General features: G+C 39.0%; 3 protein-coding genes across 11 annotated transcripts; 1 reads left to right on the top strand and 2 right to left on the bottom strand.

Annotated features, from left to right (window-relative positions):
* Window positions 1–8,070: 8,070 nt before the first annotated feature.
* LOC117408606 (protein Jade-1-like) lies at window positions 8,071–49,250 on the bottom strand. 4 transcript variants are annotated; one of them, XM_059004760.1, is made up of 11 exons: window positions 49,115–49,250; window positions 39,874–39,950; window positions 38,748–38,833; window positions 36,227–36,384; window positions 33,468–33,658; window positions 30,259–30,470; window positions 27,425–27,592; window positions 26,076–26,192; window positions 24,381–24,866; window positions 14,646–14,763; window positions 8,071–11,699 (listed from the first exon to the last, which is right to left on the bottom strand). In XM_059004760.1, exons 2-11 carry the CDS (start codon window positions 39,920–39,922, stop codon window positions 10,756–10,758), a joined length of 2,529 nt encoding a protein of 842 aa, XP_058860743.1. In that variant the 5' UTR covers window positions 39,923–39,950; window positions 49,115–49,250; the 3' UTR covers window positions 8,071–10,755. The 4 variants fall into 4 exon arrangements, with proteins under 4 accessions (XP_058860743.1, XP_058860747.1, XP_058860748.1 ...); XM_059004764.1 differs by having other exon boundaries at window positions 49,119–49,250; XM_059004765.1 differs by having other exon boundaries at window positions 49,033–49,120.
* Window positions 49,251–82,373: 33,123 nt separating this feature from the next.
* Window positions 82,374–97,746, top strand: pgrmc2 (progesterone receptor membrane component 2). The gene is made up of 3 exons (XM_034015303.3): window positions 82,374–82,732; window positions 95,498–95,653; window positions 96,319–97,746. Exons 1-3 carry the CDS (start codon window positions 82,387–82,389, stop codon window positions 96,414–96,416), a joined length of 600 nt encoding a protein of 199 aa, XP_033871194.2. The 5' UTR covers window positions 82,374–82,386; the 3' UTR covers window positions 96,417–97,746.
* Window positions 97,747–101,071: 3,325 nt separating this feature from the next.
* LOC117409364 (la-related protein 1B-like) lies at window positions 101,072–143,710 on the bottom strand. 6 transcript variants are annotated; one of them, XM_034015295.3, is made up of 20 exons: window positions 141,878–143,710; window positions 127,064–127,125; window positions 126,178–126,237; window positions 125,632–125,818; window positions 123,356–123,493; window positions 121,527–121,664; window positions 120,350–120,518; window positions 118,643–118,787; window positions 117,839–118,016; window positions 115,734–115,903; window positions 112,459–112,530; window positions 109,247–109,618; window positions 108,430–108,553; window positions 107,205–107,416; window positions 106,245–106,351; window positions 105,713–105,873; window positions 105,234–105,378; window positions 104,731–104,840; window positions 104,276–104,403; window positions 101,072–102,801 (listed from the first exon to the last, which is right to left on the bottom strand). In XM_034015295.3, the coding sequence occupies exons 1-20, from the start codon at window positions 142,281–142,283 to the stop codon at window positions 102,583–102,585; spliced, it is 3,303 nt and encodes a 1,100-aa protein (XP_033871186.2). In that variant the 5' UTR covers window positions 142,284–143,710; the 3' UTR covers window positions 101,072–102,582. The 6 variants fall into 6 exon arrangements, with proteins under 6 accessions (XP_033871186.2, XP_058860694.1, XP_058860702.1 ...); XM_059004711.1 differs by having other exon boundaries at window positions 108,430–108,550; XM_059004719.1 differs by having other exon boundaries at window positions 125,632–125,815.
* Between the last annotated feature and the right edge of the window lie 469 nt (window positions 143,711–144,179).

Below are 144,179 nucleotides of genomic sequence, written 5' to 3'. Positions count from 1 at the left end.
CTTGTTTGTATGAGCAGTTATAGACATTTTACTTATTTCTTTTTATAATGGCAGTCCCTTCTGAGAGAAAAAAAAGATGAAGAGGTGGAGGAAATGAAGGAAGCAATGGCTCAGATAATTCAGGACGCTACAGTTCAAACAAGAAAGAGGTTTGTGGTTTACTGTGCTTTCCCCATGCTTATGCTATGTATTACCATAGTTTACCACACTTTTTTTATAATAAACCTTTTTTTCTCATCACATACTAGTAGTTTACCATGAGCATATTCTAAAATATATTCTAAAAATTATGTTTTGTTTAAACTTTAAGAGCATAATAGACCGTTCACTTTTTGCAGTGAAATTAGACATTTAAGTCACTGACAAAACTGACAACTGACATTGCTCATTAAAAAAAACATTTTTGTTTTGTTTTTATTTTAAAATAGAAAAGGGTGTTTTGTATGAAAGAAGTTCAAAAACAAAATACAGTGACACAGAACTGAGGAAAACAAATCATTCTTGTGTCAGGGTTTGATGGAACTGATTGAGCTGGAGCAGGGACCCAACACACACAAGCTCCACTCTGAGCTCCCAGCAGAAGACGTGGGTGTCATGAGGAGGAGATAGCAGGTTGCTGTTCTCCATTGCACTAGTTGCAATGTTCGATCGATCATGAGGAGAGTGCTGGCCCCCTGAGGGTTGAAAACCTCTACTTGAGATATGTCACACTGGCATAAGACCAGCCTGTAGATTTGCCCTGTATACATATTTGAACACATTTTAAAACAATAAGATCATAAGCTAATGTAATGTTTATAAATTGTATTCTAGCATGCTCTGCACAGAATAATGTCTATAGACTGAAGTCTTAAAGGCTGTATGCCATGGATAAACAATGCCGTGAGGATGAAAAGATGATTCATGGTGCATAGATAGAGGGGGAGCATGTATCCATACCAAATCACTACAAGTAGCTTTGTAGGAGTTTTGGTCCTGCATTACTTTACACAACCTCTGTATCACAGATATGTGTCATATTAAAAACCAATACTTCACACCACTTGATAAACAATCCAGAAGCATGACTACTGGTGTTAAGACAAGCACACAGTATGTATTCTTAATTAGTTTTACTGTCATGATTTACCGTTCTCAACAGATTTGTACCTTTTGCTCCCTTATCTGAACTTTGGCACTGTTACTTTGTCATCAATGAGTCATTTCAGCTCAAGGCAGGAATGGCTCACCATGCATCTCTTGGTTTATAGCATATCAAAAATAGCTGTGACTTGGCTATCTGGGATAAATTCTTTTGTGCTATACTTTTTTATTTTTAAAAACGGTAGATATCTGTTATTTTTTTTATTATTTTATTCATCACAATAAACAGCTCAGGCAAGCTCCATCTTTCAACTACTGTATGCCCCTGTTGCTGTTAGCAAGTACATTATATAAAGGAATTAAAACATTGAATATATATATATATATATATATATATATATATATATATACACAGTATATATTAGAGGTGTGCCAATTTACTTGTATTTTTTGAGTAATTACCTTTAAGAAATTTGAAGATGTTAGGTATTAATTAAACAGAATAAAGTGTATTAATTATTAAACATAAAACAATGTGGTCCCTCAATGTACCTTTTATACATAATTATTGAGTATCAATAATCTGACAGTGTTATTTAATACAGAACCTGAAACTCATTTATAGTTTATAAACTATTTATTTTAAACTATTTATTTGTCTTAACTTTCTTTTATCCTTTTGATATAAAATCATTTTCACTCCCCTTAGTTTCTTTAGAAACGTGTCATCTATGCAGTGAAGTGTGCTGTAGCTGTTGAGTTCAGTTTAAGGAAAGGTCATGTTTACGTGATGAATCACAGTTGCATTTGTTAGTTTTTAAACATATTTTCATTGTTAGTTTATGGCCACAGTATGGCATGCTTTTATGAGTTGGAAATAATATTTTTTTGGTGTGTAATCCATTTTTTGCCTCCTTTTTAAGTTGAAAATGTAAGAAAGCAGTGTAATGTGCAAATTTACAGAATCTACCATGAATTTGGCAGCAAACAGTACACTATACTTCTCAAAGCATTGCTTTCCTTTAAAAACAATTTCATTTAAAACAAAAAATGCAGAGTTGTTTTTATTTATTTATTTATTTATTTTAGTTTTACTCAATGCCAAATAATGTCTCTGCTATATTCATGTGCCCACCAACTCCCCAGTAATGTTGTTGAAGCTGACACCCTGGGATCCTTCAAGAAGCTGCTTGATGAGATTCTGGGATCAATAAGCTACTAACAACCAAACGAGCAAGATGGGCCGAATGGCCTCCTCTCGTTTGTAAACTTTCTTATGTTCTTATGACTATGGAGACAAGCAGGGTCAGACTGAACGAGCAATTCGGGAGAAAGGAGCTGTGGAAGAGGAACTTGAAACAGTAAAGCTTGAAATGTATGATCTACAGTCTACCCTGGACGCTAAACCATATTTAATAACTATTCTAAGCAATAATAAATGTACACAGAAATTGAGCAGAGTAAAAACAGCTTTTGATTGACTTTTTCCATTTTTGTTTTCCATCTAAAACTTAACTTCTAAATCGCATAGGTTAAAAACATTGTATTCAATTAGCAATTGTGTGAAATACGAATACTCCAAAGTGCACTATAGTACCTGTGCACATCTGTGCTTAAATGCACCTGAACAAAATAGCTTGCACAAAAACATTGAATTGAAAAGCCTCTAATGAATATGAACACCTCTCCGAAAAAACAGCATTCTCCCATATTTTAATGTATAATAATGTAGGCATCATTGGCTATCTTCAGGAAATACATTTGTGGTAAACATTCCTGTTCACTTCAATATCTTGGTGTAACACAACAGGCAGAACCTTTTAAATAAGCGATAACACTTATAGAAGTAATATTTAGGTGCAGTAAGTATTACTGTTTGTCTAATAGAACTACTCAATTGGAAACATTGCTGCCTTTAGTTTTAATATGTGTCCAGAGCTGGGGATGCACATCACTGGTGATGGGTACTGACAACGATTCATATAACCAACCATACCTTGAACTTATATATAAAACCCATTTGCTATTTAGGTATGAAAAGACCTTCATGTAATCTGCAAGTATGGGGTGGTAATCAATAACTTTTATGCATTAGCTATGAGGAGATGTCCCGCTGTCAGGAGACCATTAGGAGGTTGCAGGGCACTGTGGCGGTGATACGAGGGGACTGTGGCACCATCAGCGAGGAGAGGCTGAGGCTTCTGTAGGAGAATGATCAGCTTCGCAAGGAAATATTAAGAAGGTCCAGCCTTAAGGTTCAGAGGAATGCAAAGCAACAGGTACAAAGAGGAGGACACAGTGAGGCTCCCTTCACCTCCCTTTGCTGCTCAATAAGTTACAATCATGTTAAAGGAATATCATTTACAGTGCAGGGCATTTTCCTAATATTTAATTTATTACCTGTTTAAATTCCTATGCATGCACAAGTTCAGGTGCACTGAAACCTGGGCAACACTGATATACTGCCCCACAATCTGCCTTGAGGAGTCTTTTCAAAACAGTTTTTGCTTGAATTGTTCAAATGATGACGTAATTAAAGATGTAGATTACAAAATGTAAATGATACTAACACACAATTAAGGTTTATTTTGTATTGGTTTATTTGCAGGTTTAAGGTTTATGACAAAGTGGTGTAGTCTTTGTCACTTTTGGGATCGTTTCACTGTCTTCTTGCTTACAATTAACAGCACAGGTCGGTTTTTAACAGGGCAGTGTCTGTATGTTTATTTTAAACACAAAACAAAATAAACAAAACAAAACCTAACTCCATCCAGGAGTGCTAAACTAAACTTTTCTTAGTTTTTAACTACACCACCCACGCACCCACGCACCCACGCACGCACGCACGCACGCACGCACGCACGCACGCACGCACGCACGCACGCACGCACGCTACCTTGTCAGGTCTGACCACACAGGCTTCATTCAGGCCTTAGCCTCAACACAGACCCTGACCAAACATTTCATGTGGTTTATATACCTGCCTGTCTAATTAACAGGCAGGTGTCCCTCATTAAATCAGTGCCAGGTGATTTCCGTGCTGGCTCTATAAACCAATTAAACAATTAAACCTGTAAGCTGTGTGAACCAGCCACAAAACACATTCCCAAGTGTGCAGGGCCTCTGCCCTGGCACAGGTTATTGTGAAGCTTTTTCTAATCTGTGCCATGGACACTAAAAACTGTAATGGCAAGCCAATACTGTCTTGCCTGCTTCCTAAATTTGGATCAATGGTGAAATTGTTTGTCATCACAACATACAGAGTCCCAGATCTTCATAATTTAATGTTCTTATCCATGGAGCATGATCTGAAGGAGTGCAGTCTGGAAGCGTGTGTGAAGGAGCTAGAGGACAGCAGCTGCAACTCCACAAACAACCTGAACCGCTTGCTGATGGTTCAGCAGGAAACCTCCAAGCACTTTTAGAATATTCAAAGGTGGTTGGTTAATGATTTTGAAGTGCTAGTTAAATAGCCCCATTGCCCCGATTGCAAACAATCTACAGTCTCCTGCACCTACATACTATACCCAGTTTCAATAGACTGATTGGGACCTGGGACTGTTCCTGATCGAGGTGTACGTGCTTGTGGAAAGAGAAATAATACAAATCTAGAGGTAAATGTTTTGTCTGTATGACAAAAAGGGCAGGGGTCAGCCAGCATGTCTGAGGCACTACACAGGTGGGTAGAAAATTATTATTATTATTATTATTATTATTATTATTATTATTATTTATTATTCATTAGCAGACGCCCTTACCCAGGGCGACTTACAGTTCTGTGAATCACTTCATTTACTGGCCATTGGAAGAGATCCATGGCTCTGAATACAATTCACACCAGTGTACAGTAGAAGAATGGCCTCTGCTTAAGGTCATTTTATCTGGACTGATTTATAATTTTAATGTTTAATTGAATTAGGTTATATTGCCCATTTTAACATTTCCAGGCTAGATACATGTAAGTGTATTAAAACTCCTCACTTCCCCATTTAAATTTGAAATGTTTTATAACTACTCCGATCATAACCTGTGCACTTCAATTCACCTGTAAAACGATTTTGTTGTATTTACCAAAAAACAGCCTAAATAATTTATAAAAAAAAATATTTCATACCTACTCAATTGAATGGATGTGTAGCAACATAATCTATCCTAAAACCTTTAATATATTAAAGTGAAAGGGCGCTGCTGTCTCAGAGCGCCAGGGTCCTAGGTTCAAATCCGGCCTAGGATACTGTCTATGTGGAGTTTGCATGTTCTCCCCGTGTTTGTGTGGGTTTTCTCCAGTTTCTTCCCACAGTCCAAAGACATGCTGTCCAGGTTGATTGGTTACTCTAAATTGCCCTCTGTGTGGTGCCCTGCAATGGACTGGCGTCCCGTCCAGGGTGTAGTCTTGCCTTGCACCCTGTGTATGCCAGGTTAGGCTCCAGCCCACCACAACCCTGTAAAGGAGTAAGCAGTTAATGATAATGGATGGATATTAAAATGAAGCACTGCAAAGACTGATGTTACAGTAAAATGTCTTCATCATTTTTAAAGTGATTAAAATGTTGAGTTTACAACAAATTATATTGCAGTACTTACAGTTGCTGCTTGCTGTGTTGTATATGTTCTTTCAGTATCTTTTTCAACATAATCACGTTTCATGTTTGAACTTGGGGGCTACCCAGATGTCCAAACCCTGCTGTGACTGCATTTGTAGCTTTACTAAAAGGACATTTAAAGCAGTGGGGCATAACACTTGTTGCATTAACCACACTGTGCACCGAAGCCAATGAAAAGCACTTATTCTGTGAGTCTACACAGCCCCAGGAGTGACTTGAAGTAACCGTTTTAAAGTGCCAGAAATAATTGTTGGTTTAACATTTGTTGGTAGTCTACGGTCTCTGAACTTGGAGTAAAGTTACTAACCCTGTACTGCTTGTCTCTTCATTTGCACGTGCTTTCTGAGTGAAGTGTAAATGTTTCATTGTGGATTCATGTTCTTCCTTTTGTAACATATACATCAACTGTGTTGTTAAGACCTTAAGGAAATTCCATACAAAAATCGAAATGCTAGGTTTTAATCTGAATAATAATAATGGGCAGTACAAAATGTATTTTGCCTCCTTTCCAGGATGAAGTATACAAGCAGATTTAAGAATTCAGCTTCAGTAGACTAACAAGTTATAATGAAAGGATCAGCCATATAGAGATGGAATATTTACAAAAGAGGCCAAGTTATAAAAAATGTAACCACTGGCAACATTGTTTGCTTTTAAATATTTGGTACATAATCTTAAAAAGGATCTGCTCTATAAAGAGTGATTAATGAAAGCTTAAACGAAGGTACAAAACTAGTTTAACAAATCAGCAGATATGAACAGAATGCCGGATGTGGAAGGTTAAGCCTGTATCGAGCTGCATTTGCTGAACTAAAAGGTTCTTTCATGGCCCTTTAACTCAAACATGCTGTCAGTCCAAGTGCACCGTGCCTGGAAGCTGGTGTGCAGATACAATCTCAGCCTAGAAAACCACACGTTAAATTTAGCCAGAATTATTTAGTCTTGAAAGAAATGAAACAAGCACATACCTGTGCAGCTGGTTTAAATAAAATAAAATAAAATAAAAAAAATTGCCTTTTGCAGACAGCTGGTTCATGATCTCATTTACAAATGACATGAAATTTGCGAAGAAAAAAAAAAACACCACATAGTGTGTATGCGTATTTATATATTATATAAAGAAAATGTAAAAAAAAGTACATAAGAAATTCCTTAATTTCCCTCAGCACAGCCTCTGATTATTGATGTTAACACTGCTTACAGCCATTTACATTCAATAATCAGGCTGTTGCATAACATTGTATAAATAGCGACTGGCAGTCTTACACAAATAACTATGAGGAGAATAATGCAGTGCTTTGTATTCATAGAATTGTTGTTTGAAGCTATTCAGAGTTGTGTTTTACAGTTCAAAGAGTTCTCTGGTTTGCAGGTTTTTTTTAATTTTAGGCAGCTGAATGTTAAAAGGGTACATTTCTAAGAACAGGTCTCTGTGTTTGTTTTCAGGAGTGAATTGAGTCGACAAAAGCAACACTCTCAGGAACTGGTTACTCAGCTCCAAACAGAACACAAAAAAAAATTTCAGAGGTAAAATTTACCATCTTAATGGTCATTGTGTGATATCTTATAAACATCTTGACATATTTTTAAAATATTAAATATTACATTTTAGTTTGAAGTTTAGTTGGACCAATTGATGGAACAGTTGCTGTACACAACTGCACAGAGCTGTCAGACAGTCTTTGTGGTGCTTTTTAAAGCTATTGGAATGGTTACCTGTAATCCTCATGGTGTGAATTTATTAGGTTTATGCTGGTTTAACTAGGCAGTTGTTCCATCTAGTGCCGTGGTCCAGAAAGTTTATTGGCCACGTGTATTTTTTATAAGCAGAGGGCACGATAATTTTTCTTGCTTGACATTCAACAAAACTATTTTTACAAAATGTAAAATAAAATGACATTGAAATACAGATGGAACAAATCGCACAGAAGTAGAGATTGAGAGGTCAGAGCAGTAGATTGTAATGGCTTTAGTCCCTTGCTACTGTCAGTATTGCAGTTTTCCAGATTTTGTTAGCTGCTGTCGCAGGCAGACCTTTAGGACCAACTGATGTATTCCTTTGCATAGATATAATTACACACACACATATATTACACACACACATAAATGGTGAATTGAATTAGGTGTACATTTCCACTAAACCTTACCATTAATTCTCAGCTACCAATCGGGTCCAGACCATTTTAGTCAATTTAACAATAAACATTTCAGGTAAAAACAAGTAAATATAAGACTTAATAACACAATATCTTTAAATGTATTTTCTCTATTATTGATGTGAAATGTATTGTGCTGTTATTTTGCTATCTGGAATGTGTAATGTCTATGACAGCAATTGAGTTAGAAAGTAAGGATCGTCCTCGAAACAGGAGTTTTATCCTTACTGACACAAACTTTGTTGGGACTTTATTTAGCAGCTGTTGGTAGAAACAAATATCAAAATACAAATAGTTTGTTCTGTATTTTCTAAATTATTAAATGAGATTATGCAACCATTTACAACAGGCACACAATGCAACATACTGTATACAGTATAGCTGATGATGGCTAACAGTTACACACAAAGGTCATTATTTTTTAATTGTACTACAATATAAACTTGCATCCTAAATTACTGACCACAAATCTAAAAAAAGTAAATTGCTGTAACATGCATCAGTTTGCTAACTGGTTGAACCCAAAATAAAAAATAATTGAAAGCATAACCAGTGGTGCTCCAATAAAAAAATATTTTTGAGGAACAGAAATCTGTACTGTAGACAACCCTCTTCTCCTCCTCCTCCTCCTCCTCCTCCTCAACACACACAAACTCCCAGTACAGTTAAAAAGCTACCAGTTAGGAACCTACAAAAACATGACCACCTTTATGTATTGCAAATTGTACAGCAGTTTATTCACAAACAGACAAAAAGGCACAATTCCTCTATATTTACATTCATAAACAAAAAAAAATCAGTTGTCCTTGACTACTTTTATAAATACCTTCAAAAGGAAAGAAAAAATACAGCAAAAGGGCCAAGTTATATAAAATAGCTTTCAATGTATAAATCTTTTTTTTTCTGCCCTGTTTGTATGTGTTATGCATCTATTTGCATATTGAACTTGGATGGACACAAAGCTAGGCACAAAGTGAGAGACGTGTCTGTACAAGTGTTTGCTGTAAAGTACAGTATGCACAGTTTAACACAGCTACAGCCAGTCACATGTACAACGCATATCCCTTAAATTACCCTTTTTCTACCACGCATGCCAAAGCAACTTTTACAGAAGCTTAATTAGCCTAAACTACTATGACTTTGGTTGCGATGAACACATTAAAGCTGCTGTACAAATTCAGCACAGTACTGTAGATTTTTAAAAGGTAAAAAGTACTTTGTGAAATGTTATTAAAAGGGGATTTCCACTTGTACATTGATCTATTGTATCATGATCAAGTAAGGTATGACACTGAAAATACAGACATATCTCAAACATCATTACAATTCTGTGCATTTGTAACCATCTCTGCCAGTTAAGTTTAGAATCAAGACTATGGGAAAATATGGCTCTTACCTAAACACTTGAATGTAAATTAAAGTAACACACACATTTTTGCATGTGTAGAACAGAAGCAATGATTTGAACTTTTAAAATTTTGTTTAACTTTTTTTTTTGCAACTGATGAGCAAATTGTAATTTTCTTTTACAACTTACTTTGTATGCATAAGAACACGAAAGACACCGACTAGACTGCTCGTTTGTCTAATGCATATTTTCTTTCCTGACATTTCTGATTCAAAAATGCTTTCGAATACACCTTTTTAATATAACACTGTAATAGTCTTCTCAAAAAGACTTATTGCTGATAGCCCAATCAATTATTATTGCTTATTGTAGATAAATCACAAACATTTTTTTATGATAGAGGGGCTGTATTTGGCAAAAGCTCAAAGTATATGAATAACACATTGTATTGTACATGTGTCATTCAAGTCAGGGTCACAATTAACTACCAGATGCAAATGATTCAGCTGCCGTGCCTCTACTAAGTGGAGATTTAGCTGTATTATTTATTAAAATGCGCCATGCTTATTTTAAGCCTCTGCTTAGCCTTTCCAGAAAAAAGGAGTTTCCTACTGTTTGTTACAAATCATGTGTTGAATTATTTGCATCCGGCAGTGGATCAGCACTTATTTTTTTCCTTTTAAATATATTCGTTATCACTGTAAAAACAAATATGTTCCAAGCAATACCTTTGTTTCAATGTGTTTCATACAGATCTGCCCTGGTGGCCCTTGACATTAGTGCAGATCTTTCTATACAAAAAGGGTTAGCTAGGCTGATACTGACTGCTGCTCCAGTCATACCCTTCCTAGTAGGGATCACTGCAGAGCGAAATAAAGACCTCTGAGAAAAGACAAGGGGATAACGAGGATTACCCCCACCTCCCTTTAAAAAAATAAAGTCTTCTTTACCTACGGCTAAAAATTGTCAAATGAAGTAAGCTTTAATTATAAAGATCACTTTCCGCAAACAAAACATGGCAAACAATGCCATGGGAGCAACTACCAAAGTTGACAAAATCAACATAATTGGCGCTGCAGTGCATAACGGTAATCATTTACCATATTGTCATTTTCAAGGTTTTTTTTATTATTTTTTAAGAACTTGTGCTTGGTTTTTTTTCTTTAACAAAAATAATCCACTTTAAAGACAGTGCTATGGCTCACAGACCCAGTAGTTTCACCAAGTCTATCAAGCTCAGCTTCAATTTTAAAAGAAAAGAAGTGTAGTGTTTCTCTGAATGGGGGGGGTGCATGTGTAAATAAACTTGTATGTTTCAATCAGGTCCGACTCAATACCTTCAGTTTAACCAAAGGTCAAAAAGCAACCTGAACTTTAATTAAGAATTAACAAGCTTTTAAAAATAAGTGCTTTGAGATGAGTAAACGGTTAAAGTACCTGCACAGTGATGGAATCTTTTAAGTGTATACTTCCACATTTATTTTAAAAAAAAGCTTTTTAAATTTAGGCAAGTAGTTCAAGTGACCAACTCAGTAATGCCTCAGTTAGTGACCCAGTACACCCCTCAAGAAGCCATGATGCTCCTCCGGATGATGTCTGTCCCGTACCGCCTGTTAAGGGAGGCGCTCGCACTGAGACGCTGTGGCCGACACACTTTTTCTTTTGCCTCCGTCTCGGAGTCACTGAGCTCCGCGTCAGGGGCGTAGCCATCGTTTTCAGTCTCTTTCTTTAGACGAGCTTTGGCTTTGCCTTTAGGAGAATCCCTACCAAGGCCCAGGTCTGCGGAGGGCGATTTCCTCTGGCAGGCCTCTGGCTGCCCCTCGCCATGCTGGAGCTTCTCCCCTTTCTTTGGGATTTTGAAGCCTCCCCAGTTTTTCATGGGGCTGGGCGGTGAGGTTGGCACTGGAGCGGCGGTTTGGTTGCTGTTGGCTTTCCTCAGAGAACCGTTGCATTTAGGCACTGCTTCCCCAGACAGCTGGCGGGTCAGCGCTCTGCTGCTGGGGTGTGCCGGTGCCCTTTTGATGTCGGACTGCCTCAGTGCCATCTCCTCTGTGGGTTTCAGAGGCTTCTGGTTGGGCTTGGAGGAGGCTCGTTGTCGCAGCCCATGTTTGTTCTCCTCGCTTCGTAGGCCCCGTTCTACTTTTTTGTGCTCCAGCGTTAGCAGAACATTTGGTTGGTCTCCATGGTGAGCTGGTTTCGCCCCAGCCTTGGACAGCCTGCCCTGAGGTTCCTGCTCCTTTCTGCTGCTGTCGCTGCTGGCGTCCGGTTTCCCGGTGTAGTCATTGGCTGCGTTTGACTGCTGCTTCCGCAACGTTCTTTTCCTGATGTCTCTTGAGGCTTTGCCTTTCTCTCCCTTGTGAGACTCTTTGACCGGCCAGGGCTCTCCTGCAAAATGTCCCGGAGGCTGGCCGAAATAAAAGCTTTTAAAAGCTTGCTTCTTTGAATCTTCCAGAGGAGTGAGCCATTTGAAGAGGAATGCGCCTTCCAAATGGCCCGATGAAGGTACGCCTAAAATGAAAAAAAAGGTTTACTGTTTTAGTTTGACTTTTACAAATCTTTTATGTTATATGTAAATAACAATGTAAATATACATGTACAGTGGTAATCCTTTTAACTGACTAACGACCACACCATCAAATCAACAGAACTGTAATTTAATTGTAAAACCTAAAAAATATTATTCTAAAAGTATTTAATAGCAACCCTGAGATGCATTTCTACCCCCAATATGGCCACTACCAAATTAGTTTTAGAGAACAAAAAATCTCCCAGGGGTATACCCAGGTATTTAATGGGGAATGGGAAAATAAATGGTTTGTAAACACAAGTAATGGAAATTTACTGAGAAAGAATACAGCTGTGTGCCAATTTTGAAAATAATAACTGTCTACATATGGCAGCCATATTTGGTCACTAGCTCACCAACGACAGGTCTACACACACACTCCCTTCACAGAGATACTTAACTATTGTAAATGTAGGCAACAGGTCTGTTACAATCTCAAAGTCCTTTACAAACACCTGAAGAGCAGCCGTCTCAGCCATTTTGTGACTGCACATCACACTACATTTAATGACTGCACATCACACTACATTTGTGACTGCACATCACACTACATTTTTATAGTTATTTGGCAATAGGAGAGGGGGTGGACATCCATCAACTAGGTAGGTCTAGACCACATAGGCGCTCCAGAACTAGGGTTGGGGTTAAATACTGTTTTTCAATTTCAATTCTATTTCTCTATTTCTCTGCCTCGCTTCGCCCACGTTACTCCACTACTCCGCTCGCTCCACTGGCTCCCGATCACCGCTCGCATCCAGTTCAAGACTCTTGTACTAGCCTACAGATGCCTTGACCAGACTGCACCCAGCTACCTCCAGACCCTCATCTCTCCCTACACCCCCACTCGACCTCTCCGCTCCGCCTGCACTAGAAGACTAGCTCTACCTCCGCTACGCTCCCCTGCCTCCAGAGCCCGCTCCTTCTCCACCCTTGCTCCGCAGTGGTGGAATGACCTTCCTACAGATGTCAGGACTGCCCAGTCCCTGACCACATTCCGGCGCCTCCTTAAGACTCACCTCTTCAAACAGCACCTGTAGAACTCCTCTGTTTGTATCCTGGGACACTATCACCCTTCATGTAAATGTGCTTTATTTTGCTCTTATCTGCCCCCTATTTTACTGCATTTAATCCTGTACTTCAGAATACTGTAATCTGCCAAGTGTTTAACCCGTAGTATTTTGTATTTAATCATATCCTGATGTAACTATCACTATTTAATCATATCCTGATGTAACTATCACTATTATCTGCTGTATTATTGAATTGTGGTTTGTCACACTTGAACAAAAGTTATTGTATTTCTTGCTCTTATTGTATTACTTGTATTGTAACACTTGAAATGTATTTGCTTACGATTGTAAGTCGCCCTGGATAAGGGCGTCTGCTAAGAAATAAATAATAATAATAATAATAATAATAATTTCCAATTCCTTTTTAAAATCAATTCCTTCGAAGCAATTTATATTTTAGACACATAATTGTTGTGATTGTTCAACTCTTGTTCATTAGAAAACAACTGAATTGACTAACAGTGACTTAAAAGTAAGTAATGTGTTGCCAATGAGAGAAGCTCGTTTTAACAGAGCATTGCTGATTGCAATTTTGATCAATGATGTGTTGGAATTGATTAAGAGAAAGGAATTGAGCTTTCATTTAAAAAGGGAATTGGAATTGAAAAATAGGAATCAACCCCAACCTTGTCCAGAACTGACTCAAAAGCAAATGTTCTCAGCCAACATTGGTTGTAGTAACGAGATCAAAAAACAGGATCGGATCCGGGCTCACTGGAGCCGGATCTTGAGACGCCGTTGTACTAAACGGATCATGAGCAGGCTCCACTGATCCGATTCTGGCACTGCGCATGCCGTAACTAGGGAAACTGACCAATGAGAAGCGATCATTCGTGGAGCAGCGTTTAAAGATTCTGAATGTCAGAATATGAAGTACATTTAATTTAAAACGACAATAATCCTGTCCATACTTTTTATTTTTTTTTAATCCCGTCCACACTGGAACCTACTAGAAGCAACTTCTACATTTATAAGTTAAAATTACAACACTTCTATAAAAATATTGATATTTACTAACTGTTGTTGCTGAGTGTTCAATCTGATTAAACCAATGATTTAATTGTAATCAATAAAATGATAACGGCAGTATGACTTTGTCAACACATAAAACGTGTGTAATAATATTTAATTATGAGGCTTCGTCACTCAGTCAGGTCTACTGTATTAGATCATGATATATTATAGACCTGAGTTTTCTATACAGCGATATTTTCTTAATATAGTACTTTTAAATGCACCGTTATTTAGATAACGTTAATGTTTTCTACAACGTTAAAGTATCTGTTTTCGTATAATGATCTGAGGGAAATATTTTTGTGAAATCCTGCAAATATTTGAAGTTTATTAAGTTACCATCATGTTGAACAATTATCTAAATACAGCGTGCTTATTTAAAGATTACTTTAGCAATTGCAAAAAGAGTTTCCTTTACGTATTATAATGGTGTATGTCAAACATCTCTGTTTAATATATATTACACTTTAATTCGCAACCATCAACCATAAAGCAGGATCAGAGCTGAGTTTTAAATGGAGGAATTACATTATTTTGTTTATTCCTTTGTTCAAAACTAAAAACATTTAATTTCTCCATTTCTAAAACGTTAAATGAAGCTCTGATCCCACTCTGATCTTGGTCTGAAGGAAGATCGAAATAGGATCAGATTTTGAGCCGAAAGTGAGCTCAAGATCAGCTCTGATCCTTTCAGTGCAACCCAATACGTCATAGGATCAAGATCAGAGCCTGGATCCAGGATCGGATTCGTTTAGTACAACCGGCCCCTGCAGTTCCCATCATGAAGTCCCCAAAGCCACCCACCTGCAAGCTGATCCTCCTCCAACAGTTTGATGTGATGGTGGAAGATCTGCTCCTGTACTCTGCACACAGATCTCTTCATCTTTTCTCTTCTTGTCACCATGTACGTGAGATTTCGAACCTAAAACAAAAAAAGTTTCACTCTTCACATCACTTGGCCAAAACAATTATTTCTCTTACTAGTTAAAGTAAGATGAGCATTTTTATTTTTATTTCCAAAGAAAGAAAAAAATGAAAATGTATATAGGAGTTAACAAAAGACCCAGAAGCAAATACAAATCTAGCAGTATTCAGATTACAGTATTCAGTATTATTTTCCGCATTAATGTTTTATTACTTTTTTAAGTAATAAATACTTTTTTTTTCTTAACTGTCCTTTTTTGAACAAACACTACTGAACAGGTTTTACTGTCGCTTTAATTCTCTCTATACTGCATATGAATGTGCACTGGCACTGGATTTCAGTCCTACAGCACAATTGAAAAAACAATACCATCCATCTGACCACATATCATTCCTACTAAACTCCATCATTGATTTGTGGCAAGATATCACTAGAAGTTTGTACCACTGGGAACATAGAGTCAGAATCCATTATAAAAGGTACAGAAAACAGCTATTGTACAGCACTAAAAAGTACTGCTACACAAAAAACTAAAAGCGTGTCGACTTGACTAGTACCAAGCACAGTGTAGTGTTGAGAACTGCACTGTGGATACACGGCACACATCCCTTTGATATATTTTTCAGCATAAGCACATTCCGTACATATTTTTTTGCAGAAGCCAAGAATAACCGGGTGATCTTTTGGGTTAAATGGCACATCCCCCAATGCAGGCAGCCATACACAAGCCTTCCTTCAATAGCTTACACACCATGGATAAGGCATTTTGATTAAATACTCTCCTGGTTATTTTGAGCTCCCTCGATTAGTAAGTTTACTACGTGTCCAGCTACATGTCCCTGATGATTAACCACCCGAAAAAGGGAATATCTAAGCACCACCAATAGAAATATAACTGCCAACGGTTTTCCGCAGTTAAACAAAATGAGCTACACCCCTTCAGCTCTCTATCTCTGGTATTCACAAAACAGTACTCTACGGTATATATTTAAAGAGTAAGTAGCGGGGTTCTGAATAATATTGCATTACATGTCCCCACGTGGTGCTACAACTGTTTAAATAATTTTTCTTTTCATTGTGAACATCCTGACAATTTTTTATAACTTTAAGCTACGTTTCAAAGTTATTTTCTAAATGTCTGTTCTAGTGCACTAATAGTGTAAGGATTATTGCCCACATTGTCAAACAGGTAACAGCAATAATGATCCATGATGTGGCACGGAAGTGAAAAGCCACAGCACTTGTTATATGTCTTTTCTAATCGCTCTTCTAACAGTGATTAGAGAATGGTTTCCCAATCCTGGTCCTGGGGGACCCCTGTGTCTGCTGGTTTTCATTCCATCTGAGTTCTCAATTACTTAATCAATCCCTTAATTGAACTAATAATGTGCTTAATTAGACCTTTAATTGTTCAGTTGCTGATTTCAAGTTACTTATAAAATTGTACAGTTAACTTGAAATCTCAAACTGTTTAAAAGATGAAAACGATTAAAAAGGTATAATTATAAGCTAATTAATAGTTCAATTAAGGGTTCAATTAAGTAATTGAGAACTCAGTTGGAATGAAAACCAGCAGACACAGGGGTCCCCCAGGACAAGGATTGGGGAACCCTGATTCAGAGGATAGATCTCAAACCCCAGTGCACCAGAGCGGTCATTTTGAAAACAGCTTTGAAACAGACTTTAAAGTTGTAAGTGTCAAATTTGTCAGGATGTTAACAAAGAAAAGAAAAATTACAGGTACGTTATTTAAACAGTTGCAGCAACACGTGGGGACGGGCAACGCTTTATTTTTTGGAACCTCATAAAAGTGGGAATTTTACTGTATACCGGAACTTTCAATTGTACAGTGGTATAATACATTGATGCCTGTACAAAATCGATTTTATTAACTCCCATTTCTTCCACTTATTTTACATAACATGGGGGGGGGGGGGGGTAGAATTTGTCCCCTGTTTTACCTGCCTCCTCTCTTCCAAAGTACCTTGATTCCCTGAACAGCTAATCATCCCTTTTTTAATATGAAAATGAATTCCAGGACTGATACCTGAATGTTATCGATTTACTACCAATTGTTCTTCATTTCAACCCCCAAAAACAGACTTCTGGGACGGTGACTGACAATGCAATGCGACCACCAGCCTTTCCATTTCAGAAACCCATTTTTAGGGGGTAAATTGAAGAACAAATCTCTCACCTTATCATTCTGCATTAAGTAAACAGATGACATTCTGGATAACACCCAACCTGTAGGACCTCTAGTTTATTAAAATTGTGTTTTTAAATCCTCTTTGAATTTGTAGCCTGTCATTCTGTATATTGTTTGTATCCTCCCTGATATTTTGTTCAAACAATCAACTACACCCCTATTGTTCAAAAGTCAATTTTAACAGGTATCTTGCATAGTTTTGCAAGTTTTCTTGATTCTTGTAACATTCCTAACCCCTTTTTTAACCTACTTAAACCTGTTCCTGTATTCTTTCCAGTTGTTATGCAGTTTGTATTCCTCTAATATTTCCTGCAATCTATATGAAAAACTTATTTTATTTGAGATATATATGACTCTTGCAATAAAACTACAGTAATTCAGTTTGATTTAAATTATTCTCTTCCTTAGGTTTCTCCTGCCCAGTCTATCTCTTTCAATGCCCTTTAAGGCTACTGTAGCCTAATCATCTTGGGTAGATGTTAAGCCAGGTTGAAATATGTATCAGAATGCTGATGAAGCAACAGTCAGGTACAATGTTAGGACAATGTACAGTACTGCATTTTGACACTGACTATAACTAATCGTATTTGCTGGCTGGTGTATAAAAACTAACTGATATCTCACTTGCACTTTCACCTCAAAAACAGATTCAGGCAAAGTAATCATTATGTTTCAGTTTTCATTAGATGGAATAAAAAAAAATAAAGGCACTGCCTTTTTTTGTGCATGGAAAGGCACTGGAACACCACGCTCATTAAACTGAAAGTAGAAAAGTACATTAAGATTTATTTTTTCCCCTGTTTTCTGGAAAGGATCCAGTTGCAGTAGGACAGGAGCCAGAGATCTGTGAGTGCCTTGTGTGTTCTAGCTGGGAAAGTTAAGAAATGCAAGTCTGAGGAGGTTAATAGATTCTGCATGTGCCACCTCAGGTTTGGGCTGATGAATGAATCCATCTGTTAATTATTATCAGCACTTCTGTCAGTGAGAGTAAGACTTAAGATATGGACCATATTCATAAAGCTTTAACTCTGGTTGGTTGGTATGCATGAAACCTCTCTAGACAGTTGTTAATAGTGCTTCACGATCTGGTTATTTGATTAGTTTGGATCAAGCTCTCCACAGGTGTTTGGTGTTGACTGGGATCATTAACCATTCCACAAAGAAACAGCTGATTGGATTTGTGTGGATTTCTGTTCACATGGGTGAAAGTGGCAAATGATCATTTTAAATGAAACTCATGGGGCAAAACCAATCTTTTGGCTGTGAGCCCGTCTAGGTCCTCTGAAGCTCTGGGGTTGTACTCTCAGATGCATTCTGAGACATTTAGACCACTTTCAGAAGCAAATTTAAACTTGACTTTGTAGAAAAAGAAATTCAGAAATTATTTCTTACAGCTTGTCATTTTACAAGATGGATCAACCTGATAAAACCCACATGAGGCTAGTTAAAGATGAAAATGTCAGGGCATGAAGTTAAGGTCATGAAGGGCAAGGCAGCGTTGCCTTCTTTGGGAGTGAAGATTCAGAGGCATAAGGCAGTTCTAGGGGGCAGAAAGGCAAAATATAAAGCCAATTCAAGGGCATCATGGCAATTTCAAACTCATTCATAAAAAAACAAAAAATAACAGCCTATTATGTTGATGAAATGTTAATTCAAACAAACAAAAATCGATGTTTTCTGTGTGATTTACACACTAATTGTTACAAAAATAAAATATAGGTCACTTTTCCATTGTAAAAACAAAATGGTATAAAAATATCCAATTTAAAAACAAACTTTCATGAAAAAAATTGGCAAAAAATGAATATTCAATGAAGTCTGTCACCCTGTTAACAAGAGCTAAAAATAGTGCTTGTCTGTGTCCTGTAATTAAAGCTTTTTTTAAATCCCTCTATGCCATGTGTTTCATAATTTAGGGTAAGCAAGTTCAACTGGATTTCATATAACAAGTTGTCCTCTGGTGAAGCAGACGTTTAAATCAATGCATTTTTAAATGCTAAAAATATTTTCATGGAGAATTGGATATTATTAATACACAGCACTGGTTCTAATTCATGGAAATCGTGAAATCCATGCTCACCATATGTCAGTGATGGGAAAGTTAAAGATTGATTTTCAAGCAAACTGGCTGAAGATTTACCCATGGCTGGAGTGTAATAACGTTAGTGGTCAAATGAGTTGTTCGGTCTGCAGCGTGTCTGTGCAACTGTAGTTCACTAACCACTGTAACCTGTACAAACAACGCGGCTTTGAAAAGAAAAAAATAACTAATAACTAAAAATAACTAAAATAACTCGAAATAGGAACTTCGTCAGGCAATGGAGAACGCTCATCACAATGATGAACAGCCGGATGTACATAATGTTAGATGTTTACATTTGAGAGACTTTATATAGTTTCACAGTTCTTGAAATTTACAGTTGCAAAGGATTTAAGGTTTTATTATGGTGCATTACTGGACAGGAAAAAAAGCTATGCTGTTTTTAAGCATACACATTCTAACCCCTTCGTGAAAGCACACGTTTTACTAGTTAGTGTGAAGGTATTACATAAAAATAAATGAAAACAGAAATTGATCCACTTCTCTATAGTGTTTCGTTCACTATTGTGTTACCTCTCCTACTCATTTCACAATGTAGGGAGCTGCTACTGGAACCATGTCATACATAGCTACTTGCTGGGTTTTTTTGTATTTATTTTTTTGGGTGTAAGGATTTGAGCATAACTAACAATTATCTACCTACTTGTGTGTTCATTTTTAGCATTGATGTTTTGGGGGGAATAATAACAAATTACAAAACACCAACGGTCATTGAAATGTCTATGTAAATTAGCAATGTATATACACTGAAGACATGGAAGGAGTCAGAATGTGTATTGCACCGTTGCATTTCAAAGTATTTCAATTTTTTTTTTTTTTTTTAATAAATTGTCGTTGCCAATTATTTTTATTATTTTCTCCCAATTTAGAATGGCCAATTATTTTATTATGCTCAGCTCACCGCTACCACCCCTGCGCTGACTCGGGAGGGCGAAGACGAACACACACTGTCCTCCGAAGCATGGGCAGTCAGCCGACCGCTTTTTTTCACACTGCGGACTCACCATGCAGCCACCCAAGAGCTACAGCGTCGGAGGACAACGCAGCTCTCGGACAGCTTACAGGCAAGCTCGCAGGCGCCAGACTACAGGGGTCGCTGGTGCGCGGCGAGCCGAGGACACCCTGGCTGACGCTCTGTCAATTGTGCGCCGCCCCCTGGGGGCTCCTGTCCACGGTCGGCTGTGGAATAGCCTGGACTCGAACCGGCGACATCCAGACTATAGAGCGCATCCTGCACTCCATGCGGAGCGCCTTTACCGAGCGCCACTCGGGAACCCCGAGTATTTCAATTTTAAGCATAGAATCAAATCTCCTTATACCATATATGATCACAGAATATGTGATTGTGTGTAATGTGGTACACGTTATAAGCTATAAATTAAAAAAGGAAATTTAAATATAAGTCTACATTATTTGAAGGATATTCACGTGCATGTGAAATAGTGGACAGCAAAGCATCGAAAACCAATTAAATTGCAGCTGCTAAAGAAATGGCCTGAAAACTCTCTGGTGTTTGACATTTTTTTGTGAAATGCCTAAATGATCCAAACACAGTGGAATGCAAACTGTACAAGTGGCTCTTAACATATGACGGCACAACCAATTTCCGCAGTACTTGACATTAATATTAGCGGCGAGACGATTCATCGTGTATCGATTCATCGCAATACTTTACAACGCGATACATCTTCGTCTATAGTGATACAAGCTTGAAATGAGTAGCCACATTTATTAAACTAAAAGGTCTTGGTTGTTTGAATGTAAACTCCACTTGATCCTAGACATATCGCATTGTGCAATGAGCCGGCCAGACCCATCCGGAATTTAAGCGGGATTAGAGGAAAGAATGTTTTTTTTCTGTATTTCATTGCTAGCAAGCAGGGAATACTGACACTGGCTTCAGAACAGGCTGCTGAAATGCTGCCTGGCCAATGGGAGTTGAGACAGCTGTGATTCTGGCCAATGGGAGTGTAGAGGAGGCGGATACAGCGAATGAATGAGGAAGCGAGCAGTGTCTGTAAAAACTCGGTGCTATGGCTAATTTGACTAAAGTTACTAGTTTTTGTATTCAAAAGCTATATATTTATTTGTCTCCTTTTGTGAGAGAGCATTTTATTTCATAGAAATAGCTGTATGTGTTTTCTTTTTCGTTTTACCAATTTTAATGTATTGATCTCCTTTTAATGTTTCCTTATCATAATCCGGTATAAATGATATTAATGGTATAAATGAATATATATATATATACACACACATGAGGAAAGTCTGTCATTTGTGAGGGATGATAGATTATAAGAATTTTGAAGTGTATCTGACTCGACTTTTTTTTGCGGTGTTTCCTGTAAAGCTATTTATTATAGATGACAAAATTATATTGCATTTTTACATTTCTTACGAGTTTTATTTCACCTTTCAGTGCGCCCTAATAATGTTTTTATTTGGTTGAATGATCCTTAAACTTTGATTTGGTTGAATATGTTACTTTCTTTAAAGAAATGTGTTAATCCTGATGAAAATTACTTATTTAATACTAATTTTATTATTAATTTAAATCTAATAATTTAAATTATTTCTAACCACATTTAAAAACAGCACAGTATAGAAGAGTATACAAAATTAAATTATATACTCAACCTTAACTTGAAAAATACAAATACTTAGTGATAAAATGTAATAATAATACTAATAATAATACTAATAATAATAATAATAATAATAATTAAAAGTCTTATAATAACTGATTGAGTTAAAGTTACGTATGATGCAATCAAAAACAATTAACATCACAACTTAATGCTGAAAGACTTGATATTTAGATTTTTCTAAAGAAAGACATGAACAAAGTTTATACTTTAATAGTTATCAAACACATTGCTTAGTATTTTTCCTCTCACAGAAATGTGGTAAGGAGATTTGGTTAATTAAGTTAAATCTGATATCCCAGAAACTCTAGCTGACATACTGCTTTGTCTTTAAACTCAAACAAGTGCTACACTACTTAGTGGTAAATACATATAATTGATTTTCAACTGAATCTGCGTACAGATCCGAAATATTTTCAAGTCCGTCAAGCAGAGTTTTTCATAAGTATCGTGATACGAGTCGTGTCGTGGCTTGTGTATCGTGATACGAGTCGTGTCGTGGCTTGTGTATCGTGATACGAGTCGTGTCGTGGCTTGTGTATTGTGATCCGTATCGTATCGTGACCTTGGTGTATCGTCTCACCCCTAATTAATATTATTATTATTATTGTCGGGATGAATTGTTGTGCACCCCTTTCTTATCTGAACATTAGGTCAATCCTAGAACACTTCGCTGCCACTTTAAAAATGTTTTTAAATGTTTTTGAGTTAGCATGGAGCTCACAGACAGAAAAATCAGTGACACTGCCAGTGAACACATGTGAATGAAAATTCCTGGAGGCGCAGTCATATTTAGCTCAGTCTAACAGCGTCCCTCCCTCTGTTTGCCCTTCATGAACCAATGTTACAGTACGTCTTTCTCATGACTTAGTGCTGGGAGGTGCACAATGGCAACAACAATACATTATGATAATGAGTCATTTTCTCGCAGGACGAGATTAGACACAATTCAATTGAATTGTGACAGAACAGGCAGGCTGATGCTGAGCAAGCTTGTGAATGGGTTGGAGATCAGATGTGCTGGTGTTGATGGGCGGGCAACTTTTGCCGTAGGTTTTTTTTTAATTTGAGAGGCACTGCAAGCGGCTTGGGCACTGCGGCAATTGCTGCCGGTGCCGTCGGTTATTTCTTGCCCTGAAATGTTACTCCAACCTTTTACATGTATGCCCATTTCACATAATATTAATTTTATAAAACCTCAGCTGAAACAATTATACAATCTCTGCTTAACTCAATCAGATGTCATAAATACAGGGTTCATAGTGTTTACTGATACAAATTTCAAAGACTTTAAGGACCATTTTGACAATTTTCAAAGACCTAATTTAAGGTGTTTGACAATTTTCTATGTTGACAACTAATACAAATTATATATATATATATATATATATATATATATATATATATATATATATATACACATATATATATATATATATATATATATATATATATATATATATATATATACAAAAAAGAAACAACGTTCTAGCTTACTTCACTAAAGTAAAAATAGGCTTCGTTATTTTGAAATACCACCGCGTCAGATTATTACCAGTGCTTAATAACAGTAACAACGTTTTATTTAGGAGCTGGTGCTGAATTTAAACCGTTCATGGCCCCACAGCAACACAAACCTTTTAACTTCCTTATTTAAATGGATTAATTTAATTAACAGAGAATAAAAACAAACTAAATCAACAACAATCTAGCTTATATTTATTTAATCATTTTTTTTAGTCTCCACAAACTGCCCAGCATCTTCTGTTGCAGTTACACTGCTGCCAACGTTAGCTGATGTAAATCATCACAAATCCAAGTAGCTGTTTCTCCACCCATTTCACTTGGAATGGTAAATTAGCCCAATCAGCACCAATGACCCTCACCTGACTGTCAGCACCTGATTTCTGTGGAACAGTTTAATGAAAAGCATTTGATTCCGGATGAATTTAAAAACCGTCATGACTTTAAGCGTTGTGAATAATCAAGAACGTTTTCTTTTCCTACAGAACTTTGTATGATTTTAAAAAAAATAACAAAAATACAAATCGCCAAACAGCAGCTGCAATGTACACTTCTCTACTGCCTGTAAGCCTGCCCTTGTGGCTATTACCAATGTGTTTTAAATCCAAACTGTTACTGGGCGAATGGGAACAGGTTCAGCTTTTTGAAAAGTCCTTAGGCACATGGTTACTTTTAATATAGAAATGCTAGTTGCCATTAGGTTAAACAAAAAAAATCTGATTAAAAGACAATTAAATAATGTGTAATGTAAACAACTCCAAGTAGCTACCAAGTCCAGGTTTACTGAACAATTCTCCTATTTTGCACACTAGTTAAGAATCACAATTCTGCAGACAATACAGATTACCTAATTTATGTAGGCCCATTAGACCTCTCCTTCTAACTTCCAGACATTCTAAGCAATGGAGAATATTCTACACGCCCCACCACACTCTCTCACAAACTACTTCTCAGACATCAATTAAAATCTATACAAGCAAACTAGCTCATTTTTTGGATGTTTTTTTTTTGAAGGCTATAACTGTCCTCTGCCTGTAAGCTACATCCAAAAATGAGAGTTATGATCCTGCCTAAAATCCCAGCTGCTGCAGCTGTCTGGTGGGTTTCTTTCCTGTTCTTGCTCCACAGCATTACGTACCCGTTCCAGGTCCTGCCGGAGGTGTGTGAAGAGCTGCAGCCTCCTGAACAGCACGTCCTGCTCCTGTTTGGCCAGGTTGTCTGCCTCATCCCTCTTGGGAGTGATGAGCGGCTTGTTGAAGCTGGCCTTCCTCTTGAGTTTCCAGTACTGGTACATGAAGTCCACCTGCTCCTCTGGCAGCCGGAGGGACTGCGCCACCTCGCCTGCGTTCGTGAACTTGAAGAACTCCTCCTCCAGCTGCTGCAGTTTCTGCTTTCGCTGGCTCAAGCTCTGCTGGTTGCGGTTCAGCACCACTGCCTTCTCCTCATCCTCGGCTTCCTCTTCCTCCTCCTCCGAGCCCCCCTTCTTCTCCGGCTTGTCGCTGTGCTTCAGGCAGAAGGACTTGAACTTCACCTCGTCGTTCTCTGCCAGGAGGGTCTTCATCTCCAAGCAGCACTGGAACGCACACGTCACGTGGAAGGCAGTTCGGCAGTTCTTCGCAGAGCACTGCAAAAAGGCACATACAAATAACAAAAGAAAAATTGGATTCATGAAAAGGAAGAAAAAAATAAAACAGTTTTGGCTGAGGAGAGCCGCTTGAGGTCGAAAGATGATCATTTTCTTTTATTAACCTCCATGAATAAAGAACAAAATAAAGAGATGAAGAAATTTCCGAGTTTTTGTTAGTGCAGACATCTGAAACACTAACCGGCAAGCATTCTGTTGAAATTATACGATATATAAAAAAAATTCTGAACCCCAGTGTGTTTAAAATGTATGTTGACACCCACTTTTTCACTTGGTTTGGTCATAATAGAGGAAGTCCATTGTACAATATATCTCTACACACTAAATATATAACGTGGAAGCACTGCATCTCATAACTGGCTCATGTTTAATTTTTCTACACATTGCTAACATTGTTTTCTTAAAACTGTTCTGGGTGTTAAATTCTACTGTAAATGTGCAAACAGAAACACATATAAGGGTAGAACAAAAACATTAGAAACACCGCCCATCTGCGCACACACGCATACACACGTTTACTTAAATAGCCTGGTTAATTTTAAACAAGTTGCAGTTCAAACAGCTGTTATTGTAGATTTTTTTTTAATATTTTGCATCTGTGTTAAAAATTAACTGGGTAATCCTTTACTGCTGTACTGCATGTGAATAAACACATGTTGTTATCAGCTCACTACAGAACCCAGGAAACAATCTTGCATGAATATGAGCACCTGTTGCTATGACAGCTGGTCCATCTAAGTTCATTCTGCAGCACTGTGTGCTGAAATAACATTACAGAATGTTCCCATTAGGTTTTCACAGTGTCCTAGAAATACTTATACCAAGTAAGACTATCTAATAAAGAGAACCATCCAGTTATTCAGGTCCAATGCAAATGTAAAGCATGTCAGTTTTACAATGTTCATATAAGTATTTATTTTAATTCCCTAATTAAACAAGAGACTACATGTTTGTTACAGCAGTCAGAGTTCCAGCTGAACTTCCCTATTTCAATCAAAGTGACTAAGCAGGAAATTAAGTTAAGGGTTTTTTTTAGCTTTAGGTTTTTCTTGTGGTTTCTTCTGAGTCTTGACTTGCAATTTGAATTAAGCTAGCTGAAAGGAAATGCATGACACTGTGTTTCTTCCCATTTACTTGTGTGACTAATCAAGTTTTAAGAGGTTCAATGTACTAAAGGAGTTTCCTTACCTGTATGCAGGCTCCTGACTTCTCCTTGCACAGGCGACACACCAATGCCCATCTACTGTTAGGGATGTGTGACACCTTTGTGATGGGCTCCATCTTCTCAGGGCTTCCGATGCTCACCTGCATTGAAAAACAACACGCAATATTGACACTGCTTTTAAGTAGTGGTCAACAATGATTCAAAAACAGTTTGTTCCCCCCTCATCTAAATGTTAATTGAATTGCCCCCCAGAAACAGACGTGAAGCTGTATGAACTGTATTTCATTTGTTTTTGTATGTTTTTTTTTTTTTTTTTTCCAATAGAATAATTTACTGTGTTCATTATTTTCACTATGGCTGCTTTTAAAACAGGTTGTAAGTGGGTAAAGGATGATTGCAGACTCTGTAACGTAACTTAACTTAGCGATCTCAGTGTTATGGCAGAAAGCTCATTTAAAGTACTACAGCTGACACATCAATGCACTGTGTTTGCTTTAATTCCACCAGTGCTGTGCTTTCTTAACAGTATGACATCCACCCATTTAAAGGTACAGAGGTAGGCTGTGAGCTGTACATATGAGCTGTTCTTATGAGGCTGCTACTAAATGTACACCCTGACATTAACAGTAAAGAACCTTAACGAACAGCTGGTATACATTAAACCTTTTTTTTCTATTGTTTCACTAAGAGTTATTTTTGTGCGCCTCGGGGCAGGATGAGTCAAATACTATGTGGTTGGTTATTTGCAAGCTTGCTATAATGGTGGTTTCTTATTATGGAACAAAGCTAAATCCTGTACTGTGGATGAATGACTTTTAAAACAAAAGTATAGTTTGAACCATGGAACCAGCAGCTACTGATATCAATTAAAATTATCACCACCAGCTACCACACAGTTTTAAAATGGGTTGTACATTAGATTCCATATTATATGGGATCTGCATGGTAGCTGTAAAATGAAGGGGTCTTTCTTTGTTATTTAAAAACCAGCAAATCTAAATGCAGCCACCACTTTAACTACATTACATGGGATTACTTACAGTACAGTACTAAAATCTGGTTTAACAGACTCCAATTAGCTAACCTTGGACTACTGTAGCTTACCTAAGAGTTCACAGACCCTGATAAGCACTACTCTTGAATTATTTTAACTAAAGTAAGATAAGGTAGTCCAAGATTAGTGCCACTCAGGGTCTGTCAAACCAGCTGCTGGTAGTCCAATATTAAGTATGAATCTGGATCTGTGAAACCATCTGGAAATACAAATGAAAACACAGTAGAAAGAAGTGCACAGCTGAGCTAGGTTACAGATTTAAAGGTGACACTATTTAGACCCTCCGTTGTTTGTACATCATTACAATAGCCCCCCTACCTCTGGTATCCACAATGCACAGCTGACATGAACCCACTTTGTTCCACTGGGTGTCGGTTTCATCGCCCCACCCTTTTTAGGGCAGAGTAAACATTTGGGCTGGACGCCCAGGGCACAGGTGCGACACAACCAGCTGCCTTCAGGCACTTTGAGGATACCGTAGCAGGCCTGCAATGACAAATACAGAAAAACACATGGAATGCACTGCGAATGTACAGTACTGTGCAAAAGTTTTAGGCAGGTGTGAAAAAATGCTGTAAAGTAAGAATGCTTTCAAAAATAGACATGTTAATAGATTATATTTATCAATTAACAAAATGCAAAGTGAGTGAACAGAAGAAAAATCTACATCATTCAAAACAGCATCAATTCTTCTAGGTACACTTGCACACAGTTTTTGAAGGAACTCGGCAGGTAGGTTGGCCCAAACATCTTGGAGAACTAACCACAGTTCTTCTGTGGATTTAGGCAGCCTCAATTGCTTCTCTCTCTTCATGTAATCCCAGACAGACTCGATGATGTTGAGATCAGGGCTCTGTGGGGGCCATACCATCACTTCCAGGACTCCTTGTTCTTCTTTACGCTGAAGATAGTTCTTAATGACTTTCGCTGTATGTTTGGTGTCGTTGTCATGCTGCAGAATAAATTTGGGGCCAATCAGATGCCTCCCTGATGGTATTGCATGATGGATAAGTATCTGCCTGTACTTCTCAGCATTGAGGAGACCATTAATTCTGACAAAATCCCCAACTCCATTTGCAGAAATGCAGCCCCAAACTTGCAAGGAACCTCCACCATGCTTCACTGTTGCCTGCAGACACTCATTCGTGTACCGCTCTCCAGCCCTTCGGCGAACAAACTGCCTTCTGCTACAGCCAAATATTGCTACAGCCAATTCAGATTTTGACTCATCAGACCAGAGCACCTGCTGCCATTTTTCTGCACCCCAGTTCCTGTGTTTTCGTGCATAGTTGAGTCGCTTGGCCTTGTTTCCACGTCGGAGGTATGGCTTTTTGGCCGCAAGTCTTCCATGAAGGCCACTTCTGACCAGACTTCTCCGGACAGTAGATGGGTGTACCAGGGTCCCACTGTTTTCTGCCAATTCTGAGCTGATGGCACTGCTGGACATCTTCCGATTGCGAAGGGAAGTAAGCATGATGTGTCTTTCATCTGCTGCAGTAAGTTTCCTTGGCCGACCACTGCGTCTACGGTCCTCAACGTTGCCCGTTTCTTTGTGCTTCTTCAAAAGAGCTTGGACAGCACATCTGGAAACCCCTGTCTGCCTTTAAATTTCTGCCTGGGAGAGACCTTGCTGATGCAGTAGAACTACCTTGTGTCTTGTTGCTGTGCTCAGTCTTGCCATGGTGTAAGACTTTTGACAGTAAACTGTCTTCAGCAACCTCACCTTGTTAGCTGAGTTTGGCTGTTCCTCACCTAGTTTTATTCCTCCTACACAGCTGTTTCTGTTTCAGTTAATGATTGTGTTTCAACCTACATATTGAATTGATGATCATTAGCACCTGTTTGGTATAATTGTTTAATCATACATCTGACTATATGCCTACAAAATCCCTGACTTTGTGCAAGTGTACCTAGAAGAATTGATGCTGTTTTGAAGGCAAAGGGTGGTCACACCAAATATGGATTTGATTTAGATTTTTCTTCTGTTCACTCACTTTGCATTTAGTTAATTGATAAATATAATCTATTAACATGTCTATTTTTGAAAGCATTCTTACTTTACAGCATTTTTTCACACCTGCCTAAAACTTTTGCACAGTACTGTACATTAGGAAGACAATAAATAAAGTTGACATCAATGATTGGCATAATTATATCTGAGGTACGATAACTCCCGAGGCACTGCCAGATGCAATGCTTTCCATCAGAAATGCAAACTTTACATTTCACAAATTAAAAAGAACATTGTGTGGTGTCAGTGGTGGCAGTTAAAATGTATTTAGAAGTTTTGCACTATTTAAAAAATCTGCCTCCAGCCATTCTGGGATGCATATGCATTCTGAATTGTGTGTGTACTATGAAGATGGCTTCTATTTGGTTTTGCCTGCAATAACTGTGATCTGAGTAGGAGCTGTACTTTTTGCAGGGTTGAGTGGTCACTGCTAACACAGTCTGACACCTATAATCTACTGTAACACATAGGTACAAACTGTTTGTAAAGTACTGTTAATAAGTAAATACAAATGCACTGACATGTGTAAACAGACTTTAAACTTTCCAAATACAAATAATCCAAAGTGACACTACTAAATAACACTGCGCTCAAAATCAAATACAGAAAAAAAAAAATCTCTGAAATATTTCTTCTAACATGCAAATATATCATTTTTGCAATTCTTTTTTTTAATTCAGTTTTAGTTTAGCAGGGCTAATCGATACCTGCTGGCACTTTTTGGAATACAGAGAAAAATAATCAATTAATAATTATTTACGTTACTCACAAAAAACCATGCATAATTTACCATTTACTCTTAATGATAGATTACTACTATTAATTATTTTTGCTTTAAGGATTAAGCATTGTCGTTGCTGTGGGGAGCTCTGAATTCCAAGCTTGGCAAAGCAGCTATTGTGATGTCATCGCTACAAGCTGCTTATCAAAATAAGTGTAGCATAATTAGGTCTAGTATAGCATATCTCATCTGATGTAGTCTCCATGATTGGCGTAGTGATGGAATGTCAGCTTAAACTTGTTCCATTTCACACACTACAGAAATGAAATATTTTACGACAATGGAGAGATTGGATTGGTTGTAAACAGCAAATCCAAACAGTTACTGTACTGAATAACTTTCTACTGCTTGCTGGCATACCTGGTGTACACAAATGTTGCATTTGTCACAGAAGACCATTTCGTTCCCGTCTTCCCCATCAGGTGACTGGCAGACATCGCAAACAACATCTTCGTCGTACTCGATGCCCAGTCCCTCCTCAGTCTCCATGGCGTGGTTCATGTTGTCATAACAACACCTCTCAAATTCTTCCATGACCCTTTCCATGGTGAGTTCATCCACTTCTGGCAAACCTGCAGAATTCAATCCAATACAACATGCTCTCCTTGGGTATATTTAATTTGCTATCCACATCAATTCACCATTATTACAAGAGCACACTACTCAGAAATAAGATCTCATTTACCCTCCTGAAACACTCCATGTACTCAGCAACCAGGGTTACTACACAAAATGTATCTACATAATTGGGTTTCTAAATGATTCAGCAAAGAGGACAGAGCGGACGGGCCTGTTGTGGATCCTATACTGAGGACTGAAAACTTTGATAATTGAAAGTTTTGTTGCCGAGTTTGATCCAATGTAGGACTGAAGCCTTTGTTGCAGAGAGGAGAGTTTTTGTACTGAACACTTCAACAGACTGAGTTTCCAAAACAGCGGACCAAAAGTCTAAGCTTCAAGGAACTGTTGAGTATAATTCCAGTTGCATTTTCCTTTCATGGAACTAAATTAATTAATTGTAACACATTCAAATATAATTGAACTGTTAATTATTTAGTTTGCACACTTTGGGTGTGAAATAACTTTTACTGAAACTTGATGAAGTAACTATAAGTAATCTTCCTCATATTGTTGTATGAAGAATTTCTTTAAAAGTAAACTTGCCATATACTTAATCTATATACCATTAATAAGCTTAATGTGATATATTCTAAGATTGTCTGCATCATCTCAGTTGAGGCTGTGTGATTGGATGTGTGTGTGTGTGTGGGCAAGCTACTACGTCACAGCCTATCGAGTGCTGCTGGCGTGTGAGGAGACAGGCGGTGTCATATTTCAATTGCCTGCTAGTCAAGTTAAGGCAGTGAGAGTTTTTGAATTGCGTTTTGTGCTTAGATTAAGATATTTACTTTCAGACTTTTCTGATTTCTGTTTATTATTTGTGTTCTTAATAAAATACTACTATTGATTAACCATTTTATGCGCATTAGCAAAACTGGTAAGAATTTTTCTTGTTTTCAAAATCTTTTGGTTCTTTGTTTTTTTTTTATTTCAGGACGAGCAGGTATTTCAAAGGCAACATAGAATTAAAAACAGCTGTTTCTTCTGGGTATTCACTTCCTGTGCTAACTAGGAATTTGGGTCCAGCGGTACATTCAGTGACCTTCAGCACACAAATTGATAAGACTGTAGGAACAATTCAATATGTAATATGTAATAACTACTAACAATATTTAATTGACGTGTTACAAACTTCGGTCTGCCACAAGTCCTAAACAGGCACCCAAAACTGCAATTGTTTAAATGTACATACTTCCTAAAAATGAACACTAAAAGTTATGCAATGCCGTGGTTAGGGTTGGCGCTGCAGTTTTCGGTACAGCCTCATTCATTATCTCCCTCCTTACAGCGCTGGTCCTCACTCACAGCGTTTTTCAGCAAGCAATTACATGAAGTTATGTAAGAGTCTGACTGAAGTCTCGGTCCCAGCTGTGATCAAAGTAACCAGAGCCGTGGGCAACCCCCTTCATGCTGAGTGCCCAAGTTAACACAGAAATAAACGCTGGAAGAGCTGTGGATTCTTGTGCAATGCTTTTACTGGAATGCAGGCAACTTATGGCTGCATTGTATATAAATAGGGGGGGGGGGTTCTTTTAGCTTTAAAAGAGGGAAGCCAGAGTGCAAGAAAAACAAACTACAAAAAAAAGAGAAAACAAAAATGACTGTTGAAGGAGTGATTTGAATCTAGATTTGATTACTTTTGTAATAGGAAAGGGTGAAGAGTTGTGCCATTTTAAATGTTCAAGGAATAAAGCCCATTATAACACACCCTTAACATTTTATACTAATGTAAATTGAAGCAAAGAGCACTGATCTACAGTGCCTATAGAAAGTCTACACCCCCTTTCAAAATGTTCACCTTTTGTTGCCTTATAGCCTGGAATTAAAATGCATTAAAATAGTTTGTTTTTTTTCATTTATCTACACATCCTACCCCACAACTTCCAAGTGAAAAAAATATTCTAGAAATTTGTAGAAAATGAATTAAAAATGTCCACCCCCCTTGTAATAGCAATCCTAAATTAGCTCAGGTGTACCCAATTGCCTTCAAAATCACACACCAAGTTAAGTGGCCTCCACCCGTGTTAAATTGTAGTGATTCACATGATTCCAGGATAAATTCAGCAGTTCCTGTATGTTCCCTCTGCTGGGTAGTGCATTTCAAAGCAAAGACTCAACCATGAGCACCAAGGCGCTTTCAAAAGAACTCTGGGACAAAGTTGTTGACAGGCACAGATCAGGGGATGCGTATACTGTGAAGCATGGTGGTGGCAGCATCATGTTATGGGGATGTTTCTCATCGGCAGGGACTGGGGCACTTGTCAGGATAGAAGGGAAAATGAATGGAGCAAAGTACAGAGAAGTCCTTAAGGAAAACCTGCTGCCCTCTGCAAAAAAGCTGAAACTGGGACGGAAATTCACCTTTGAGCATGACAACGACCCAAAGCACACAGCCAAAGCTACACTGGAGTGGCTAAGGAACAAAAAAGGTAAATGTCCTTGAGTGGCCCAGTCAGAGCCCCGACCTAAATCCAATCGAAAATTTGTGGCATGGCTTGAAGATTGCTGTCCATCAGCGCTCCCCAAGGAACATGACAGAGCTTTGTAAAGAAGAATGGTCAAATATTGCCAAATCTAGGTGTGCAAAGTTGGTAGAGACCTATCCCAACAGACTCACAGCTGTAATTGCTGCCAAAGGTGCTTCCACCAAGTATTAACTCAGGGGGGTGGAGACTTATCCAATTATGATCTTTCAGTTTTGTATTTTTAATATATAATTTTTTCTCAATAAAAACTTTTTTTCCCCTTAACAGTGTGGAGTATGATGTGTAGATAAGTGGAAAAAAAATCCTCATTTAAATGCATGAAACAGCGAGGCACTGACACAACAAAATGTGAAAAATGTTCAAGGGGGTGTAGACTTTCTATAGGCACTGTATATACTATTATTACTAGCAGTAACTAATCCATATACAAATAATAAGAATAATAATAATAAAGCATCATACCCATTTCCCTGAATTCTTCATTGATGACCTCCAGCCAGGCTACGTCTGTTTCATTCAGGTCGTAGCGACACATGCTGTCAGCCAGGGTACAGATGTCTACGTACCCCAGTTCCGGTGGCTCAGAACCAGAGGAGCGTATTAACTTCCTCGATCTAGTAAACATGATTGCCTTGTCCTTCTCAGCCACACTTCTAGAAAAAAAAAAGAACAGAATCAACAAGCAAGTTAGTACCATTGATCCCCAGCAAAATTAAGAGCTAGCAATATGATGCTAGACCTCAATGACCTACATCCACCACACACACATATTGTAGCCCTCAAATCATGTGTCAATATAGGTTAGTTTAATTTCCTGTGTAAGTATTATAAATAAACTACAGTAGTAAAAACAATACTGACTCAAAGAAATTAATTTTTTATTCACTGAGTTTCTGTGATGGAACTTAAGAAAATCAAACCTTGTATTGCCCTGTAAAACCTATAAGTCGCCTTGAATAAAGGTATCTGACAAATAAACAAATAATAATAATAACAATAACTCAAACTGTACTGTCCATGCAGCTGTAACTTCTGAGATTGAAGGCTTTGAAACTGTGGCAGCAGAATCTTTCCAGTCTTTGTCAGTAAAGGGTTAACATTTCCTCTAATACCAACGATCGAACTTCACCTAGAGAATCACAGATTACACCTATGTGACGAGTACAAAGGCAACATCTCAAAGCATTAGGTCTTTGATATCTGCAAATCAAAAAGTCACGACTTCAAAATGGCGGCCATCTTAAGTCAGGGGTCCAAGTGAAGTGTGTTGCTATATTATGCCCGTAGAGTTATCGCATCACTGAAATGGAGAGGACAGTCGTAGAAGGTGCGATGACAGGTTGACCAGCTTGTACAAGCTTCCCTTAAGGCGACGTGCAATTATCATGCCATGAGATGTTACTGATCACAATTATGCAGGTGGAGGCTGTCTTCTCTAGCAGTAGCCACAGGGCTAACCTACCGATATAGAATACTTTTAAAATCAGTCAATAATCAAAACAGACCCCACCATGTGTAAGTAACAAACTTATTAAAAGCGAGGAATATAAATAACTAGTGCTGGGAAAAATATCCGAATGAACATTTTTTTTACACGTATTCACAAGGAAAAAAAATAATGTCTGTGTCCGTCAGAAATGATTTGTATCTGTGTGAGATTTTAGATATATCGTCGTGGAGGCCGGCGGTGGGATTTACTCTGCTGGAGTCGTTGCTCGCTTTCTCTTGCTTGTCACCTGCTTGCCACACAAACTTTTTTCAGAAGGAACTAATGGAAGGTTTTGAACTGCAACTGCAATCAAGTCAGCTGCATTAAATGTCATTTTTAATTCTCTGAATGTTCTGTTTTTTCTCAACAGTTACTTGCAGTAGCGCATTCCTCTGGCTACTACTGGTGTCAGGGAAGGTGTACACTTCCAATTATTTCTATGCTTTCTGCTTTCACGGTTCTTCAAATGGTCAGTTCCGCTGCAACAGCTGACCCTGCTATTGTACTGCTCTTAGTACAAAACTAAAATGTCTTGAATTGTTCTGCCAGCTTTTTTGGCTGAAGAGATATAACTAGGGAAGCTGCTGCCCAATTCATCAAACTCCTGATGGTCAACACTAACCAAATCTGTTGTATATGGGATAAAGTAGATGTGGCTGCTAAAGAAGATGCTACAGACAGGGGGGAAAAAAAAAACTGTTTGTAGATAGGCACGCTACGATTTGACTGGCGAAAGACAACAGTTCACAAAGAAAACTTGTTTCAGCTTGATACACAGTAACCTTTTTTTTTTTTTTTTTAGCTAATTTTCAAGTTTTATGTAAATAGTTTTTTTTTTCCTGGGCTTTCACTTTTTATGTACAGTGTGAAATTATTGTTTTTGGTTACTTTCCAAAATGCTTGGGGGGTTCTTTGTCACAATAGTGGTAACTCAACAGACAGTACTTGCACACTTAGATTCCTTCTTTCCTTTCTTTCAGCAAAGAAATCCTTATGGTCACGGGCACATTCTTCTGGGTTTTTTGTTGTCTAGGTATTTATTTACATTTTGCCACAATTTGCAATTCTTATATACTCTAATATAACTTTAAATCCTACGAACAAGCCTTTAAATGTAATTGTAATCTCGTTTTAAATCTTGCAGACGGTCTCCAATAGAAATGTAGAATGTGCTGTCACTGGGTGGGTTTAAAGTACTCACAGCGAATCAATGATAGATACGAGTCAGCTAGTTGTTTTTAATGGGGCAGGGGTGAAGTCAACATTAATTAAATAACCATTTCCAGTGTTTCAGCCTTGGGTGCATTTGCATTTTTGTTTTTTTGTTATTCTTGTTCTGAATTTCTTGAATGCAACTGTTCATTTAGAGGTCAATTTTTACAGAACTGTACTCACACACATTTGGTCATCATCAGTCCTGTTTCAAGAAACTGGGGTTCCTGTATTTCATTTTCTGCTGGTTTTAATACAGCACCTCTGGAGGCTTCCAGACATTTGTATTCGATCACTTGATATCAGTGATATGCCGGCATTTATTTATTTATTTTTAATTTACAGACTGATGTCATAGCGCATTATTGACGTTTTAAAGGGAGAGGCAGCAATTTTGAAGTTACAGATGCCAACAGCGCTAAACCATAAAAAAAAGTTTTGTCGCATTTGCGACCATTTTTGTCATTGAAAACTACAATTCCCCCCCTCTGCGTAATGGCGGACGTAGTCTGCTGCGTACCTGAGGACGGGCACTGGAATGGACTCGTGGCTGACTGGCACTTGGACTCCCTTCTCCCACTCCTGCCTCCAGGGGTCTGCCAGGATGTAGTACTCGACTGGGTTCAGCTGGCAGGAATCATGCACCTTCATAGCAGTGATCAAATCTGTTCTGAACACCTGTAACAAGAGACAGACAGTTGATATATGCACTGTTCAACAGCAGGAGGGTAAACCATGGTGTAACAGCATGCAACCAGAGGTTGTACCCATGGTGGCAGAAGTTAAATACATGGCTTCCCTTATTTATTCACCCAGACCCGCAGGCGCCCTATCAGCCACAGGGGTCGCTGGTGCACGGTGAATCGTGGATTACACTGCCAACCAAATCCCTACCTACCCGGGCGGCACTCGGCCAATTGTGCACCGCCCCCTAGGAAACCCCGGTCACGGTCGGCAATGACATAGCCTGGATTCGAACCTGCGATCTCCAGGCTAGAGTCCTGCATCGGTTCGGGTACCCACAGGGGCCGCGGGTGAACCGCAAAAGCGGGTCGGGTTCAGGTCGGAATTTAACTTTTTCTCGGTTTGCGGTTTGGGTCCGAGTCAATAAAAAATAATTTTCGGGTCTGAATTTGAATCGCCAAAAACATTTTCTGTCCTTTCAGCGTACTCGTCTGTAACCCTTTGCCAAATAACGTATTAGAAGGTAAATGTACCGGTATTTTCAGCGCTAAAGCAGGAAGCGATTAGGGAGGAGTCAGCTGACTAAGCATTGTTCTCGCTTGTTTGATACGTCGCAAGATCTTTTTATCACATCTGCTTGGTGGTATTAAAAATGTTTGTGAATGAGGTGAAACAAAAGATAGCGCAGGGTTTATATCATGTAGTGGATAACAGTTCGAAAGGTAAATCAGAAGTGTGGAATTATTTTGGAATCACAGTGAATTAAAATAATGAACGTGTGACTGGATCTGTTCTTTGTAAAAACCTGTCATTATGTTTTTATGAACACCAGCCACAAAACTGGTACATAATCTCTGCAAAAGCACAGGTGTAGCTCCCTTTCAACTGATGGCATGAAAGGAATAGACAGGTATTTTATAGTAAAGTAAGTAGAGATAGTTAATATGTTACAATGTTAAAATATATCCAGACCACTAGAGAAAGCTACCATGCTGTATAGCATATTGCGTAAACTCAATCTGTGGAGAATGGTAGAGATATCTGTGTGTGAATGTGAGAGCGTGAGAGAGTCAGTTGACGCAGGCAGTAGGTAAAGGACAAACACTTGCGGGTTTGGGTCGGGTTGCATGTCTATTAAAGCGGGTCGGTCGGGTTGCAGGTAAGAAGATGGTGTTGCAGCGGGTTGCGGGTCCGGGTCGGAAGCGGGTCGTAAAAATCGGACCCACGCAGGACTCTACTCCAGGCTACAGATTCCTGCAGTCTGTTACTAAATGGGGCTAACCAGTGCCACACTGTTACTGCAAGATAATATCTCAAAGATGCCTACCGTTCATCACCTCATGCTTGGCATGCATTTCCCTGGCGATGGGGATATACTGTAGTGGAGGCAACCTTAAATCCATATTTGACACTATCTAAGGACACTTGTCCATCTGTCAAACTCACATTACATGCATGTGGATGTCGGTCACTTTATTTTCTTTGGAACACCTGTAAAGTAAGAAAATGTCCATGCTCGTGTCTCAGATGCGCTCCAAAGGATTTTCAAGAAGGATGAAAATTTGCTGCAAAAAGGCAGGGGTAATAATCCATCTGTTGCTTGACTTTTGGCCCGTCCTTATTATTTAAATGTCAACATTATTGTTTCCAAGAATAACACTTCATGTGAGGAAACTTTATTCTGACTATGGAGCGCTCGGACTGTTAATGAGTGGGGGACTGGATAATCTCTACAATGAAAGATACTAACAGACATTACTTAAGAGAAGCACATGCTTATTTTGCAGGCCCGCTGGGAAGTTTTTGATTTTAAATGCCTATTCCTTTCAAAGGAACACGTCATTTATTTAACCAACACATATTTTATGGCTTTAAAGATCCAGTATCATAGTTTAAACTTCATAGTGTTGTACTTTTTATAAAAAAATATAAAAATATGTTTTAATAGTGTTTAAAAATAAAATTCATTCATCCCAGATGACCCTGTTGCATGTGACTGTATCCTAGCAACCAGAGAAGTGTCTAAAAGTTTGGGGGAACTCTCGATTGACAAGAATAGGTGCATCAACTGGCTTTTATCATGCTGCACCGTGCTATTACCTGAGTAGAAAAAACAAAGACGCTAATTCCATAGCTGCAGCCAAAAATGAAAACATACCACCAAAGCTTCAGGAGTTGCCCAATGCATTTCACAATGCATAAAAAGTACTGGAAGTTTTTTCAGGTGATCTGGGAATATATGAAACAGCACAGCAAAGGTACAGGTATTGTTATACCTTATATGGACCTGATACTGGCTCTTTAACACAATTATTTTTGAAAGTTATACAAAAAGAACAGGCTATTGCAGAACTAACCTCAGATGGTTTTCTATCTTCATGTCTGGACCAGGAGTTCCTCCTGTGTTGAGATTTGGAATGCTGCGACCAGGAGGTAGAATGACCTGCACAATAAGAGAGCACGGTTCTTTACTCTGATGCAGTATGTATAAATGCTAAAAAATATACACATTCAGAGTAGAAAATGTACAGTACACTCAATCCATCTATAAAACACAATAGTCAAAGCTGCTGGCAAAGGAATGAAAACTGGGTGACTCATGCCATCGCCTATGAGCAACCCAGCTCCATTTTGATAACTGCTCCTGCCAGCATCCCCCAAAACAGCGGAAATCCTTTAAATGGCCGACATAGTATTTATCACATGCACCATCTTAGTACAGTCTAATGAAATTATTAAATTGCTTTCCATTGAGAGTCATTTCCATTTTGTGAATCATAGGCTTTGCAGTATTACATTTGATAACATATAATGTACAAACAAACACATGCATTACATTTAAACCTCTTTAAAGAAAATACAAAAACCTAATCTAGGGACTTCGAGCCAAAACGTTTTTTTGGGGTTTTTTTTTTAGGCATAAAGGTTTCACGTGACAGAATTGTACAGAAGAAAACATTTCTGAAGTAACCTCAAAACCACACAAGTGTCAGAGTGATCCATTTGTTGTTCTTCAGGTATCAGGTGTGAATGAATCTACTGAAGGTGTGCTCATTCACTCTGCTGAGTCTGATTAGCTTATTACATTATACAGAAAACATGAAATGGAGCACTCAGTCTCAAGTTCTTATTGCAGTGATGGACCAATTCCCAGGTGTTCTTATTGCAACACACCTGTCCCACTCTTACACGATATAACACGTAACTAACAATAAATGATCAGACAGAGCCTTTATCGATTACTTTTCTTTATCAAGGTGATAAAAATAAAAAATGATAAAAAAATAAAACAATAATAATAATTAAAAAAAAAAAAAAAAAAATCGATAACAGTACCAAATTTCTTCTTCATATCTATGAATACTGTAAACAGGTGGACTGTCCTTTTATTTTACTGGCCGGTAGCACAGAAATGTAACGATTCTAAGTGCACTTCAGAGAGAAAAATGAAAAATATCTGAAAACAATGCTAGGAACACTTACTGCCGTTGTCAGAGTCCTCACTGCTGCTGGGAAGCCGGCTTCGCTTCATGGTCTTCTTCAGGTTACAAACAGGCAATCTACAGGAAAAAAAAGGGGGGTGGTGGTGAACATCAACAGCAACAGTAACACACGGCTGGTTCTCACTCCTTCGATCCTGTATGATGCAGAGGTGGTACTTGAAACCTGTAGCACAAGTAACAACTAACAAGTACTGCATGAGGCTAAAGGCACACAACAAGAGCATTGCTTAGGCTGCAATTTTTAGAACTCTTCAACAGAATGTTTCTAGAGATTTTGTTGAAATGGAGTGGATCTTGAAATAGCAAAAACAAGCAATACACAGAATTAACCACCTTGAACATCAGAGACTCATGACTGTCTGCTGCACTTACCTGCAGCTGTAAACATGTACCGTACCAACCGTAGAATTGTGTCTTTAAATTATGAACAAAATAACAACAGAATTCTGTGTTTAGGCCTTAAGTGCACTCTGCCATGCGGATACCTGAAAACCCACAGAGCTGGGATTTTTTTTTTTTTTAACACGGGCTTAGAACGTCACAGCTTTCTTAAATACCATCTGTTGCCAATTTCAACTGAGGAATCTATTAGCATCTGTCATCCTCTTACATTTTACAACAAATACATCACTGCTGTAAAAACAGTTCAAGGATTAGAAGACGACAATCAGAAACATCAATAATGCAAAGATCAGTGCCATAGGGCATCCTGTTAAGGACAAGAGGGCAGAAGTGCATCGCTCACAACACCTTACCAAGGGCCTGTGCGGGAGGTGTAACAGGAACTCCAGGTGTTACCAAGCAATCATCTTTACAACATTCCTGCTCAGAAAGTATTGTAATAACGATGACAGGCTTGTTTGCACAAGCAATTATTGAGCTTTTCACCAGATCTCATTCCTGCTGGGAGCAGAAGCCATAACTGCACCGTGCAACACTGCCCACTGCTTGAGCACGGATGAGGAGCACTGCACCCACTTCACAACCTTGTCTGACTCCCATGAGACACTTCCTTCTTCTGTTCATGTCTCAGTAAGAACGGTTCGTAAGGCACGCTTGTCCCTTCCAGACAACAACAGGGTTCTCACCAATTGGGCAGCAGTGTGGAGTAGTGGTTAGGGCTCTGGACTCCTGACCGGAGGGTTGTGGGTTCAATCCCCAGTGGGGGACACTGCTGTTGTACCCTTGAGCAAGGTACTTTACCTAGATTGCTCCAGTAAAAACCCAACTGTATAAATGGGTAATTGTATGTAAAAATAATGTGATATATGTATAATGTGAAATAATGTATAATGTGATATCTTGTAACAATTGTAAGTCGCCCTGGATAAGGGTGTCTGCTAAGAAATAAATAATAATATATTATTTGGATGGATTTGTAAAAAATATTGCACAGGAGTCCAGAAACGTAATTACACTGATACTAATATGTATAAGTGTAATAGATAATTAATGTTTCATACCGTTGTGATACATGGGTATGTGAAAATGAAACTGTGGTACCATTCTTCCAATGGCTCCTGTACCACTGTGTAGCTAGCTGCCCTTGTCTTTCCATACAGTAAAGCTCACCTCCTATAGGTAATGTAATCCCCTAACACATCCACAGGTTTCATCTTGCTAAGTACTACTTGAGAAATGGAAACAATCTCTTTTCACAGTGGGTTCTGGCTCAACAAGAACAGAGCTTGTATTTGATCACGACAACACTGTGGTATGCAGCTCTTTTGTTACGAGGTCAATACCATATACATAAGACCGTAGACCGGCACAACACATACTAAAACATTACTACATGCAAATCAGCAACTGACACGAAACGCTTGAGATGCAACAATTATTTGATTATCGATTGCCATGGCTTTTATTCTGCAAGCCTTAATAAAACATTAATTGATCAACAAATCTCCCAGAAGCCTAACTTGGAACCTCACACCTCATGTGCAGTGGAGAGTAGTGGTTAGGGCTCTGGACTCTTGACTGGAGGGTCGTGGGTTCAATCCCCAGTGGGGGACACTGCTGCTGTACCCTTGAGCAAGGTACTTTACCTAGATTGCTCCAGTAAAAACCCAACTGTATAAATGGGTAATTGTATGTAAAAATAATGTGATATATTGTAACAATTGTAAGTCACCCTGGATAAGGGCGTCTGCTAAGAAATAAATAATAATAATACTAATCTTACATTGCTAGCACAAGCATGCTTTCAGTTCGGTATTCAAAGTTTTTTTTTTTTGCTTCTTGTTTTTGAAAGTGTTCTCAATGCATCGATTACAGCAGGGCTTCCGAAAGGTGGCCCGCAACACAGCCTGGGTGGGCCGCGGGAGCAATGGCATTCTATGCATTTCTTTCTATTAATAGTGAAAAGCAGGGGCCGACAGCAGCTGTAACTGTAGAAAAATTAAAGTGTAGCAAGGCAGTATCGGCAGACTGTCAATCAAGCAGAAATTCACAAATCGGAGCTAAAAGATTGCCTACCTGTAGGCGGGATGTAGAGCGAGAGCTCTGACAATAGGGCAGTGTTAAGGTCATGTGATCGCTCTGCTGGCAGCTGTAAGAAGTGTGTTCAGTATTAATAAAATTACACTATGTCAAATCTGCTTCCAAAGAATATGTTTTGCAAAGTATAAAGAACAAAAAAGGCAGCTACAGGAGTTTGAATGCATTTGTACCATGGACTCAGTTTTGAGATGCTGGAATGGGTTTTGTAGAAACATTTTCATACTAACCTTTGTACTTGATAACATTCATTTACAAATTCAATTGATGCCTATGGCAAATATGGTTTTGTGACTAATTAGCTATTAACATTTAAAATATTGACTACTTTTGATGTATGTTTCAATATTAACTAAATCAAGTTACTAATCAAACTGATAAATCTTGTTACATACGGGTAATTGATTTATTAAAATGTTCGGATGTACTGCTATTCTAGGGGGGGAGAGGAGGGGGAGGGGGGGGATGTTGCAAGCCAATTGAATGTGATTTTGGAAGTTGTATTTGGTTGCACAGAGTAGTGGCTAAAAAAGTAACTTGTGCAAGGCTCTCGTTTCCTTCTGTAATGTGCGCATTCGTCTTTTTTGTGCATGACAGTTCAGCGCAAGAGGTAACGGCTGTAGGTTTTAGTTATACAGTGTTCAGAAATTAGGATTTAAGAGTTTAAGAGACATGCACTTCTTTCTTGTTTGATGACCAAGAAAAATAACTGCATTTCTAAAATGTTCAATTATACAAAGGTACCTAATTTAAACGTCTGACAGAAACGTCTGTTTAGTTTTCGCAATTTATTTTATTTACTAAAATTAAAGTGTTTCAAAAAATTTTATTTTCACTCAGTGCATATTCTATGTGATTTCCATCTTTCACAATATTTATTCAAACGAATAAAGGACAGTTTAGATTAGGTTTATTTATAATGTTACAGGTTTAATTTGTTAGTTTTTAATTTCACATTTTACCAAGGAGTGCTAATAGTGGGCCGCAGCTGAACAGGTGGGCTTCAAGTAAAAAAGTTTGGGAACCCCTGGATTACAGCTCTGATGAGGACCTGTCCGATCGATTAGGAATGGTTGGTTTGTAATCCCCCACCCCCCCCCCAAAAAAAACATGATGCTAGTGTGATATGATGAACTGTCCATGATCCAGAACATTCCACCAGCGTGCTTTCAAATACAGACTGCGGTATCACTTTAAATGGCTACTACTGTGTACATAAAATGTACATATTCAGGGGTGTGCTATTTTTTAACAAAAACTTCTTGTCCAAGGGACAAAATGCTAGAAAAATCTACCTCCCCATCGCACAAAACACACACACAAAAGTAGAATATAACTTGTAGGATTTTGGTTTACTTTAACACAGTCAATCAATTAGTGGGGGTGGATCTAGCCTTGTAGCTTGACTGGTTCACTAAATTCTTCAAGGTACACAAAAGGTTCCCTGTGACCCCACCTCACCTCAACAAATGTATAACATACTTTAAGGAAATGTTCCTTTCAGTGCAGTTTGGGACACATTTGCTAGTAAATGTAAGTAACATACAGTATTAAGAGTATGTATGTTTGTGTGTCGGTGCTAGACTTCTGCAATTCAGTTTTCAGAAACGCTCGTGGCTCTCTAGAAATGTACCTGGAGTTTTTTCTAGAAACAGAACGAACATAGGAAGAATAAATAAATAAAAAACTTGCTGTCCCGTGCGTAGGGCTATATGAATTGCACACCCCTGCATATTGGATAACTTCACAGAAAAACAAGGTTCATGCATCAGATTATTGCATCAATTGGAGAATATTTTTAAGACAAATTCTTTAGAATGATTGCTCCTAAATGGAAAGCCCTATTCAAATAGTAATTTAATATAGCCTGGTCACCAGGCTCACGCAATTGTGTCTCGATGCAGACTCATTTCTTGAAAGCATACTTCATTCAAAAGTGGAGCTTTTCCTTTATAAATGTATTAATTCATGTTGTTATTTCAAAGCCCAAGCAACACTAGCATTTTTAGTACTGAACAGGAAACACCATATAATACTGATACAATGCGGACCCAGAATGAATAAGATATTTTTAAATGTTGCTGACTACAGTATTACTGAAGTAACAGAAACAAATAGAAAATACTCCATGGTAGTTCCACTAATGAGGAGAGCCATCACTGAGAGAGAATGAACCACAGCACACAATATTCATGCACAAACAAAAGGTCAATGCCAGATCTCATAAATAATATTAATCAATGCACATGTAACACTGGACGCAAACCAGCAACCACTGGCATTGCAAGTGAGCATTTTAAGTTATAAATTATTTAAATAAAATCACTGCAACACAACAACTCTCTACTACTGTACAAAGGCAGCAAATGAGGTGCATTCAGGGCAGCAGCGTGGAGTAGTGGTTAAGGCTCTGGACTCTTGACCGGAGGGTCGTGGGTTCAATCCCAGGTAGGGGACACTGCTGCTGTACCCTTGAGCAAGGTACTTTACCTAGATTGCTCCAGTAAAAACCCAACTGTATAAATGGGTAATTGTATGTAAAAAATAATGTGTAAAAAATAATGTAATTGTATGTGAAAATAATGTGATATCTTGTAACAATAGCAAGTCGCCCTGGATAAGGGCGTCTGCTAAGAAATAAATATTAATAATAAATTCAACTTCTCTCCATTAATCGCTGCTAGTGACACTGTGTAAATGAAAGTCAATAGATCAATACAAGCAAATCCTTCAGGATCCTCTCTTTGAATACATTTGCCACTATAAGTTTACAGTGCATGGAATTCAATTCAGCACCTGTGTACTGAAAGAGACGATGAGAAAGCACAGCGCTTAATAAATGAATGCACTGAATCTGAAAAATGCCATCAAGCACTCAATGAATATGCTGGTCTAGACTGTGCAGTACACGAATTCCAGACACAAGTGGTTACGTGTTTTGTTTTGTTTTTTTAACAGCGCAAGTCTACAATTCATGAAACATCAGGGAATAATAAAAGAACATCACACAATACCATTTAAGCTTCACCAGCTGTACAGTAACAGGATCATTAGATTAGCCCTCAGCTGATTACTGTCAGAACCCTGCCAGTCCAAAACAGTAAAAAGATCACAAATCCAGTCCAAGTTCATTGCCTACAGTAGTGCTCCCTCATTATTTAGAAGTCACAATATTAACATTGAGGGTGGTAGACTAGTGTGCTTGCACAATGAAATATACTCATACACAGCTTCACTATGAATCAACCACATTGTGAATTATACAAACTGTGCCAAATCGAGGGAGCGCCAGCTTGTGATTGTTTGGCTATAGTCTATATCCATGAAACCTTTCTCTGACAATCCAAAAATGGGAAGGTTGGGGGTGTCTTTTAATGGATGCTTCTCAATCACCTTTGAATACACATAAAGAAACTCCAGAAAGCAGTGGGCAGAAGATACCACCTCACGATCTCCCCAAGACCATGCAATAGCAGTAAAACAGGATACTCAGCAGAGGGTTTGACAGAAGTGTGCCCTGAGGGTAAGAAGACTGTACAACAGCAGAAAGTCTCATTCACAGCTTTTCCTCACTCACTTTGAACGGACAGATATGTTATAGCTTAGAGGGATGTAAATAAGACTCCTATTGCACAGGAATGTCTGTATGTGGAATGGAATGCAGAATTAAATAATATGATTTATGCAGTATGCAATTAAAGGCAAGGCACATGCTGAAATGAATGTGCAGTTATGACATTACAGTAGATAATGTAGAATAAAAAATATTAAATATGACCAATATAACAGGGATAATAATGTGAATCTGTGGATGCTTCGCTTTAACTGCTTTGCCAAAAGGCATTCAATTGAATTCTCATTTAAAACAATGAAATCAGCCATAGCACACACACCATTGCCTCCACCATTCATCACATTTCTAAAGCAGACCATCAAATGTTCATAGCCACCTGTATGTATTGCCTCTATATATCATCAAATTACAACAATTCTTAAAACAAAATCAGGTAATGAGGAAAGCACCCCTGTTTATTTAATTTAGTAGTCGCCAATTGATTTTACCCTGTTTTTCTCCCAATTTGAAATTGTATAGGCTCAGCTCACCGCCACCACCCCCGCGCTGACTCGGGAGTGGTGAAGACGAACACACGCTGTCCTCCGAAACGTGTGCCGTCAGCCGACCGTTTCTTTTCACTCTGCAGGCCCGCCATGCAGTCAACCCAGAGCTACAGCGTCGGAGGACAACGCAGCTCTCAGGCAAGCCCGCAGGCGCCCGGCCAGTCTACAGGGGTCGCTGGTACACGGTGAGCCGAAGACACCCTGGCCGACCTAAACTGTTATTAGGGTATAGCCTTGCTTTTCCAACTGATATGATTATACTCAAGCAAAAGAAGTGTTTTATATTCAAAACATGGCAAAGCTTGATCAATTCTAGTGAAGGCAAGCAAATGAAAATCCTACATTGTGTTGAGGTGCAGTCGGCTACATATTGCCTTTGGGTTTGAAATCTTGAAAATGAATTGCTAAGCCCCAATACTACAGTGTCACAGAAACCCCATAAAAACAATTGGTGTCTGCTATTGTACAGCCTTCTGTGGACCAGATGTTATCACAAAGCAGAACTTACTGACTGCCAAGTGTGTTTACATGCCAAAGGTAATGCCGAGGCAAGTTTCCTCCACCCTTAAAAATCAAACTCCATCACTTGCTCAGTTTGGTACAGGCAAACAGGCTTCCTATACTGCACCTATTTTTTTTAATTTCAACACTCACCTTTGACTTATATTATTCTTTTAAAATACAGCAATCTCTTTACAGATTATGTTTGCACAGTTTTATCCATCCACACATCGCAGTGCTAACTTTCCAGGTTCACTGTCAATGATGAGCACAGATTTATGTGGAAATGAGCACACCATGCAGCTGTTCTGTCGAACAATAAGAAGATACTTAAATCAATCTCGGCCGTGTGGTGTTTCCAGACAAGCAATAAGGGTACTCACAACCCAAATCTGATAGATTCAAATGTGAAGAAGCAAAACCGCTGCAATACCACCAAAGAAATCTAAACAGCTAGACCAAGTTATTCCTGGATTCCAGGAAAGCCCTTTGCAATTACACTTATCCGTTTTTTTGTTTTGTTTTGTTTTTTATTACCACATGTCAAATAAAATAGCAATTATCAATTCGGGTTTTTACAGTAAAACCTGACATTACTACTGCAGACAATCTAGAAACGCTACCGCCTACACACGACTACATTGATCAAACGCCACCTGGTGGTTAAAAACAAATGATGCCTCTACTGTGTAACACTTATTTAGAAATCCAAATAACAAAATCAATTTACCGATTTATCACAAACATATAACGCAGAAAAGTGATAGACACAATAATTTCAAACATTACAACATAAAAAAATACTTAGAGGAACATCACAAATATATGTCTTGTTTTATAAAAACGAACCACTCTCCAGTCAGTTAATTAATTGTATTATTTTCCATCTAAACTTTTTTTTATTAGAAAAACATTCCCTCGGGTCCTTAATTTCGTGCAAATACGTGAATAATCAAACCGAGCGTTTTCAGCCGATTGTACAAACTACCGGTAGCTATGCACAACATTGCACCTGCTGTTACTGAATAGTTTAGCCACACCTCCCTCACATTTCAAACTAGCCATTCCAAAAAATGCAACACATTTTTCCGTTGTTCCCAAAAACTCACATACATTTATTTATACCCACAGATTTAAAACGAAACTGCTTCAGATTATAATTTTAAACCATTAACCGCGTCATCATTGTTGTTGTTGTTTTCTTCAGATCAAATTCATTATTATTTAAACTTATTTAAATCTTAGAAATTACACATTTCTTACTTTGATTACCTGTCCTTCGGTGTGCAAACTTGCAGCATCTGCTTTATCCATCATCCGTAATTTTCCAACCCTTACTATTTACTGAAACAAATACACTTAGTTACACAGGCGTACACGTGTCCATCGCAGTACGTTAGCTAAGAAGTATGGTTTGGGGGTACAGAGGATGTAATTAATACGTAGGTGTACATGACCGAGTACAACTTTGCCGCTGAACTGCACCATGACTGCTCAAACATCCCACTTTGTTACGCCCTGACATGGATATTTATTCAGACATGTGCTGACACACATTCGGCAACGCCAACAGCGTCATCTCAGACTGGAAAACCTATACCCTGTCTGCTCGCGTAGAAAATTCTGACAAGTTTACATCTCTGAACTTTATACCTAAATCGTGACCTTGCACCATAACGAAGTAGCTGCACCTACTATATATATATATATATATTCCAGTTTGTCCGGTTTAAAATTGTACTAGACTAGTGATAACATAATCCAAAGTACCTATATATAACCGTAACGTAAAAAATCAGTTATTGTGGAACAACTATCAACAAAACTTCATTTTTACCCTGTCGTTTAAAAATACACGTAACTTTTCTGACAGAAAATATTTTACACTCCATGATCAAGCGGTTGCTGTTATCTCACAACTGAATCTTTGGCGCCATATTAATGACGTCTCATATTATTTCAACCAGGCAGCGACCTTCGGCATTAAAAAAAAAAATGCTCTAACCTCCCAAACTCTTACCAAAGGGAATACAACGCAGCGATCCGTGTATAAGCGCCGTTTCTGCTAAATCCAATAAAATAAATGAGAAATGTGACAGTACCTACAGAAATGGCTGGTCGTGGCGGTGGAGTTTCTATATAAGAAATGGTGCTACGTTTATCAGTTCATGCAGCAGCAGACTGTAGCTCTCCTTCATACACAAACACTGTCTGACTGACGTTCTCACTTGTTATGGAGGAAGGACTCTGCGAATTAAACTCATTTTTGTGTCACTACGGCCACAAGGGGGGGCACTTTTTTGCAAATATTGTAGCAAATGTACAGTATGTTCAATATTGTTACGTTAACTCATTCAGAACAGGGTAAAGTCTGTACAATATATATATATATATATATATATATATATATATATATATATATATATATATATATATATATATTCTATTAATCTGGGTTCAATAATAATGTATGTATTGTATTGTATTGTAACCTCCCTTTTTTTACAGAATGTTCTTGTTTGTTTGTTTTTTCTGTTTGTGTTTGTTTTGCTTGTTTAGATAACTTTTGTTTTACAGTTCTTTCAGGGAATTATTTGTGTTGTTCTAGAAGGCTACCAATAAACTACCATTACCACAACTGTACATTTTCTGTTTTCTGTTCATTTTGTGGTTGTTTGGAATTGTATTGTTGGGTTTATTTAGTTGTTTCTGGAAAACAGTGTACAGTAATTCACCATACCTGTTGAGTTTATTATAAATATCTTGGAAGAATGTGGTTTCATCTTCTGCTACAATGTATGATGTTAATTGCAATAGCACATAACTGGTTTAATGGCTCCTAGGCTAGTCTTTTGCTCAGAAGTCTGCTTGGTTTAGTCACCAATCCATGTTTAATTGAACCTTTCTGAAATAATGTACTTTTTACTATTTCTCAACCCAAGATCATTACAGCACAGTCATTAGCAGACTTAATACCATGCCAAATAAAAAGCTTCTAAAAAAAAACCTAGAAAGGGACAACAAATGATGAATTAGTCTATTTACAGTACAGCTATGGCCTCTCCCTATAGAATTAACTCATTTTGCTTCAGAAAGTCGCTTTGTAGTTTTAAAACATGATATATTGTACTATACTAGTTTAAAGAACTTTCTCGGTTTGCTTGCCTTACTTTCAGGAAGCCAGTTACTGTTTCATGTACAGTTTCATTTGACATCAAAGCATGGTACTGGCTATGCATGTTAGTCAACAGGAAAACCATTTACCAGCCATTGCCAGAGTATGACTGGTATACAGTATGTCACCTCAGCCAAACTGTACACACAGGTACCATGGTTTAACAATCCCCTGGGTCTGATGTATTGTACCGTTAAAAAGTGCAGAGTTGTATAGTTTAAAAGAAAAAGGATATGGTCTGCCATTTGTGGAGACTTTAATTATGCAATGGCCCTAGAAGATACCATACATATGGGTTCAAATAAACAAATTGTGGTGGATATTCTTCTATTATTGTTTTGTATTTCCAATATTAGTATTTTTATGGGTGTTTTTGTTTTGTTTTGTTTTTGTACATAGCCTTGGTATAGACTGTTAAATAAGTCCAGTTTTGCTATCACATTTGAAATTGTAATGCAAACTCTTCCATGCTGACATCAATATCAATATAAATATTTTTCATGTTTCAAATATTATAATTTTTTTTTTTTTGATGAGACAGCCCAGAAGCACAATCAAGTGTCATATTTGGATGCTGTGAAGTCACCCTTTTGGTACCAGTATCACATCTTCCTACAAATCATCCCTTCGGTTAAGATGAGGTGCATTCTGAAACAGGAACAAACAAGCACACGTAAATTCCTGGAAATGAAACACGCAGGTGCTGGAGGCATAGCACATTGCTTGGCTTGACACCTCTGGGTCCCAGCCAAGTTCAGTGTAGCCAAGCAGCAGGCCCCTCTCCTGTCATTATCATAGCAACTCCATCATTCAGAGTACTTGTGAGGAGGGGGAGGGCGTTTAAACCAGAGTGCCATATCCTGAGACTGAAAAACCTCCTCCACTCTGTATTTAAGAAAAAAGCATGCCAGGTGTGTGACTACAGCTTAAAGAATGAAAGAAACAGCTGAAGAGCTTTGGTATGTTCTGGCTCGGGCAATGCCCGAAAGTGAAACTCTTCCAGTTGCTCTGGTTACCAAAATCGCCCTCTATTTCGTTTCTTAGAAGTACTGGTATTTTGTTAACTGCTTTATCTCTCTCTCTGTCATTTACTGAAGGAACGGAGCAACTGTAAGGTCACATGAGATATGGCCTCAAGCAAAAAGTGTTCAAATGTCAAATGTCTTTGTGGGCGCACCAGTTCCGATCGTCATTGTTAACCCTTTCAGAGCTGGCAGCATTCCACACACAGAAATAAGTTTCTTTAATGTATATATATATATATATATATATATATATATATATATATATATATATATATATATATATATATATATATTGTCTTGTTGTGTATTGGAAATACAGTGGTTCCAATGCCTGCCATTATAATGCAATACAAAATTAGAGACCCACCTTCCCCCTTTCTCCCTCTCCCTCTCCCTCTCCCTCTTCCTCTCCCTCTCCATCTCCATCTCCAGTGCAACACCACAACAGCTAACATGTGTTTAATATGAGGGATAGTCCCTTATATGAGGGAGCTGACACCTCTATAATTGTTACTGTGCAGTAGTGTGGTGACATCATTAAGATGGGACATTTCAAATTGGGGAGAGAGCGGATGTAGAATATATGATTGGATACACATATATCAGAAATAAAATGTCAACTAGTTGCCAGAAGTGGTTGCTTGAAAGTTACCATGTGTTACAAGGCACTAAATGTGTACTTATCCACATATTAAAAAGAGCATTTGACCTCTATTAGCATATCGATATTCTTACAAGTCTGTTTTTAATTGGGGTTAATTACCCCAATTGTGTGTGTGTGTACTTCCTAACATGTGAAAGTAGCATTGCTTTCATTTTAGTTGTAGAAGCAGCCGTTAAAAAGCAAACAGTCTACCTTGTAATCTATGGAAAGTGTTTTTACTTCCTTGGTAGATAATAAGAGGACTTCAGCCACAAGTGCAGTGAAGTCAATTTATCTTCTTTCACTAACAACAGTTCCACTTACGAGAAGATGACTAAGGCAATACTTGAAAAGCTAAAGCATTTTGTGGGGGCGATGAGTAATTTTCCTCAGTTGGAAACTGTGCACATTTTATTTGTGCCTGTGGCAGGGTGGCTGGGCGGTGACGTCAAGGCAGAAGCAGGAAGGGAAATACACTGACACCAACAGTACTGCAGTTAAAGGCAGCACCATTTTATTTAAATACAAAAATAAATAAAAAGTTTTAAACATAAAACGCTCACAGAGCAAAAAATAAAAAAAGGTTTAAATAAAACAAATCACAAACACAAAATAATAAATACAGGTCAGGCTGGGCAGTCGCTGTCACTGTTCCTGTATATTTTTAAGTTTTGTTTCGTTTTCTTTCTCTCTCTCTCTCTCTCTCTCTCTCTCTCTCTCTCTCTCTCTCTCTCTCTCTCTCTCTCTCTCTCTCTCTCTCTCCCTCTCCCTCTCCTCTCATACACCCACCTGGAGTGCAGCGAGCTGCAGGCTTTTAGCAGGTGACCATCTCCCGATTTAGCAACAAATTAATCACTTAATTAATATGGGAGATGGCAACCTTCTGCACGAGGTTTTTAATTTATTCCAGAACACGTTTAAAAATAAACAAAACAAAACACACGGCTACGCCATCACATTTATACATTACCAAAACAATAACAAAACTCGCGTGCTTCACCGTCATATAAATAAATCCAATAATAAATCATAACAATAATTCTAGTAATAAACCACAAATACAAAATAAACTGCACAGGGGTGGAGGGGGAAACCCTGTTCTAAAAAAAACAAAATCCATGTACAGTGCTCTTTGCCCTGTTACAGGGCCATTTAGAGGGTTTAAAAAATAAACAGTACAGTTAAATTGCATAAAGAAACAGCTGTATTTCATTGTAGTAGCTTTCCACATCTGGGGGCCTGAGTTCAAATGTGGTTGAGGTCACAAGTGAAATAAGTTGGGGGGGGGGGGGCTCCATTTAGACAGTAGTCAACACCAATGAATTGTTACAAAAATTGGTACAATTCCCTCAAGAAGTCTCAAAAAGATGGTGGTCACGGAGACCCTCACCCCCTCGTAGGTTGTCAACAGGCTTGAGGCCTGCTCGCGGTGTGATGGGGTGAGGAGGCTCACATTGCTTCTGTTTGTGCAATCCTTGCTTTCTTGCCCAGGCTGCTTACCCAGATTTCAGACCAGGAGATGATAATATTTAAACAGAAATATGTATTGATCTTGAGCACAAAGATACACAAAAAACTAAAACTATTGCTGAAAGCTGAAAAAGATTTGTAGTAGTACATCTATATAACACTGCTTAACTGGATTTTATATCCAAACTTCAATGACTTCAGTGCTGCCAGCCCAGCAGCTTTCTTACACCACTAGCTGCTTTGGTTGTAAGAATTGAAAGACAATCCTGTAAGGACCATTAGATTTGTATGTGATAAAACAGCTGAAGCTTTTGGCTAATACAGGCCGTGTCAGTACTTAAGAGTTGGGTGTCTAAGTAAGTGCTGAAACCTCAGCTTCATAATAAACCTGACAAGCATTCAATTCCACTTCAGAGACACTGCTGAAAATGTGTGACGGTCTATCACAGGATCCAGTCATTTCGGTGTTTAAACCATGAAAGACAGTTGTTATTATTACAATTTCTATTACAATTCAGTTTGACATGTTTATAAAATAAATGCGTAATTAATTAATTAATTATTCACACAGCGACTGATTGATTAAAATAAAATAAAAAAGGGCATTTTATTTATTAAGTACTGTAGCTTCAAATGTTTTTTGCACCTTCCCTTTGTAAGATGTTTGCGATCATTCGGAGTGGTTGGGCGTTGTTCCTCTAATATCACTTGACATTTTCTGTGCCTGCAGAATCTGAGTTCTTTTTTGTGCATTTCCTGATTAAAAAAAAATAATCACATGATGCAGTGACCTATTTAAAATAAACTGAAACGCTGCAGGGTGTGGTCACTCCTTTCGGAAGTGGCCATTGTCCTTGCTTGCAAATCCCTATGCCCTACTTGCTCCTTGGTTTAAAACAGGTCATTAATTCATTATATGTCATGTTTTCTCTTTTTTGCTCTCTTCGGTTACATGGTGTAGCTGGGTTCTTTCTTGTAGGGATGTGGGCTTGTGGAGGTCACTGGAAATTAGGTTTGTAGCCAGTAGAAAGAGTTCCAGCCATTAAGGCTTACTGCTGGTTTCACATATCACTAATCTGGGAATACTTTATCTAAAATAACATCAGGTAAGATTAGTGCTAATCGGGATCTGTGAATCCAGCCAATAATCTTTCTTTTCACTGCTTGATGTGGACATGCTGAGGTGTCCACACGTAGAGCAGTGGTCTAGGTGTAATTATTTTACCCTCTTTTTGAGCCTACTGGGGTTTTTTTTTGCTCTAAAACTTGCACACAACTGAATGCTTTTTGCAGGCAAGGCCAGTCCAATTAGTTCTGTATGGAAACATAAAACATCAAAGCTTTATCAAATGTAAACATGCATTATAAATGCATTGTCAGTTTTGTTTCGTATACAGTATTCAAGTTGAATAAATTGCACACAGTAGTGTTGTTTACAACCTTTACGGAAAGGGTTAAATCCATTTATTTGAAATTGACTATAGCAACAAAGAGCTAAAAGTTATTTTAAACAAAAGATACACTTTTGTTTTATTAAAACATGAATATCACACTAGCTGCGGTAAATGTTTTTGTTTGAAAACACCTTACAAAATAATGTAAATATTATTGAATTCCCTTTTCTCTTGTGTAAATCACAATCGAACAAATTCTTATCTAGAATAAAAGCTATTCATTGACATTAGGTACAACACCAAATATATATATGATATATGCAAGAATATTGTTCCCATGGCTACGCCTTGGAAAGCAGAGCCCACGGCCCCTCATTGGATGTACTCACCACAGAGGTCAAACAAATAGAAGGCTGTGTGGTCCAGTGGTTAAAGAAAAGAGCTTGTAACCAGAAGGTCCCCAGTTCAAACCCCACCTCAGCCACTGACTCATTGTTTGACCCTGAGCAAGTCACTTAACCTCCTTGTGCTCCATCTTTCAGGTGAGACGTAGTTGTAAGTGACTCTGCAGCTGATGCATAGTTCACACACCCTAGTCTCTGTAAGTCGCCTTGGATAAAGGTGTCTGCTAAATAAACAAATAATAATAATAAAAAAATACATAGATAATACACATAGAAAGGCCACTGGACAGCTTGTAAACATCATGCTAAAGTTTTGATAACATGCTCTGTAAGATACCAGGTTTAATACTAAACTGAATGTCTTCTAACAAAGTCCACAGAAATAGATAAGCATGCATACACAGTAAAGAAAAAACATACGTGAACAGTTTGAAATGAACAGAATCAGATATTGAACAGTTCTGTGTTCATTTCTTGTGGTGCTGCTTATTTTATCCCAAGAATGGAGTCATAACATTTCCCCGTCCGACGCACTTGCAGGTCTTTGAACCCTGCTGAGCTGAGCAAACGGAAGTACTCAGACTGGGTGCACTCCTTTCCCTCGGTCTGGACCAGCATGTTTAGGGAGAAGAACTGGGATGTGACTGGGCCTCTTCAGTTTTCCCTTCCCTTTTCTTTTAAGTTGTATGTTTACAAGACTCCATGTTTTTCCAGCTCCTTTTGAATACTTCCTGTTGTCAAAGAAATCACAAGATGTGCCCATTCAACTCTGCTGGCCCAGTCTTCTTCATACTTTTACTATAGGGCCAAAAGGTTGAATGGTCACCTCATCATGGGACTTCTTAGGAATCAGGAAGTACTCAAAATGAGCTGGCAACTAAGATTCTGCCTACACAGATAATGCCAGATGGATTCTGAGGTGAACAAATTAATCAAATGATGTTCAAGCTACTTACCCTTTCAGAACCTAAAGTGACTAAAAAAATGACTTTGTTATGTTGTCTGTTTTGTCTTCCTTGTTTAGTTTTTTACATAAAACTGTGGCTATTTGATAAAGCATGAAGTGACATGTTTTATTTGTAATTATTTGATTGGGTTTCTTTTGTCTTTGTTTTAATGTTTGGATCTCAAGGGGTGTAATACTAGAGTACACTAAAGGAGATGTACTAAAGTGTTGCATCTGTTGCAATCATTGCAAACCACATGCAAACCAGTTGGAAGTGTAGCGTGAAATGTACTAAACAAACACAACGCTGGCAGCATCATTTTAACGAATGCTTTGCAGCCGCAGTTCTTTAGCCTTAAATTAATATGTAATTCTGGGCGTTCCTGCAGAAATTCGCAAAAACAGGGTGGAGATCATCAATATTGTAATGAGATGTACTAAAGCTGCTGGCAATTGTGACACTTACAATTGCATCAATTTGTTAAGAACTTTTGAAAGCGTGTTTTAAACAGTCACAATTGTTGCTGCCATTTCCCAGTCCGCTTTTTCTTATGTGTTGCCAGTTGTACTCAATGTATTTTTGGGATGAACACCCAAGTACCTAATTTTCATTAAAGTCAGGGTGTACTTACATGTTGGGAGCAATATACTGCACAAATGTGCCACTAACCCCTCCAGCTCATTTTGAGCGTCTGTATAGGACCATGATCTATTGTGTGTTAATTGTCTAGGCTAAGTAGACCAAATTAAAAATAATAATAATTAAAATAAAATAAAAAAACCCTAAAATCAGTTAGTTTCAATTTACAATAATCTTTTATTTGCATTCTACACCAATGTGTACAATGCAGCAGCATGATTTATTTTGTGTAACCAGTAGGCTAAAGTATAAAAAAGTGCGCTAGGTATTCATTTGATTTTACTACTGTACTGTATACTGTATAGGCTTACTTTACAGATTTATATTTTTACATAATGTAATGTGTAGCCTACCCAAAACACATTAGTGTTATTTCAGCACAATTATTTGTATTTAAAATGCATTGAGAACTGTAAATGTATGTGTGTGTGACTTTATTGTATTGTTTTTAAACCCGACATCTCCTTATGTCGGACAAACATGTCTGGTTTAGCGAGGGGCTACTGTATGATTATGAAAAGCTTTTTGGGGGGTAAAGGTTGGGGCCCAACGACAGAATATGATGGGATGAAACTGCCTTTAATTTATACATATATATATATATATATATATATATATATATATATATATATATATATATATATATATATATATATATATATATATATATATAATTACAGAAGACGGAACAGAATGCATTGTATAGATGACGTTTACATTTAATAAAAACAATGTTATTTTGATTCTTGCACCCTTGCATGTACTGACAAAGATACTCGACTCCGCCTTGAGTTCCGTCTCGCTGTGCGCAAAGCATCGTGGTATATACTAGGAGCTCGGCAGAATTTTTTCTATGGAGAGTCAATGGAGGCGTAAGAAATGTTGCTCGTTTGTGCTGGTTTTTGCCATGTTAAAAAAAAATGCATCAGACTTTTGAAGTAGATTTCACATTTGCCCGAGGCCTTTTGAAGAAAACGGCATTAGCAAATTATGACAATACATAATTATTATGAAAAATGCTATTTTCTGAGCACTGTCCCGTTCGGTGGCGCATGCGCAGAAACATCGCTCTGAAGAAGCGACGACTGCATGCAAGTCCACGTGTGTAGGAAAGACAGACAAGTGAGTTATGTATTTATTATTCGTCATATATGCAATTTTTGCAAAAATAAATGCAATAATACATGCTGAGAAATGCAATACTTTTACTGTATTAATTTAATAAACACATTGCAATGTGTTTTTTAATAAAACAAGCGTATTAATTAAATCATTTAACAGTCCGGTAACACCGGTTACTTTAGAAATACATAACATTATAGCATAAAATATTATCAAGACACAGCAAAACGGTAAACAAACTACCGGTAGCTACTTGGACAAGGTAGGTAAAAAAAGGGTAATATTCATCTGTATATTTGTTATAAAATGATTTCACAAATAATTAACATACACAAAAATAGTAATAAAATATAACTGATATTATATAGCTTTTAAATTTCCATAACTGTATTTACTGCGCATGCGCCTTGGAACAGGACAGTGCTCCGAAAATAGCATTTTTCATAATAATTACGTATTATCATAATTTGCTAATGTTGCCGTTTTCTTCAAAACACCTTGGGCAAATGTGAAATCTACTTCAAAAGTTTAATGCATTTTTTTTTTAACACGGCGAAAACCAGCACAAACGAGCAACATTTCTTACGCCACTATTGACTCTCCAAAAAAAAAAAAATTCTGCCAAGCTCTCTGTACCACAATGCTTTGCGCGCAATGAGACGGAAGTTTCCTTTTATCTTGTTAAATAGAATATCTTTGGTATACTAGCCGTTGTCCTTCGGGCACCCTCTGCTGCAGCAAACAATTCAACTGCGCTATTTTATTAGAAAAAATGTCGCACAACTCTCGCTAGATATCTCGCTAAGATGGTGCAAATACTATTTAAATTAGTATATTGCGGCGCTCTTCATTAACATATGTTTTCTTAGTAAGCTACATACGACAAAATGTGCACTTTGCGAATTGTCGTAACGGAAATGCAAACTGCGGTATGTTTGCACTGCGACTGGCCCATCTTAGTACATCTACCCCTATGTTCTGTAAATGCTAATTTTAAAAATTAGCAGGCTTCTTGCTATAACCATATATAATATACTGCAGTATTTCTATATAAATAAGAAGAAAGTAAATGTGTGAGAACCTGGCTTGCACTTTGTGTAAAGCTTGTGGAGCAGCTGCAAGCACTTCTCCAGCATGAATGATCCGGACTACAATATACAGGTCACCTTCCGGGAGCTCCCCCAGTGAAGAACATAGTGACCTGTTTAGAAATATATGGTTTTATTCTTTGCAACAAAAATACCAAAAATGTAGGCATTTATTTTTTCTTATTGTTGTTTCAGCTATACTACTGAGGGGTAATGTATAAATCAGTTTGTGACTTTGTAAAGGAAAATGAGGACTTGATGCCTGAATTTGAACACCGTTGTTACAGGGTTGTAAGACCGATTGTTTCTCATAAACCTGGATCTGAAAATAAACAAAAAGTGCTGTATTTGGTTCATATTTATTTTTTTCACTGAAAGAAAACAAAGCTGATTTTCAGTTTTTACCAATTTTCTCCCTAAATCTGGCCAAAATCGAGCATATGAAAATACAGATATCTACAAATCCACTTTTGTATTGTACCTATGTCAATTCTGAAAGAGCTATAGTGCAATGTGAGGCAGTATACAGGTTAACTTCAGTCACTCAGACAGCTGTTAGCATCCAGGATGAGTAAAAGCAAGGGATGCATTTCTGGCCGCCCCCCAATGTTACTCTGGAAAAATGAGAAATACATTTTTTACACTAGTTTTTACCCATTTTTATTTTTTAACATAAACAAATACATTCCTTGTCAATTTAAAATTAAAATAAAAAAATAAAACAATGTGCCTATATAAGTAATACTTTACGGAGCATATGAACAAATCCAAATCTATCTACAGCAGTTCTAATTAGCACTTAATTAACATTCTGCTGGAGTAGGAGCAGTGTGATGTTCTCACAGGCTGCAAAATGAACCAGTAGCCTCTAGGGGGCAGCATGGAGCAGAGAGTAATAATAATAATAATATCTTTATTTTTATATAGCACCTTTCATAGTGGACCACAATCACAAAGCGCTTTACAGAGGTAGGCTGTGAACTGTGCATTATATGCAGAGTTACTTACAATAGGACATTGATTTAACATCTCATCCGCAGGATGGAGCACAAGGAGGTTAAGTGACTTGCTCAGGCTCACACAGTGAGTCAGTCAATGTTAGAGGTGGAATTTGAACCGGTAACCATCTGGTTACAAGCCCTGGATTTTAACCACTGAACCACACTGCCTCCAATAACTTGCTAAGTACTATGAACTCGGACACTTGTTTTTTCCTTCCCCTGGGAGGCAGTTTACAGCTTCTAAACCAAATGCTGCAGAAAAAAAACACTACTCTGCCTCTCCGGGTTACAAGGTGTCTGATACATCTCCATGTTTGCATCCAAACATCTTTTAATGATTACTACTTAGCATGCATGCCATCTTTTCATGTCTTTATGAATTGCTAAGCAGCTGGCTCATAAATACTTCAAGGAATCCCTGCTTGAGTAAGCCGAGCAGCTTCTCCCATTTGCAACGCAATCAAAAGAATAAGGTTAGCTTAACCTCTCAGAAGTAAGCATTCATGGATTACCAAGCACTATCCATACCCTGGCAGCCTGAACAGGTCCATTATAAGTAAGCTTGCTACTTTTCCATTTTAATCGGTAAAGCTCGTTAAATGTCAAATTCCCCAAAAATATGAGTTCAACTGAAATAAATGTACATGCCAAAAATAATAATTTAAAAATCATCTCCAGTTTGTGTAGTTTTTATACTTGTCTGTCTGTCCCGTCTCTGTTCCGCTCTGAATGGCTGGGGGTCGCTGTCAGTCATCTCAGTGGTCCCTTAATTGGCTACTGTAGTTTCACCATCAGTCATTTCATCCTGTTTTGACAGATCTCGTTGATTGAAGCAACGCTAGAATACTCTCATTGGTTTAAATGATTGTCAACTTTGATTTGCCAGCTACAACACCTGTCATTCAAAGCACCTACTTTGAAATTAACGTGTAAGGTGTAGGTAAGCTTTTGCTTTAGGTATATGGTGACAGTTGCTAGTTTGATTTGAAAATGGGGTGCAAAAGGAAAATACTTAATGAGTATTGTGCACAATACCCTGATCGACGGCTGAAGTCTCTGTGTCAGGATGAAGCGGGCCCATCTGCCATGCCTTTCAGTGACTCTGAGTCCAGCTGTGCTAAAGCAGGAGGGGGAGGGGAGCTCAGACTCCAAATAATAAGTGCAAGTTAGTTCTGTTCAACTATAATGTTTTATTCTGTGCGTATTATTTGTACTCGTAAATGTATGCTATAAAAATCTGTGTATTACACTTTTATATGCTGTGTTTTCTACGGTTTATTTGAGACAGTTTTTAAATTTGTGTAGGAGCTTTATCTTTACAAGGTATAGCTCCGCTGTGACCAAACGTTATTTCAATTAGAATGTTGTTTTTTTTTTGTTTTGTTTTTTTTTTTAATTTAGTCGTCGCCAATTATTTTTACCCCGGTTTTCACCCCAATTTAGCATGCCCAATTATTATCTGTATCCCCGGCTCACCGCTCGCAACCCCCCCGCCGACTCAGGAAACAGAGGCTGAAACACGCGTCCTCCGAAACGTGCTCCTTCCAAGCCGTCATTTTTCGCACTGCAGATCCACAGCAATGCTACCAGACCTATAGTGCCGGAGGACAACACAGATCTGGCGGCTCCGCTGCAGAGCCACAGGCGCCCTATCGGCCACAGGGGTCGCTGATGCGCGGTGAGCCGTGGATTCCCCTGCCGACCTAAGCCCTCCCTACCCGGGCAGCGCTCAGCCAATTGTGCGCCGCCCCCTAGGAACTCTCGGTCACGGTCAGCTGTGACATAGCCTGGATTCGAACCAGCGATCTCCAGGCTATAGGGCACATCCTGCGAGGAGCGCCTTTACTGGATGCGCCACTCGGGAGCCCCTCAATTAGAATGTTGTTAACCAGGGTTTTGTTGCATGTTGAATAGGATAAAGGGGTTTCGCTAAATGAGAAGTTTCTCAGTAGTATAAAAAGTGTTATTTTTTTTAAAGCATAAAGGTCGATTTCACCCATTCTCTGCTTGAATTGAAAAATTAAAAATAAAAAAACCTGGTAAATTCTCTCAGATAAACATCGATATTAATGGCAAAAAAATAAAAATCAGATATTAGCAAGCCTAATTATAAGGCAAGCGTATGTTAATAAACTGTAATAATAAACTAACTGACCAAGTAAATTAACAAAACACCCTACATACAGTTAAAATGCAGCAGCGGCTCTAACAGTAATTATGAAACGAGAATTAATTTTAACACAATGGTTATTAACACAGCACCACCCTATACACACATGTTAAATGCAGCAGTTCTAGATTACACTCGCGATGACAAGTCAGTTTTGAAAAGATTGAATAAATCATTTGAATTTGAGTTTGATGATGATGAGTTATCAGGTTACAAAACAGTACTGTATTAGTTTTCAATTGGTTAAGAACAAATCACTATCGTCGCCAAAAAGGTGTTCTTTTAAGCGAAGTTCCTGTTCCTTTAGCCGGTGCATTTACAATGGGGAAAAATCAGTTTCACCACAAGGGTGTTCCCTTAGGTGAAGTGTTCTCTTAGGAGGTGTTCCTATATGCAGAGACTACTGTGCTTGCTGAAAGTATGTCAGTTAACAAGGGAAGCAGTTGATTGGCTATTGACAGGAAAGAAGAAGGGTTGGGGACAATTTAATTCTCCAGGTGAAATGACCCAGGAAGTACAAGTCAGCTGTGCCATGAAAAAGTATATCACTACAACCTCCATCCACCATATTCACCATGTACAGTATGCGTGACATTAGGACCAACAGGTTCCTCTTTATTCACCAGACTCTGATGCAGTCGATAACTTGTGGTAAGGGCTCCTGAGTGACGCATCCAGTAAAGGCATTCCGCTTCCAGTGCAGGATGCACCCTATAGCCTGGAGATCGCAGGTTCGAATCCCCGGTTCACCATGCACCAGCGATCCCTGTAGCTGATAGGGGGCCTGCAGGTCTGCAATGGGGCCATTCAGATCTGTGTTGTCCTCCGGCACTATAGGTCTGATGGCTTCGCTGTGGATCTGCAGTGTGAAAAATGACAGATTGGCAGGAACACATTTCGGAGGATGCGTGTTTCGGCCTCTGTTTCCTGAGTCGCCAGGGGAATGCAGTGGTGAACTGGGATAAAAATAATAATTGGGCATTCCAAATGGGAGAGAAAACCGGGGTAAAAACCATTGGCGACGAACAAATTTAAAATGAATAAATAAATAAAAAATAACTTGTGGTAAAGAATTTGTTTTATAATAATTGGATAATCGGCTCTCTATGTAAATATCATAAGTACTGGTACTGTACCTCCACAGTATCACTGTCGCCACCACCAGGGGTGTGCATCCACAACTGATACCTGAAGAGATACCTGCTACCTGTATGTGGCTGAGCCTCAAAACGATTAACAGAGTTCATCAAATTACACTGCAACTGGATAATCATATTACACTGCAACTGGATAATCATATTACACTGCAACTGGATAATCATATTACATTGCAACTGGATAATCATATTACACTGCAACTGGATAATCATATTACACTGCAAATGGCTAATCATATTACACTGCAACTGGATAATCATATTACACTGCAACTGGATAATCATATTACACTGCAACTGCATAATCATATTACATTGCAACTGGATAATCATATTACATTGCAACTGGATAATCATATTACACTGCAACTGGATAATCATATTACACTGCAACTGGATAATCATATTACATTGCAACTGGATAATCATATTACACTGCAACTGGATAATCATATTACACTGCAACTGGATAATCATATTACACTGCAACTTTCCTGTCTAACTTCTTAAGCTTATACTGTAGTTTCAAAAAACACATGTCACTTCCTTTTCTGGGTCATAATGTTACTGTGTTCTGTAATACAGAGCATGGACCGTAGTGCCTGTTGATGCAATAATAATTTCCGCAGGAACTAAAGTATGTTGGTGCTGGCAGGCGTTCTAGTAATTTCAGTTAAGAATGGTATTGCGTGTATATACTTTTTAGTTTACTGTAAATGCAGGATCAACATCAAAAGCAATCTTACTTTCGCGAAAATCAATACTGGTCACCTGGATCTGAGAAATGCTTCTCGTCCATTTCCACCACTTTAAGTAGATCGAATACAGTGATCGTGGAGCCAGGATAGGCCTTTGCCAGTTCCCTTGCCAACCCTCCCGTGCAGCCTAAACAGAGAATGAAGAGGCACCTGTATTAATAATGTTATTAGGTAAGGCGTGGTATAAACTGTATCTTGGTATCACTGCAGGCACTTCACTATGTTGTATCCAATTTCATTATATCTGATAACCAAATAATTGAAACTAGGATTTCTGTACCGTGCATTGACTGTTTTAACATTACATGCCATGTGACCTTTAATCCTGTTATACTTTATATGGACATTTATTATGTAACCTCCATTTCCTGCCGGCGTAGTGAATTACACCATTCTTGCTTTGCTGGTAGTTTTTCTTGTTTATTTTAAACCGCTTGGTTTGAGATACTACATCAAGTGCATTGCTTTTTCCTGAACAGTATGCCTCCTGTATGAACCTGTCATGCTTAATCAGTACCCATAAGCACAAAGCCAGCGTGACAGAATGGGATTTTTACATCAGTGAATCTTAGAAGATTTTCATTTCTGATACGTTATGTTCCCTTGAAGCATAGAGCAGAGCTCCACAAATAACATACTGTGCCTTCCTGCTTAACTGAAGTAGCGTGTGGAGGTGAATGGCATTTATTATAATGGAAGACAGGGCTGTTCTGCAGCGTGGGTTTTAAATCTTAATTGACACACCTTTAAACAATGACATGCAACGTATCATAAAAAATAAAAAAAAAACGAACAAGGGCCACACTTGAACCACTAACCAAACATAAAATGTGCATATGTGAAAGGGGAAAGGTCAAAAGCAGTCACAACATCATGTACATCAACGACCCACGTTCCATGCATCAGCTGCATGAACTTCAACATTTGTTCCTCAGGCCTGAAATAAAAACTGATTTTGTTTGCTGCTTGATGTTCATAAAAGGACAATAATATTGGGGGAATACTTTACAAAAATCCAATGACATTTCTTTTTTTTCCCCCGTTTTATTTTGAATTTTGTTGCAGTTACCAAAAAAAAAGTTTAAGTTACGAAGAGCTTTTTCAAAAAGCCTAACAGAAAATTAACAATTGTCTACAGTACTGTATGTATTTCTTTACCAAAGAAATTGTGAAAGTGAAAACACTATTCTAGTGCGTAGTGGTGAACCTTTAAGCATCGGTAACGCCAATGGGTACAACACTTAATGCTCGTTTACCAGCCGCACCGTTAGTTATTGGTAGAACCCACCTATAAAGCATTTCAAAGATCTGGTCTGAGGACATGTTAAATGCTTTTTCATTCAGATTTTTTCCTTCCCTGTAAAACATAATGGAGGCTTTAAAATAAATCCATATATAAAACCAGGTGTGCAGTAATGATGTGCACACAAAAGAATATTGTGGCTGACATCGTGGTTTTCTATTTTACGGATCTAAACAGAGGCAGCTGATCTTAAGAAGCCTGCTCTCTCTGTCATGGACTTCTTTTCACTATTGTATTTAGTGTCATATGGAATTCAATAAATCACACTTAGGGTTATAACAATCTGCTATGGTTTAGACCCCAAATAGCACTAATCTTGGTAACATGAGATAGTGTGAATCAGGGTCTGTGGAACCAGCTGATGGTGGTCTGTTTGAATCCTGTTTACTTCTAAATCAGGGATAAAAATGTTTTTAGTTTTAGTTTTACCAAAGGCTTTAATATATATATATATATATATATATATATATATATATAGTAGAGGAGGCGTATCTGGTCCGCAACGGAATAAATGAAGAGAGCACAGGTTGCAGTTCAAAGCAGTTAAAGCTGCTGTTTTTATTGAAACTGGAACAGCAGGCAAAAGGACACTCTTTTAGCAAAAGGATAATTAGCTCAGTTAGGCAGCAACAACATCACAACAACAACACAATCCCGTGTTGCACGCAGGCAGCTCCTAAATAGGGATTCCCCTCGAGCCCTATTGGCTCACACACGCAAGGGCACATTTACATACAGACGTGCTCAAATTTGTTGGTACCCCTCCACAAAAAACGAAGAATGCACAGTTTTCTCTGAAATAACTTGAAACTGACAAAAGTAATTGGCATCCACCATTGTTTATTCCATATTTAATAGAAATCAGACTTTGCTTTTGATTTTTTATTCAACATAATATTGTAAATAATAAAACTATATGATGGGACCGCTAACCTAATATTTTGTTGCACAACCTTTAGAGGCAATCACTGCAATCAAACGTTTTCTGTAGCTCTCAATGAGACTTCTGCACCTGTTAACAGGTAGTTTGGCCCACTCTTCCTGAGCAAACTGCTCCAGCTGTCTCAGGTTTGATGGGTTCCTTCTCCAGACTGCAAGTTTCAGCTCTTTCCATAGATGTTCGATAGGATTCAGATCAGGACTCATAGAAGGCCACTTCAGAATAGTCCAATGTTTTGTTCTTATCCATTCTTGGGTGCTTTTAGCTGTGTGTTTTGGGTCATTATCCTGTTGGAGGACCCATGACCTGCGACTGAGACAGAGCTTTCTGACACTGGGCAGTACGTTTCGCTCCAGAATGCCTTGATAGCCTTGAGATTTCATTGTGCCCTGCACAGATTCAGGGCACCCTGTGCCAGGCGCAGCAAAGCAGCCCCAAAACATAACCGAGCCTCCTCCATGTTTCACTGTAGGTATGGTGTTCTTTTCTTTGAAAGCTTCATTTTTTCGTCTGTGAACATAGAGCTGATGTGACTTGCCAAAAAGCTCCAGTTTTGACTCATCTGTCCAAAGGACATTCTCCCAGAAGGATTGTGGCTTGTCAATATGCATTTTAGCAAATTCCAGTCTGGCTTTTTTATGTTTTTCTTTCAAAAGTGGAGTCCTCCTGGGTCTTCTTCCATGGAGCCCACTTTCGCTCAAAAAGCGACGGATGGTGCGATCAGAAACTGACGTACCTTCACCTTGGAGTTCAGCTTGTATCTCTTTGGCAGTTATCCTTGGTTCTTTTTCTACCATTCTTCTGTTCAATCTGGGGTCGATTTTCCTCTTGCGGCTGCGCCCAGGGAGGTGGCTACAGTTCCATGGACCTTAAACTTCTTAATAATATTTGCAACTGTTGTCACAGGAACATCAAGCTGCTTGGAGATGGTCTTGTAGCCTTTACCTTTACCATGCTTGTCTATTATTTTCTTTCTGATCTCCTCAGACAACTCTCTCCTTTGCTTTCTCTGGTCCATGTTCAGTGTGGTGCACACAATGATACCAAACAGCACAGTGACTACTTTTCTCCATTTAAATAGGCTGAATGACTGATTACATGATTGGAGACATGTGTGATACTAATTAAAGAAACTAATTAGTTTGAAATATCACTATAATCCAGTTATTTATTATCTTTTCTAAGGGGTACCAACAAATGTGTCCAGGCCATTTTAGAATATCTTTTGTAGAATAAGCAATAATTCATCTCTTTTCACAGCTTCTTTGCTTTATTCTATGACATACCAAAGGCATGCAAGTATACATGATAAAATAGCTTTTAATTTGGTGATGCTGGACTGTCTCTCTCTGGGCTCTGGTGATGCTGGACTCTCTCTCTGGGCTCTGGCGATGCTGGACTCTCTCTCTGGGCTCTGTCGATGCTGGCCTTTCTCTTGTAATGGAAATCATAGAAATGGACTCAAGACTACCTCGGCGTGGTCTCGAGTCCGGTTATCGAGTACGGTATTAAATGCTGCGTAGTGTAGACACAAACTGTATTTAGCACTTCTAAGACGGTTTAAAAGCGGTTTAGGCATAGTGTGGACAGGGCCTAAGGTAGGCCTAAGGGTCTGTGAAACCAGCCGTAAAACATGTCAATATTATGTGGAAAACAACAGGATGGTATGTATGTTTATTTTACTTAAAAGTACAAGAAAATCACTTCTGGTCGGACACCGACATCCGATTTATAATCCAGTGTGCAGCTGTAGTCAGGGATTACAAACAACACATTTGATTCTGTTCCCCTCCCACACTGGCAAATGGGGGAAAGAAACTAGACTGCAATTTGCAGTTTAGCACACATTTTTCACTGTATTTCCCCTTTCATACCGTTTAACTGTAAACATATACATACAGTATATAACATTTCAAATATACATGTTAAACTATTATTTTTGGGTGGTGCACATATGTCTGCTTCATGTGGACATATGTTGATAACAAGTTAGTTAGTTAGTTAGTTAGTTAGTTAGTTAATTCCACTAACTAATTTATGATAATAAATAAAAATAACTATATATAATTTCATTCATACTTGTGGTTGTTCATTTCTCTTAACTAACATTTTGTGTTCAAAGCAAAGCAAACCATTTTATTTAATCTCACAAATCCTGATTAATTTAATTACCGTTTGACTGGCGTAGGACTGCCGGTGGTAGCTGCTGGCTTGTTGTCTTCAGATGGTTCATCAACAGTTTAGACAAATTAGGGCGACCAAAACAAATAGCTAATTTTTTTTATTATTTTTTCCTTTTCCCTACCGCTGTCAGGCCATACTTCACGTCTCTCACTCAGCGTTGTGTCACGTTGTGCGTCCGTTTGGACTATAAAGTGTAAAAGCTGTGCGCATTGTCCAATCAGAAGAGTTCAAGGTTGAACCTCTCACGAATGACAGTAAATTGCCCAATCACAAACAGAAATTTGAAACGCACGCTTTGGCAGAAGCAAACATGTCATTGGTCAGTTGTGAGTGGCGGTTCATGTGTATACTAATTGAAAGCGGTACTGATTGAAGCGTATTGAGGCCACCAAAAAAGAATTTCCTGGGCAGAAATCTGGGGGGGCACGTGAATTGAAAGCGGTACTGATTGAAGCGTAACCCCCTCCACCCCACGCGTCGCCACTGTAAATGAGTAACAATAAAATAAACAGAAATGTGTTTTTAAAAATGCATAACAGTAGACAGTACTTTTCATTGGAAATGATGTTGTTCTCTGATTTATTGACTTTCATAGATTTCTTAATAACTTAATTCTCCAAATTTGTAACTGCCATTTGCTAAGACGAACAAGTTCAATAACCCTTACAAGTCGTAGTCAATGTTTTTAACCAGCAATATTTATAACAATACATTGGTAAATTACAGTTTTGCAAATAGAGGGTTTTCAGGTCTGGGGAGGGGGATGGAAGTTAACATGAGGCTCAGGATGAGGGATGGGAGATGATAGAAAATCAACCATGACAAAAAAAGTCTAGATCTTGATATTGTGTCTTTTTTCCTTGTTATTCCTGTTATATTTTTTAATAATTCTGAATGGAATCTTTTTGTGTTCTGTTACCTTCTTTTATAATATTGTTTTTGTCTCTCTCTTTTTATTCTGTGTGCAGTGCCTTGAACCTTGTGGTATGAAAGTTGCTCTATAAATAAAGATTATTATATGATTATTAACTGGAACAGGTTATATGCTGGTTTGATTTTAGCCATAGGAACTGAGCAAGCCAGATGGGCTGCATAGCCTAATGTTTATATTATTATGATGCCCCAGATTAAATGTATGTTCCTTTAAATAAATGTGCTACTTAAAATAAATAATGAATACATTTAAAAAATATCTAGCAACCTTATCACGGTGTGATTATAGGTGTAAATTAAACGTCTGTAAATTGTATTTTAGCTGTGGATATATGTCTTCAATGAGTAGTAGCAATCTGTGCCTCCCTCCCAGAGTTATGTTCCTATAGCCAGTTTTCAGTGAGCATTTGTCAGTAGATTAATTATGTTATGAATGATGTCATTGCTGGTGTCATATGTGATGTCATACCTATGCTGCAGGGCTCCCGAGTGGCGCATCCAGTAAAGGCGCGCTGCGCGGAGTGCAGGATGTGCCCTATAGCCTGGAGATCGCAGGTTCGAATCCAGGCTATGTCACAGCCGACCGTGACCGGGAGTTCCTAGGGGGCGGCGCACAATTGGCTGAGCGCTGCCCGTGTAGGGAGGGCTTAGGTCGGCAGGGGAATCCACGGCTCACCGCGCATCAGCGACCCCTGTGGCCGATAGGGCGCCTGTGGTTCTGCAGTGGAGCCGCTAGATCTGTGTTGTCCTCTGGCACTATAGGTCTGGTGGCATTGCTGTGGATCTGCAGTGCGAAAAATGACGGCTTGGCAGGATCACGTTTCGGAGGACGCATATTCCAGCCTCCGTTTCCCGAGTCGGCAAGGGGGTTGCGAGCGGTGAGCCGAGGATACAGATAATAATTGGGCTTGCTAAACTGGGGAGAAAACCGAGGTAAAAAATTGGCGACGACTAAATTTATAAAAAAAAAAAAATACCTATGCTGCATCATGGTGCAGCACAGTTAAGGTTGTGTATCAGACTTAACTAGTGATATACTCACTTTTGAGGTTTTTGTTTGAACAACCTTAACGTTACTTTAATATATATATATTTTTCTTTTTATCTCACAGGCATTTCAACATGGACCGAAGAAAATAAAACAGAATATAAGAAAGAGTTTCCAGTTTCCGAGTGCCTGAGTTGTGGGAGTATATTTAAGGACTTTCCTCCAGGGTATGTTGGAGATGGGAGACGAGGAGTTGTCACAGGCTTTTACAGCGAGGGCTCCTTTCCCGGATATTGCTCACAGGACTGTGGCATGCAGAACATACTCATGGCAAGGTCCTGTCTTGTTTGTCCAAGGTTAATATTGAACACATATAGGAAGACATATATGCTCTATGAAAAACTGTCATTGCCCGTGACCTCTGACCTCTCCTAAAGGTCAAATGTACAACTGGCTCATTACTCCATAGAGAGTGCAGATACGGTCATAGTTACTATGGAAAAACTTCAAACTTCAGAGCTGTATAACCTTATTATTATTATTTGTTTATTTAGCAGACGCCTTTATCCAAGGCGACTTACAGAGACTAGGGTGTGTGAACTGTGCATCAGCTGCAGAGTCACTTACAATTACGTCTCACCCGAAAGACGGAGCACAAGGAGGTTAAGTGACTTGCTCAGGGTCACACAATGAGTCAGTGGCTGAGCTGGGATTTGAACCAGGGACCTCCTGGTTACAAGCCCTTTTTCTTTAACCACTGGACCACACAGCCTCCTTATGGGAAGTAACGTCCACGATTGAAGCTGATTGGTCACGTGGATGGCGACCGATAGATACACTTAAACATCACGATAGAGACTAGGAAGCCGTAAAGTTGCTTGCAACTCTAGTTAATATTGAAGACATAGAAAACCATATATAATCAATCCAAAATAGCCCTGACTTTGACCTTTGACCTCTCCTGAAAGGTCAGGCTATTGTTTATAGCTTAGACAAATGGTTTTTTTTAGAAATGTCCATTCTAGTTTAATTTGTATTTTTATTTTGTGCTTTGATTTATTTTCATTATTAGTAAATAAAGGTTTTTGTTCAATTTTACTCGTGTCTCTTTGCCTCATCTGTCAGTTCGTCTCATTCCAATCCTTATTGAGCCTGAAAGCGCCTACAGAGCACTATTTAATAAAGTTCTATGTGAACAATTTGGCCTGTTTTATAGTTGTTGAGACAGAAAAGCAGGACTCCAACCAGAAAAGTGTTTGGATTTAGTATGTAGATTATCCACTGTTAGATTTTGTCTGGATACCCCAGACATACAATTAAGATTAATATCTTATGAACAAGTTCAATCCAGAAGTTTATCAATCAGAAAACATAAGGATGCCTTTAAATGCCATAATTTATTATAAGTTTAAACCATAACTAGATTCAGGTATGTCACAAACAGTAGCTCTGTCCTTTATATCCTAGAGCCCATTCATTGTTGTATGACAGTTTTTGCATCAGAAAACAACAAAAAGCCTGTTCAGTTAGGTACCTGTTATTCCTTCTAAATCCAAACCATCTCCTCAACTCGTTCTGTTCATTTTTTTTAGATTTTGTGCTGGAGGCAGATGTTCCAGATTAGGGTTGGGTTCTCTTCAATTCAGCTGTAGCTGTGGCAATAACTTCCACTGTAGTGCAACTACCCCGAACCCAACCAAAACCTGTCCAAACTTTTCGGCCTCCTCTTGGACAACAGGAGACAAGATTTTAATGACTCGTGGGGACCCTTTTGTTCTTAGGTGACCTTTCAATAAATAAACCAAATAAATTCCTGAACTTCCCAATTGCTCCTGTAACTACATATAATAAAGACATTTTAAATAAAGACAAGTTACACTGTTTTATTGTGAGTTTTCACATGTGGACTTGAATTGATATAGAACATTTTTAACAGTAAATATATTCAATAATTTTCCTTCATAATTAATATTATTTACATACATAAAGCAAATGGAGGGGGGGCGTGTGCAGGGGGAATATGCCTTATCTATATACAATGTCTTGGCAGGTAGGAACACAACTGCATTGCAACTGTACTTTCAGTTTATATTGTATATTCTAATGGAAAAATAAATTGAAAAGGCAGTTTTGATCAAAATACATACAAATTTGTATTATAACAAAATGAAAAGTACTGGTTGCACTACAGCTACAGTTGAATTGAAGAGAACCCAACCCACATAGAACTGAGCTTTCTCAATACTACACAATGGAGATATAAAGCGGAATGCCAGTGTTGCAGCCCAGCCCTCTCTCCTGAGCTGGCTCAACAATGCCCTATTGCCCTATTCTGCCTATTATTATTAGGAGGACAATCCTCAGATAAGAAGTTATTTCCCTACTTCAGATGTGTCCAGAACTCTCTAGGACTGTCACCTCATGACAGAAATTGCTCAAGCATTCTTAGTCAGTTCCTCCTTCAACAGCCTTCTTGTTCTGCTTAGAAATGGTTGTCTCTTTAAGTTATAGTGAAGCTCAGTGTCATCTCATTTTGTTAGAATTACATATATACACATTAAAATAATTCATAAATTCTCATACCAATAGTCATGTTTTATCCTATGCCCTTCCATTCATTTGAGAAATAAGTGGCCCAAGGATATTTATCCTTTCCCAGATACTGCTCACAGGACTGTGGAATGCAGCACATGGATCTGTGAAAACAGATCCCGGTATTACACCTGCACTGCCACTCTGGATCTGTATTCACAGTGGACATCTACAGCCTGTAAATAAGAATTGTAAATATGTATTTCATAAAGTTAAATAAACATGACACTTGTTGAGGGGGTGCCCCTCTGATACAGGGAAAAAAAGTCGCAGAGCATGATTATACACAAGGCTAATTATTCAACTTTGATAAATCAATTGGCATATTAACTTCAAAGACTGAACAAGAAGCTGGGATGCGAATAAGAAAACTGAGAGAATAGACTAGAATTAGAAGCCAACTTCAGCTTTCTATCTTTATTGTGTATACCTAGATGGTAATCCAACATGTAAATGAAATGAGAAGAACATGTAATTCTTCCTTTTATTTGATAAGATTAGGGAGATCTAGGTTGTGTGAATCAGTTGGTATTGTTGCAATGGGCACAAACACAGATAATTGAATGGCAAAGTAGCAGAGGACGATCTATAGAGAAATCTTTTAGAAGTACGCTTTAATTAAAACAAATTTTCTACAGTATTTTACATTAATTTGCATAACAAGAACCAAAAAAGATTAGCCATTTACGTGATTTCGAACAATCAATGGTCTACTTTTTTTAATCATTACCCCCCGTAGATGTACACACGATAGAAGCAAACTGTACGAACGCATGATTCAAAGTTTTGTTAAAGTCCATATCTCACCTAGAAAATCATTTTTTGGCTTTCGGGCCGTACCTAGGTTACTTTTTTAAAGGGCAAGAAATTACATCTCACTGCTCTGAGAGGCATAAAAAGATCAATAATTCCGGAAAACACTGATCGCACACTGAAGATGCACGAAGTTGGCGTGACGTCACTAGAGGAAAACATGCTGCGAATAGATACCGGTATACAATAGCTTCAGAGTGCGAAAGCAATCATTCTGATTTCTCCGACAAATTGAACAATCTTTATGACAGCAAGAGTAAGGGTTCAAATGGAATAAATTGAACAGTCTTTCTGACAGTGAGAGTGAGGGTTCAAATGGAATAAATTGAACAGTCTTTCTGACAGCGAGAGTGAGGGTTCAAATGGAATAAATTGAACAGTCTTTATGACAGTGAGGACAGCGAGCGTGAGGCTTCAATGGAATAAATTGAACAGTCTTTCTGACAGCGAGTGTGAGGGTTCAAATGGAATAAATTGAACAGTCTTTCTGACAGCGAGAGTGAGGGTTATTATTATTATTATTATTATTTATTTCTTAGCAGACGCCCTGATCCAGGGTGACTTACAGTCGTAAACAAATACATTTCAAGAATCACAGTACAAGTAATAATACAATTAAGAGCAAGATAAATACAATGAGTTTGGTTCTAGCAAGTCCAAGTATGACAAAATACGATTCAATAATGGAGCAGATAACAGTGTCAGTGATAGTTGCATCAGGATATAATTAAATACAAAATACTACAGATTAAATAACACTTGACAGATTACAGTACTCTAAAGTACAGGATTAAATGCAGTAAAATAGGGGGCAGATAAGAGCAAGTAAAGCGCATTTAAGGAAAAGTGATAAGTGTCCAGGGGGAAAAACAGAGGAGTTCTACAGGTGCTGTCTGGAGAGGTGAGTCTTGAGGAGGCGCCGGAAGGTGGTCAGGGACTGGGCAGTCCTGACATCTGTAGGAAGGTCATTCCACCACTGCGGGGTGAGGGTGGAGAAGGAGCGGGCTCTGGAGGCAGGGGACCGTAAAGGAGGTAGAGTCAGTCTTCTAGTGCAGGAGGAGCGGAGAGGTCGAGTGGGGGTGTAGGGAGAGATGAGGGTCTGGAGGTAGCTGGGTGCAGTCTGTAGGCTAGTACAAGAGTCTTGAACTGGATGCGAGCGGTGACCGGGAGCCAGTGGAGTGAGCAGAGCAGTGGAGTTGCGTGGGAGAAGCGAGGCAGAGAGAACAACAGGCGAGCAGCAGACTTCTGGATGAGCTGGAGCGGACGGGTGGCAGACGCAGGGAGGCCAGCCAGGAGGGAGTTGCAGTAGTCTAGGCGGGAGAGTACCAGGGCCTGGACCAGGAACTGGGTTGCATAGTTGGTGAGGAAGGGTCGGATTCTTCGGATGTTGCTCAGGAAGAATCGGCAAGTGTGTGCCAGAGTGGAGATGTGCTGGGAATAAGAAAGGCAGGGGTCCAGGGTGACTCCGAGGTTCTTAGCTGAGGAGGAGGGAGAGAGTGTGGTAGAATCCAGAGGAACAGATGGAGTGAGCAGAGTGGAAGCCAGATTGGAGAGGGTCGAGCAGAGAGTGGTTGGACAGGAAAGCAGAGAGCTGGCGGTGTACAGCCCGCTCGAGGGTTTTGGAGAGGAAGGGTAGGAGGGAAACAGGACGGTAGCTCTGGAGGGAGGTGGGGTCGAGGGTAGGTTTTTTGAGGAGGGGAGTGATAGAGGCTTGTTTGAAGGCAGAGGGGAAGAGACCAGAAAGGAGAGAGGTGTTGAGAAGGGAGGAGATGAAGGGAAGTAGAGCAGGAGCAGCAGCTTGAAAGAGATGAGTGGGGAGAGGGTCCAGGGCACACGTGGTGGGTTTGTGACCCTGGAGCAGGGAGGAGAGGTCAGAGTCTGAGAGGGGAGAGAAGGTGGAGAAGGAGGGTGAGTTAGTAGGGGATGCAGTGGGTGTAGGGGTTGGAGCAGGAGGGGGTGCAGGGGAGGGAGGGGTGTTAAAGAGTTTGCGGATATCTGAGATTTTAGAAGAGAAGAAAGAGGCAAAGTCATCAGAGGAGATAGAGGACGGAGGAGGAGGAGGTGAGGGTTTAGGAGGGAGGATAAGGTAGAGAATAGTTTACGTGGGTTGTTAGTGGAGGCTTGGATTACAGATTGGAAATAAGTACATTTAGCAGAGGAGAGAGTAGAGGAGAAGGAGGAGAGTAGAGTGCGGTAGAGGTCTAGGGCAGCAGAGAGTTTGGTTCTCTTCCATTTCTTTTCAGCAGATCGCAGTGTGATTCTTGCTGAGCGGAGCGCAGAGGAGAGTCAGGGTTGGGGAGGGGAGGGGCGAGCAGGTCTGGAGGTGAGGGGACAGAGGGAGTCGAGGGAGGAGGTGAGGGAGGAGAAGAGGGTGGAGGTAGCAGAGTCTAAATAGAGTTGTGAGAAAGAGTCGATAGGAGGGAGGTGAGAGAGAGCAGTGGAGGCAAGGACAGAGGGTGAAAGAGAGCGGAGGTTACTGCGAGAGGTGACAGTGGGGGTAGGAGGAGCAGGGAGAGAGGGGAGAGACAGAGAAAAAGAGATGAAATAGTGATCAAAGAGGTCCAGGGGGGTGACAGAGAGGGTGTAGGGGCAGCATGCCCTGGAGAAGGTGAGGTCCAGTTGACGGTCAGCTTTGTGGGTAGGGGGGATGGAGAGAGACAGAAGTCAAAGTAGTGAAGGAGAGGGAGGAATCCGGCAGAGTGGCTGGGGTTGGAGAGATGGATATTGAAGTCACCTAACAGGACAGTTGGGGTAGACAGAGAGGGGAGGGAGGAGAGAAGATAGTCGAGTTCATCGAGAAAGTGAGCAAGAGGTCCAGGGGGACGGTACAGTACAATTAGCAGGAGTTGACAGGGAGAGGTTAGTTGGACGGCATGAAATTCAAAGGTATTAACAGAGAGTGAGGAGAGGTCGGAGGGGACAGAAAAGAGTAAGGAGGGAGAGAGGAGAAGACCAGTCCCACCTCCCCGTCCAGTGAGACGCGGGGTATGGGACAGGACATAGAGAGAGGACAGGACAGCAGGAGTTACAGTGTTATCAAGGGACAGCCAGGTTTCAGTGAGAGCAAGGAAATCGAGAGAGAGGTGAGAGGCAAAGACCGAGATGAAATCAGCTGTGTTAGCAGAAGAGTGACAGTTCCAGAGGGCACCAGAAAGTGTGCAGGAGGGGGGGAGAGGCAGAGGGATGAGGTTAGAGGGGTTGGAGGAGCAGCGGTGGAGAGAGGGCAGAGGACGAGGGCGAGAGGACAGAACAGGGATGTGAGAGACAATCATAGCAGGACAGGCAAGACAAATAGGTACAGCGGGAGCGGTGGGGTGGAGGGTATAGACCTGATTAGTAGATGGCATCTTCCAGAGCGCTGTTAGGTTTGGATCTATTCCAACAGCGTCTCGGCGCAGGCCTCCCCTCGCTGGACTCCCACAGCTAGACTCCCGGCTCTTTTGTTGAGGCTCTTTGGTTTGCTGGCGCTTCGTGCTGGCGTGGAAATAGCCTGCCTGATTAATATAACAGCTATCTTGCCTCAGGCGCTGGTTACCTGTAGACTCCCACAGCTAGACTCCTGGCTCTTTTGTTGAGGCTCTTCGGTTTGCTGGCGCCTCGTGCTGGCGTGGAAATAGCCTGCCTGATTAATTTAACAGCTATCTGCCTCAGACCTGGGTTACCTGTAGACTGGTTCAAATGGAATAAATTGAACAGTCTTTCTGACAGCGAGAGTGAGGGTTCAAATGTAATAAATTGAACAGTCTTTCTGACAGCGAGAGTGAGAGCTAAAATGGAATAAATTGAACAGTCTTTCTGACAGCGAGAGTGAGGGTTCAAATGGAATAAATTGTGGGGAAGAAGAAGTGGCTGGAAGCCCGATTCCTTACCAATGTGAACCTCCAGCAATGGAAAATAGTGATCCTGGAATCAGGAATGCTAGGGATATGCCCCCGTGTCAGCGGGTTGGCAATGCTGATTGGTATGATGATATATTCTGTACAGCTCCCCCGGCAACTGCAGTTAACTTATGTGAATTTGGGTCTGTTGTATCACATTTTGATTTCCAAAATGAAATAACGTCCTTGTTAACTGCACGTAGTGTGAAAAGCTCTTCATTACTTAAAAGTGCTTATTGTAGTGTGTGTGTTTATGAAACCCATGACTATTATTATTATTATTATTATTATTATTATTATTATTATTATTATTATTATTATTATTATTTATAAGAACAATAGTTTGTATAGTGGCATACGTATATGGTCGGCAAATGTCCCGCGTCCCGACGCGTCGGAAGAAAGTCACGATATTTACCTATAGAAAAAAAAATCATTCATTCTGCACAGTAGTTAGTGAAAACCACACACTGTGCTGTTCGTGCGGCGGACACATCTGCTGATCACTAACTTATACAAAGGTAAGAACGCTTCATTATGTCTACTTTTACTGTCATGATGGTCGTGTCGAGTTGAGTTGGGGGGGATACGTCTATTATATGATAAGATATGATAATGTTTTTGCATATGACTCCTCCCATGTGTATGATGTGTATTACAACTGCGGACGGTGATGGGACAACTATCCCCGATGCGAGGAAGAAGGCTACTGCAGCTGCGTCTGGGGGAACCGCCTTCGACCAGGAGGTCTGGGTCGCCGACATCCAGGACCAGTGCATCCTGGGGTTGGATTTCCTTCAACTGGTGAGAGAGAGGCTGGATCTGGTGATAGGGACGGCGCCCTTTGGAGCAGGCCCACCGCTCCTGCTAGAGGAACCAGTCACCCCACCCAGCGCAAACGGCTTCGCGGGAACCCTTTTACATGAAAGCTCTTTCAAGGGCTCCTGCAAAAGGCGTCGGCCAGGTTTGAAACACCGGTGAAAAGCCAGAGCGATGGCTGATGCTATCGCAGCCAATCTTTCCTCCCCATCCAAGGTCCTGGCAGTCACCAGTCCTTTTAAGGGCTACCAACGGCGAGCGCCAAGAGCAAGGCAGTGACCGAGCGTCAGACCCCAGACCCCAGTGAGCGTCAGCCCTTTAAGGACTCCTGCAACAGATGTGGACAGGACGAGAGAGGGAAGACCGGTCCCAGCATCAAACCCCAGACCCCAGCAAGCGGCAGCCCTTTCAAGGGCTCCTGCAACAGATGTGGGTAGAGCGAGAGAGAGAGATGGCCGATCCCAGCATCAACCCCTGGATGCCAGCGTCAGCTCTTTTGAGAGCTCCTGCGAAAGGCGCGCACCTAGGGCAGGAAGCCGCATCAGTGAGGCCATGGAGGGGATGTATCAGCGCAGCAAAGATGGACTCCAGGAACGAGAGAACAATTAACTCTGCGCCTTACTGCAAGAGTTTGAGTACCTCTTTGCGGTCAGGCAGGAAGACGGAGGACGGACGGGAATGGTCAAACATCAAATCGATACTGGACAATCCCAACCCAGTCGGGAACCACCCCGCCAGCTGCCCCTGTTCAGGCACAAGGCAGCTGCAGAGATCATTCAGGAAATGCAGGAAGCTGGAGTGATTGAGCCGTCCAACAGCCCCTGGGCCGCGCACGTGGTACTAGTGAACAAGAAAGACGGAAGCCTGTGGTTCTGTGTTGACTACCACCGATTAAACGCAGTAACCAAGAAGGACTCCTACCCACTCCCCCGCATCGACAAGTCACTGGACCTCATCGCTGGGTCCACCTGGTTCAGCTCCCTAGACCTGCAGAGCGGCTATTGGCAAGTGGAGCTCACCCCTGATGCCAAACCAAAGACTGCATTCTCCACCGGACAGGGCTTCTGGCAATTCAACGTCATGCCGTTCGGACTGTGCAAAGCCATGGCCACGTTCGAGCGGCTGATGAAGAAGATGCTGGATGGCATCCCCAGACAGGCATGTGTGGTGTACCTGGACGACCTGCTGGTACACAGACTGACCTTCTTAGAGGTTCTGCTCCACCTGCGACAGGTCCTGCAGAGGATCCAGGCCGCCAGGCTGCGACTGCACTCAGACAACTGCCACCTGTTCAGGCGCAAGACCACCTTCCTCGGCCACCAGGTCAGCGAAGAGGGCATCACTACCGACCCAGGGAAAATCTCCGCCGTGCAGCAGTGGCACACCCCAGCCAACAAAAGGCAAGTCTGCAGCTTCCTGGGCCTTGCGTCCTATTACAGGAAGTTTGTACAAGGATTTGCCATCATCACCAGATCCCTTCACCTCCTGGACAACCAACGGCCCTTCCAGTGGGCCCCTGAACACGAGGCTGCCTTCTCTCAACTGCGCCATGCCCTAACCAGCACTCCCCTGCTTGCAGCCCCGTCCACGACAGCCATCTTCACCCTGGCTACAGATGCCAGCAACAAGGGTATCGGTGCAGTGCTGTCTCAAGGCACCCCTGAAGGCGGAGAGTGGTGGCCTACTTCAGCCGTGCCCTCAGCAAAGCGGAGCGTAATTATTGCGTGACCCAGAGGGAGCTATTGGTGGTAGTAAAAGCCATCGAACACTAACGCCCCTACCTCTGTGGTCGCCGGTTTGTGCTCCACACTGATCACACCACGCTGCAATGGTTGCTGTGCTTCAGGGAACCCGAGGGACAGGTAGCCTGCTGGCTCGAGACGCTTCAGTCCTACGACCTGGACATCCGACACCGGCCAGGAATGAAGCACGGGATTGCTGACGTCCTGTCCAGGCAACCGTGCAGCGAGGTGGGGTGCGGATACTGCGCCTGCCAGGAAGCCAGGGAAAGAGAGGCATTGGAAAAGGAAGGGGACACAGTGACAGTGAGAGAGGTGCTATAAAAAAGACAAGTTAAGTTAGAAGAAACAATTGGGGCAGTGTTGGCCAGCACCAAGCAAATAAGCACAACTGTAACTTGGCTTGTGTTTCGATCCAGTTTTACATACATACCAACAGTCCCTATATGGTCAGGACAGTCCCGATTTCCTAGCAAATGTCCCGCGTCCCGATGTATAGGAAGAAAGTACCCCCCCCCCCCCCCCAAATGTTGGTGAGTATGCTTAAATGTGCCTGAAAAACACAAGCAAAGTTAGTAGAAACAATTGGGGCAACCTTGACAGTTGTGTCTATTTGCTTGGTGCTGGCCAAGGTTGCCCCAGTTGTTTCTTCTAACTTAGCTTGTGTTTTTGATACAAGTTAGATACAATTGGGGCAACCTTGGCCCCCATCGGTTTTACAGTTGTGCCTATTTGCTTTGTGCTGGGCAAGGTTGTCCCAATGGTTACTTGAAACTTGTTTTGTGTTTTTGATATCTCCACTTTCAATGGCCGGGCACTTTTGATAACTTGGCGTTTTTTTCACATTTCCAGTGTGTTTTTGTTTCAGCAATATATTTCTTCAGCCCTGATGTTGTTTATCTGCTAAACCTTTCCAAACTTCTTAGTTCTTAATCTTATGCTGTAATGTAAAAGAAAAACGACACAAGTATTAATTTAACATTAATAGGGTCCAGTGAATCAGGATGAGGACAAACGCAGGAGAAACAGCGGATTCCAACACAGTTCTTAGACTTGAATGCAGCTCAGTCACCTGCGTCTACTGCTGATTGTTTTTTTGTTTGTTTGTTTTTGTTTTTGTTTGTTTTGGGGTTTTTGTTCCCCTCACGTTTTGAGCCAAGCACTTATAACGGTGTAAAACGAAAATAAGGTGAGCGTATTAGGTGACTTGAACTTCCCCTGTCATTGATACTGGGCACCGCTCACTAATTACGCACAAAAATACAATTACTTTATTTGAGACATTAAAGACGCCGCCCCATCATTTAATTTAAATAAATAAATAACAATCTGGTCTGAATTCATGTTCATATTGTTATCACAAATTAAGAAACCATTGTTCTTTTAATTCAATGTGTTGGCCCTTAATGGTCGTTTCCTTGTTTTCTGAGTTAAAATCATTTGCTCATGCCCGTGGGAGCGCAGTACACGGTGTACCACTTTAACTCGTACCACAGAATAACACCATACCTGTCACTTGCATTATTAGAACATAAGAACATAAGAAAGTTTACAAACGAGAGGAGGCCATTCAGCCCATCTTGCTCGTTTGGTTGTTAGTAACTTATTGATCCCAGAATTTCATCAAGCAGCTTTTTTAAGGATCCCAGGGTGTCAGCTTCAACAACATTACTGGGGAGTTGGTTCCAGACTCCCACAATTCTCTGTGTAAAAAAGTGCCTCCTATTTTCTGTTCTGAATGCCCCTTTATCTAATCTCCATTTGTGACCCCTGGTCCTTGTTTCTTTTTTCAGGTCAAAGAAGTCCCCTGGTTGACATTGTCTATACCTTTTAGGATTTTGACATTGTCTATACCTTTTAGGATTTTGAATGTTTGATCAGATCGCCATAAATTTGTAAATTTGGTAAACCCACCTATTACATTTTATCACTATCCAGCTTTTTACTAGAATACAGTAATGTAATTTAAAAACTGGATTTTAATAATAATTTGAAGCCATTTAACTTTTATTATAAATACTCTAAAATAAAACACCGCGATGACGTCAGGGAAATTGTAGTGCTCAGCAACAAAACGCCTCTTCCGTGCCAAAACTACAACTCCCGACATACCAAGCTGTCGCGATCCAACCAGATTTGAGTGTAGTCCCAGTGGGCGGCGGTGTTGTGGGGGGTAAGTACTAACGTGCAGTATGGCGGACGATGGAGAAGGTAAGAGTGAAGCAGCGGATAGCAGCGGCCGACCGGTGACTTCAGAGGAGCCAGATCAGGGGTTTGGTATCGTCGGGATGCTGGTGAATGTCAGCGTTTTACTGGTGGTGGTGGCTGTCTGCTACGGTATATACAGGCGATGGGGAAAGAGGGTCGGCTTGATTGCGGCCCAAGGGAAAGAGGCCTCGACTCTTCCCAAGATGAAGAGGCGAGATTTCAGTCTTGAGCAATTGAGGGAGTACGATGGAGTTCAGAACCCACGAATTTTAATGGCAGTTAATATGAAGGTCTTCGATGTCACCAGCGGCAAGAGGTTTTATGGGCAAGGTAAGCAAGCTGCAGTTATCACGTCACCTCATACGATGAAACCTCTGCTCTGACAGCAGAGCAGCTGTTATTTAAATTTATCTACACGTAGAAATGTAACACGTTTTCTTACTGTACTCGCTGCAAATGTGTTTCGACCAACTGAATTTGATTACTGTCTCATCATTCTGAAGTGAAGATCTAAACCTCTGCGTGACGATAGCTGCACAAATTAGCTGTAAATGTAAGACGTGTGGTAAAGTGTCTGTGTCATTGTCCATTCTTCCACCTACTTACCCGAGTCTAGTAATACATACAGACAGTATAAAAAGGTAGGCAGCATTAGATTATAATTTAATTCTAACAGTAAACGCTTTTTAAATTAACATTTCTTTAACTTGCCGTAGTTTTACAACGTCCTTGTTTATTTTGTAGCGGCGGGAGGGTAAACTGAGGACTGCAGTTGAGACAAAACGGGAAGTGCATCACATTTCGGCATAGTAGTATTTGCAGTTGGTAGCTTATTTTTCATTGAATAATAAAGTGAACGCAGACTGTTATTGCTTTTGATAGCTAGCATAAGCGAACAATACACGCGCTAGCCAGAGAAGGCACTGTCAATGTTTTTCTCCTAGTAGATTATTATATAGATATATTTTAATTCAATTGCTGATCACTTTCCATGCTCAAACACATACAGTGCAATATCTTCCAGCACCCTGCAGGCACTCAAAATAGCACCAGAGCAGTATCCTCATGACACATTAGTTATTTGTGCAGTCTGGGTGAGAAGTGAAGAAAACACCAACCTTGCACCTGTACTCCCTTCTGCCAAAGTCTTTTATAACCCATGACTGAAACTGAGTTTCAACAAGATGCAACTTGTATATATTGCAAGATGCACTTGCATAACAAATGAATGGGTCATAAGACAAAAAGTGCGCTCTCTGTATTTAAGGTGTTTGTTGTGCAATACAGTTTTTTATGATAATAATTAAATGAAAATAATCCGCTACCTCATCATTCCCATTTAATTGCTACATGGTGAGTGAATTTGAGTCCTCTGGTACCTTCTCTGACTCGACTGTAGTAATCTGAGCTAATCATTCAACAAACAGCATTCCATCAGGACAGGCTCACCTTGAATGCATGTGCCTCACTTTAGATATGTCGATGCTGCCTTCTTTAATATGCTGTCAACATAGAACATTTGGTAAAACACAAAAGTACTTTTCATGGTACCTTAAACAAATCATACCTCTGTAATCCTGTACCGGTATTTAATCCCTAATGTTAACTGTTCCTGCCCCCCTGCATCACTACACTATCGTTCTTTCTCTTCACCGGGGATCTGTGAAGTTGGTTTAATCATGGTGGATCTGGAAACAGTTTCTCATTGTTCTGTGTAAATTATGTAAACGGATTGATACAATGAGGTCTTGTTTACAATATGCGATGGAACAAATACACACTGCAGCAGTGCAGATCTCCTGGAGGGAGGATGGGGCGTTTTTATTTTTATTTTTAACCTCATTTGAGGTACAGTAAATTCCATACCATAAAAAGCTTGTAGTGTTCATAATATATACACAGCTGTACACCAACATACACTTGATTGTGTGTTAAGTAACCTTGTTGGTTTCACTTACTGTAACAAATATAATTCAAACCAAAGCTTGCTTTATCATGGTTGAGTACCCGTTGTTGGAGATTTTTGTTAGCAATATGCCTGTACTGAAGGACATAACACCATTCCTGATTGCTGAAAAAGCTATAACAATAGCATTTCTAGTAAACCAGTCACATGACAATTGCATGCAAATAGATGTCATTACTGAGGAACAAGAAAACCTGGGCTTTACAGTCAGACTGCCTGTTGAAAGTATGTTTTTTGGGCATGATTCTAAGAACTTGAGACTTTTTACTTTTTTTAATTTAAGTGTTGGGGCTTTTTGAATTTAGTCCTAATGAAAATGAAGGGACAGTGGCACTGGCTGCAGTCTCTCACAGTGAGAGCATGATGCTGTGCTCCCTTGCAGATCATTAATCTCAGTCCTGACACTTCCTGCCGGTGATGCCATATTGTATGTGGTGTTTCTGTGATTTGAGCTTCATCTCCTTTGAGCTTGTCAGTATTCTTCTGAATAATTATAATTTATTTGATTGAAGTTGTGTTCATTCTGTATTAACTTTAGTGCTTTGAAGGAATTTTGTATCCACTTTCAGTGTACTGAAAGCTGTCGGCAACATACAAGTCTTTCTGATGTTGATTTAGAACTGTGATTGCTTTGGAACGAGTTATTTGTTCTAGAAAGGGTTTGCAGACTGTTCTTTACCAAGTGCTGTACAGGGAATTTATGGCACGACCTTAATTGCTTTTGATTCACAAAAGTGACCAAGCTAAAGTAAACGCAGTGTAATGAATGTACATTTGTAAATGCTGATGGAGACTCAGTGATTCTTGAGCTGGATTTACTGTTGGCTCTGTTTTTAGTGGGGATCTAGATCTAAAAATGCTGCCTCACACAGGGACTTCCATCCATGTCAGAGGTGGCGATGTGAATTGTACATTATTGAGGACTGCTGTACACCTTCAAATGAATCAATCAAAAGCTCTGGAAGCCTCAACAGTGTGTGTTTCTCATGAATTTTGTGGGATTCTGTCTCGGAAGCTGTCTGACATTCTTGAGGATTACTGCCAGGCTCTTGTATCTCTATGCCAAGATTACAATTTCTGGGAAATGAAATCATTACATACATGGGTCAGATCCAGACTGGAGCCAGAATAGAATATGTGAAGCTATGAGCTATAACTCTAGTCTGGCTCCAGACTGGATCTGACCCATGTATGTGATGATTTAAGGTGTAGAGCAATCCTCACTTTTGTACAATTCATATTCACACATTCCTAGCGACATTCCATGCATTACATCTGTATGAATTCATCTTAGACTGAGCATTTCCACATCATTCTTTTGAAAAAAGAATTTAGGTAATATTAGTAGGGCTGTCAAGCGATTAAAAAAAATAAATACAATTAATCGTGACTAATCTCGCGATTTAAAAAAATGTTAATCTCAGTTAATCTTGGTTTTAAATGCATTGGCAGGGTGTCCCACTGAAAGTAGCCCAGTAAGTATTACAACGTACGTTTAAATAAAACATAAATAATCACATGATGGAGCAGACACAGACATGTACAAGAATCCTCGTTATTACAGCAGTGTGGAGTAGTGGTTAGGGCTCTGGACTCTTGACCGGAGGGTCGTGGGTTCAATCCCAGGTGGGGGACACTGCTGCTGTACCCTTGAGCAAGAAACCTTACCTATTAAAACCCAACTGCATAAATGGGTAATTGTATGTAAAAATAATGTGATATCTTGTAACAATTGTAAGACGCCCTGGATAAGGGCATCTGCTAAGAAATAAATAATAGTAATAATAATAATAATATTACAAACTCGACATGATGTAGCTTGATGCACAGGCTTGAAGAGATCCTGAATTTCTTTAAAAAAAAAAAAAAAAAAAAAAAGTGCTCTGTTGAAACTGACAGGTTTAGTTTGTTCTGTTGTTGCTGCTTGAAACAGAGTAACTGCTCGAAAGTTATTTTGGGAAGTGAAGGCGTGTTTACAGCACGCAGGTGGTACAGCAGACTAGATGCATTCTGTGATACTGGAACTAACAGATACAAGTAACAGTCTTTCTATCCAAAGAACTGTCAAAAATAAAAAAAGTTCCCATTTCTAAGTCCTTCACCTTTAGTACTTTGCTCCATAATGCAGTTCCGTGACTAACTTTCTATTCAAATGACAACTGCACTTACTGTGTTGCATGCACTCGAGTATATTAAAGTGGTGCAGCAGGGAATGAATTACAGTGTGCTGAGAGGGGTAAGATAGAGGGCGATTTAACAAAAAAAATGTCCACGTTCATCGCAGAAGTTAATTGCGATTATTTGACAGCCCTAAATATTAGACAAACATTTTGAGTAGAGCCGCCTTCGTGGCACTGAAGTGAAGGTAATAGGAATAATAGACAAAGATAAGAGGAGGTGATGCCTTTATTGGACTAACTAAACAATAATTAATCGCAAGCTTTCAAGACCTCAAAGTTTCAGGTGAAAGTAGGAAAGATAGATTGTTGTTTAGTTATTCCAATAAATGGTATCACATCTTTGTCTATGGCCTGTACTGTTACCATTTCATCTATTAACGAGTGAGGAATAAGAAATTGAATTATTTTATTTAGTTGATTTATACTTAATTAGGAAAAAAGAAGTGTACCTCCTCTCCCCCCCCCCCCCCCCCCCCCCATGTAGTTGATATATAGGCTGAGCTCTAAAACTGCTGGCTCGTCCTGATGTTTCAGGGATCATGTAGGAAACCTGAACTGTAGCATAATCCTAAGACTTTCATTCGTTATCTGGTAGATCATAGAGTTCTTGCAGGTCACAAATAATATCTGCATGCCACGTGCCTATCAGGACTGTACTTTGACTGGGAAGAGCTGATGCTTCACCTTCCCAGTTTAAGTATTTGTATGAAACTCAGGCGTTTGCTTTGAATTCTTCTTGGCATCTTAAATGAATGGCCAGTATTTTGTGATCCTTTTTTCCCTACATAGATGGCATCAACATACAGGTATCTTTTGATTGGGCTGAGGGTGGTTCTTAAGGATCAAAACACAGCAGACTTAATACAACAGTAAGGACAGGGAAAGCTTTCTGAAATTCTACTACAGGGGGTGCAATTTTGAAAAGGGACAAAATGCTAGAACAATCTACCTGTCGCTCAAAACACACACAAAAAAGTAGAATATAACTTGTAGGATTTTGGTTTTATTTAACAGTGAACACAATCAATCAATTAATGATTAACAGGGGTGGATCTAGCCTTGTAGCTTGACTGGTTCACTAAATTCTTCAAGATACCCAAAAGGTTCCCTGTGACCCCACCAAGCCTCAACAAATGTATAACATACTTTAAGGAAATGTTCCTTTCAGTGCAGTTTGGAAAACTTTTGCTAGTAAATTTAAGTAACATACTAAGAGTACAACTATAATAAGCAATACTTGGGAGTTATTCAAATCTAAAAATAGCTTCTGCCTGTTTTTTTCCACTCTTTATAAGCTGAATCCAACTCCTGATGTGCAGGTGTTTTAGTTTGTTGAGTCACACATATGAAATCATTGCCAACTATTAGGGATGTGCTTTTGGTACATTTTTAAATGCTATGCAGGTGTCAGCATTTAAACATTTAAACCATATCTGGAGGCAGTGTGGTTCAGTGGTTAAAGTCCAGGGTTTGTAACCAGATGGTTACCGGTTCAAATTCCACCTCTAACCTTGACTGACTCACTGTGTGAGCCTGAGCAAGTCACTTAACCTCCTTGTGCTCCATCCTGCGGATGAGATGTTAAATCAATGTCCTATTGTAAGTGACTGTGCATATAATGCACAGTTCACAGCCTACCTCTGTCAAGCGCTTGGTGATGGTGTCCATTAAGAAAGGCGCTAATATAAAAAAGAATAAAAGAAAGATATCTGCATACACACACACTCTTTACAATACATTGTGATGTATACTGACAGTCCTGGTTAGTATTTTCTAAGCAAAGAAAATCTAAACAAGCAAATAATGTTTTAACATGTTTGTTTTTTACTGCCATCAGTAACTCCATCCACAGTCATTTCTGAATGTTTTAATTTCATTTCAGAAAGCATTGAACGTCTTTTTGTGGTACGGCAGTTTTTTTGGTATAATTATTTACATACCATGGTTTTCTCGTCCGGTTCCTCAAAATACTTCCAAACGTGGCTTTGCTTCGTTCCTTTGTTTAGAGATGCCGTTTTATTAAATGAATATATAACAAACGTCCGAAAAAACGCTTGTCATTAACTTTCTTACCCCTGTGGACTGGATTCCATACCACGCCTGCTACAGCATGAACACAGATACCAAAATGCATGTAATATTTACAGTAGGTTCCATCAAATTCTGCAAAGACAAATATGTTCATAAAACATCCTAACAAGTACACACTTGACTACAAAGTAGACTCTGAAATAATTGTATAAATTACACAACACAGTTTAACCCAATCAACTGGTGTTTTTTTTTTTTGGTCACTTTGCTGATTTGCTGACGTTAAATGTCGGGTTCTTATATTAAGAAAGCAGTATCACTTATTTGCTAATTTACAAAAATGTAAACGATTAGTCTGTGCTGCTAGAGGTTCCCTTGGCAGTCATTTCTGGGTTTCTTTGTAACCAATAGAAGGTCAGCTTTTTCCACAGCTAGCCAATCTGAAGTGATAGGCGTGGGACGTAAACACTTTTTAAAATGTTTGTGTGTAGGTGCTAGACTTCTGCAATTCAGTTTTCAGGAACTTGCGTGGCTCTCTGAAAATATACCCAGAGTGTCTTTCTAGCAACAGAACGAACATAGAAAAAATAAATAATTAAAAAATAAAAAATAAAACTACTTGTCCGACAGACAAAGTAAACTATATATATATATATATATTATATATATATATATATATATATATATATATATATATATATATATATATATATATATATATATATATATATATATATATATATATATATATATATATAAGTTTCTTTAGTAACTATGGCTTTATAGAAAGACAAGCAGGTTCCAAGGGGCATCTCCCTGCTGCTTTTGTAAAATAATGGATCTGTTGTAAACTCACAACAGAGTGATGTGTTTATTTTATGCACTGGCACTTGAAGACAGCTGGGAAAGGTTGAGCATATACGATGGGCTCTGTTTGAAAATATTCATAAGCCGTTGCCAGGTTTGCATATTTCATGCAACTTTATCAAGAATTACAGCCTCAAGGCTTTTAATGTAATGCATGCAGTACAGTACATTTTATATATACTATCCACTGTATAAAGCAAGAGACTGGAAATGGGGCAAAACAAATATTCAAATGGAGTAAGTAACCTAAACCATTTGTTTTAGTAATTTTGTGCATATTTATGATGTTGGTAAGTGAAAACGATGCAGTTGGTATACCTGTTTACAAGTAGGCCTATCTGTAAACGTTTAAGCCCTAGCAAAAAATAAAACCTTTTTATAAACTTACTTTCTGATCATCCTGTAGATATAAAAAAAATTGTGTGCCCAATTATTTTAAGCCCTAATTTGGAATGTCCAATTGTTTTTTCTCCTCACCGCAGCAATTCCCCACAAAGCTCAGGCGATCCGACGACCAAGCCAGCTTCCTCTTTTACACTCAGGAATTTGAGAGCGGATGTCACCGAGCTACCGGCCGCTGCAGGACAAAGGCCAGCCCTGCAGGTGTCTGCTTTTGAGCTCACTGGGTGCCTGGCCAGCAGGGTTCACTGTGGCACGATGAGGAGAAACGGTCTCTGTCGGTTTTGCCTCCCTGTGACAGGATAGTGTCACGGCCCAAGCAGTTACTGGCAGGAATGAGACTCGGAAACAAGGAAGCTGTAGTTCATGCGCTCACGTGCACGTTCATTAACAAAATAAACAAAACCAACACAGGAACAAATCAAGTGGCATGAGGGCCAAAATAATACAGGCTGGGCATTCGCCTTCACTAAAGTCACAGGACAAACATTCACCCCCAAACTCCTCCAACAAAGAAAGGATATTGCTTCCTTTTATACATGTGGCCACTCTCCAATGAGCATCAATAACCTAACTGGGGAATGGCCACACCTGTGATTGCTGGCAGTGATAGATGTAACCCCATCCCTGCCAAACTTACATCCCCCACCACACACAATTTATAGCAGCACAGCTTCTGCCCTGCCACAAGCCCAATCTCAATCCCAATCCCAATCCTGCTCCTGGGGGACCCCTGTGTCTGCTGGTTTTTATTCCAACTGAGTTGTCAATTACTTCATTGAACCCTTAATTGAACAATTCATTAGCTCAATTAGACCTTTTTTTATTGTTTTCAGCTTTTAAACAGTTGGTGATTTCAAGTTAACTATACAATTTTATAAGTAACTTGATATCTGCAACTTTTTAGGTGTAATTAAGCACATTATTAGTTCAATTAAGGGTTTGATTAAGTAACTGAAGACCAGCAGACACAGGGATCCCACAGGACCAGGATTGGGAACCCTGCTCTAACCCACGGGTGTGACCCTCGCATCGGAATTCCCCAGTGAAGACCGGCGACTCTGCACAGCCAGGGCACGAACCTGCATTGTATGACTCGCCCTGCACACCACACGGCTGCGCTTTTACACTTTGGGACCCCCCAGAATAAAACCTTTTTATGTTTCAGCAGTTTTTAATCCTTCGTGAAACAGATCGAGACAATGTTTATTTTGCAGTAAAGCGTTTTGTGGTTGGCTAACTTTGCTCATAATAATACAGAAGGTACTCTAAGCGTACAGTAGTGCTTTCTATTTTATAAATCCTTGGATACCGCTGAAGAACATGCAAAGAGATGCAGAATTCAACAGAAATAGTGTGTTGTAAAATGTGCAGTGCCTCTGAACCGTGAACAGGTACAAGCCTCACACAGGTGAGGCTGCATGCCTTCATTAAACACACCGTTGCGTCTGTTTTTTTGAAGGTCACCCAAAGTGCTGCATTGCTTTGTTTGCAGTGAATGACACTGGTTCCTATTATATTAGAGAGGAGAGTGTGACCTCCACACACATGGCACCACTCCTGGGAAAGCATGCCTTTTAAAGATGTAGTAACTAACCAAGGTTTAAAATCCATTTTATCAATTGCAGTACCCATTCCCCCTTAATATTTTATTCAAAAACTTAGGTTGTCTTAATTTAGAGCAAGCTGTCTCCACCATGTAGATCTGCAGGTATTAGAGTTCTCCAGTTCTTTCCATGTGCAGCTGACCCTTTACAGTCTACTTACCCACCTTATCCCTATACAGGAAGACGTGCTTCTACCTAAAATTGTCTCATGATGACATTCTGCCAAAGTCTTCTAAAATTACACAAAATTGACTGTTAGATGATAAAGCATATTGCATGCAAGACTAAGCTATATAAGAAATCTATTTGGGTGTAAAGTGAACTGCTTGAAGGGCACAGCAACTTCAAAATTAAACATAGCTCTACAAGCAGTAGTTTCACTGAAGAGTTTCGCAATGGCTTAACCCACAAATATCTGATTTCTTAAGTGCTATCCTGTTGTTGTAATCATTGCGTTCTCATTTTCACATTGCATGTCATGTCATGTCATGTCATGTCCTTTTGCTTTATCAGTTCTCAACCTCATGTGGCTTATCACATTTTTATAATTGGAGGAAAGCTAAGCATTCAAATTCCTCTGACATTGGCATGTACACTTACATTTTGAGGACTGATAAAACCCTGTGTTGTTCCTACTGATGGGTGTAAAGAGATTCATGAAGTTCAAAACTGGACTAAATGCCAGGAATTCTAACAACTATAACTTTGGTTAAAATCCTCCACCAGTAGCTACGCCTAAACAAAGATGGGAAAGAATGTACATTTCTCAGAACAAACACCTTGCTACATAACTCAGTATGTTTATCAAATACAGTAACTACAGGTAGTTTAATTCCAGTATACCAGTTGGGTTTATAAAGTAAAAACAAATGTGTAGACCTTGGGAAAACTCTTGACATTCTAAAACTAAAGCCCCGGTCACAACTGGAACGATAACCAGAAATCGTTTATGGAACGGTCACACCAGAATGAAAAAGGGCTCTGATATATTGTACAGCAAATGCCAATCAACTTTTTAGTATACGCCCACTTTTATTCCAGCAAGATGAGGAACAGTGATGAGGAACATTAAGAAATACTCCTGTTGTATTAGATCAGCAGAGAATACGTAGGAGACGGAGAAGACAAGTGTGGGTACACAGAATACTACAGAGTAGGGAGGAGTTAGGGGAGTTCCACAAGCTCGTTGGTATAGTCAAGTGCTGAAAATTACACCATGGGTATTGCCTCAAGGAAATATGCACGGTCACCTTGGGTACAACCACCAAAGAAGTAAAAGTAAAACATCAAAGAAGAACATGGTATGTATCGTTGATTACACCTTACTGAATATGACGATAGACGATACTCCAGAAATTATGTATATATTTATACTTATTATTATTATTATTTAAAGCAAAAAAAAGCAACTACAATACGCACACCGACATGTCTTTATGGAGCATATAGGATCATACATCGTGCTTGTGCTAAAATTACACGTTAATGGCTGTTTATCAAATAATTTAAAAGACATAATCTAAAAAAAAAAAAAAAAAAGATTCCTTGATGTATACTTGAACCAGTTTTCCGACGTGATGGTCTGCGGTGGAACAGTGGAGGGCAGTCTTCTCTCTAGTAAATCCTTGCAATGCCTGTATTTACTGTTAAATAATATATAAAATAACACCAGGTAGGTGATGTCACGTTTAATACAGCCCTGATTGGCCAGGAACATTTATCGTTACCGTTGTAGCAGGAAAAAATCACTCTGAAAGCGATCGAAACGATAGTATTGTTATCGTTGTGGTGTGACCACCTCCATTCATTTGAACTGGAACGATTTTTAAAAGTCATTATCGTTATCGTTCCAGGTGTGACCGGGGCTTAAAGCACAAAAAAAAATGGTATTTGTGGATTCACTGAAGTGGGTTTACCGAGCGTTCTGCTACATGTTGGTTTGCAATTTGTTTTGCATCTGATGAGTTGTAGCTTTTGTTGTATGTTTTCAATCTAATCAAAGGGGTTGTTAAACATTTTACTTACCGTAAGTGGCCATTGCACTAATAGATTTTTACAATTACGTGCTGCAAATAGTTTCTGATGTGTGTGCTCTTTTAGTAAACTGCTATAGGAAATCAAAGTTGGTATACTGTATCCTGCAATGTACAGACTCAGTAGGGAGTCTGTTTATTTCCTTGCAACTCTACCAGCCTTAGTTATTGCTTAATTATCTTTTATATTGGTGATAAATTATATATTTATTATTTTGAAGTCCTAAAGCGGCATTTAACAAAGTACTTTCTTAATACTGGTTTCAATCACTTTATTCTTCTCATTGAGAAACAGTTCATTCATTGAATCTGGTTTTGCCAGGCTGGTTTTGCTGTTAGATTAAAAAAAAAAAATGAAATAGGAAGCACCTGTCTGAACATGCACAGTGTATGTGCAGTTTAGAAGCTTGTTTTTAAACTGTTACTTTACTGACCCGGAAATTGTACAAACAAGACTTGGTTTGAGTTTTAGGCTATCTTGGGTAAATGTACAGCATTTGTTTTGAAAATGTGTGATATCTGATAACTTCTCAAATAAGAGATTTAGGATGGCATTCAGTGTTGATGTTCTGGTCTTGCCAGGTGTAAATCTGCTTCCTGTTGAAAGGTGGTTCCTGAGTTTGCCCTTTTTTACGTTGTTGAATGTTATTTATAGTCAGTCGACCATGGTCAAGTTACTCCTGCTAAATAAAGGCGTCTATTTTGAGGATAGATATTTTTGGTCATTGCAGTCCAAGTGAAACAGTGAGGTTGCTCAACCTTTCTGTCAGTGACTTTAGTCAAAGTTTTTCATATTAATTTATTTTGCTGAAAACTCCTAAAAAGCAACTGTACATTGATGCTGACATTAGATGGCATGGTCAAACTGCACATGGGTAACAAATGATGTCAAAGTTTTGCATTTTTACAAACACCAGACACCTTGCCATGCAGGAGATACACAACTGTTCTGTTCTCTGCACACCATATCCTGGAGCCTTCTTCCTCCATCACATGTGGTTAATGCATCATTGTCATCATCAGCAACAACAAAAGAAGGAAACACCAGGCCCCAAAATTGGGTGCACATTACCCAGAATTACCCTATATAAATTTTAGTAAAAAAATTCTTCTTTATAATGGGTGCATTAGTAAGCGGGAATGGCTGCCATGTGCTGGGATAACATGCAGTTAAACAGCAGCAGCTTTGTAAGGGCCTCATAACTGGAATTGCTAGTCATTGTGTAAGAAGCTTAACATGTGCCAAATAAAATGTATGAGCTGACTCCCGGGCAGGAGCTCATGCAAATAGGTCTAAGACATACTGTGTACGGTGTGTATATATTAACTATCCAAATAGGAAACTGAGAGCAGTACCAAAGCATCACGGAGTGCATACATAAATCATTGAGAGAGATACTGTTTCTAGGATTGTATAGTAGTTTGCAGCTTAAATATGGGCCCCTTTGCAAGTCACAAGTTAATCTTCATTAATGCTTACAAAGTATTGAAGCAGTGAAGCAGGGCTTGACTGTTCAAGCCTTCACATCTTGAAAAACTTCAAAATTGCTGTGTGGCAACTCATTGCAAGTCTATTGAGTCCGCCCATAACATGTTCACACAGCTCTGCAACATCAGTTATATTGGGTGCCGTTTCTTTTCAGTTCGGTTTGGTTTGTAATATCTTCAAAGGTTATAAAAGTCATAGTTACCTGGGTTAGACCCACACCCAACACACGCACACAATTATTTTGCAATAGATTGTAAAAATAAGTTGCCTGTTTGTGGCACGTACTTTCTCACAGCAATTCATGAAAATTGAGAGAAAATTCAGTATAATACTAAACTGTCTGATGAGGTCAGAATTCTGGGAATGGAAATGTATTGCTTGTTATAACAGTTGTCTCACCATTCCCAGGCAGAGCAAGCTGCTGGACTCCCAGAACAGCAGGTGCATTCCCTTTCGCAGTGCCTGCAGAGATTGCCTGTGCCAGTAGGAGTCTTCACTTAGCCATGCTGTTCTTCGTTTATAGATGGCCCCTATGGAATCTTCGCTGGAAGAGATGGGTCTAGGGGCTTGGCAACCTTCTGCCTTGATAAAGATGCACTACGAGATGAATACGATGACCTCTCTGATTTAAACGCTGTACAGATGGAGAGTGTAAGGGAATGGGAGATGCAGTTTTTGGGTAAGATGCTTCCATCCTGTGTGCACTAATAATTTAAACGTCAATTCGGCTGTTTCGTAGTATTCTCTCTGTTGAATTCAATTACTGGTGTTGTCTAGTAAAGATTAACCGTTTCACTGCCACATTGTTTTAACCTCTGGCCACATCAATGATACAGACCATAAAGTTTCATTGCAGGTGTTGTCTAGTAAAACTCTTTCACTGCCACGTTGTTGAACACATTCATTGAATAGAAGGATTGACCACATACTTGAGCAGTGTGTGATTCATACAATGGAGACATTACATTTGTTTTAAAATAATTTTTTTTTTTTTTAAATTTGAAATCTTATTAACCTGATTAATACATCTTGAGGTACGTTATTATTCTGCAGAAGTGTTTGCGTCCGACAAGATCCTTGTACACAGTAGTTTTTATCAAGATGGAGATAATGATTTGCTATCTGTACTGTGAGAAACAGAAATTGTGTCTGCTATGGAAGCTGGCCAATATGTGACATTGAGCCCTGGCTTGCTGAATCTGATACAAAATGATTGGTAATAATGATAATGTTAGAATTATCAAGCACATAAAAGTAACCAAGGTCACATTTCATCTAGATGCATTGAATTTTGAGAAATTGCAGCTTGTAACAGATAACTAAGGCAGGCTTCTTACATTTCAGAAAAATACGACTACGTTGGCCGGCTTCTGAAACCAGGGGACGAGCCCTCGGAATACACAGATGAGGAGGACATCAAGGATCACGTGAAACACGACTGAACTGTTCAATCAAACCAAAGCCAGGGCCCTTGAGGGCTGAAGACCGTGTGTTCCTCCTGCCACAGGATCACAGGCAGCCCAGGCTCTGTTCTGTAGTGGCAGAGGATTCAAAACATATTGGACAAAGAAAAAAACATGATGTACACGCCTATGGGGGTTTTAATGATTTGGGCTGCCAACAAAATATATATGTAAATTTTCTTTTTTTTTTTTTTTCCTTTTCAGTTGTCCCTGTTATGTCAGGCAAAGGGTTATTGTTTTGTTATGTGGGAATCTGGGAAGGGTTTTTTGTTAGTTTGTTTTCCTCATTACATGTTCGCAACCAATCAGCTATTGCTCATATTTAGTAAGCTTCTAAAGTTTATTGGTGTTGATTTAAAAAAAAAAAAAAAGCTTAGGAGGTTTTTTAAAAAATAAATAAATAGAGAATTCTCTGTTTGCATTAAAAGAGCGCTTAGCAGACCGTTCCATGCCATTGATTCTCTTTGTACTGTTTTGCACTACTATATTTTCAGTTTTTTCACCATGTGATTGTACTGCAGAGTTCGGTGGTCCATTGAACTACGCTGAATCACAAAGCTGAATCTCGGATTGAAAAGGGAAAGTCACTGGGCGGGCTTCATTTTCGAAGGGTATCAAGTTATTTGCCAGTGAAGTTTCTCCAGCTATGTTTACATGCCTCAGTCAGCTGTAAGTCTGTATTCCCCCGAAATGGTCCATATGAATTGTGCCTTATTTCACTTGTTTTCTGCTTGAACTGATTTAAAAGAAGACCCCAGTTATCTTTATCTTGCAGTGGAGAACAGCCACGTCCTGTAGTACCCTCAGACTAAAGGCATACTGTTGTCAGCCTAGTGCTGAGCTGACTGGAAATCCTTTCCCATGTCACGAGCTTGTATATAGACTGCAAAGTATACTCAGTGTTACTGCCATATTCATGTAGTTGATGGAAATCATATACTACAGTGTGTTATAATGGCCAAATGCCCCATGCTTTATTATGATTGTTGTCGTTGTTGTTATTATTATTATTATTATTATTATTATTATTATTATTATTATTATTATTGTTATTATTATTGTTATAATATATATTTTTTGCTGAAGCTATTTTTAAGTGTGGGCAGGGAGGGGTAAAAAACTAAAGTACGATTCATGTCTGTGATGGGTAGGTGAAACTCGGGAGGGAAACTTGCTGATTCTGTAAATATATATAACATTTCTTTAAAGCATGTACAACAAAGTAAGCTATGCTGAATTCAAGCTTGATGTAGAACGTGTGACAGAGCAGACGGACATGTTCATGCATAATAAACAATTTGGTTATTAACTGATTTGTGGTTTTTTAAATCTAAATTAAAACTTAAGTGGAAAAAAATGTGTTCCGTGTTATTTATCTTGCATCTGTTCAAGCATTTCATTTTAGAACTCATGGTGCCTCTTCTACAAATATAAGAAATTAAAGTGTTGCCAGTCTATAAAAAGAAAAAAAACAAGTATTTCTAAATAAGTTTCAACAAAACGTAACAAGCTCAGTTGTGTCAATAATTTGGCCTCTAAAATATTGTAAATAGTCTGGACATTTCCACAGGTAGAAAACATAACAGTAGCACCTAAAACTTTACTTCAGGGTGATGAGTTTTAATACAGTCAAACCTGTCTGCTTTTCTTAAAGGGATGAGATGAAGAATTACTTTTGGGTAATTGCAGCTTCATTTCAATAATATGTTAGGTAAGCAGTGCTTTGTTTAAAAGTGCATATATATTTTATAATTGTCTTCATCACCTGTGAGGCAAACATGTTCTACATGTTTAATAAACATATTTAGGTGGTTTGAAATGCATGTAATCAATACAAATTCATTTTCAGCTTTTTTGTGCAGAATTTATGGCTGACGACTTCTGCATGTTTCCTTGATAGAGTGAAATATGTGCTGGAATAAAAGACTCCATTAAACAGCATCGGGCCAGACATGCAACAGGTGCCTTGCCTGTTGTCATCAGGGTCTGGAAACACAGCTGTTCATATCCATTAACTATACATTGATATCTACTTACCAAAGGCAACTAGCCCTCATGTTATAATATTATTTGTTTTCTGATTAACTGAAAAAGATCCAGTGTTGTTTTAATGTACATAAACATCACTTTTGTTTTCATTTTGTGCTTTTAATAGACCCCATAAACTTAATTGTGGGAATCCCATGTTTTCTCAACAGCTTGCTGCTTTTTTTTTCTTTTTTTTTTTTTTTCTGTGTAGCTTGTGTAGAATATACACCTTTTACACCCAGAAACACCACACAAAGGGAAAATGTACAGGACTATTTAAAAAAAATAATAAATGAGGCATCCACCACGGTCTTTTGTAAAACATTGAAAACCAATAATAAAAAATGAAGAATGAAACAGATAACAACTAATACTAATGTTATTCTTTGACTTTAATATTTAGGTTATGCAGATATTTTAAATTGAACTAAGTCATCTTGTAGCTTAGAACTTTATGTCCTGCCATGACATTTCTTTATCAATAGCATGGAATATTTTCTGATGACGTGTGTATTCAAAATGAAAAAAAAAAAAAAGAAATGCGCACACAAGAATTAAAAGGCTTTCATCAAAATCAAGTTGTAAATTTGCTCACACCAGTAAGTAAAAAGTAGATTTTAAATGCTTGAGTTATCATGCCTTAAAATCCTTGTCTATGTCTTCTGATGCTTCTACTAAAGATAAAAATGAAATGGAATGCCATTAATTTTAGTGTTTGTTAATCACAAAATGTGTACAGCAGCAATTCAGTCTTGCACCCGCTCTGCATTATCAGTGCGCTATTAGGGACTGACCTTAGGGGTTGAGTGTTATCACCATGTCCATCTATTACTCTGCTCCCTTTTTTTTTTGTTAGCCTTGGCCTCGTCACTTCCATTTCAGCACTCGAGAAAACATTTTATAAGTAACTTGAACTCTGCAACTGTTTAGGAGCTCAAAACAATTACAAAGGTCTAATTTAGCAAATTACCATTTCAATGAAGGGTCTGGTTAAGTAAGTGAGAGCTCAGTTGGAATGAAAACGAGCACATGGGGTCCCCATGACGGGTTGAAAGGTAATCTCTCACATAATAAATTGGGCATTTTCCCACTCCCGAGTGGCACATCCAGTAAAGGTGCTTTTATAATATTGCTTTTGTCTCTCTTTTTATTCTGTGTGCAGTGCCTTGAACCTTGTGGTATGAAAGTTGCTCTATAAATAAAGATTATTATATGATTATTAACTGGAACAGGTTCTATGCTGGTTTGATTGTAGCCATAGGAACTGAGCAAGCCAGATGGGCTGCATAGCCTAATGTTTATATTATTATGATGCCCCAGATTAAATGTATGTTCCTTTAAATAAATGTGCTACTTAAAATAAATAATGAATACATTTAAAAAATATCTAGCAACCTTATCACGGTGTGATTATAGGTGTAAATTAAACGTCTGTAAATTGTATTTTAGCTGTGGATATATGTCTTCAATGAGTCGTAGCAATCTGTGCCTCCCTCCCAGAGTTATGTTCCTATAGCCAGTTTTCAGTGAGCATTTGTCAGTAGATTAATTATGTTATGAATGACGTCATTGCTGGTGTCATATGTGATGTCATACCTATGCTGCGGGGCTCCCGAGTGGCGCATCCAGTAAAGGCGCGGAGTGCAGGATGTGCCCTAGAGCCTGGAGATTTCAGGTTCGAATCCAGGCTATGTCACAGCCGACCGTGACCAGGAGTTCCTAGGGGGCGGCGCACAATTGGCTGAGCGCTGCCCGGGTAAGGAGGGCTTAGGCCGGCAGGGGAATCCACGGCTCACTGCGCATCAGCGACCCCTGTGGCCGATAGGGCGCCTGTGGTTCTGCAGTGGAGCCGCCAGATCTGTGTTGTCCTCCGGCACTATAGGTCTGGTGGCATTGCTGTGGATCTGCAGTGCGAAAAATGACAGCTTGGCAGGAGCACGTTTCGGAGAACGCATGTTCCAGCCTCCGTTTCCCGGGTTGGCGGGGGGGTTGCGAGCGGTGAGCCAATACAGATAATAATTGTGCATGCTAAATTGGGGAGAAAAACCGGGGTAAAAAAATTGGCGACGACTAAATTTAAATAAATAAATAATTTTTTTTTTTTTTTTGGGCATTTTCCCAACATGTGGAGAATGTTACCATTTTAGCAATCGCATGTGTTTTGCATTGCATCATGATCAACCACAAATGGAGGAAGCATCTCTATAGCATTTGGTCCATTTGAGCTGGAACAACCAAATTTACAATCCACTGAGCCTTCCAAACCCCAAAGAATGAATGAATGAATGAATGAATGAATGAATGAATGAATGAATGGGCAGTTGACGATTTGTGGTACTAAAAATAGCCAAGAGGTCAGTTTGTGGACATGTGTGGCTGTTTGTAACATGAATACAGCACCATGACCTACACCCACCTAGTGCACATATGAAAATGTACGTTTGAGACAGAGGTGCTTTCACACTCCCAGTGTTACCTGACATACGAATCCCTAGCATGGGATATAAGAGCTGCACAAATGTATGGTCGCTCGCCATGCTCACCATTTCTTTCATTTAAATTGGTATAATCCAAGTGAAAAGAAATCAGTCATACAACAGTGAAAATGGCGTTTTACAATTCATTTTGTTGTTTTTATAGGCATTTTTATAAAATTGGGGGGAAAATTACCACGAGTTACACACACACACACACCAAGTCTAAATGTTGAGTAAATACTGATTACTGGTATATACAATCTTCAATCCAAATATTTTACAATTTGAGCCTTTTAGAGAGCATCTTGGGTTATACATTGGGCTGTTATGTAATGACACTTGAGCAGATGGATATAGTTATCTAGGATGTGTGATATACAGATAGAACACTGCTAACTAATAAAAAAAAAATAATAGTTCCTGCCCAGGCTTTTCCAGTCTCCCAGTGAATAGCCAGGAAGACCTAAACATTCTACAAAAGCAACTTCCAGTGAATATGTTTTTTTAAATAGTGACTTCTTTCCAAATGAATTCTAAATTAAGAAAAAAAAGGATTAAAATAAATTTCAGCAAAAACCTTTTAAAGTAATTACCCACAAAAAATGAAAACAAAACCCTACTAAATTAATGTACACCCATAACATACTTTGAAAATAATTACAAATAAATTGTATGTGTCTTTAAAGAAACTCTAGACCATAAAATGAAGGTAAAACTAAGGTATTGAATAGAGGAGAAATCAGACTTCTTTTAAGCCACATGCTTCAAGTGCATATGCAGCTCGGTATGTATTATATTAAGTAGCAGTGCAAGATTTCATTAACGATTCAAGAGAAAACAGGCTACTTATTATTGACGTACATTCCTCTTTTCTGTTTGACATTCCTGTCTCAAACACCACTTTGAATGAACCTTCAATAACTGTAACCTCTCAAGTTGTCAAATGCAACGAGTGTCAACCTTTGTACACTTCATACCCAGCACATCACAAAATCATCTTAACACTGTGAAGAACTCAGATTCTATTGTGAACTAAATACAACTTCGAGAAATCAATTAGACCTTCATCACCCTGCTCCCTCCCCCTTTAAAGACCTACACTGTCCGGTTTTCATATCAGGCATGACAGGTTTAAAAAAGGAGCACGTTGAATTTGAAGCACTACTATGGTACATTGTCTTCTTTAAGAAGTAAGAAATCCTCCTTGATTAAGGCATCCCAGATTATTTTCTCTTTTTGCATACAATGCAGGAATGCATTTTTTTTGTTGTAAACCTTTAGTTCTATAAGATCTTGAAGACCCTTGGCCAATCATTTCTATGAATCCAAATTAAAACATGTTAAAGAATGTGAGACCCCGGTGACATTTTTGTAGACAGACGAGGTTCACAAACGATGCAGTGAGGCAAAAAAGTATATATATATATATATATATATATATATATATATATATATATATATATAATAAATGTTTCCTGTAAGATTACAAGATGATCTTACAAGATGAAAATATATTATATATATATATATAGAGGTTATGTTTGTCTGTTGTTTTTGTTTGTTTAACACCCTCATAAGATCCTTAGACTGATAAATACTGTTATTTTATATAAACAGGCAGCGCAACACCGGTGAAGTCTTTATTTCTCAGCTGTGTCAGTGTCCTCAGCAGTGTTGTCAATGGGATTCCCAGCTGAAGTGTTCTCTTTGGGCCCTGTGTTCTGTGAGACGGGGGGCTGGTTGGCAGCAGTCGCTGGCCTGGATGAGGTGTTGGACGGGTGTCTCCGGCGCCCCCCTTCCTCTGCAGCAGAAGAGGAGGAGAGACGTCCCCTTCTACCAGCCTCCTCTCCGATTGGAGGCTGAAAGGAAATTCAGACATTGGTAATTATTTAGTTGTTTTCACCTTCCTAACACTGCCAAGATGAGACCTTGTGTGTCTTCTCTTGTGTGTCTTCTCTTGTGTTTTCTAGGTTCGATTAGAGTAATGCCCTTTTGAGGACAGGAGAATGACCAGGAGCAGAGTAATAGAGGGACACAACTCTTAACCTTTTAACATATTGAACATACAGTGCAGTCCGCTTATATGAATCCCATCCGTCCCGGATGATTTGATTCTTATAAGCGGTTGATTCTTAAAAGCGGACCGATATGATTACTGTGGTTGAGAATGAAAGCTTTGTTCCCTGCAGTGTAATGGGTTGACCACTAGATGTCGTGAGTATGCACAGGAATCACACAAAGTATTGTTTAGTTAGTGCGCCAACTGAGAGCTAGGTTTATTTTATTTGTTTGTTTTATTAGCGGTTGTTTCCCCACTGCACTGTAAGAAAAATAAAACCAACACCGGTTTTAAACTGCAAATCAAGACTCCAGCCTGATCATTTACACTGCCCTCGGCCATGTCACATTACAATTAGCAAAAGCGCCTCCGCGCATCAGCAGTTTAAATACAGTATACAAATGTCAATGGTACTCAATCACGTCAAAACAAGTCCTCGTGGGTAAGCATCAAAACAAGTCCTCGTGGGTAAGCAGCTTGTTATACGATCACGATTATGTTTACTCAAGGCTGCAGAATCCTATTTTACTACAGTATACTTGAGAAGTGATCGTCTCGTGAGGGTGCCTAGTTTAACTGCCCTGCAGTGTTACGTGTATGGCCTTTGAATTAAAATGACATTACAGTTTTTTACTATCAGGAATACCACTGCATTTAAGCATCAGTGGCTTACTTATTTTCAGTTGCGATGCAAATTTCAATTTTTCACTAAGCGGAGAGTCAAAGCTCCGCAATCCCCACCCCCTTAACCGCGCAGCGTCGCAATCCCACTCCCTCTACATGCATATCACACAATAACACTGCTATACTCCGTATGTATTCAATGAATGTGTATTCACTTTATTGAAACACATTTTCACTAAAAGAGAATGCAAAAAACATACCTGCACAATGCAGTGGCGCAGTCACGTTTGATTACAAACGATGCAGTGTTTCCTGCATCACTGCACTGTCCACACTGGGTACATGCCTAATCATGCGAGATGTGATCAAATTAAAATTCAAAAACAGCTCCATTGGCTGTACACATCATTGCACTTGATCAAGTACCGTATTACATGTAGTCAGTTTGCCTCGAAATTATTCTTATAAACGGACTGCTTGATTCTTACAAGCAGAGTATTTTACATTGGTTAGTATAGGAATGATTTGGTCCCAGTGGTTTTGATCACTATATGCAGTTGATTCTTATATCAGTGATTCTTATAAACATAGTGCACTGTACTACAATAACAGAGAAAACTAAATTCTGCTGTTTTATCACAGAAACTCACATCCACTCTGAAGTCCTCGAGTCTCTTGAACTTGCTCAGGTGCTCCTGAAGCCTGGGGTTGATGGGCTGGTTTTTGGCTTGAGAGTATTTTAGGAACGCCCAGAATTTCTCTAGTCCATACAGTTGTCCTAATAAAGAACATTTTACACAACACACATCTTAGTTTCTGTCATTCTTTTAAAATCATTATTTTTCTACACAATTGGAAATGCCCAATTGAAATGTCACCTTCTAACTGCAACCCACTTCCCCATCTGAATGGCTTATGATTAACTATTATCAGCGATTGGGCCTGCAAGATGCTGCTCGCACTAAAATTTGTACTATCCCATTTGCATTGATCAAACCAGTGGTGCGATAAAGCAAATATGTTGAACTTTATTTCAATCTACTTCTTGAATGAATGTTTGTTAAAGAAACAAAACAAATCACTTTATAAAAGAAAGACTACTGACCAGTTTCATAGTCTCTAAGCGTTTCTTCCTGGAAATCCTGAAAGATATCAGGCCTGAATCTCTTTTCCAAACCATAGCTGTAGAAGCGGAAGAGACACTCCAGGCCATACCTAGGGCAGAGAAACAGACCCCCGGAAACATGAAACAAATGCAACAGAGATGTAATCATGTGTTAAAAGCAACAGAGTCTCTACTCAGATGCCTCCTTTTTTATTTTGTTTTTTAAAATAAAATCTTCCTTATTCAGATTAAAAACTGGGTGCCTTTGGGCTCAATAATGTCAATTGGCTTTTCAGGTTCAAACACAAAGTGGCCTGCAGCGCTTGGATAGAAAACCTTGTGCCTCCATCAGAACTCTAACCTGAGAGATTACTCCAACTGGATTTGGATAATTGTAGACAAAAAACTTGTAACCAATAATGACCCTTGTCCATGCAACTTCAATTTATTATTACAATCTGAAAATGGTGTCATGTTTGCGAAGGTCTGGTTATTCTTCGTACCTGTAGTTTTCCTTTGCATCTTCCAAAGCTGACTGTTTAAACTCCTCATACATTTTCCTGTTAAAATGATCTCGGAGGAAAAATGACCAAAACCTAAACAAGGTATTCATTTCTTGAGACTGTCCGATTCCCAACCGTTTTCTCTCTGAGGAAAATAAATAAAAGTACAACTATAAAATACTTGGAGCGAATGCTAGACAGACAGTTGTGATAAACCCCAACCACTTGAATTCTTAATATAATTAACATTGTGTGTTCTGTAAGTAAATCATTTAATAATAACAATGGCGGTGTAGAGGGGCTTATTGGTTCTGGGTTTTTTTTACCCCCTCATGTTCCACTCATGTTTCAATCATTTTATCCTGCCTATTTTCCTCCTTTTGTGTGTGGACACCTTAGATGACTGTGTGGTATTCAACGCAAGTTTAAACCTCAACATCACCAGACAGTGCTAAAAATAATAAGCAGCCCATACATACCATTTAGGCACCTTCTGCGGTATTTGTGGTAGACTTGTTGTGTGAAGCCATTCTCTCTCAGAAGCTCATGGGAAGGATGTTGGAACTTGGGCAGAGAGTGGGGCGTGCAGCCATGGCTGTCAACCAGCAGAGTGCCTTCTGACGGTGAGGCATTGGAACTGCTAAGAAAACAAAACGCAATACAACACGGAAAACATTTGAGCAGCGTCTCTCAGAATGTCCGATTGAACTAAGAAGCTCTCGTTCAGCCCTATTCAAGACGTATCGGACTTCAGTCGAAGATCAGAAAAAAAGAGCCAGTATTTGCTATAATGGTCGGTCCACAACACCTTTACACTGCAGTGCACGAGAGTACCATTTAAAATAAAAAGGTGTGTTAAAACTTGGAGTCTTGTAGTTCCCCAAAATTCCTGTTAGTACATGTTTTTTTTTATCAGTGATGGAGTAGGACACTGCTGTAGGTGCAAGTTGTGGTCAGATCAATATACAGTGGGCTGGCCTTTTAAACATGAACCCCTCCATGAAGAGTTACCTGACTGATGATGTGCGTGGCCTGTGTTCTTTGGAGTCCATGACCCAGCCCACGTGGCACTCCAGTGGTGGGTTTGAGCTGTGCCGAGTCTTCCTCTTTCTGGGGGTCTGAAACAAACAATATAGTCATTAACCACAGATGCCGGAGTCATTGCACTTATCAGATTATATCAGGAATTGTTCAGTTCACCAAAACGTAATAGCACAAAACAGAACATCTGGTATATAGTTTCTTCTGTTGTTCTTGTTTTTTAATGTATACATTGTTACTATCTTCTACTGAGGCTTGATCAGCGTTTTGCATCCTGTAACACAGAACGTACAATGTTCATACTACTTTCAGGAACATGTAAAGTACAACATACACACACACATAAAGGTGAATTACCCTACTGACCGACCACAACTTCAAAATCTCTCCTAGCTATTTATCAATGTAATTAAACAAGATGGGACATCTGTCCAACTGTACAGTATATATTGTGATGTCATGCTAAAGTCACTAAAATCTGTAACCAAGCTTTATGTATCAAACCTGTTTTATAATTACATTTCCAGCCATTTAGTTCAATTTGTGCAGTTTAACTTTTGTTTTCTAAGACATTTCAAACCATTGTCCCCCGTGTTGAACAGAAAAGTTTCCATTTTCATTTTATTGTCAACTATGCCATCCTGCATGGAAGAGGGGTCTGGTCTACAGTGTCTCAAAGTGTATTTTGAAATTAAAAATGAGAAAAGAAAATAAGGAAGGTACTAAAGCCAATTAAGAGACTCTGATTTAACAAACATACTTTCTATCGTATAATCTGCACTGGTTTACAACTGTATAAAAGTGGTCAGTTTATTTTGGCAGTCTGTCTTTTTCTGTTTTGAGCGTGTTTTGATTGGAATCAAGTTACTTTTAATATGCAATTATAGATATATAATACAACTGTGTGAAGTCCATGGGAGTAATCTGTACCTTTCCATCGATGTTGCCCCCTTCTTTCACAACGGGGTAGAACCTTGGCGTTTTGGTGGGGTCCTGCATCCGGGGCGTGCGGGGTGTTTTGGGGGTTCTGGGTGGGTACACTATGGGAGACTCTGGTACAGTTGTTGGCAGTGACCGGGCGATGCTGGACACTGGTTGCTCTGGAGCTCCAAACAGCTTGTTAGCCAGCTCTTCTGTGAAACCTAAGGGTTGACAAGTAAGGTAATATATGGTTAAGAAGAGCAGGTGATACACTCTTTCAGTATACAATTTCAGTATGGATGTGGACACAGGTACATTATCCTGTATAAGTCCACTAAAGGGAACTGTAAACATAGGAAATGTCAATACATATGGATTCATCTGAGTGGTCAAACAAACATGTACATGTCAAACAGCTGGTCTCCAATCCTTAACACTTTAATATTCTGAATAAATAGGTCTTGCAATCACAATAAATCCAACTCAGAATTGTTCATATGCTGTTTATACCACCAGCATATTTACTTGTTATTTATAACTGGTACTGTAAGTGGTGTGGTGATAGGGCTGCTTTTATAAAACTCCTTCAGTAAAAACAATGATCTGTGTGTGGGGGATAATAAGACAGTACGGTTCTAAAATTACACCCCATTTATGCACCAACAAAAAACAACCCAAAAGTTATGTAACTGAGGGGATGAACCAAGGCTGCTGGCTAAACTCCATTCCACTGTCAGATTTACTTTGTAATACTAAGGACACCCATTTTAGCTTGCTAGACATGTGGATTAATTAACATGTGTATATATTTGTACAATATTTGTCCCTTTCTGACAAACATCTGGCACTTACACAAGTACTATAGCCCTTAACAGAAAAATAATCATTCAACACATTTCCAGTTTCTAGCAAAAGCAGCTATGTAATGTAAAGATAAAAATATTTTAGACGACATTTATGCCTCAACAGATAATTAATTAAGATGATACAGGGCATAAAATAACTTAGTTGCAGGGCAGACAAGTTTAATGGCTGTTCATATCATATCTGGGTACAGATGCAGCAGCTGAGTAAAAAGGGCCCTATCTTCTGTAAAAGAGTTAAGTTTGAGAACAGCATGAAGCCATGCTCTACTAAAGTTTGTGGGGAGTTTTCCTTAAAACTGCTGACCGAAAATATCATGCAGCAGGGAAACATGCAGACAAAGCTACTGATCTGGACGAGGGCTCTCTACCTTGCTGTGGTTTGGGAGGGCCAGGCGGCACTTCCTGGGCAGGATCGACTGCAGGTTCAGGAGCCAGATTGTCAAACTGCTCTTTGCTGATCAGATTCAGCTTCTTGAAGTTCTCCACCTCCTGCTGTAACAAACAGAGAAAAAAGTCACAGTGAAAACTAAACATTAGCAATGGCCCAGACTGAATGAAAGCCTGTAATATTGACCGGTTAAAGTAGAATTTTATTGTTCCCTTAGCTCCGAGTTATGCGTTTTAACAAGTATTTAAAGACTACAAGGCCCAACTGAGTTCTGGAAGTATGTTCAAGTTTACTGACACAGACACTGGATTTTCAGCCCAATTATTATTCAGGGGATGCATGTTATTGTATAGTTGTTTTAGTGCTTGTATGACTAGGATTTTTGTCAGAATTACTACAAAAAGTAAAAAAAAATTAAAATACAGCTCATATAACTTAATTTAAAAACAGTTAGTAATGTAATGTAATGCATTAAATTATCACATCTTTTCAATATTGACACAATATTGTACATTCACACACATTCAGCTCAGATAAGCTGGTTTCAGATTTGTAAAGTACTTGTAACCTTGAACGTCAGGTAAGTCGGTCCCTTTTAGATAATTTGCATTGCTTGTAAACTGCCACCTTGTGGTGAGGGGAATCATAGCAATTATTTAATTGTCTTACAAAAATAAACTGTCTGTAAATTAGGCATATTTATGTAAAACACGATGGGGTTAAATTAGCCACACATATACTAACTTTTTTTTGTCTATTCTCTCAACAAGCCTACCAAGAAGGAATATTAGGCTTACTTTTATGGTGGTATATTCAGTGTCGCTTTCGTCCATCCACAGGTCCTGCTCGTAGTAATATAAGCCGTCGTTGATGGCCTTGGCCAGGTCGCTGGTGATTTTGGCCCGCGAGACGTGGTTGCCAGTGCGGTCTCCCCCGGGGTGTTTGCGCAGGTGGGGCGGGGTCTGCGTGACAATCAGGATCTTGTTGACGTCGTGGTCATCGATTTCGTTGTCCGAGTCGTCGTCGGACCAGTCAGTGAAGTTGTTTTTGCGGCCAGTGATCTGCTCCATCTCCTCGTCAAACATGAAGTCCAGCTCCTCCTGCTCTGCCTCCTGTGGGGGCGTCTGCTTCAGCTTGGGGCTTGGACCTGGCTGGGGCTCTGCACTTTCCTGGAATGAAAAAGAAACATGTTACTTCAGAAGCCTTTCTTTGCACGTGCCCACCATCTCTCCGTCCTTCTCACTATCCATACAGAGCCCTGGATTCTGTTGCCACTTGTCCTACTTTAGATCACAGCCCGATGAGGAAGAATGGATTGAGAAATGTCCTCATTTTAGACAAACTGAAATGCAGCAAGCTCAGCAAGAAAGCTAATGTTGACTGACAATGTTACTTAAAGATGGACACTTGAAAAAGAATCGTACTGGGAAAGCCTGGTTTATGTATTATTTAGGCAAGAAACTAAGGATCACATCATCAACAGTTCATACAGGGAGAAAACCTGAGGTTAATTTACTCTGCAGCATGTCTGTGCAGTAGCAATATCAAAAAAGCCTGCCCTCTTTCTAAAGCCCTAATATGACAGCTCCATCCAATTACAAAGGAAAGGAAATGTGCTCCTGGTGACAGTCCACTCTAATGCAAAACATTGACAAATCAGCTAGTTTACAGTGCAGCACTGGCAGCAATGCCTATCAAAGGGTTTGGGGAGAAATGTAAATGAGGTAACCCGATTTAAAAAAAAAAAAAAAAAAAAAAAAAAAAAAAAGCTATATACAATTGGTACACACCAATTCTTGCATACTGTGAAGCAGTACAGTATGCTGTCCAATTGAGGAAAGGCAAACAGAACATAGAACTGAACATATTCTTCAGAATCTACACTGGGGTCACTCAGTAAAATTACCAAGTTAAATACTTGAATTCAGTGAATCTTACCTTTAATGCAGTGCTACTTTTGATTTGATTTGTCTCAAACTATTGGTTAATAATATTTGATATAACAGAAAATTCTTTGAGAAAAACAACAGCTTCATCTAGGAAACTGTTGAGCTAGGTCTGTATTTTATCAGACATAAATACCAATCATATGTAATCATGCAACAAACTAGGAGGCAGTAATTGCTTACTATGGAATACTGTACAAAATCCTTACCACCTGTGTGTCGATACTCTACTATGACACACGTCATTAAAAAGGTCCAATATATACTTGGTTTTATGGTTCTAGGTCACATTCTGCATCCCTGAATAAAGTGGACCCCCCTTCAATGTGTAACCTCCCTCAAACCATGTGGTTAATACAGCTTGCAAACTCCCTGCACCTGGTGTTTGTGGCGAGCTGTCACTTTGCAATTACATTGCCATCAAACTGCAAATATACTCTATGAACCTGGTTTTTGACAACTACACAGTACTGAAACTGCCCTTGTTAAAGGTACAAACGATCTTCTCATGGAAGCTGACTCAGGTGCGTTATCAATTTTAATTTTGCTGGACCATAGTGCTGCATTCGACACTGTAAATCATGCTATCCTACTTGATAGGTTAGAGTGTTTGGCATTTCTGGCATTGCACTAAAAAGGTTTCAGTCTTATCTTACTGGGCGTCAACACTTCGTCTCCCTTGACGGTTTTAGTTCTGAGGTTGGGCTGGTAACATCTGATGTCCCACAAGGCTCAATTTTGGGCCCTCTACTATTTAGTATTTACATGTTTCCCCTTGGTCACACACTAAGATTACATGGCCTGAATTATCATGTTTATGCAGATGACACCCAAATGTATGTGCATACTAAATCTGATGTTGATGTTGCTGCCTCTGTGCTTGCTGATTGCATTTCTTATATTAAGAATTGGATGTCACAAAACTTTCTGCATCTTAACTGTGACAAGACAGAGGTTATGTTGCTAGGCACTGCCCACCAGTTACGTAAAACCAATGCTGTAAACTTGTCAGTTGATGGCACTATGCTTGAGTTTAGATCCAAAATGAGAAATGTGGGAGTTACTTTTGATCCTGGATTAACTTTTGAGCCTCATGTGCAGAATACTGTTAAGGCATAATTTTTCCACATTAGAAACATCGCTAGGGTGCGACCTATGCTTTCTGCTTCTGTAGTTGAAAAGCTGGTTCATGCATTAGTTTTTTTGAGGATTACGTATTGTCTCCAAAAGCACACTGTCCAAATTACAACATGTTCAGAACTCAGCAGCTCGTGTCCTGACAAGGTCACATGCAAGGGATCATATCACTCCTGTTCTAGTCCCTGCACTGGTTGCCTGTCAGGTTTTGAGTTGCTTTTAAAATTTTACTTCTTACTTTTAAGGTTTTACATGGCTTGGCTCCACTGTATTTATCTGATCTCTTATCAGTCTGCACCGCTTCACGCAACTTTCGATCAACTGATCTTGGATTATTATTATTATTATAATATTACTGTGCGTATTAACCAACACCTTTCAGAGGTCACATTCCTCTGCAGCCACTGTCTTTTCCACAGGTCGCTCTTCACCACATATGGACCAATCAGTTGCAAATCTTTGAAGACCCGTGACTAAGTAGTCCTAGGTTCCCCAGCTGCTGAAATATAAGCCAACAACTCTAAACCTTATGCAATCACATGACACATCACATGGTTTGACAAAATTGCCTTGCGATGTGCCTATTTTATTTAACAGTTCATGCACTCAAAGCAGACCTGGTTGGGAACACAGGGACTCCAACTGTACAGCTCCTTGCAAGTGGTTTTAATTTGCGCTTAATTAGGCACACCTGAGCTGAATTAGGCAAATCAGAGAGGAAAAGTTTAGGTAGGCTGAACAGTAAAACCAGGAAATGGCTCAAAGTGCTATGCAATGCAATCACTAAATGTAGAAGCAAAATTTCAGTCATTTGTTTTATTAATCGCTGTAACAATAGTCAAGTCCTGGATGCGTGCAATGAGGAAGACCTCTCTGGTCTTCACGAGAGAACTCAGTGTCCATGAGTGGACACCTGAATACTCAACTGCAGTAAAAAGGGATTCCAAGTTGGCCTTAGGGCAGGTGAGGCCACTACTGAGCATATCATTATCAATATCCTGCAAATGAAACAAAAACGACAGAGAAAACTTGAGAGAAAAGTAAAAATGTGCAAAAGTTGACATATGAAAAAAATAACAGCATGCTTTCACAAAATATCCCCTTTTAGAATCAGGCAGAAAACACTGAACACAGAGGGGTTTATGAACCATGCAAATAAATTTAAACTAGAAAACATTCATTCTTAACAAATTACAGATCACATCCCAACTAAGGTTATGGTTTCTACAGCACAGAAAACAATGCACATATTAACATTATGTACATTAACACTTTAAGCATTTCAGATACACTAACCAAGTCTTAAAGCACTTCCTCTGGTTCTGCAAGCTGAGAATAGTAAGATTTCCATCCATTCATCGAGCGAGTTTATAAGTTACTCCGTTAAATTGTTACAAAAATAGTAGCGACATAAGGGCGAAAAAATGGTTTTCCATCCACTTCAAATTCTAGCAAATTCCCTGTGACGTTTCGTGATGTCACAGCCTAATTTGCATGTGTCGGTACGTTTTCAGGTTATTTGCAAGAAATATACTCGCTAGATGATTTTCCAGACATTTTTTTAACTCGTTCGCTAGTCTAGCGAGTATATTCTACAATAAAATGTACATCCCGTATGGGAAAACTGAACCTGCAGTGAGTTTCAAAAATGATGTAAATAGTGTTGCATGCGTAAAAGGTACTTACAAAGGTAAAGATATAAAACCTGCAGCATTATTTTCACATATTTTCCCACTAGTTTAAACGTTGCTTATTCTATTTCTGCTCTTTTGTTAGAAGTCTTCCAATTTTGTGCAGCACAATGTACTAGGATGCATACTACTAAACAGCATAAGCACAAAGAAAAAAGAAAAAGAAAACCATTGTATGATTATAAAGCCATTTAAAAAGTATGTGTGTGTATACTGTGTGTATATATATATATATATATATATATATATATATATATATATATATATATTATATATATATATATATATACACACACACAGTATACACACACATACTTTTTAATATAATGGACGCTTTTATTAAGAAAAAAAGACAATTAAACATTCAGTTTGTTTAACTTAATTTTAAAGCTGAGGGAACACAGAGCCACTTTGCTGCTTGGAACTTGGTTTCAGGAGACTAGGTTTCAAGCCACTGCATGGCGCACCAGTGGAGACTTGAGGAGACTAGTGGTTCCAAATCAGCCATCAAAAACCCACTTTTAACATGGGAGAAAATAATTACTGAATAAAGAATAAAAAGATTAACAAATTCTGACATGATTTCTCAGTTTGTGTTATTATTGCCAACATCCGAAATGATTAAAAAAAAATAACCGACAATTCTCCCATTTACAAATTGCAGTCGGGTTGTGGGGGGGGTGTTTACGGAGTAATTTATTTTAAATGAATATCTTCAGCAAAAGGTGACGCACTCAATAAGATTTGCTTGTGCGATTATCAGGCAAATCAGCACATCTTTGTCAGTGACACTATAAAATAAAAACAAATGAACGATTTCAAAATTACAGTTTAATAACATAATACACATTCAAACAACTCACACACTAGGAAATTAACTTTCTACCACGTTATTTATCAGTAGTCTAACAAAATAAAAAAAAGGTAAATTTATTTTACGCACACATATATATATGTGCAAAACCGTTTCTTGCTCTTATGTTATGTTAACTGTTTTTTTTGCCAGTATTTTCTTAAACAAAATAGCTTTTTTTTTTTTAATAGACTTTATTTTTTCCTAGAAATGAATGGGTAGAAACTTTGAACATAAAACGTAAACAAATCAAGTGCAGAGACATCATCATATTCGTTCAGTAATTGTAAAAATAATTGTGTTTCTTGTTTGCTCCACGTCACTGTTTTTTATCATCAGAGCATGTGCATTAAACAATGTGACGTCACTGGAATGGTGAAGGCGGCGCTAGTGCCAGAAATACACTCGTTACGGTTTTCCATGCTAGTGTTGAATAAAATGTCGCTGCGAGTAAAAAATAAAACCACCTCTAGCGAGCGATCTTGTCATGCGAGTAAAAACTTCTTAAAAGTCAACTTAAACCGTTTTCCATAGCGTTTGTCGCATATATGTTCTTATTCGCATAAGTTTTACCGAGCTTAAAAGTTGGATGGAAAAAGGCCTATTGAAGTAAGAAATGCTAAGGTCTATTCTTAATAACCGTATTCTATTACTTTTATAAATTTCTGTGCTGCCATCAAAAGTGTCTGGATACCCAGTTCCTGTCATTAAGAAGTTATTAGATGCCTTATTCGAGTCATTAAGATAACTTAAGATAATAATTTCATATGTGTGGTTACTGGAGTCTGGCTATTATATTCATTGTTACTGTGTTCACATTTCCTTTTTTGTAAGGTAGAGCAAAGCCCACACAATTTTGCCCTGTTCACACAAGCATTTTTACACTGGTATCATTGCGGAACCGTACCGAAACATCTGTCCAGACTGGAGTTCTTATTCGTGTCGTACCGATACAACTGTATTGGAACGAAACTCAAAAAAGAGCAGGTTTTGTACCAGGACTGTTTCAATACGACTCGGAACAGCTTCAGTGTGGACAGGTAAACCGACACGGTATCGATACAGTTAAGTGTGGACAGGTAAACCGACACGGTATCGATACAGTTAAGTGTGGACAGGTAAACCGACACGGTATCGATACAGTTAAGTGTGGACAGGTAAACCGACACGGTATCGATACAGTTAAGTCAGTATACCGATACAAGTGTGAACAGGGCTTTTGAATGTACAGACAATTTATGAATGGGTGGATATTTAGATGTGCAGCTTCCTGGAAAGTGTCAGGACCATCCTAGAGCTATCTGTATTTGAATATGATGTGATGGTTGCGTGCCATATTAGTGGGAAGAGCAATAAGGGAGACCTAACTGAGGGAACTAGACATCGGCCAACAGCCGTGTGGAATGTGATACCGCAGAGAGGGATGAATACATCTGTTGCTGCCTGACTAGAAGACCTATTGTCAAGTAAAACAGGCACATCGTGTGAACAATGCATACAAATTCTGCGACCTTGTGGAGGGACAAACAAAGGCTTTTCAGTATCGTGCACACTAAAGGAGGCTCCACAAAATACTAAACGTGTATGTTTGGGTAGAGGACTGATACATTACACTGTATGTAGATGTATGAACAGCAAAATTTAAAAAAAAGCTCACCTTTGGTTTGGCTGGAGAAGGGCGGTGCCTTTTCTTCACTTCTACCCAGGGCTCAGACTCCAGGTCAGGCAGACTTGTGGACAGCCCTTTAGACATGGTCTGCAGGTTGCTGGGTTCCTGGTTCTTCTTTGGACTGATTATGCTCGCTCTTGGAGAGCTGGGTGCAGACTCTACAACACAGAGAAGCGTATGCATCCATCACTATAGATCTGCTTTTGTGCTGTTTTCGGCAACTGGATACTTATTCTAAATCCCACAACCTCATTTTACTTTCTAGGCCACCTCATATGCGCAATAACACTCCTGAGGCGTGCTATGCTACTCAGTGACCATCCACCCTTCTGATTGTTAAGAACATAAGAACATAAGAAAGTTTACAAACGAGAGGAGGCCATTCAGCCCATCTTGCTCGTTTGGTTGTTAGTAGCTTATTGATCCCAGAATCTCATCAAGCAGCTTCTTGAAGGATCCCAGGGTGTCAGCTTCAACAACATTACTGGGGAGTTGGTTCCAGACCCTCACAATTCTCTGTGTAAAAAAGTGCCTCCTATTTTCTGTTCTGAATGCCCCTTTATCTAATCTCCATTTATGACCCCAGGTCCTTTTTTCTTTTTTCAAGTCAAAGAAGTCCCCCGGGTTGACATTGTCTATACCTTTTAGGATTTTGAATGTTTGAATCAGATCGCCGCGTAGTCTTCTTTGTTCAAGACTGAATAGATTCAATTCTTTTAGCCTGTCTGCATACGACATGCCTTTTAAACCCGGGATAATTCTGGTCGCTCTCTTTGCACTCTTTCTAGAGCAGCAATATCCTTTTTGTAACGAGGTGACCAGAACTGAACACAGTATTCTAGGTGAGGTCTTACTAATGCATTGTAGAGTTTTAACATTACTTCCCTTGATTTAAATTCAACACTTCTCACAATATATCCAAGCATCTTGTTAGCCTTTTTTATAGCTTCCCCACATTGTCTAGATGAAGACATTTCTGAGTCAACATAAACTCCTAGGTCTTTTTCATAGTTCCCTTCTTCAATTTCACTATCTCCCATATGATCTTTATAATGCACATTTTTATTGCCCGCATGCAATACTTTACACTTTTCTCTATTAAATTTCATTTGCCATGTGTCTGCCCAATTTTGAATGCTGTCTAGATCATTTTGAATGACCTTTGCTGCTTCAACAGTGTCTGCCACTCCTCCTATTTTTGTGTCGTCTGCAAATTTAACGAGTTTGCTTACTATATCAGAGTCTAAATCATTAATGTAGATTAGGAATAGCAGAGGACCTAATACCGATCCCTGTGGTACACCACTGGTTACCTCACTCCATTTCGAGGTTTCTCCTCTAATCAGTACTTTCTGTTTTCTACCTGTTAACCACTCCCTAATCCACGTGCATGCATTTCCTTGAATCCCTACTGCGTTCAGTTTCAGAATTAATCTTTTATGCGGGACTTTGTCAAAAGCTTTCTGGAAATCTAAATAAACCATGTCGTATGCTTTGCAGTTATCCATTTTCAATGTTGCATCCTCAAAAAAGTCAAGTAGGTTAGTTAGACATGATCTCCCTTTCCTAAAACCATGCTGGCTGTCTCCCAGGATATTGTTACCATATAGGTAATTTTCCATTTTGGATCTTATTATAGTTTCCATAAGTTTACATATAATAGAAGTCAGGCTTATTGGTCTGTAGTTACCTGGTTCGGTTTTGTCTCCCTTTTTGTGGATTACTGTGTTACTGTTTAAAACATAAATAAACAACTTGTACAATAAAAAAAAATAGCTTAGATAGCTTAAATATCTCCCAAAGAGGGCCATCCTGGAATGCTAGGTGTCTTGGATGAGCTTTAAGAGGAGCTGAGTCTCAATTGTAAAAGGGCACGCACATATCCTTAACATCTTATTTTTATTTTATTTATGCATTTATTTGACAGGGACAACATACAATTTTTTAACATTTATGACATGTCAAGATATATTGCTCCCAGATACAAAACTAATACAATAACATAACACATAACAATACAGAAACATCCCAGAACAGCCCCAAAACAGCCAGTGTCCTTTCCCGATGTTCTTACATGACTGCTGCACACATACCTGTGGTTTGCGTGGTGAAGGCCTGTCGTGGTATAAACTCTGGGCAGTTGATTAGCTGGGAGAAGTCAGTTCGAGGGGCGTCACGGGGAGCAGGGCCTGGTATAGGCCAGAGCTCAGGATTCACTTTCCTCCGGATCTTGTGGTCTATAATCTCCACCTCAGTGCTGTCTTTCAGAGCCTGAGCACAGCAAAAGCATTTCAGTCAAGACTGGGGCTTTTATTTATTTATTTATTTATTTATTTATTTTTTTAACTGTTATCCCCTTTTAAATGCCTCCTACATATTTGACAAAAAAATGCTATGTATTGTGCGTTATTGCAACCCTAAAAGATGTTGGCTAATTTGAACACACTCTGTGTTTATTGCACTATTATAGAACTAAAGACCTTTGATTTAATTGTACATATTGAAGCACTGACTAAACCAGGGCTTGATAATCCCACCTGCACTGCATTCATTCCTCCAAAGTGAACAGACACCAACAATCCGTGAACAGCCTTATAAGAGAATTATTACTGAATTATTACAATTCAGTTGCAACATGCGCTCTCATTCTGCATCAGACCTAAACATGTTAGCCAATAGGTTGCTAGCAGCAGAGAAAATAAATTGATACAGCTTATATATTTATTTAAATATATTGAAAACTTGTGTTTGCATTTCTATTTCATATTTTGTTTTTCTGCTGTTTATTTTCCATACTGGCTTAGCACTCACAGATCTTCATGTGTGCTTTGTTCTATACTACTACATGAATGACAACATAAAAAGCAAGCCAAGCACAGAAACAAAACCAGAATCACCTTGAAGATGAGATCGATGTCTGTCGTAAGTGCCTGCACCCTGTGGAAGCTGGCTATCAAGGAAATCGGCAGGAATCCATCGTCATCCATTTTTCTCCTCAAGAAAAAGTCCCTTTCAAGGTTTTGTAGGCTGAAGTAGTACTCGCTGTAAGTGGAGGGGAGAGGGGACACAAAAATATATACATACCTTTAAAACACTCAAATATATGGTACACAGTAATACTAAAAAGAAAAGCACACATTTTATAAACAATTTTCTTTTTAGTGCTACTGGATTACAAAATACTGTACTGCATATTATTCTGTGAAAACTGGAATCCCACTAGTGTGATGTGTGTCCAGTGATAAAACACAATGGTCTATTTCTTAACATGGAGCCCCTCCTGCTGGATAATAAAAATAACTACAGCTGTTTTACCATCTCGACTTGAACTGATCTTGTACTGCATATAGTGTATGTATTCCAATTTCAGGTGATTCATGAATGTTTTATGTGGTCTGTTATATTGTATGGCCCCTCAACACACACAATTTGTTTTTACTAATATTGTATATATGTTTATATACTGTATTCTGTATTTATGAAAACACTTGAGCTTTTAACAGTATATTTCTGTACATAATATATCTGTTAGTTAATGTGAAAAACATGAGTAGGTTGCTCAACACACTGATAAAATAAGCTACTAGGTGTGTGTGGGTGTGCTAGTCTACAGCCAAATTACTGTTAAAAATAGCAACATGATTGCTAAAAAAACAACCCAGCTCTGAAAATATTCTATTAAATTTCAGAAAAAAAAGTCAATACCCGGATGATGAATCTATTATGAAAACTAAAACAAAAAACACTTTACATATAAAGTACTATACTAAACACCCTGTAGCGTTTACAACAAGTGCATTAGTTACCATCGCTATTTTTTTCTGATCTTCTGAAACATAATTGTTTTGAAACGCCTACTGTGGGAAAGGAATACCAGCGTATGCATTGTAGAGGGAGCTTTAATTTGGACCCACAGACAAAAATGCTGTGCTTGCATAAACACATTGTAAAATGTGTTTAGCTTTATTCTCCAGTTGATTTATGACCCAGGGTATGCGAATAAAAATATTATTTGTTTATTTAGCAGACGCCTTTACCCAAGGCGACTTACAGAGACTAGGGTGTGTGAACTATGCATCAGCTGCAGAGTCACTTACAACAACGTCTCACCCGAAAGATGGAGCACAAGGAGGTTAAGTGACTTGCTCAGGGTCACACAATGAGTCAGTGGCTGAGGTGGGATTTGAACCGGGGACCTCCTGGTTACAAACCCTTTTCTTTAACCAGTGGACCACACAGGCTCCTCTATTCCCCTCGGGTTTGTTATATTACAACAAACCCGAGGGGAAAAGCCCCTGTAAGTTGTGCATTTGTTGTAAACACTACAGGATACATCACTCAAGCCATTTATTTTTATTTTTTATTTTTTTTACTAACAGTAAATAATTCAAGCAATAAATAAGAGAAAATGTTCTCATCCCAATCTCTCGAAAGCCTCAAAATTGGTGATAAATAATAAACTTTAAAAACGCTTCTAAAGACCTCTTAAACTGAAATCTTCTTGAAAACACACCAAAAAGTATATATCCAGTAAGCCCTTTTAAATACATTTTAGTGTGGTCCATGTAGGAAGCACCAGTGTTGAGGTGTGCATGTTTACTTACATTTGCTTTTTTATATATTCTTTCAGTAGGGTTTCCTCCACTGTGTACATCTGCACTCCTGTGCCATCGTCGTAGTAATACATCATACTGGTGCTGTACTCTGTCTGGTACCGTGTGTCAGGGCCTTTTGCGTAGGGATCCAGGTATCCGTATGAGTGGTCATAATGCACTGCAGAGGGACCAGCACAGGGGGTCAGAGCCATTCATACATGGAAGCAATTCACTACTGGCAGCAAAATCCAGGGTAGCATGTTAATGGTTTTTCATATTGCCAGCTTAAATAAGCACTAGACTACTGTTCACTTTCTTAGTTTAGCAGGCTAGAGCTAAAGCCATTGTGAAATAAAAAGGTACAATACACCACACTTGAATGTCTGGGAAGTAAAAGAAAAAAAAAAAAAAAGAAGTGCATAGCAAATTATAAGAATGAGTTTGGAAACTATATGTAGCAATGTTTATGGTTCCATAGCACATGCAGTCTAATAACGTATAGTATTCCAGGTTTGATTGAGACATGACTAGGTTTAAAAAAGGTCATAACATTTGTCATTTATACTTTGAGAATGAGTTTTTTTTTTTTTTTTTACATTTAGTCGTCGCCAATGGTTTTTTACCCCGGTTTTCTTCACAATTTGGAATGCCCAATTATTATTTTTATCCCGGTTCACCGCTGCAACCCCTCAGCGACTCGGAGGCTGAAACACGTGTCCTCCGAAATATGATCCTGCCAATCCGTCATTTTTCGCACTGCGGATCCACAGCGAAGCCACCAGACCCATAGTGCCGGAGGACAACACAGATCTGGCGGCTCCACTCCAGACCTGCAGGTGCCCTATCAGCCACAGGGGTCGCTGGTGCGTGGTGAACTGTGGATTGCCCTGCCGACCTAAGCCCTCCCTACCCGGGCGGCGCTCGGCCAATTGTGCACTACCCCCTAGGAACTCCCGGTCACGGTCGGCAATGACATAGCCTGGATTCGAACCTGAGATCTCCAGGCTATAGGGCACATCCTGCACTCAACGTGGATCGCTTTTACAGGATGCGCCACTTGGGAGCCGCTGAGAATGAAAGTTTAAGTGAGATCAGGACTTCCACTGTACCACTTAGGATCTATATGAATGACAGTATCAATGATCTCTATTAGCATACGGCACCCATGCTGTCGATTAGTACTCACTGTGTGGGTTGTCTCTGCCACGCCCTCTCCCTCTGCCGCGGCCCCTGCCTCTACCCCGGTAGCCTCCCCTCACATTGGCTCCTTCACTTCGCACACTAGACACCTCGTCCAGGTCATCTCTGCGGTCCCGGCGCCAGCCTGAGGGGACAGCAGCCAAGAAAACCAATTGGTGAAACAAATATGCAGTTACCATGATCCCATTGAGACGGGTATCTCCCTATACAACACAGGTACTTCAGTAGCCAAGGGGTGGAAGAGAAAACAACAAAACCAAAACAAACAAAACAAAAAAACTCTTCTGTTTTGTGGGGTTTTTTTTAGCACCTGTAGAGAAGCATCTTACCAACATGAGCAGTTTCCAGCACTAAGAAATCAGGATTTTACTAAATCTGCCCTGAACTGATCAGATGTATTACATCACTTACCCAAGCAGGTTTTTAATTGAATAACATAGACGAGATCCAGGAAACCACAGTGGGAAAACATGATTTAACACGGGCTTGATTGATGAGATGCCTTATATTTTAAGGTGCAGCACTAGTGGATTATATACGCTCTATGACTGATCTGCATTAGCCTTGCGTCATTAAAACATTTTACTCTCCATGTGGCTGCTGTATTACTTTTTCAATGTAGCACTTTCACAAATGTGCATGAGAATGACCTTTCATTCATCCTGACAACTGGGTTTAAATTTCAGTCATATTGGATATATTCTGCAAATTGATTGATCTGCTGCTGTTACAGCCCTGCTCTCATCAACTTGAACGTTTCTCTGCACATCACTTTAACAGATAGTCTTGCCTGCCTGTGCAAATAACTGAGATGATACATAATGCTGGTAACACTGTGGGCTGTGGCAACAGTGTGGAACCCATTCAATCACTGTACACATAACTACACCTTGAAACGGGGCAAGCTTAAGTGCCTCATTCTTTTTCAAAAGATCCAAACCTAAGAAAGAATTAACTTTTGCCCAGTGTGAATAGAAGGGATGAAGCAAGAGCAACAAGCCATTTCAGTTAGAGGTGTAATGGAACCATACAGTCACAATACATGTCACCAAACACAGTTTGCTCTATGACTTTATCGTGATGAACATGTCTTACGTCAATCAGGTGCATAACACTAATACATAAACCTCTTTAGCAAATTATTCATTGTTCACCACTTTTTTGTAACAGTAGAATTACTCTTCATTAGGGTCATCGGGCTACAAATGGAAAAGACCATAAGGTTTAATGGAGATTAAAAATGATCATTTTGACACATGATACCAGGTATGAAGTGTCAAGGAGTCAGAGTTTCTGACCCACAACCGAGATTCCTTCATTCAGAAGCACCAGCGGATTCATTAACACAAACATAAAATACACAAAAAAGAAAGTTTACACACTCTTAAAACCATACAATGATACAAACCTTTATATAGAAGAAATTACTTTTACCCTTTATCAGACACTGTGCGTACAGCATGTTTTTGAAGTCTGAAACCACAGGCACTGAACACACGCATTATGCTCCAATTAATAGAAAACAATATAAAACAAATCCTCATAACTCATGGTTCAGGTTATTGATGTCCATAACAAAACAAACAAACAAAAAAAAACAGCAAACACCAGAAAAAGAAAACAGTATGGACAACAACAGCCTAAATTTCCACGACAATCCACGTTCATGGTGTGCATCAATAAATCCCCTTTTCCTCCATAGGTAATCGGACGACAGTTTCATGGACCTACCTCTGGACTGGGGTGCATCAAAGAGAATGTGTAGCACTAGTATGAAAAATGCTTTTTTTGCATGTAAATGAACAGTAAACTTACTCCTTGAATAATCATTTCTTCTGTTATTGTGCAGCGACCTGTTGGATTCGGAGCGAGAGCTGTTTCGGGACCTGGGTCTCTCCTGGTCATCCTGACTTGAGTCTTCTAGGTGTAGTGGTACCCATTTATGTTTGTTACCTGACGACAGCGCAGATTGAGAAGATTATTTTTTCTTAGGCCTCAGTATAGTAATCTCTAGTAAGATAACGCTAAACTAAAAAAAAAAAAAAAACTCCTATTCTGAAAAACAATGTCAGAAGGAAACGTGGAAGGTTTTTGTTGCTTGTGATGAAAAGATGACACTTGCTACTGAAGGTTTAAAGTTCTTACAATACACACACACACACACACACACACTTGCATTCTTATATTTGTGGGGACTTCTCACTGACTCTCACTATAATTTTATTTACTATTTCTAACTCCAGTCAGACAAAACTCCACACAGGGTGAAAGTTGACAACAAACTAAATATTTTGCTTTTTTTTTTTTTTGAAGGCATATTTAGTTCTTAAAAAGGTGTTTTACAAAGTGGGGACGTCCCCACAACATTGTTTTTTTTCAGGAGTTACTATTTTTGTGGGGACAGTTTCTCAAATTTTGTCTGCACATTGATAGTAATACCTATACACACACACACGCGCGCGCACACACACACACACACACACACACACAGAGACACAGACAGACAAAGCCCACAAGTAAATATTGGAACAATAATGAACAAGCCTGTTGGTTACACTTCAGCAAAAATAATAATAATAATAATAATAATAATAATAATAATAATAATAATAATAATAATAATAATAATAATAATAATAATAATAATAAAAAATAAAAAAGCTGAAGGTCAACCCATCTTATGGTGCTGAAAGACAAGCAGTGTGTTGCAGTAGACAGAACAAAGGGAACAAGCCAGAAGGTTTTATCTTAATGGGTCTAACTCACAAAGCATTTACCCCAATACTACATATACAGCATTTACATTTATTACAGAATTGACAAGATGCATATATTAAATATAAAAAATAAAACCTACAAAAATCAGTAATTTCCTGTATTTGTCATGTCAGTTTTATCCTGGTTTTCTTTTTCCACTATTGGTCCATTTCTTTTCTTATCAGAAGGGTAGAACTTAATGGTGGGGGGGGGGGGGGGGGGGTTGAATGGAACACATGTAGAGGTAGAAGGGTTTATTAAAGTTAAAAGTTGACATAACGAAGGGAAACATCAATTCTGTTTTCAGTCTTGGCTGGTTTTTTTGGCAGTGTTTCTGTTTTGAAATGCAGTGACCAGAAACCTGGTTTGTTATTATAAAAGCAATGACAAATGCTGGTGTGTGTATGTGTGTGTTAACATCCATTTAGAAAAAAAATAATCTCCTACACTACTCTAGATGTAAATAACCAAGTTGCTCATCACTTAACACAAAAAATTGTTTTTCTTTCTGTGTTGCAAGGATATTATTATTATTATTATTATTATTATTATTATTATACAAGACTTAAAAAAAATCATATTCTTTCCCCCTATAAAGATTTAATAAAGCTACAGAGGTTTACACAACTGAGAGTCAGTGGGGATGGTGGAAATACTGATTCGTAGATTGGTTTGATCAGTGGCAGGCACTAACCCTCACCCTGAAGAATTACACTCATGAGACCTTCCCAGGCTCCCCACAGTGGGCACAGACTTGCTTTTGAGAGGCTATGAGGGCACTTCTCTTGTAATATCTGTAGGGAAAACCAACCTAAGGGCTGTATGGATGTTAAATATAAAATCGCATTGCAAACTCATCTGACAAAACAATATATAAACAGATGAAGAAAGTTTGTGGTATTTACAATATATTGTATAGTCTGGGCAGGTGACTAAAAACACGAAGAGCGACTTAAAGTTATTTTGTTATACACACACCTTGTTAATCACCTTTACAGAAACCTATTTTTTGGGGGGTCAAATGAAGAATGAATCATTGGTAATACAATTGATCAAGTTTGAGGTGCCACTGCACTTGTGGGATGTCTTTCTTGATTTTTAGTAAGGAAGTGGTCTATGTAGGGCATAATGGGTGAAAGACGCCCCACATTCGGGTACCAGAAACTGGAAAGGGTGGCTGAATACTTTTAGGAATTACTGTATCTGTGTATCATAGATATTGGACACTCAAAACTACATTTTTTAAAACCACTGATAATTAAAATGAACCGCAATGGTACAAGTGCTTGGGATTGACAGAGTGGCTGACTGTGCTGCTGGTTAGTTGAGCCTACCTTTCCTCTTCATGGAGGCCGACTGAGAGTCCTCATCGCTGGCCGGGTCCTCTTTGTACTCCTTCCTGGCCTTGTGGTTCTCTTTGCTCTCACTGTTGTTGTCCTTCTTCTCCAGGTTCTCCTTCTTCTTCTCGTTCTTGTTGGGAGAAGTCTTCTTGGACTGGGTATTGATGATGTTCTGGTGCTGCTAAATGGGAGAAGTGAAATTACAATTTACACGAGAATACAGAAACTGATAGGAAACCCTCTCCAATTCAGCCATAAGGTTAAACGGTTACTATACCTGGCTTGCTGGTATAAAACACACAGCGTTATAAAAGGCAGAGTACTGTGCAGTTTGTCTGCGTTAAGGTGGATCTAAACACGCCTCAGTCGAAAACGCTTCCAAAATAGAATGAAACCGGAATGGCTGTTCCTAGACTCCCCTACTTGACGACTACGGCCTTCACAAGCTAAATACATTTTTATCTTAAAAAGCCACCTAAAGCTGACACAAGCTTACCAAACTCAGACTTGGAATTGATTTAGAATGTGGTACAAACTCACCTCTTTGTTTGCTATTTCACCAGGTGTGGGCCAGTTTGTGATATCACTGAAGTCACTTGCCTGCGTGGAATGAAAGAAGAATTTATTTCAAGTTACCAGGTTTCAGTCCAAAGGCAGGTACTGTAAGTGCAGTAGTTTATGGATTTTTTTTTTTTTAAATAGCATGTTTTATATTAAGTAAGTGATAAAACATACAAAGTGAACAAGGTTAAAATTGGATACAAGTCACTTTGGAGCTGGAAAAAAATACAAAAAACACAAAAACATTAAACTTCCTCTAAATGTCAATATTTAACAAGCACAGAATGTTTTAGGGGAAATGAAAACTTACTTTTCAGATTCATGACTAGTAGTATCAAAGTGAAATCCACATATCAATATCCCTATTGATTCACAATGACTTGCTTTTCTGACTCCAGGTTGTTTATCTTCGTCAAAACTGTCTAAACTTGTCTTTTTTTTTTTTTTTTGTCCAACTCTGTGAGTGAAGTATGCAACAGTTCTCAGAGTTGCGCTGTTGACTCTTCCTCACAACCTGGATACAGATCCAAATAGGGGTCTATCTGGGAGACACTGCCACTTCCAGCGTTTCACTCGAGACTGAATTACCAGTATCAGCAGCTAATATGGAATCCTTGATGCGGAGCCCTGTTCGGCATCTGTTCACACAGTAACCTGATATTGGATATCCAGCACAGACAGATCACCCCTGATTCTTAAATAGTTTTTAGATCTCCGATTACCAGTGAATAATGCTGCAGCGTGTTGACATCCATGAAACTACAAATGCAACTACTGGAGTTCTGCATGGCACAGCCTCCAAGACACACACTAATGCACTACTTGTAGTGTATTGTATTTTAAGGATAGTTCTTTGGCAACCTACCTTGCTAGGTTTCCTTGTTTTAGGCTTCCCTGCCCGTATGACTTTGGTTGAACTCTGTTGTTCTGGGGAAGAAAAAAAAAACAAAAAAAAACTTTAAATAGAGTACTTTTTATACAATGGTATGTCAATAAGAAAAAACAGTTATGCAATTACAAAGAAAACAACAAAATTGACACAAACACTAAATTACAAAGTTTGTGGTTTATTACATTGTACTACATTTTTAACAATGGAAGATGAAGTAGGAGAGTCCAAGGTGTTGGACAGTATTCTGGTATATTTTGGCTAAGGTAAAAAATAATTTCCTTACAGTTTCAATGAGGGGTGTGTTCTCATAAAACAGTTTGCCAGTCAGTCAGGCTCTGAGTGGTCTAAACCACAAACAATCTGGTCTTTCAAATACTGAAACTCTCAACTGTAAAAACAGGACTTGGTATCAAGCCTCCTAATGCTTTCCAGTGCAGTGAAGAACCTCACTGCGTCAACCACTATTCTGGTGCTAACAGTACTAGCCACAGCTACATGCATCTAAACTCATGACAAATTCAGCAGGCTTCCCAAACTCAGGGCTGCCTGTTGCTGAACTAACACCTGGGACTGAATAGACTGAAATACAACTGCTCCAGTCCAGTCTCTGTGAGCAGGTCTTGCTGATGTACTGTAGGCTAGTATCTTGCTATTTTGGGTCAGGTGGACTGGGCAAATTTTGAAACAGAGAATGCTGGAAACTGGGGTGACTGTACAGTAATCTAGTACTCTGCCTGGTTGGTTGCTTAAAAGACATTTGGTGTTTTCCTAATATTTGCAATGTATTATGACAACATTCTGGGGCGCTGCAGACAATACTTAAGTGTTCCCGCACCAACTGCTCAATACGGACATATTAAAAAGTACTGTATAACACTACAAACTGTTTATCAGTACAACCTAAAACGGATGATCTATTAAATCCAGTTTGTATCTTCAGGATCGCTTTAGTTGCCTACTTTCACCCAAGTTCATTCCTTTTGTGTCCTGGTCAAACATTCTAATCTTCATGGGCTCTGCAAATGCACAATTTGCACAATACATGTTTATTTTTATAACATGATGCACCTGAATTGATTTTGATCACTCATGCCAATGAATTATTCTTTTAGTTTCTTTTAACTGAGGTTCTCTCAAAACTTGAAGTAACCCCATGTGCAGCAATGGAAACTAAATCTTGTAGAACTACTGTAGATTTAACCCTAAAGGAACATAGGAACATAAGAAAGTTTACAAACGAGAGGAGGCCATTCGGCCCATCTTGCTCGTTTGGTTGTTAGTAGCTTATTGATCCCAGAATAATGTGTCAGCTTCAACAACATTACTGGGGAGTTGGTTCCAGACCCTCATCATTCTCTGTGTAAAAAAGTGCCTCCTATTTTCTGTTCTGAATGCCCCTTTATCTAATCTCCATTTGTGACCCCTGGTGATTCTGCCAGCAAACACTAATCCTTTAGCAGTCACATATGTCACGTTGTGCAAACTGAATGGTACTTTTGGGGCTGAACAATAACTTATGATACATCTTAAACATGCTGTGACTAATTATTTAAATGACACCACTCGTCATCGGCGTGCTCTGGGGTTAAAGACCAAGAAGCAAGGATTACTGGTTCCTCAAATTACAGACGACACTTGTATCAAGGTAACAGAAAAAGACATGTGATTAAGTAGCTCAACCTGTTACAACACACTGCAGTCAATAACTTTTCTTGTCTATGGCTGGCAGAAAACAGGGTGCTTATGTTTATTTGGATTTATTTTGGAAGAACACTTGGGATGAGCTTTTTTGCAAATAAAAAACACTCTGAAACCCTGTGCTCGGTGAATGGTTACACATTTGTGTGATCACACAAGCTTTCTCAGCACTCGGTGTCAGAAGAGTGCTCAGAGCATTCCAGAGAGCACAACTTAAACAAGTATCAGAATCTGGAGGGGTGTAATAGGGGAGTGGGCATCCACTGCGGGAGACAGAGGGACTGCGGTTGACACGCCAGCACAGGCATCCAGGTTGTACAATTTACAATAAAAATCAATTACAGGGCCAGATCGGAGCCACTAGGGTACCAGCAGTGGCAGTCCTAGTGCGTAGTTAAATTAACACAAAACATTCAAAACAAAGCAGTGTTCAGTGGTCAAGCTCTATTCCCACAAAAATTCCCACATGCCACACCTGTCTTATGAGAGAGGGGATTCTTACCCCAGCCTTGCCATAGTTAACACAAACTTTTTCAAATGTGTCCATCTATCTCTATGTCTGCCATACAGTATTTAAATGTGCATGCAGTGGTGATCCACTTTTTCATGTTTCTGATTTAATTTACAGCCAGGGCAGGGGATGACTGTCACTAACATGCTTGTTTAAAAGGGCTTTGCATTGTCCACAAATCAATCTCCAGACAGTTCCTGGTTTAAAAGTAGATGCACATTGTCCACTTGCTATAACAAGACATTCTTTAACTCTTTAGTTTACTGCTAGTCTGCGGTGCCCGAGGAGACAATTGTTTTCTAGCTGCTTTAATTCAATCCATTACTAATAATGTAGCCCCAACAGCGAACGGACATTCTCCAACACAACATCTAGACTGTATATCCCCTTCCCTGTATCCTATTACATCAGGGGGGTTATCACTTTTGCATATGCACTCAAAGAAATGAAAGCCATCTCTGCTATCACTATGTTAAGATCAAGTCTAATCCATCGCAGATACAGCAGTACTGATTCGGCTGAGATCTGTGCTGGCAATAAGGGTGGACTGCCAGGATAGTTTCTTATAGTCACGCAAACAACCAATATCTATGTAACCTTGAAAATTGGTATACAATACATCTTAAAATGTACCAAACTGTGTAAAGTAAAATAAGAGAAAGATCTAACCATAAAAAACAATATACTGTGCACTTACAATTTGGGCTGCAACATCTACTGACACAACCTGGTCATTCTTTTAAAACTGTGCAACTTGAGCAGCACTATCCTTTTCCACTGTTTGCCATGTTACAGCTTACTAAAGTTTCACAATCAGGTCAGATTATACAGTAAGCGCGAACAGCGCTAACTTGGCTCATCGGGCCTATTTTTGCATAGAAGATACACCATGAATGTTCATAGAGTACTGAAGCAGCCTACCTGAACAGGTCAAACGGGTGGTTTACAGCTATGCTCACGAGTGAAATAACAACAGCACTCAGAGTAGTTTAATCTTAAATGAAACGGCTGAATTCAGGGAAATACTCTCCTTAGAACAAGCTCTGGAACTGCTGAACAACACAGACTAATTTATAACAGTTCGATTCGCTTGTCAGCACCAAATTGAAAAGGTTATTCGATGCTGGAGCTGTCAACACTTCTTATATAGAAACAGAAGATTAGCTCAGTCAAAGCACAAAAAAAAAAAAAAAAAAAATACAAAACACAGTATTTGAGTAATTATTAAAAACCGGTAAGGACAGAAAGACAGTAAAATAAATAAATAAATAAAAATAAACAAACATTCAAACCAAAATTTAAAAGCTGTGAATTCAGCGCGGTGGCTGAGCACTCAATCCTGCCATTAACATTTCCTGTAATTCACTGTTCTCTACTGGAGGCTACATTGACAACACCACTAAACTCATTTTAGTATTATGCACCGCCTAGCTCCTGTGAAAGAATGAAAACAATATACTGTATGCTGACTGAACTACAGTATTTTCAACCTCAGTGATACAGTGCAGCCGCATACAAGAATAACCATCACTTGTAACCACAAGAATACTGTGTGTAAACTTAACCAATAAATCAGATATCAATTCTTGTTGTCAGAAACCAAACCTGAAAGAAACAAATTAATCTTTAAACAAAAACAAAAACAAATGGTATTCAATGAAATTCAAAACTACGTGTAGATAATAGGGTTTTATTTGTTGTTACTTGCCTGGAAAACAGGACGGAAAGTCATCTAACTTTAGCATTTTCTTGTTTTCTTCCTTTCTTTCTATATTCCTTGGTTGCACAGCCATGGAGCACACCAGAAAGGGAGTGTCTTTGGTAGGTTTTGGACGCATTGCTTATCTCTTTAGAAATGTTGGCTCGCATGATAACCACTGCTCATATTAAAACAAGGGGTGTTACTGCAACCGAAGTTATGCATTCTCACTGATACTACCCTACCCATGGTCTTCATGTGGTTTGATAATACAGTCATCTTTTTTTAAATGTGGGGGAGGGTGTAAGACTAATGTTCCTTAAAGTCTGAAAACTATATGTCTGAGACAGAATTCAGGTTCTGGGGAAAACAGGCTGTTCAGGTGGTTTACATGTAGTGGTTTTTAGTCACCAAGCACTGATGACTTTGTTTCTATCCTTTAAATGGTAAAATAAGTGTTTACTAGATTTAGCCAGTCTCAACAAAACTCCTTAAACATATGTAATTAATTAGTAATGTAATTAAAATGATTTTGGTTTTTTTTGGTTTCAAAGCATCAGTTAGTAACCAAAACAAAAGGGCTACATTTGCCTCACACAAAACACTGGTCAAAGCCAAGCATACTAATCTGCGGTTACAAAAAACAAAAATGTTAAGTGTTTGAGCTACACCTGATAGTCTTTTGTATTTTAAAAATGACCAATGGGATTCTACTACTTAATACAGTACATTCCTGACCTGCAACACAGCCAACAGGCAGGCGTAAAGAGAACTTCAAACATTACTGTAGGATGAGATACAGGGGCGGGTTGCATAAAGATAGACTAACATTTGAGACTATGTCTAATGTTAAGTCAGTCTTGCTAAAGCCATATGGCTAAGGCGTCTTACCTAAGACCAGTCTAACTAGCCAAACCAGCAGTGTGTTCTGGGTAATGTAAAACACTGACCGAGAAGGAAACAATGACGTTAGAAAAGAAAGATGTACGCAGTTTACCACAGCTGAAAAATTATGTCTTTTAGAGGAGCACAATGCTGAAAAATGAACACTGTTAGGGACATTTTTTAACAAGTGCACAAACAGTAGGCCTACAAACACCAAGCACAGGAAGGAACTACCGAGAGAACGTAAACAGTGTTAATCCACAGAGCAAGCGGTCTGTAAAAGACTGAAATGGTAGAAAAAAAACATTACTGTCTATGAGGAATAATCATTAGGCATTATTCATAGAAATAATTCTCTACAATCAGCTGTCTGATGTATCTCCCAGTCTTCATCGTGGCGGTTTCCCTGCTGCTCAGTTGCTATATCATAGCAACAAAGACCTAGACTCGGAGTTAGCCTGGGGCAGCGGAGCAGGAGGCTAATATTTTTGGCTAACAGTAAGTCAGTCAAACTTTTTATGCAACTGGCTAACTTTCACTAGACTAGTCTAAGTGACAAGACAAAGACTGGTCTAGCAGTTTAGACCTGTCTAAACAACTGTTATACAACCGGCCCCAGGAGGAGTACAACAGGTAAATCAGGTAAATATCAGAAACGATCGTTTTCAGTTAAATGAAAATCAATATCACTTTATTTTATATAGCGCCTTTCATAGTGGACCACCATCACAAAGCGCTTTACAAGATAGTGAGGAACAATGCATAATACATTAAGTACAGTGAAATACAGGGCATAGTACAAAACAGTAAAAAAAACAATGCAAATACATTAAATACAGGCATATTACATTGGATACAAGGTTAGGATATGAATTCTAAACATTGTGGATGCGTGTGTCATACAGAATCATACGAATAAGATAAAGTGAAAAACCTGAAATAGCAATTTAGACAACAGCTAATAACAGATATCAGGCTTAAAGAGCATTGAAAGCAAGAGAGAACAAGTGGGGCTTGAGAGTTGATTTGAAGCGAGCAACTGTGGGAGCTGCATGCACTAAAGCTGGGAGAGAGTTCCAGAGAGTCGGGGCCAAGAACCTAAAAGAGCGCTCTCCGAGTGTGGTGCGCTTTTGCTTGAGTATAACAAGCAGGCCTGAGTCAGAGGACAGCTTGCTTGCAGAGACATAGCTGGTCAGCAGGTTGGAGAGATACTCTGGACCGGTGTGATGATGGGCCTTGTAAGCAAGCAGGAGAATTTTGAAAGTAATCCTGAAATTTACAGGTAGCCAGTGCAGCTGGGCAAGACGGGGGTAATGCGATCATGTGTTTTACATCTGGTAAGGATCCTAGCAGCAGCATTTTGAACCAGCTGCAATTGGTTTATGGCGCGTGACGGTAGACCACCATAGAGAGAGTTGCAGTAGTCGACTCGAGAGGAGATGAATGCATGACAGAGTATCTATGCATCCGGGAGGGAAAGGTAGGTACGGACCTTTGAGATGTTTCGGCGGATTTGACTACAGGGGAGATTTGGGCATCAAAGGAGAGGTTACTCTCCAGAAGTACACCAAGGCTTTGTACTGTGGGGGCAGGCAGCAACAGACAGTTTCCAAGGTTAAGGCAGCAATATTAAGATTCTTGAGTTGAGTTTTCAATCCTACTAGAAGTTCAGATTTGTTAGTGTTGAGCTGAAGAAAATTGGAAGACATCCAGGCCTCGATGTCTTGGATGCAAGCGGAGAGCCAGGCCATGGCAGAGGGACATCTAGGGTCTAGTTTTAGGTACAGCTGGGTGTCATCTGCATAGGAGTGAAACATGAGGCTATGTTGGAGGATGAGGTGACCCAAGGGAAGCACATAGATGTTGAAGAGAAGAGGCCCAAGAAGAGACCCTTGAGGGACACTGTAAGTGACTGGGTTTGCGTCACCACTGCTTCCATCATAGAAAACAGGCTGCATGCGTCCAGATAGGTAAAAGGACAGCCAGGAGAGCCAGGTTCCAGAGATCCCAGCATACTTCTGAAGGCGATCAAGAAGAATGTTATGATCTATGGTATCAAAAGCAGCAGCTAGGTCGAGGAGGACAAGGACAGAAAGAGCAGCAGCATCAACATTAAGCAGAAGATCATTTACAATAATCTTACATGGGTTCTCAAGACATACAGTATTTAAAAATGTAAGTGTGACATGTAAGTTTGGTCTTTGTTCCAACCACAAACATAATTATTAAACTGAACCAATGTGCACCCCCTGTGACAAGGTCCTAAAGCAATCAATTGATCATTTAGCTAATGATACCAATCAAACTGGAACGGGTGCCACAACAACAACAACAACAACAACAACAACAACAACAACAACACGGTAGACAAATCTGGTTTTGTTTTCTGTGGAGACCTCCAGTTCATTTGTTCATAGCAAGCCACATTATTGCATGGTTTTGTTTTCTGGAGAGACCTCCAGTTCATTTGTTCATAGCAAGTAGGACTGCAACGAAAGTTGCATTTTGACCTTCAAAAGGTTTGGAACACATTACCAAAGGAAGGTTCGAACCTTCAAATGGTACTAATTTGCATATTACTGGTGATGTCACCATAGCTACCGGTACTAGTTTATATTTGATTGAAAATCCTATTATTTTACAGGCTGCTTGCGATATACTGTATACAGTAAGCTTGCATTGCAGCAGCACCAACTGCAGTGGACTTAGCTTTATTTAACAGTCACCGTTCCAAGCAGGTTAACATCAGTCACAGTCACATTTTACTACGACTACTACTAAGCATGGAGGGGAATGAAGATGAAGCTAAGAGGAGAAACCTCTTGGCAGTGTGCAGCAAACTCATTATCTACAATACTATTGACATGCATGCTACTGCTGACATCTTCAAACACTATATGAAGTACTACAACAATTATGGAGATATCATCAAGGAAACGCTACGTAAAACTAGGCAAACTGACTACTACTACTACTACTACTACTACTACTACTAATAATAATAATAATAATAATAATAATATGACCTTATGCTTGTCGAGATGGCGAATGAAGAAATTAAAGGTTTGCCTCTGGATAACATGAGCTGGAGGGGGGAGGAGCGGACGGTGCTCAGTTTTCAAATTAAAATGATTAGTGTTAGCGTATACTTTGTATGTTTCAAACATATTCTACCATAGCACTTCTCTTACACTGTCTTGTACACTAGCTAGTCAGTACATATTTTACTGAAGCACTACAACCGCTATAATTACCCCCCAATGCTTTGGCTAAATATACCCTGCTCCATACATTTCGCATCGCTAAAATAGAACCTGTTAAATTTTGTCGTGCGACTGGAATGAAACTGGCCAATCTGAAGCAAGGTTAACACCCTTGACACACGCCTCAAAACACGTCACGCATCAAAACAAGTTAATCATGGACGACGAAAAGTTAATTTATGAGGTGCAGTAGTATCATTTATTATATGACTGCAAATTGAACGGCTACAAAGACATCCAGAAGAAAGACAATGCCTGGGTGGCTTGCAGGTGGTGCATTTAGCAGCACAGAGACATTTTCTTTCCGATTATGCAAGTTGCATAAAAATAGGTTTATTATAAGCAAAAATAAACAGGAGCATACATGCAGTCTACATATCCAGCATTTAAATGAAAAATGTGCACTTTTGCTGGCTTTTAAAAATGACACAAAAAAGGTCCTGCATTCACACAACTTGAACATGTGACCTAATTTTAAGCTATGGCTTTTTATGGTTTGTTTGTTTGTATGATAAATAACATTTTGTTCACTAAATTGTTCTGTGGCACAAATCTGTGACAAGAAGGTGGTCTTTACATACACATAAAGCAAAGTTTTGTGGAGATTCACCAAACAAGCAAAAATATTATCAAGGTCCTACTATTCTATACGTTGTAAAACAAAGCCAGCAACACGTTTGTATTCTATGTGACACATCTCAACATTACCAAGATCATACATACATGAAGATTCTCAGCTATATTTATAAAGCATTTTTTGTCAAGTTCACCAGACTGTTTTAAAAGGAAAAACTAAATAAAAGTAAATAATAATAATACAAGGCAAGTGGTGACCTGCGCATAACACAGATATTATTATTATTATTATTATTATTATTATTATTATTATTATTATTATTAATAATACACTTTAAAATAATTAAAGTTAATAAACAAAAAGGATCAAAGAAGGAATCTGTAAAGAAACACAATTGAGATTGCAGTAAGTTGTATATATAAATGTATAACAATAAAATAATTTTGTTGTCCCGGTACATCTGACAGCTGCAGATGTACCAGGCTTTAAATCGGACTACTACTACTACTGGTACTACAAAAAATAAAATAAAATAAAATAAAATACTATACTACGATTACAACTGTACAAATACTACTAACAATAATGATAGCAATAAAACATTTAGGATATATGGGATGTTCAATAACTCGGATCTATAGATTTTACAAGTCCAACCTTTATTTTACAACAGAGTTGCCGGAGGTCAGGGTGGGACAGCCCACCTCTAGTAAATCCAAAAGGAATGCATGGGCGGGGTCATGTATTTATTTCCAGTCTTTTGGATCGTTTCCAAGTCGCGTCTGGTGTGGATTGACATTCAGCGACTTCGCTCGCACCGCTCGTGTCCAGTGTGGATGCAGCTACAGAGTTATAATGACTTGGTGGTGGATTTTAATACAACTTTTGTTTAACTAATATGCATTATACAAAAAAAAAATAACACAACACAACACACACACACACACACACACACACACAGTGCGTGAATATTGCCGGACTACCTTTGAATTCCTGGCTAGCGAACAAACACAGCCCTAATAGCAAGCCACATTATTGTATGGTTTTGTTTTCTGGGGAGACCTCCAGTTCATTTGTTCATTATTGTATAGCTGGAATCATACTTGTAATTCCAGTTTGTTAGGTCCCTTTTTGAAAATAGTTTAAAAGCATTGTGTGGAGCTGACACACTTAATATTACTCTCTCTGCATGTACAGTAGTAACAGAACAGGGATCCTATTGCCCTGAGGCTGACAGGAGAGTTGAAAAACAAGGGGTTTCTCAAGCAGCAGTGACACAAGGATCTACAATGTTTGTCTAATTGGATGTTTTACATTTTGAGGTCTAGGCAATGAGCTGTAATTTTTAATTTATTTATTTATAAAGTTTAGTGTTTTCCTTCCTAGGCAAGGATCAAGAGGTTAGCAAGAACCGTCTGCCACAAACTTAAAAGTGTTTAAGCCAAGCAAAGCCATTTGCTAGAAAAAAGAAGAAGAACATAACCTTTGTAATAGGGTTGACTTCTTTTGACAGGTTATTTTTTGAACAGCAGTGCTGTTAACCTGCCAAACAAAACATAAAAAAGATGTTTTGCTGTAGATTTGTCATCTATTCAAAAATTACATGGGGCAATCCGTTATTTGGAATAATGTTTGGCAGAAAGTTTCATATAAAGCAATAAGTAATTCAAAGGGTTCTGCATGTTACAAAACCTGATTATACCAGAAAATAGGAGGCACTTTTTTACACAGAGAATTGTCGAAGTCTGGAACCAACTCCCCAGTAATGTTGTTGAAGCTGACACCCTGGGATCCTTCAAGAAGCTGCTTGATGAGATTCTGGGATCAATAATCTACTAACAACCAAACAAGCAAGATGGGCCGAATGGTCTCCTCTCGTTTGTAATCTTTCTTATGTTCTTATGTACCCTGCGATGGGATTCAGTGGATGGTCTTTGACTTGACTCGGTCTCCTCTGGTTTCAGATGACCTTCTTGCATGTACTTGTTCAGTGAAAGTGGCCTTTCACTACCAATGTCACCCCAAAGTGACAGATATCTGTTTTATTCAAAAGTCCATCACAAACCATTAGATTAGAGACCATTGACTAAAACTGGCAGATACAAGCCATGTGCATACAGTAGATTGTGAAAAAACAACATGCACATGGGTCTCTTCAGTTTTGTCTGCAATTTATGTAAAATGCAGGGTGAACCCCATTTTGAAGATTTAAAGTTGTTGGCGCTTAGAAACAACAGAGATATTAACTTAATTGCCAAAAGAATTCTTGGAATTGTTCGCAGTTGACTCTTGTGTATACAGCAACGTTCTTCTGAAAATATATGAGCCGCATTAGCAGCTGTCAGGAAGAGCTCTCTTTCCAGGCAGAAACAGAGGAGTAGTGATGTGTGGCACTGATGAAATAATATTAAGGTAAAATCTCCAAAGCAGACTAAATCTACTCTATCTCATTTAACTTGCCATACTAACCCCCAATTCCTTCCGCACTGTCGAAACATCTGTCTACTTGATTTAGTTTTTGTTATTTTTTTTGCACCACAAAAAGTAGGTCACCCTGACCTACATACCTATCAGCACTAAGTATATCCACGAAAAACGTCCATGAAAAGTGCAATCAAATTTCTCAGGCAACTATTTTTCAAGAGGCTGGATTGAACAGCTCAGCCAATCAAAACGGATCACCAAGGCCTTCATACTATACACATCATGCAGAAAAACAAATAGTGTACTATTGGAAGAGTGTGTATGCACTGCTTTCTACTAAACCAACGGTACGGGTTAAAACTACACTTGGGGGCAGCAGTGTGGAGTTGTAGGACTCTGGACTCTTGACTGGAGGGTTCTGGGTTCAATCCCCGGTGGGGGACACTGCTGCCCTACCCTTGAGCAAGGTACTTTACCTAGATTGCTCCAGTAAAAACCCAACTGTATAAATGGGTAATTGTATGTAAAAACAATGTGATATCTTGTAACAATTGTAAGTCGCCCTGGATAAGGGCACCTGCTAAGAAATAAATAATAATATGACCTAGCCAAGAGGGCCACAGACAACAAACATCACCAAAATATAACATTGCAATAGACAACACTTGGTTAAAAACAGTATATTATAGCCTGAAAAGTTCCTTGCAGCCTACAAAATGACTCTAGCAGAAACCTGCTAAACCATGCTAAAATACTCTGCTTGTAAGAATAAAGCAATCCGCTTATAAGAATCATTTTGGGGCAAGCTGACTACATGTACTATGGTACTTGATCAAGTGCAATGACATGTACACCCAATAAAGATGTTTTTGAATTTGATCACATCTCGCGTGATTAGGCACGTATGCAGCGTGGATAGTGCAATGATGCAGGAAACACTGCATTGTTTGTAATCAAACGCGACTGCGCCACTGCATTGTGCAGGTATTTTTTTGTGTTCTCAGTTAGTGAAAATTTGTTTCAATAAAGTGAATAGATACCCTGTAACACCACTGGAAAGGCAGGACGACACTGCTTTGAGGTGTTGGAATTGTTCTGGAGAAAAACGTTACCATCATTTCATGATTACTGACTCTACGCTCACAGCCTGGAAGCTTATGCTCGATCAGTTTTATGTCAAGAATGATGTGGAAGAAGCATCAAGTGAACTTATGAGTGGCACAAACTCACTCTGGAAAGCTGTCATGGTGTCTGTACAGCAAAACAAACAGAAAACGTAAGAAACAAGACAACACTTGCATCCATGCTTAATACGAACACCACATTACAGGTGCCTATACCATGAAAAAGTATGCCATTATGAGTTGAACTTTATTTTAGTTTAGTTTTTTTTAGTTTTTTTTTAAATAGGCTGCCATCAGGTTTTACTGGAAGTATAGCCTACTAAACACTAAATGTTTGCATCGTTTTTTTAGATTCCTCACATGCTTGAGTCTTTCCATATGAAACCAAACAAACTAGGATGCAAGTGAAGTTTCTGGAGTCACCATCCTAGATTCAGATGCAAGTTGGTGTGCTGGGTGGATTCCATATAGAAAACAAAGCTCCCCACTTCAGATAAGGCATTTTGTTGACAACTTTGTATAACTTCCCATTAAATTATCCCATTTTGAACCTCCAGGTCATGAGGTTGTCTGTGACCTTTTATACCTTTGAAACTAATAAATTTACAATCCCTGTTAAATATTGACACTAGTAATTTGTTTAAAATAATGTTAAGAACAAGGAATAAATAAAATAGTTTATGCAAAATAGACCAAATTAAGAGAAATGTTGGCTCACAGATTATTTTGGAAACACTCAGAAGTTCAAGCACTGTTCTTTAAAACTCAGACATTTTCAGTAAAAAAATTCAACAAACCAATATATATATATATATATATATATATATATATATATATATATATATATATATATATATATATATAATCAATTTGTCCCCTGTGTTCTTGACGTTGAAACCCTGTTCAGTTGGGATTGCTATTTGGCCAAGGTTTGGCCATAGGTTCTGCCTCTAAATCAAGTTTCAAAATTTGAAAAAAAAATTAATAATTAACAGCAATAACTTTAATGTTTTGATGTATGAACGCCATTTGTCTAGTTTCTGTTTCTCCAGAGATATGCTGTCTCCTGTAACATCGATGGCACAACTTAGCATACTTGTAAAAATAACCTGTCTGGAAGCTGTTTCGCAAACCGAGCTGATGCCAACCTAAAAGGACCTTCAATCTATGTTTAAATATTTAACCTACTTATTTATCTTTTCAGAAAGGGAGATGTCCCTGTTCCACCCCACATGTCAGCTGTAGTTAACACAGGGTCAAAAGTTCAGATATCAACAGGTCTTCATAAAACAGACACCTCACTCACTAATGTGGGCCACTCAACCTACATTTAGAAAAATCTCTTGTGAAGATGATGACATTTAACAAACCGGCGATTTACAATCGTAAGCAAATACAATGTATTTGCTTACGATTGTAAGTCGCCCTGGATAAGGGAGTCTGCTAAGAAATAAATAATAATAATAATAATAATAATAATAATAATAATAATAATAATAATAATAATAATAATAACAAAACAGAACATTATCAGTATATCGATAGCATTTCTAACAAAAGGTTTGCAATATTAAAGTGGACTTCCTGTTATTTTCAAGATTTAATCCCACAGATGATTTGCAACATACAAACCTACATTTATTTATTTATTTGTTTGTTTGTTTTTGTTAATTTCTCTCTCAAACATCTTAAAGCTGCAGTTGTCAGCACTCCACGTGCTCTGGTGCAATTTGATCAGGAAGGGGGGTGGGTGACGCACTGAACGTCCAACCATCAGCAAATCTGTCCTAACACAAAAACTGATACACTTTGACAACACCAACAACAACGCACTGACGAGAACGCAACAGTTAGTTAGCTTTAAAAAATTGTTTAACCAGCTTGCAAAATATTTACATTTTACCAACCAGACAATATTTTCAAGTATTTGTTTGGACAATTGTAGTCTAGTTAACACAGCCCATCTAAACGCGTTATTGGTAATAATTTATAAGTGTTTTGTGACAGTCGTGCAGTACACAATCCAGTCTTAAATACACACGTTTACTAGCCCGTCTACTTATCCCTAAAATGTATGTCCTAATCTGGTTTCAGTTTGATCTCAGGCTCTCTGGTTGGCAGATAAAAATAGGTTTAATCCTGATAAAGTGAAATTTGCAAGTTTCAACAACCGCGTCGACTCAATTGTGCAACCCTATAAACAAACACAAAAAAAGCAGTAGTTCGTGCGACAGCTATAACTACTTTTTAATTACGTTTCTTAACCACCCAGCACCATTATACACAGACCACACCCCTTAATTCTGATTTGCTTAAACTGATGTCCATGTATGTAAATACCAGGAATGAATGACACATACCAATATGGTCACAAATGTACCTTGGCGATCGTAAGCATGGTGTAGCTTTATTACAAAAGTTATTAAAACACCATGTTTTTTGAGAGAAACAAAAAACAAACAAACAAAAAACATGTATAATTATCAGAGTGATTATTACAAACTTTTTTCGTTTTAAATAAGTGAAGTTAGTATAAATAAAATAATAATAATAATAATAATAATAATAATAATAATAATAATAATAATAATAATAATAATACAAACCTGATTCCTGGTCATTTACATTGATAGTGTGATTAGCTGGAGACATATTTTTCTTCTGAGTCCAAGGGTTTACTTTAGGTAGAGGAGCTTCAATAATCTTTTTCTTTGGTTTCTCTCCCGTATCTTGATTGCTTATGCCGGGGTCATTTTGGTCATTCCCTTTGTTATTGTTTACCTGTTCTGTATTTACGATTTCTATCTGGGTTTCCATAACCACTCGTTCCTGGTTTCCAGTGTCACTTTTGTTATCACCCTGTTTTTCTCCATGTGTCTGTAGCAGGCTTTGTCTAACTTTGTCCCCAATCTGCGGTTTGTTTTGGTTGCTATCGCCGCCGGAGGAGTCAGCAGTCACCTCATCAACACGATCAGAGGATTGCAAAACAGAAGGCTCAACTTCTGTGGACATCCCGTAAATCTTCGCTTTAGAAAAAAAAAATAGGATTCAAAATATTTCTGTGTACAGTACGTTTGTATTGCCTTTCTGTTTCTATCTCTGGCTATATTAAAATAAATCAGTAGCTCACGCTGTAATCACATCAGGACTGTAGCAGCACCAGGCCTTCAGGAATGACAGGATCTTTTTGTTCAAAAGTTTTTCTTTCTTTTTACAAAGAAATCAAAAGCTGTTGAGCCTCCCCGAGAACGTCTTCTCATTTAAAAAAGAAAACAAACATAACGAAGCTGACACTGCAACCACCACCGCTGACTGGCTAGCTGCTGCCCCTAGTGAACCAGCAGAGTGAAAAGTAGACAAGCATGTGGTTTGCTGTATGTTAGTGAAAATGACCGTGGCCTTTCCCCTTTCAGCTTCCTCTACATTAGCTCAATGGATTATTTACTTATAAATGCACACGGGTTGTTACGCGCCGGGACACCAACAGTCTATATCACACTGTGACGCCATACAACAGTAGGAGCAGCGCCGGGAGACGGGAGTTGTACTATTAATACGTGTCTTGTTATTTCAGGAATAAACAACCAGCCGTAGCTCGCAGCTCAGAACTCGCCAAACAGAATCTAAAACGCAGCCCAGACTCGTGCGCCTCACGCACTTGGGTTCTCTGATCAGTCGGGTTCTGTTCTTCAGCTCTGTGTGGCCACTTTACTCAGCTCGTTTCCCAGTACTTTTGCAACAAATTGAGCGTTTTTCGTAATATATGTTTGTATTACACAGCGTCTGGTTTTACGTGTTACTAGTTAAAAAAAAATACACTGGTTAGAAGAGGCAGGGATAGTCTTCTCTCCACCCTCCTTTGAAATTTGTCAATCCAGTTCAGTTCAATACCAAGCGCCGCCACCAAACAACTGCCCTAGTACTAATAAGGTAATACTAATAATCCAGTCTGCAGAATCACACAGGTCAGGCGTATGTGTTGTTTATTGACTTAATCAGTCAATACGACCAACCATCTCCAAATGCCACCCAAAAGCTTGATAGAAATAATAGAGTAAGTCGCTGTTTTGGATTCTTCAGAAAAAGTCTGCTGTCACTCAGCATGGCAGCACTCACACAACATACAGTCAGCACAATACGGAAGGCTACGCTTAACAGCACCCCCACCCCCTCTCTCTCTCAGTGCCAAAACAGTGAACCACCCCTGACTGGATCAAGGGTTTGTTCAGATGAACAATAATACGAATATTTGTTGTTGATAAAGGAAAAACAGATCGCGTTTTATTACGAGAGTTGACCATTCATTTGCAACTTTTCTTTCTAGTTGCTCAGTTACTCCTATGTTTTCAGCCACCATGTACGAGAAAAAAACAAATTACTCGCACTCCCCGCCCGCAGAACCTCACACGCCACCCTCTCCCTCCTCCCGTCCTTGTGAATTAACGGCACTGCGCATGTGCCAGACTTGAAACAGGGTTTTTAGATGAGATTGCTGCCATTTTGGCTCCACCGTGGTTGACCTCTTGTGCTAAACTATAGAGATTTTGAGCCAACATGGCAAACACAGAACAACAGTTTCATAACTATCAAGTGCCACTGTCTTTACATGGCTTAATCATGGTGCAGTTTCACAATACAGCCCTCATCTCCATGTTGGTCTGAAGCTTTTGCCTTTGCACTTAAACTCCCACTTAACACACAATGTAAAACATTTCCTCAGAAAGGTACACTGTTGGAGTACCTTAATACATGTACAGCAACAGGGTCAACATTGTACAAACACAACTTTATGAGAAATTAAAAGTGGAAATCAACAATGCTACACAGGCAGTGAAAAAGTATTTGGAAATCATAAATTACAGTACTATGCCTTTTACACAGTCATTCCATGTGTGTTTATTATTGACA

This window comes from Acipenser ruthenus, chromosome 2, assembly GCF_902713425.1.
Source record: "Acipenser ruthenus chromosome 2, fAciRut3.2 maternal haplotype, whole genome shotgun sequence".
Taxonomy (NCBI): domain Eukaryota; kingdom Metazoa; phylum Chordata; class Actinopteri; order Acipenseriformes; family Acipenseridae; genus Acipenser; species Acipenser ruthenus.
Note: the sequence above shows the minus strand (reverse complement) of the source record. Positions and strands in the feature narration are given on the sequence as shown.

Coding starts and splice junctions, on each gene's coding strand:
- LOC117409364 (XM_034015295.3), bottom strand. CDS start 142,283: ATGTCCACAGAAGTTGAGCCTTCTGTTTTGCAATCCTCTGATCGTGTT. Junction 123,494..125,631: donor GGCCTCCATGAAGAGGAAAG/GTAGGCTCAACT, acceptor CGCTGTCGTCAG/GTAACAAACATAAATGGGTA. Junction 106,352..107,204: donor GGGGCAACATCGATGGAAAG/GTACAGATTACT, acceptor TGTTTGTTTCAG/ACCCCCAGAAAGAGGAAGAC.
- pgrmc2 (XM_034015303.3), top strand. CDS start 82,387: ATGGCGGACGATGGAGAAGGTAAGAGTGAAGCAGCGGATAGCAGCGGC. Junction 82,733..95,497: donor CAAGAGGTTTTATGGGCAAG/GTAAGCAAGCTG, acceptor CTTCGTTTATAG/ATGGCCCCTATGGAATCTTC. Junction 95,654..96,318: donor ATGGGAGATGCAGTTTTTGG/GTAAGATGCTTC, acceptor CTTACATTTCAG/AAAAATACGACTACGTTGGC.
- LOC117408606 (XM_034013737.3), bottom strand. CDS start 48,313: ATGCTGCAAGTTTGCACACCGAAGGACAG. Junction 38,834..39,873: donor TGAGGACTCTGACAACGGCA/GTAAGTGTTCCT, acceptor CTTATTGTGCAG/GTCATTCTACCTCCTGGTCG. Junction 26,193..27,424: donor GTGCATTGTGGATACCAGAG/GTAGGGGGGCTA, acceptor TTTTCAATGCAG/GTGAGCATCGGAAGCCCTGA.